The 142,554-nt window shown below is 40.8% G+C and overlaps 5 protein-coding genes across 8 annotated transcripts; 2 read left to right on the top strand and 3 right to left on the bottom strand.

Moving 5' to 3' along the window:
• Nucleotides 1-22,832: 22,832 nt before the first annotated feature.
• On the top strand, nt 22,833-50,433 carry WDR26 (WD repeat domain 26). Its single transcript, XM_064709473.1, has 14 exons — nt 22,833-23,656; nt 25,157-25,256; nt 25,373-25,429; nt 31,824-31,960; nt 32,544-32,641; nt 33,438-33,594; nt 38,180-38,318; nt 41,770-41,910; nt 43,166-43,285; nt 44,005-44,150; nt 44,621-44,699; nt 45,276-45,405; nt 48,057-48,242; nt 49,703-50,433. The coding sequence occupies exons 1-14, from the start codon at nt 23,301-23,303 to the stop codon at nt 49,726-49,728; spliced, it is 1,872 nt and encodes a 623-aa protein (XP_064565543.1). The 5' UTR covers nt 22,833-23,300; the 3' UTR covers nt 49,729-50,433.
• Nucleotides 40,685-64,016, bottom strand: CNIH4 (cornichon family member 4). Of its 2 annotated transcripts, none has more exons than XM_064709476.1 (5): nt 63,890-64,016; nt 62,373-62,441; nt 61,486-61,598; nt 59,221-59,361; nt 40,685-40,781 (listed from the first exon to the last, which is right to left on the bottom strand). In XM_064709476.1, the coding sequence occupies exons 1-5, from the start codon at nt 63,956-63,958 to the stop codon at nt 40,757-40,759; spliced, it is 417 nt and encodes a 138-aa protein (XP_064565546.1). In that variant the 5' UTR covers nt 63,959-64,016; the 3' UTR covers nt 40,685-40,756. The 2 variants fall into 2 exon arrangements, with proteins under 2 accessions (XP_064565546.1, XP_064565545.1); XM_064709475.1 differs by lacking the exon at nt 40,685-40,781 and adding an exon at nt 57,591-58,662.
• Nucleotides 64,017-64,048: 32 nt separating this feature from the next.
• Nucleotides 64,049-104,139, top strand: NVL (nuclear VCP like). 3 transcript variants are annotated; one of them, XM_064709471.1, is made up of 23 exons: nt 64,049-64,149; nt 66,165-66,238; nt 66,757-66,809; nt 66,897-66,993; nt 67,812-67,866; nt 68,415-68,681; nt 69,461-69,584; nt 69,853-69,929; nt 70,210-70,344; nt 71,763-71,864; nt 74,384-74,501; nt 74,966-75,110; nt 77,524-77,794; nt 80,559-80,777; nt 81,770-81,874; nt 82,648-82,710; nt 83,856-83,975; nt 85,174-85,273; nt 92,969-93,075; nt 96,807-96,883; nt 98,312-98,400; nt 102,056-102,123; nt 103,878-104,139. In XM_064709471.1, exons 1-23 carry the CDS (start codon nt 64,093-64,095, stop codon nt 103,920-103,922), a joined length of 2,568 nt encoding a protein of 855 aa, XP_064565541.1. In that variant the 5' UTR covers nt 64,049-64,092; the 3' UTR covers nt 103,923-104,139. The 3 variants fall into 3 exon arrangements, with proteins under 3 accessions (XP_064565541.1, XP_064565540.1, XP_064565542.1); XM_064709470.1 differs by having other exon boundaries at nt 102,053-102,123; XM_064709472.1 differs by lacking the exons at nt 102,056-102,123; nt 103,878-104,139 and adding an exon at nt 100,099-100,341.
• A 5,404-nt stretch (nt 104,140-109,543) lies between these two features.
• On the bottom strand, nt 109,544-114,583 carry DEGS1 (delta 4-desaturase, sphingolipid 1). Its single transcript, XM_064709474.1, has 3 exons — nt 114,402-114,583; nt 112,902-113,644; nt 109,544-110,750 (listed from the first exon to the last, which is right to left on the bottom strand). The coding sequence occupies exons 1-3, from the start codon at nt 114,481-114,483 to the stop codon at nt 110,604-110,606; spliced, it is 972 nt and encodes a 323-aa protein (XP_064565544.1). The 5' UTR covers nt 114,484-114,583; the 3' UTR covers nt 109,544-110,603.
• A 1,987-nt stretch (nt 114,584-116,570) lies between these two features.
• On the bottom strand, nt 116,571-132,403 carry FBXO28 (F-box protein 28). The gene is made up of 5 exons (XM_064709469.1): nt 132,091-132,403; nt 126,274-126,383; nt 125,150-125,288; nt 122,572-122,767; nt 116,571-120,687 (listed from the first exon to the last, which is right to left on the bottom strand). Exons 1-5 carry the CDS (start codon nt 132,301-132,303, stop codon nt 120,293-120,295), a joined length of 1,053 nt encoding a protein of 350 aa, XP_064565539.1. The 5' UTR covers nt 132,304-132,403; the 3' UTR covers nt 116,571-120,292.
• Nucleotides 132,404-142,554: the final 10,151 nt, after the last annotated feature.

Genomic DNA, 142,554 nt, shown 5'->3' with positions numbered 1-142,554 from the left:
TGGATGCTATTTAATAATCCTCTCTACCATGTTATCCAAAATATTAATGGAAGTCCTGACTAGTGCTAGATCTGAGGTAGGATCCTGCAAATCCCATGTGCAGAATCCTTTCATTTTGATGATGAATCATGGTTACTAAAACCAGCTGCATTTTCCCAACACCATGCAGCAGTACTCAGAAAAATAGGTGCATGTTTTATCACAAATGGAACAAACAGAATGATATCAATCCAGAATGAAAACAGAAAACACTGTACTGGGATGCATAAGCCAAAAAGTAGCACTGAAGATGTGAAGAAGTGACATTTTGGGACATTACACTTTTGAAAGCTGCATGCACATATTTGAGATAATTCAGGAGATATTAGAGCTATTGGAGATAAACCAGAAAGAACTGAGCTCATTACACCAAAAGAAAACTCTGTAAACACACATGAAAACATAAATGTAAAGTGGAAGTAAGTGTGGAAATACAATATTCTATATCCACCACAGACAGGGTAAAATGTAATAATCTGAAACTACAAAAAGTGATTTAAATTAGGAGTTAAAAAATTACAAAGACACGAAAGTGAGAACACATCACTAAACTTGCATGTTCTCTACATGACATTAATGGTAATGTAAAAATGCCAACCAAGCCATGCTTCCATAAGCCACCTTCAGAACTGTCATACACACAGATCCAGGGATAGCTTCTGCTTCATCAGGTTGTTCAAAGGCCCATCCAGCCTGACCTTGGATGCTTCCAGAGATGTTCCAGCTGACAAGGTTTAAGAGCTATGGAGACACAAAAAACACAGTAATCCTACAGATGATTAAGGAACCATCCAAATCTATTACTTATAGTCTTACACAGTTTTTGACAGGTGACTGTAAAGTATGGTTTTGAAATCATTATTTTAACCTGCTATTGTGAGAAGCCAAAAGTTCAGGGGTGTAAATTGTCTCCAAAGAAATCAATGGTAATGTGGAGTCTACCTACACAAGATATTTATGCAATCCCCATTACGGCAGTATTAGTTCTCTTCCCAATATTTAATGTACCTCTCTTCACAATAATGCTGTAAGGTCTGTGAATCTGTGAAACCACACAATCCAAAATACAAGATTTGTGATCCCAAAGAGAAAATGCTCAGTAAACCGACCATGAAGAGTAATTCCAGTTGTATTTTGGAGGAAATCACACTTCTAGCTCTCGCTTTTAACATTTCAGATCTGCCCAAATTCCAAAAAACTGGGTGGACTGTACATGCACAGATCAGTGGAGCATGTGCCACCAGTTCAGCACAGAGCAGGACAGGTGATGTTAGACACTTACCAAGCTGCTAATATGCACATTATTTGCTGTCACCTGAGCCTTGGTCATCTGACAAGATGATTTTTTGCCTGCTGATTGAAACAATAGCAACTGCTTGTAAGAACATGCTGTTCTGGAAAGCTTAGCAGGTCTGTTGTTTGCCTGTTCTACCCAATGAGTGATTACATTTAAAGTACATAAATAAGCTTGGAAATGCTACTTATTTAGGCATGCAGCTAACCAGCTGAACTTAGAATTCAAATAACCAAATTATTTTATGAATCTGACACTAAAGGAACTACAGGATGAGCGGACATATCTCAGACCTATGTTCTCTTCCTAGTTGCATGACTCTTTCTCTCTCTTTATGGTCTGATTTTTCAAAGAAGGATTTTAAATTTAGGAGAATAGAAATCCAAGACTGGGCATGCAGGGCAGGAAAAAAAAATCATGTGATGACCATCTCAGCAAGGCTTGAGAGCATTACAGAAATACACTACCAGTAGCTCACAATTTATAGATTAATCAATTAATAGATTTCTAAAAGTGTCTGTCAAACTGCAATGTTACTTTTCTTTGTGTGTTACCAAATGAGGATCCAACCCTGAAGCATTTCCAAAGTACAAATAATACTTGTGTGTTACATACACAAATAATAGGGTTTACTTCTTTGAGTGTACCCACAGCTGTCTCATGAGCATGAACCACTCAGTTTAGGAAGGCTTTTGAATCAGATCCATGCTCACAGATTATTTTTAAATCAATACTCAAAGAACCATTAGAGAACATATTTTGCATTTCCTCTTTATTTTGCAGAGGATTTTTTCTTGAAAAACCTATAAGACAGTTGAATTCCAGCTTCTCCAAAAGAACAGAGGCAGCTACATTAGTAATTCTGGGCTTGAAAACATTTTGCATGGCCATTGAGAAGTCCTTTAGATAGTTCAACACTAATTTCAGCACAAAATCTTTTCACAACGCAAATATCAGGATACTTTGGAGCTGAAAAGCAAAGCCTTCAGTTAATCCAATTCTGCAAATACAAACAGCTTCCTGAATTCAGTATTAGAGAGAGTATCTCCCTGGGTATGAACTCTGGAGCCTACAGCACCAAGTAGGGAAGGAAATGGGATGACAACAGGCAGGAGAAAATCTGCTACTGGCCCAAATGTTTATTTTTGTGGAAATTCAGCCCCAACTTCCAGCACTGCAACTCTTAAGAAGCAAGGAGGTATCTTAGAAAATATTGGTACTGGAATGAAATTACAGATGTTAAATTGAAGATATGCATAATAACTGTTAAACTGAAAGTATGCCTAATAACTTAAATTTTATGAGCATGGACCTTGATGTTGCAATTTTAACAGAATTATGCAGATTTGGTGCCCCCTGCTGTCTTTTACTACCAGAGTGACCCATGAAAAATATGAATAAGTGATTAAGCACACTGAACTGCACAAAACACCACCAAAGGGCAAATTAAGGATGCTGTTCTATTGAAGGCACATTTAAACTAGAGTGTGAGTTCACAAACTGCTTTGGTGAAGCAGCCAGGAGCTGAGAAGAGCAGAGCTCCCTGTTGGGAATGACCACAAAGAGGAAAAACAGTGAGTAAAAACATTGAGTGAAAACATTGAGTGCACCATGGCCAACAGGAGCCACACACACACACACACAACAGGAGCTGAGCTTCAGCCTTGGCATACCTCCACTGCTTCAAACCATAACCACAGAAAATATTCAGTTTCTTGTGGGGATAAAACCAGACTAATCCCTGGGGTCTCTCTTTTCTTGCTCAACACCAGCTCTGCTACATTCCTGCCTCTCACCCCCAAACAGGAGAGTTCAAACAGACCCTAAATACTTCCATATGATGGGAGCACCTCGACATCTCAGAAAATGTGAGTACCAGTGGTGTCTCCAGGTACACACTGGGTGCACCCACACAAGTTTGTGTGGAAGAGACACTCCAGGAGCTCACCCAGCACAGCAGGCTCCCACAGGGACAAGCCCAGAGCTAACCTGAGGCACAGCCTCTCCAACACACTCAGCACAACCTGCTTCTCCCTCCAGAGCAAACCCTCTTGGTTTGCCACTGCATCTAAAGGGCCTTCAAATGACCCTCACCTGCTGAATCCCACTGCCTCAGAGGTGGGGGTCTCACCTCTCCATCTCCCACATCCTTGTTGCCAGTCCACCCATTCCATAAGCCCCAGCAACATTCTGGCTTCCTGCTTAACTTTCTGACTTGAAAAAGTAATCTCTCCCTCTTTGCCCTCACCCCAGGCTGGTTTTCAGATGGATCAGTTTATTGCATGGGCATGTGGGTGCCTGGTCTGATGTGAGAGGGGAGGAATGTCCCTTTGGCAGCAGTCTCAGATGGGCTTAAGCTAATCGTGAAACTTCTGTCCTAAATCAAATAAGGCCATGAGGTGCCAATGGGTGCAATTGCTTGTTCAAAGTAACTGAGCACATTTCCAGCACAGCTGGGTTGAATCCTGCTATAATCAATGGCCAAGATATTATGTCACTAACTTTTGAAAATTTCTCTGTTGGTCTCAGAGAATAAACAAAGCAGAAGACAAACTGGTTTGTAACATGATTTGTCCAGTCTTTGAGGAATATCTTTGCACTCCTACAGGAATACTACACGTTGTAAGTGATGACGAAGCAAAGGACAGTGTTCCTTCTGAACTTCTGCAAAGCAGCAGACAGGACTTTTCCAGGAAGAATATCTATTTAAGTGATTTCCTACTGCAAATCAACAGGCTCTCAAGTGATGACTTTGTCTGCTTAAGCCCAAAGACATTTCTTTAAAGAGGCTTTGCTCAGTAGTCACAAGTAATCAATCAGTCAGTTACTTCCTCCCTTGGCTATCTGTGCTTGAAGATGGGGAAAAAAAAAAAAACAAACCAAAAACGCAAACTCCTCCCAAAAAACCCCAAAAAACAAATCTAAACAAAAAACTCCACAGAAAAGGGACAGTCCTGTCTTGCCACAACAGGGGTGTTCAGCGAGACTGGTGCCTGTGTTCCTGAAATCAAGGGTGCTAAAACAGCATTATGCTGTACTTCAAGCAGATGTGCAGCAGAGGATGCTTCATCATTTCATATTCTCCTCAGGTTGGAAGGCTTTTAGGACTGACATTGAATCTGTGAGTCACTGACTGCTCTGGAAAGGCTTACTGGTGAATAAGATGAAATTCCTGTCATTTATAGTGTCTGAGAAGGTTTTTCAACTTCAAGAGAAAAGAATTTATTCAGTTTCTCTGACACTTATTTATACACACAAGTTTTAAATGGCCATTTTCAACTCTTGAACTCCTGTGACTTAGTGAGATGTTATGATCTGTATTACATCTGCTGTAGCAGTATTTAAACAAACATCCTTAATAAAATCTTGCTCACTCCCACCATCTAGAAATCCTATTTTGTACTTCACACATTTTATTTTCATACCTCAGAATTCAAAACACCAGAAGGCAGGAGTTTGGTCTGGTAACTATTAAATTAGTTGCACTCTGATACAAAAACCAACTTGCTTACTACATCCTTTATTCTTGTCAGTTTATTCAGTGAACTGGCTGTAAGGACTGCCTAAAAATCCACTTCTATCTCCTCTAAATGTTGTTTAAGTCAGCAGTCTGTCCTCTATTCACCTCATTTCAGTGTGAAACACAGCCATGTCAGGGGTTGTGCAAGAAGAAGATTATGAGGGTGGATCCACTTGTTTTGATCTCCTGGCAGAGCACTGTGGCTCACCCTGCTACCACCAGGCTGTGGGGCTGCTCCTGAGCCACCTTCTTGCTCCTTTTCCACTCCTAAGCTCTCTTCTTTCTCCCCTTTTCTCGTTTTCTCCCTGAAATTAATAAATTAATGTGCAAGTCTAGCAGGCACCACTTGCAAAGAGCCAGACCTTGATGTTCTTGGGGGTGAGGAGCCAAATTTTAGCTACTGAAACGAACTTGAGTGCCGGAAGAGCTGTGCTGACGCAGGAGGGAGGCGTGCAGAGGGATGAGCGTGGAGGTTGAAGTCACATCTTATTATCACAAGACCTCAGGGCACTGGCTAATCAGCAGGGGTGTAGCTTTATTGGGAAAAGTGTGTTTTATGATATTCATGTCTGTATCTGAAACATTCCATTTCAGTGAGACACCAGAGGCACTTCATGAGCCACTGGAGAGATGCAGCACAGCCATAAATAACAATTACTGGGAGACTCTTCCAGGCCATGCCAAGCCCCAGTGTGTGGGAAGGGATAAAGCACATCACTTTCATGTCTTTCAAGTATGCTCTTCCCAACTTCCCAACAGAACCTAAGGTGAATATCTACATGCATGGCAGACTTCTTTCTTCCCTCAGCATACTCCTTTTCCTGTAACCCAAGTATTGGGACACATTTCTTCCACCTACTACATATATTTTACCTAAAAATGCAGATTTGTGCACTGTGAGCTGTAGTTTTCTCCTTACAGGATAAGAAATCACTTTTGGGATAAAGAACCCAGAACAGGGAAGCAAAAAACTCCAAACTCAGTTCACAGTGTAAACAGAAGACTTTGCACTTACTCCACTTGTTGGACATCCTGTCTAGAATAGGATGGCAAATTGCTCTAGGCTTTGTTTATGCTGGCTAACAAAATATGCCATAAACAAAGCAGAAGACAAACTGGTTTTTAACATGACTTGTCCAGTCTTTGAGGAATAAAACCAAAATTTTTAACACTGAAACCCAACACAATCAACCAGCCAAACTAGTGGAAGGATTGAAATGAGCTACATATAATGCAAAAAATCAAACCAAAGGTAGGCATCAGTGACCCAGAGCCAGAATTCAGAATTCAAGTAATTTGAGCAAAGAATAAACAGTGGAGGGATACCAAGCAAAACCAAATTTCTGCATATCCATATCAGGACTAGGTTAAAGAGCAAAAGGTCTGTTCACTATCTCCTTCTGGAGACTAAACCAGGATATGTGCTAATATATCAGTAAGCACCAGGGTATATTCTTCTGTTAGAACAACATTTTATCACATACATTTGTTCTTACCAGAAGCTGGAAGACAAAAGCACTCTTCATCCTGCACTTAACAACAACAGGGGACAATCTGTTAGCAGCAGAGTAAACACTGCACTTTATCAAGCATTACTTAATTTTCACTCTTCTGTTTCCATCTCTTTTTGTCCTTGTAAAGACTGGGCAGCAGGTGTGAAACAAGGACTACTAAATGCTACAGAATTCCAAGTAATAACATCAAAACCCTGCTTTTTTTTCATGATAATCAAGTTTAGCTCCAACATGTGTAGTTGTTTTAAGGTATTTTTATCCTGAATTGAGCATTTAAGGATCTTATGACAATTCAATATTTCATGTGAGGCTTTCATATTAAATATGAAACAATATGAAATAATGAATTTATATGAGTGTTTCATAATAAGTATGAAACACTGATGATCATAAAAATAAAAAAATAGTGTGAAATAGATAATATTGATGTTCTTGCAAAGTGATGCTGCAGCACAGCCATTCAGCTTGTGTTTCTGTGTATGTGTGCCTTGCTTCTCTCCTCACCCTGATATGGCTGCACTTGCCAGAATGTCTCATTTCTCCCCTTCTGGCTGCAGCTTCCCTGCATGAAAACTGGGTAGGGTAGTGTCGCAGACATCTTTTATGAAAAATCCTTTCCTTAGGAATTTTCCTCTTGAGAAGCTGAGGGGGCTCAGGAACAAAATGTAAACATTGATTATCTGCTGCTGTGGAATGCAACAGGTGGATCCTTGTCTGGCCCATATTGGATGTTTCTGGTTAATGGCCAATCACAGCCCAGCTGGCTCAGAGAGAGAGCCGAGCCACAAGCCTTTGTTATCATCCCTTCCTATTCTATTCTTAGCTGCCCTTCTGAGGAAATCCTTTCTGCTATTCTTTTAGTATAGTTTTAATGTAATATATATGATAAAATAATAAATCAGCCTTCTGAAACATGGAGTCAGATCCTCATCTCTTCCCTCAACCTGAGACCCCTGTGAACACGGTCACAGGGTAGAGATGAATAAAGGGTGGGAATGCAGATGTCACCCCAGTTCTGGATGAAGACAAGGCACACACTCAGGGAGCTGAAGAGCACTGCTGAGGCATGCAGTATAATGCAGTGTAACCACAGATAATGCAGCCAGGACAGGGCCTTAGGCAGAAACTGATTTGCAGCTCTGTCTGATCTCCAGGATTATAAGGAGATGCCTTCTAACATTGCCCCTTTTGCTGTGTAACTCTTCTTACCTGTAAGAAAAAAAGCTTCAGCAGCTCCCTGAGACATTCCCAAACAATAGATACAGTAATCTGTTTCTAATGGGCACCTGCTGCTTGGTCCACTGCACTGATATTCTGAATTTTAACAGCATTCCTTTATTTTAAACATGCCACCAAGAGTAAATATTTAATGGGCAGCGATCCCTAAACAATAGGGTTTAATTTCTCATTTACCAGGAATATGGGAGTAAATCTGTATTCAGTGCCCTGTAATAAAACACAGCTCATAAAGTAATATTATGCTTTGGAATATAAATATGAGGCATTATACACAGCATGTAACTTAATCATTCTTGACTCTGGCATAAATGGTTGGAAGTGAATGCCACCTAGATTAATACTAATTACACCTCGCACCTTTATGAACAGACTGAAGCACTTATCAGCCATGCACACAAGCAATTTGTTCTAAGCCACACAATGAGTCAGTGGCAAACAAAGGAGAGGAAACAAGGTTCCTTTATCTGCCAGACTTCTTCTGAGCCAGCTTCTCCCCAGCAAGAATTAAAAGCCATTTCATCCTTCATCACTACTTTTTGTCAGTGTTTCAGCAGAGTTATAAACTCAGCCTCACAATGTATTAAAAAGCTTTGTATAACTAAATACATAAATATATTTATATGTTTGTATATGTTTGTGTGTATTTTTAAATATGACAAAACATAAACGTAATGGATTAAAGCCTCACAACTCCTAAAGTAGCTTAAATTTAGTATCTGAACACATAACCAAAGAGTACTACTCTAAAAGCACACATTTATTGTATAAACATCAGTACTTTGTGCAGCCTTTAGGATTACTGTACTACATTTTTATACTTCTTTAAATAACCACTGGGTGTCACAGTTATCAACAGAAAATGCTTGGAGGACTTTTCCAGGTTCATTTCAATTGGGATTCAGATCATCAGAGGTAAAACCAATTCCTATATCTGTAATGCTAATACCCACTCCCATTCCGAGAGAAAAAGATAAATAAAATTTTTTCCTCAATTAAAAAAAAATTGAGCAAATACAAACTGTGTTCTTTTTAAAAATGTAGCAAAATGGAGATTTCTCTTTCAAATGTGGCCTACAGGTAAGATTTTGTCATACTGCACATTTGTGAAGTTCACTGCTGGAGTGGAATGAGCTAATTTTAGATTTCATGGACTTGAGGAAAAAATTCCATAGGCTTTCTCTTTCAAAAATTAAGTGACATGAGAAACAATTATGTCTTCTCCACTTCCTAAGAATTCCATTCACTCTAAATATTTTGGCATGATAAATAGCATTATAGCCTTATGCTTCAGGTCCCAGCTCTCATAATCACACAACTAGCAGGAGAACATGAGTTTTCTTAATTTAAAAGTAAACCACAGAAAAGAAAATATGACTCCAGTGACTATTCAGATTTGCAAATAACAGCTTTATATCATGCTAACTGCTCTGTGTCCTCATTCAGCTGTAAGCCCCAAAGGAACAAAGGGCTGCTCACCTCCCAAAATCCCCATGAGATGAGGGTTTCACCCACCCACGTGTGTGTCTCACCCCTGCAGAGCTGGACAGCTGCTCCATGCACCCAAAGCATGGGCAGCACCAAGTACACCAACTGCAATTTTAGAGACTGTGTCACCATACAGGTGATGCAAACGATCCATGAGGAAAGGCTGGCATGGCTGGGACACTTGGGAGAAGACAGAGTGGGCAGCCAAAGGATTGGTGCCCCCAAGTGCCTTGGAATGTCTGCAGGATCCTTGGGAAGCCTCTGTCATACCTGTGCTAAGAGATGCTGGTCTGGAGCAGATGCTAAGAGCACTCAAGGATTCATATTTGGGATAATTCTGGACAGCAGAGTCTTGGGGATCTTTGCCAGGACCTGTAAGATGTGAAGAAAGAAGGAGGAAGGCGTCTCATGGATATTTCCTGTATCTTGGAGTGACCTTTGAGGGCTGAATTAAGGAGCGTGGGTCAGTTACCAGCTGCCACATTGCTCATTCCCTACTTTTTCTTACCCATCTTCAAAAATGGAAGCAGAGAACTGACCTGATCCCTGAAAATCAGGCTCCACAGAAGCACCTACAATTCCTGGCCACAGTTCAGGTGAGAGGTGCAGGCTGAGACATGGGCAGGTGAGACAGAAATGCCAAACAGGCACTGTCATGAGAGATGTGCAACACATGGCAGGCACCAGCTTCTCTCTCTCTCTAGCAAATCACCCTGCCCTGCCCAGCATTTTCTAACTCCTCCATTTCAGCCGCTTGCTGCCTGAGCAGCTAAAATGACTGTCTCAGCCAGAAATGTGATTTTTTTTTCTTTTTTTTTATTCCCTTTTAATCTATATTCATCCAAGTCCAGCTGCACAGAAAAAGGCACATGCAGGAGAATGCAAGCATTATCTAATACATAAAAGATGGATGCAGAGAGGAAGAGAATTAAGCTGTTCTTCATGCCCAGCATGGCATGATAAGAAGTAATGGGTGTGAACTGCAGGTGGGAGTTTTAGACTAGACATTAGAAATGGCTTCTTTTACCAGTAGGCATAATAAGGACTTGAATAGATTGCTTGAGGAGGCTGCAAAAGACTTCAAAAACAGGTTAGACAAACATTTATCAGGAATCATGTTGGTATGATTCATGTTTGCAGACTGGAGCAAGGAATGGATTGTTTAAAGTTCTGTTCTCCTGTGATATTTTGATCCAAAGTTGCCTAATGACCTTTTTTTTTTTTTTTTTTTTTTTTTCTAGGGATTGGTCTTAAACAAATCTCAGAATCTTAAAAACCTGCCAGCAAAATAATAAGGACTTCTTAAAAAATAAACATTATTCCAATGCCTTCTCTTAGTCAAAAAGCCCTCCCACTCTGCCACACATTCAACTACAAAGCTGAATAGAGTCAGTAAAATACTGAAAGCATTAGCAGCACTGCTAACACTGTGGCAATAATACAGCAAGTGATCTGAAATCCCCATTTCTTTTGATCAACTTCTTGCCACTTGTACCTTTCTGTCCTTCTTGGCACCCCAACACAATACACAATTTTCTAAATTACTTGAGCTTTTCCGCACACTTTCATTACCATAGCAGGTGCAGTTATTTAGACCATTAATGTCCTAGCAGTAGTGGAAGCTGGGAGTGACCCCATTGCAAATTAACAGCTCAGACACAAGAGGTGAATGGTGCTTTAAAATACAGCTGGAAATTTTCCACTGTACCCAAACAGGACTCGGTCCAAGGTCCTTGTCCCAAAGCTGCCCTCTTAACACAAGTCACTTGAGTTGGAGGAGAAAAGCATTACAGATTAATTCTGGTTTGTGCAGAAAAGAGGCTCTTTTCTTCCAGCTGAAGTTAAAAGCTGCCAGCAAACATCAGCGACCTATTTGGAAATTTTGGACTGACTCCTCATGTGATTTGACCATGGACTTTTTCTCCACTTTCTATTGTATTATTTCTATGAAGTCAGTCACCAAAAGCTTCTCTGAGTCAAATTCATTCTTTCTGCTCTTTCTCTTTACACTGCTGTGCCACTGTTTGTCTTTCCTTTCCCATTCCCATCACTTCTCAGCAATAATTTCCCTTCCAATAGTTTGAAAGACTGATGCCAACATTAAGACTAAATGTACAGGGGAGGGAGGGAACTCCCCCCTATTCAACCTGTTCTGTCCATGTTACCTTTCCATTTTGTCTCCTCTTTCTAAACTGTAAGCTTGCAGGGGCATGGAAAGACTTAAATTCAAACTAAATATCTACAAAAGTCTAAATATCTACTAAATATCTAAATATCTACTTTGTCTGGATCTGATGGGATTACTGGTACATGGACATTAAAACATTGCATTTATGTACTGTAAATAATGCAGTGTAATGTAATGTCAGACTGTGGCTACTACTGCATACCTCAGGAAACAGAGGGAATAATCGAGGCATTCTTCTTGAAATATTACAAAAATTTATGAAAAAAAGGAGATGTTAAAAAAGGACACTGTGATAAAACATACTGAGAATGTGCTGGTCACATGTCAAACCACAGTGACAATTCCTGAACGCAGAACTGGCCATAGAGTGGGGTCCCACAGCGTGTGTTTAGCAATTGCATCACCTGTGCCACATATTCTCAATAACTTTGGTTGAACTGCCTGAATTATTACTCATGTAACCCTATAGTTAAATGCAGGATATGGCTGCACAGCTCAGCACAGCAAGTTACCGAGTAACTCCCAAACAAGATGCTGCAGAGGTGTGTCACCAGGGTGCTCCACCCTGGAATGAGCACAGCTGGGAAGGAGAGCTGAGGTGGGACACCTGCACCTTCCATAGCCCCAGCCCACAGCCCAGTGTCCCGCTGGGAATGGCAGTGAGGAACAGGACAATTGTTAGATCCATCTCACTTCAAAGTCTCTAAGAAACAGCCTTCTGCTGTCTAGGTAGCATAAATGGATATAAAGATAAGATCTGCTTCTCTTTTAACCGAGAGACCTCTCTAAGATTCCAGTCCTTCTTGTTCACAATCACCCAAATTGCTCTCCTTCTGCAGAGCTAAAATGACAGCAATGTGATCAGAAGTCACAGCAAATTGAGTGTCACATTATTATTGATTAATTACATCATTAAACACATTCTGATTTGTTTCAGTGGAACCTATGTGGCCCCACACAGGTAAGAATCACAAAAAGTGTGCACTGAAGCCAACAGAGCTTACACACAGGTGTAAGCCAGTGTTAAAACAATGTAAATCTCATCTGGGTAAACAAACAACAGCCTCAATATGTCATCTACCTGAATTCATTAAAATAGCACTCTATACCAAATATTACCTGGGCTAATCACCACGAGTCATACCCAGTGAACCTCATTTTAATATTCCTTGTTCCTCATTTTGATGTTCCTTGCTCTTCCTCACAGAACACTTCTGCAGCGTAAAGAGAGCAGGATTAGGCCAAACAATTCCATGAGCTCATTAGCTGCACACCACAAACACAAACCAGACACGTGTAAGAATAAAGAGCCAGTTTGGCGAGATACCATGGTGCCAAGTCAGGTCAGTCAGGTTATAATAATTTTTAATTAACACTCTTCCAAGTTTCAGTGTTATTTATTTGCACACCAGTGTCACTCAGAACAGTCTTCTTTCCTGCCTGTGAAAACCTTGGAGGAAAATTGAAAGAAAAAATTTCAGCCTGATCTGGACAAAGAGAAATCCAATGTAATGACAAATGAAAATTATTCAGGTGAACTTGAAAACTCATAACAAAAACAACTTTAGAAATGAGAAGACTGATATCAGTCTGATATCCACTGATAAAGAAACAAAAAGCAGAAATCAGCACAGGTTGAACACCACAGAAGACATGATTTCTACTATTCTATTTTTGATTATGTTTATCCAAGCAGCAAAAATTCCCCATCTCAGAGGTTTTATATTGCCTTGCCCCTGAAAATGCTCCCTTTTGAAACATTGCTAGTGTTGTTCCCTAAGGAATACAAAGGCCCAATGTAAAATTCAGCAGGTCGAGCATTCTAGATGTTTTCATTAAAAAGAAATTACTATTTTAATTATTTTTTGAAAATGCTTGATAGTGCAATAACTATGCAATATTATTCATCAAGGCTTGTTTCAAAAGCCAAGTCATGGAAGCAGTTGTTGACAATATGAATCTGCCTCAATTTACTGTCTTTCAGTCAAAAAAATCCAGAATGAATATCCATAGAGTTTGTTCTACACATTAAATTATTTACAATTTAAATTAATGTTTATAGGTATTTGGGTTATATAGGTAAAATGATAAAAACCTTTAAAGGTGTTGAAAGACAGCTAAAATTGCTATTCCTATGACAAAATTTTGATCATATAAGAAGTAGCATCATCTTATTATCCACTTAATATTTGCAAAATGTATTTCATTATCAATATTTTGTTAATATTGATAAAACACAAATATTTAATACATTATAAAAGCAAGATGTAGAGTAATATATTCATTCTGTGTAGAAGACAGATTAAGGGTGTTTTAGCATCAAATAACTCATAAGATTTCAGTGAAGTCATAATGTGTTCATACAAGATATTTTAGGATATCTGCATAGTAAAACTTCGCAGATATCCTAAAATTAAAAATGAAGTAGATGATCCTAAAAACAATGAAGTAGATGATCCTAAGTCTCTTAGTGTTGAAATAATGCTATCAAAATATTGTTGAAGAAGGCATGCAAGTATGTGTTATGGGTAATTGACCTTATAAAATACAAAAATTAATATGAAAAATGGGCTTAGTGAACAAAAGTGCCTATTTTAGAGTTTTGTCAAAAAGGCTTTAAGATGGATTACTTGTATTTCTTCTTTATTTTTACAAAGAATGAGAGATGGTGGGGAGAGAAACTGCTGGCAGTTCTGTATACACAAAATGCTTACTGCACTTAATCAGGGAAGCTTTTTAAGCTTTCACCTTGCTTTTTGTTCATCTAATTATTACTTCCATAATAATTTTAACAGGGTGCATATTTTTAAAGTAACAAAACTAATTAAGCATCAGTGACTACCCTTTACTACCTAATGAACTGCACATAGGCTCTACCTAGGCCCAAGGGTCACAAGAAACATCCCCTGAAGAATCAGGAGGATGGAGAGCCCTGGGAGCAGCTTCAAGAGAAGATGTGGTAGGTCTAGACCCTCAGAGATGCTCAAAGGTCATCCTGGATCCTTCCTGACATCCCTGGAGACCTTCTGCTCCTTCAGGTGACCTGTCAATATTGGCCTGAACATCCCTGGCTGGTTTCCTCCCACAGCTGGGTCTTAGGAGCCATGATGACAGATCACCAAGAAGGGATGTGATGGTACAGCTCCAAAATCCACAGGCTGCCCTCCCAGTAACATGGGAGTAAGTGCTCCCCTGCCACAGCTCACTGAGGGTGTCAGTGGCACACTGACATCTCACAGCCAATATGACACTCCTTGAATTTCCAAATTTACAACCACAGTGGTAGAATGTAGGCCAGAACTCACCTCTTTCAACTCTACTCACCTACAAGTGAGTGATGTGCTCTAACCTCGCTGGGCTAGGCTCCTGCAGTGTCACACATCCCATCCCATGATAAGGATCTGAGATGAATCACCTTTGTGGCTGCCTCCACCTCTCCAGAGGAAGCCTAGGAAAATAGATAGGCCAACTGCTTAACTCAGAGATGTACAAAGTCAGGCTAGATTAATGCCATGAGCTCTGTTTTTCAAAAAGAAAGTTCCACCAAGGTTTTCCTGCTAACACTGTTGTTACAATAACAGCAAAGCAGATTTATCAAGCAGATTTATTTATTTATTTATTACCTACTTTGCATTTGTGTCAATGCTCCTGGCAAAACGAAATTAGTTCTGTTCAGCTGTGTCTTTGGCACTGCACATCCTTGGCAGAGGCCTCCTAACAACACATGGGTATTCTTTTAGCTTCAGGGAGAGGAGTCTTTGTCTTTCATGACAGAAAGCCTGAGCTCACTTCAGGATGCATTTGTGAGGCTTTGAAAGGCCATGGTGTGCAATATAATTAGTTACTCAGAGGTGACAGATTTGTTATAATCTATAAAACCAGGTTCCAACTGTGAAAATGCAGTAAACAGTCCTGCCCACAGAAGTATGTCTATGCATGCACTGAAATATTTAAAAGACCCAGCCTTTGATGCTAATTTTACAAAACTTCCCTTTCCTCCTTCCAGCTGGAATTCCTTCCCACCATGCCTCCCAGCACTGGCAGTATCCAGCAGGACACACTCCTCTCTCAGACAGGGTGCTCTGAGGAAGTGCTATTAAATAAGTCAGAGTTACTGACAAAAAAGGTGTTGGTATTTATAGAAAATGAGGAACTCCCACAGAAATTCTACAGATGGAATTGTGCCTATTGTATCAACATGTCCTGCTGGATAAAAATAGGAATGACAATATCTGGGGTGTTCTGCCCATTAGTCCAACTGGTGATGAGTAATGCAGCCAAATGCACATCAGTAAATCCTACCTTCCACACCACGCTTCACAAACCCTCTTGGCACTCTTCTTTAAGAGAGAAGCCACAAAAGCATAAAGGTTTAATCTGCATGTGTTTTAAATTATTATATCATTTATGAGGCAAAGATTCAAATAAGGTATATTAGTTGCTCCAAATACATCTCAGTAAAAAAATTATCTCTTGTATCCTCTTCAGAAAACCCCCAAGTGTTATAGAAAATTTGGTGAATGTTACAGTTTTAATTGGAGAAACCAGGTTGGTTTAGTACAAAAGACCCAAATATATTTGTCAAAGACAAAAAAACTGAACTTCCTGATACTAAGGGCCTTGGGAAGAGGATCTGAAGAAACTCTTCTGGAAATTAAAATGTGATGTTTAAAAGTTATTGGATCACATGGATTTAACATCTCACTGCCTGGTGTTAGCCTCAGACAGAACTGGAGTCTTGCATGAGCATCCTCCTGAAAGCCTGAGTGATCAGTCCTCAGTACCATACAAGGCTCCTGCCCACTCCTGCATCTCAGGCCAATCTAGTTCTGGAACAACACCCTCTTTCAAGCATGCAGAAAAAGTGTTTTTGTGCTGGACTGGTGCTGGTGCCTTGGGTTCTTTATCAGAGTAGGTATTTGAAACTTCCTGAGGTTTTAAGTCTGAGGGTAAGAGCCAGAGCTGATGTACCAGAAAACATTAGATTAAGTGGTGAAGACTTTTTACTACATAAATGTGTGGAGTCACACAAAGGAATCTTTTCTGTAATTTTGTGGCTCTTTATTTCTGATGTAAATACTATGCACCAATAAGGGAGGAGGAGCTTGTACAGGAAGTTGTATTTTAAGTCAAGGTACAGTAACAAGAAAAAGTAATGATTTCTCTTAAAGTAAGGGGCACTTAAATGACATTCTTGTGACACTGGCCTTTAATCCCTTGCCCAGAGTAAGGAGGGTCTGGTGGTCTGGTTCATTTGCTTTTTTAAACACAGACTTGGAACATTATATATTTCTGATTAAGAAGGGGAAAAAATTAGTAAGTAATCCCAGGGCTCCAAGGAGCTATTCACAAGCCCAATGTTAAGATGTAATCTTCTGGTGATTAAGTAATAGTTTCCCCTCTGCCCATTCCAGAGTGGATATGAGATACTGCAGTCGACATGCCTGGTCTTGAATGTTCAGTTCCAGGTGTGAGAGCTCATTGCAGCTGCCTAGAGCAAGGCCAAGTGTACATGTCATTCTGGGAGAGACAGCTCCTAATTCCAAGGATAGGCAATAGAAGATGGTGTGCCACCACACTCAGGGTTAGGCTCTAGGATCTTTGTGGGACTTGGCAGACACAATTAACAAGGCTGAAATAACAATTGCCTTGAGAGCCAGCACAAAATAAAAGGCAGGGGAGCAGCCCTCAAGTAGGAAAAGTAAAATAACTGCAACAACAGCAGGACAAATCTAATCTCACACAAAAACACCAATAACCCATCTGAGAGCTGGACATGAAATCGACACTCTGATATTAAGGAGCACAGACCACAAGAAACAAGAAGCTTGGAATCCTCCATGGAATAAACTCAGTGATTGGCTTTTCTGTGAACATCTGCCAGCTCCTGCTGCACACAGTGGTCAGAAGGGGATTTCATAAGTGTTAGATTGAGCAATTACACCTACCAAGATGTGGAGGGAAAAAAAAGAAAAATCCAAGCATGCTGTTATTCTGTCCAGTGCAATCCACTGCAGCACTGACATGGTGGCCTGCTGTCTTTTCAAATCCTGGCCACACCTGACTCCTAAATATATCTGAAAATGCCTGATACATCACAGGACACATAGACAGATTTTGCAAGGTGATACCTACAATAGTCCCAGACAGATAAATCCTGCATGCAAAGCAAGTCTGACATGTCAGACTCACAACATATGCAATATTGTCTTGCTCAGAGAAGTTGCACAGTAAGTACCAGCCTGGCAGGACACCTTTTGCACATGCATGTTTTGTCTGTCCTTACAGACAAGTCTGAGCTCTCCAATACATCCTGCACATCCAGAAAACACCTGTGGCAATGGAAATGCAGGGGAACCCATGCCAGGTGTGCTCTTCCTACGAGAAATTGCACTGACCATGCAATGACACGACACACCCGGCATTAAACAGGACGTTCTGTACCACATGGGATCCCTGGCTCTTTCTGACATTTATTTTGGTGACCACAGCACGCTGTGCTTACCCAGGAGAGGGCAGAGGTCAACATCAGTGTAAGCACATGAATCTGGTGGACAGAAGACACTGTGTGATTACCTAATATTTAAATAGGTTGCAACGATAGCACTACTGCCCTTATCTTCACTATGCAAGCTACAAAGCAACATGATGGCTTTGGGATACAATATCAGTAACCCCTGAGACACAACAATTATCCAGTCACCAATACTGTACCCCACCAACACAAGGATAGTCTTGTAGAAAGTATATTTATAATCACAGTAAAATTAAAGTTGGGCTAGATATTATAAAGGTTCAACCTCCGGCTCTCTCCACAGCTATTTTCAAAGATAATCCAGGTTGCTCAAAGTCTTTTCCTGTCTAGTTTTGTTTCCAAGGATGGAAAATACACAGCCACTCAGGGAAAACGTTCTGCTGCTTGACCACTCTCACTTTGAACTTTCGTTTTCTTGCACACAATTGGGATATCTCTGGGTGCAGCTTCTCACTTTTATCTCTCATCCTGTTGGTGACTATCTCAGAGAAAAGCCTTGTGCCATCTTCCCTATAATTCTCTTTGGGAAGGTGCATGTTGTAATTAGATCCTGCTGTGGCCAAACCCACTTCCTCACACAGCATGAGCTTCAGCCCCTCACAGCCTCTGCTGAACTGGCTGTTCCCAAACTGGACAGTGTGCATGCAGTGTGGCCTCACCAGTGCTGCACACAGAGCTCATTCCTGCTGGCTAGATGGAGAATTCAGCCCTGCAGGTGTTGGAATCCCGTGAGGAACTTCTTTTGTCCACCAGGATGGGCAGGCCCTTTTCTGCTGGGCTGCTTCCAAGCCAGCTGGTTCTCAGCATCCTGCAGCCTGTCTCACATTCAGGACTTTGCCCGTCTCTGTTGACCAACTGGAGGCTCTCACTGGCCCTCTCCTGGAGCTTGGCAAGCCTGCTCTGACTGGTGGCCTCCTGTGCAGCAGCTGATCTCCCCAGCTTGGCAAGGGGAGCAGCTGGAAACTTGCTGAGGGTGCACTCTGTACCACCCCCTGCACGGTGACCTTGTCAAATGAGACTCGCTCCAGTACTGATCCCTCCAGACAAGACTTCAAACCTTCACAACCTTCAAGCCTGGGGGTACAGACAGTTTTTTCTGCCCACCCCACTCACATCTCCCCAGTTACAAGGTTATTAAGGAAATCCACCAAAAGCCCTCTTAAAAACAAGCTTGAATTACATCCTCTGCATTGTCCATGCTCACTAAGCCCAAAGTCAGTGACACTGGGTCAGACATAACTGAACTGAAATGTGTAACTTTTAGCCTTTGTTCAGTCACCTGCAGTCTTTAAATGCCATGGACTTTCCAATGTCACGGGGTGGGAGCACAAAATAAAACTGGAGAGCTCCCTCAACACCCCAAGGAGTGTGATGTGGCCCAGTGGATTGGATATGCCCACTTTGACAGAGTGGACTTTCTGTGGGGAGCTCCCTCCCCTGCCCAAACCCTGCTGCCAGCCACAGAACCTTGGGAGATGGGAAAGGGTTTTTATCCAGCAAAGTCCAAGATGAAAGAGGTCTCTTCTTTTTCCTTGACCTTTATGGCCAGTTTAATCACCCAGTCCTGCAGCAGGCCCACATATTGCTTGTCTTCCTTTTGCTGCCAAATCACCTGTAGAAGTTCTTTATGTTCCCCTTCACGTCCTTCAGTTCCAACTCCAGCCAGGTTTTGGCTTTCCATGTTCCACTCCTCCACTAAAATACTGACCATCCTCCTCTGCATGAAGTGATGAAGAATCTCACACCAGTGTAATTTGCTACTACCTGCTGAATGGTTTCTAAAAATGCTGTTTAAGGAAGGTGCTTATCTCTCATCCTTATCTCATTTTTTGGAAGTGGCAAGCATATCCAGGTGCCTGTTTGAGCATTTATTTAGCTGGTACTGTGGAAAATGTGATTGTTCTAAATTGTTCTTTCTTCCTTTGTTCTTTGTTGTTAGTTGGTTTGTTTCCAGTAACCTCAAATTTGATGCAGAAGAAAAGAGAAAGTATACACACCTGACAGGGAATCAAACAATTCATTACCTTCAGCATTCAGCTTTGACTGCTAATCCATCTCTCGAGGATTTTCTCTAATATTTTGTAGTTATTACAGCTCTGCTGAAGCAGCCTCACATGGTTATTATCAAATAACCCAGGCCCTTAATGAGAGTTCCTTCCTATTATTCAGATCTGGACTATGTGCTCTATCCTCCTCTAAAAAAAATGGTGGAGGAAAAAAAAAAGTAAAAAAAAACCCCTAAATTAGCCAAAGTTTATTAGTTCTAGCCAGCTCATAAACAATAAATTCAAGGGTTGTTTTTTTCTTTTTTGACTTTCCAGATGTAGAAAATAGAAGCGTTCCTTGCTTCTCAAGCATCTGTATTTAGTCTAGAATGTCCCAAGACAGGTTTCTTACACTTAAGAGTAACACTATTTCAAAATATTCTACATTGGTAATTTCATTTGTTGTTTTTGGCAGGAGTGACTGCTCTCCTCGGTTTTCTAAACTATCACAATAAATAAGAAGTATTTCTGCAACATTTTTTCTATTAAAGATGTGGAACTATACAACAGGAAATTGTCTGAATTACAATATAGTCAGAATTGTACATATTCTGCACAGTTGTATATAGCAACTGCTGCAGTAACATGGCTGGTACTACAATTGTATTTAAGGTTGCCAAAATTTCTCTTCAAAATTCCTCTTCTGGGCATTTATAAGTTTGTCATTTTTTATAGTTGGATTGGTGCATTAATTCTCTACTTTTGGGAAACTTTAAAGGTGCCTGAATAGGATGAACTCATACTTCTGTTATTGTAATAGAGTCATCTGTCACAAGTGAGACATGGTTTGTATTTACCAGCTGATTCTCTAATTGCTCAAAAAGCTGCACACTTATTTGGATTATTAAATTTGCCCTCTCTCATCTGGCTGCAGAATAGAATCAGATCCAAATCAGGGCTTAGCTGATGAAAAACTGACAAAGCATGGTGCCATTACCCCTCTCACAATTCTCTTTTTCCTGTGACTGTGCCAGCCCCAGACCTGTCTTCCAAGATCCCCTCCTGGTGACTGGAGAAAGTCTAGGAGAAGTAAAAACCACCTCTGACTAGGAAAGGCATGGGTGACAAAGGAGAACAGGAGCAGACAGTGGGAAGGGGTTTTTGCCCTTCCCTTGCCCTGGACACTGAGGCACAGGGCAGGAAAAGAATGATGAGCAACTTTGCCTGCCTGAAAACCTAGTCTTGATCTTTAAAGTTCACTTTCAGGTGTCTTCACAGGGTCTGTGCTGCTCTCTGCAACTGTTCCTGTCATCTTTACCCAAGTCTTTGAATTATGGATGCAGTGATGGCATCTGGGGAAGACCAAGAAAGAACTCAAGAATGCTGAAAACACAGAACAATGGAAATGAGAGTATATACAGCAGTGAAGTGACTAAAACACAGGCCTTGTGTTCTCCAGCAATGGTTGGTGAGCTAAAAACACAAAATCAACATTCCCCTCTCTGGAAGACTGATGTAGAATTTAACCCTACAGCCACACCTGGGCAGAGGTGAGGGACAAAGCCCTTTCCAACCTCTCCCTCTGATGTAAGAGTGCTTTAGCTGTTATCAGCCAAATATCTTCTGCAGCCTCTAAACAGGGCCAAGGTATCCACTTCAGCTGGCCAGGCCTCCATGAAGTCTCATCTCCTTCTCTGGTTTCACTCCTTTCATGCATTTTGTCCCTCCATGCAGTTCTCCACTGGTCTTGGGCCTCTGGTTTCCTCCAGCTGGACTTTTTCAAAGTTCCAAAACAAAGCATTGTTGCTCAAGCTTACTAGTTTAACCTAAGCCAGTACTCCTAAAACCTCAGCTTCTGAAGGGGAAGATATTCAGATATTAACTTGAGCTTTCAATAAGGAAAAAGGGTTTTGTTATTTCCCTTTGGGTTTTGGAGAAAAGTTCGAGCATACCAAAGATAAAAATTCTAGGCTCTAAACCAAATAACATAAAACATATTATTTCAAGATGCTATTTTTAAAGACCGAGATTTCACTCATCTCATGACTTTTGACCAGAGGCTTGGCTCTGAATTTGAGTTTGCCTTCCACCACACGGGAGGGTTAGCAGGGCAGAGACGGAGACCCTTAAAATTCCCATTGTCTTTGGACAGCCTGTCCTGTGCCCCAACTCTCAACATTCCTGTAAGATCTACAGCAAAACTGCTGCAGATTTGCCCCCTTTTTCCATGCCAACCATGCAACAACTACAAGAGACAAGATCGGCAGCAGGCCTGAAACCTTCCAGTAACCAACCTGTGCAACACCAGGATGCGACTTCATGAAGCATTTTCCTTTTCTACAAACCTCCAAATGCGGAATAATAGGATGAGGGTTGGAAAGGACCTTAAAAACCATCCTGTTGGGCTGGGACACCTCTCACTAGGCCAGCTTGCTCAAAGCCCCATCCAACCTGCCTTTGAACACCACCAGGGCTGGGGCATCCCTGGCCAGCCCATCCCAGTGTCTCATCACTTTCACATAAAAGCATTTCTTCCACACACACAACCTAATTTCGCCCCGTTTCAGTTTGCACCCATTTCTCCCTGTCCAAATTGCACCAGAAAACCACCTGAGGCCGGAAATCACCCGGTCACCTCCAGGTGTCACAGGGACGCCCGGTCCCACCGGGTCACCTCGGGGCAGCCACAGCACCTCATGCGGGACCACCCTCGCCCCTCACATAGGACACATACAGGGCACATACAGGGCACACACCGGGCATACACCGGGCACATGCCCGGGACCCCCGGCAGCCCCTCGGGCACGACGCCCGCAGCCCCCACAGGCGCCGCCGCGGGACCCCGCGCGGGCGGGCGGGCGGGCGGTGCCGTTGGGGCGTCCCCGTCCCCGCCGGGGGCCGCCCCGCCGCCGCCCCCCGGCAGCCGTGGGGCCGTGCCCACCGCGGCCCCGGGCGGCGGAAGTGTGTGTAGGGGGCAGTGCAGGAATTTCCTGTGACGTCCCGGCCCGGACTCCATTAGGTGCAGCTGGGCTGAGAGGAGACAAACCCGGCGGGCAGCGAGCGGAGCGGGCCGGGCGCCTGGGGCTGCCGGGCGGGGGCTCAGGGCAGCGGCGGCCGCCATCGCCAGAGGGAGCCCCGAGCGGGCGGCGGAGCTGCCTCCGGGACCCCCGGCGGGCGCAGGGCCCCGCTCCGCCTCCCCTCGCCCCCGCCGCCTCCCCCTCCTCGCCCCCCCGGCTTCCCACCACGGCCGCTCTCGGCGAGGAAACTCTGGCCTCCGCTTCCTCCTCCTCCGACTCGGACACCGGCGGAGCCTCCCCGCCCCCGCGGAAGAAAGCCCGGGCCTCCCCGGCGGCGGCGGAGGGAGCAGGAGAGCCCGGGGCTTCCGCGGGCAGAGCAGGCCTCACCTCGTCCCAGTCCCCCTCGGTGCCCGCCGGGCTCGCCCCCGCCGCCGCCCCGCTCAGAGGCAGCAGCAGCAGCAGCGGCGGCATCGCCAGCAGCGCCATGCAGGCCAACGGGGCGGGAGGGGGCCAGCAGCAGCAGCAGGCGCCGCCGCAGGGCCCGGAGCTGGGCTGCCTGGGCGCCCAGAACGGCGAGGCCTCGGCGGGCACGGCCGCCGGTGACCAGCTGGCCCACGCCAACGGGCTGCTGCCCTCGGCCAACAGCGGCGGCCCCGGCGGCGGCAGCCCCGGCGGGCTCGGTGTCAACAACGGGGTGCCCGCCGCCGGGGGGCCCGGCCCGGCCGCCGCCGAACTGGGGGGCGGTGGCGGCAGCGCCCTGAAGAAGAAGAAGCGGCTCTCGCAGTCCGACGAGGACGTGATCCGGCTGATCGGGCAGCACCTCCACGGGCTGGGGCTCAAGTAAGTGGCCGCGGTGGGCGAGGGGCAGCGCGGCCGGGCCGGGGGACGGGCTCCTTCCTTCCTCCCTTGGTTTCCTGCGGCGCCCTGAGCGGAGGGTCCCCCCGGGGCCGGGGCAGCCCCGCCGCCCTCCGCTCCGTCCGCGGGGAGGGTCCGGAGCGGGGTCCCCGTGGAGGATGGGCAGCCCGGAGAGGGGAGGAGGGGAGAGGAAGGGATTCGAGGTGAGGGGGGTTGGTGACCAAAGCTGCCCCGTCGCAGCCCGGAGGTCTCCGGTGAGAGGAGAGCAGTGCCTGGCGGTGGGGCAGGCCCGCTCCCGGAAAAATGGAGCCGGAGCTGTGTTTGCCAAGCCCGTGCCGGTGTCTAGCGAAGGGACAGGACAGGAGCTTCCCCTGTCAGGGATGGCAATATGGAAGTCGGGTTGCACACCGATAAGGGTAGATCAATACAAATGTGTTAGTGGGGGAGAAGTTATCTGGTAAACATAATGGAGCCCGCAGCTGGGCGTGGGGGGGCGGCTTTTCGCAGATGAGCTCCAAGATTTGGCTTGTCAGCTCGGAGGAAGCGACACAAAGTAAACTGCCACTTAAGCAGGCCTATTGGCTTCGCTCTGGAAACCTTTGGCCCTCTAAATGGTGAAGGCCTCTGTAGATTTGTGCTGGACACGTGTTTTTGCTAATAATCTTACTTGTAAACAAGAAACGAGAATGTTGGCCCTTCCTTAAAATCAGGATAGAGAAAATAATTTCCCAGTGGAATAGGGGAAGTCTTAAAGTGTTTAATCATAGTGCTTTGTGAGTAAAGCTAAAGCTAGCCAGTATGTCATCATTTTGGAAGGAGGGTAGAGAAGTCCTGCGAAGTGCTTGTGTAGCCACAAAAGAAGTCTTCAAAACACGGCAGAATGGGTCAGCTATAAAGAACATATTCCATAAAATAAATTGCCTCTGACACAAGAGGCAAGTTTACAGCAGCAGACAACTCGTGACTATTCATAGATGACACCACAGTAAATAAGCTATTTTTAGTATAAAAGGGGGAGGGCTACAGGTCCCTGAGTTTGTTTATTTTTTTTTAAGGAGCCAGTCTTGTAAGAAGTGATGAAGGAAAGATGAGGCCTGTGCCAGATGTTGTAGCTCTCCTTGTTCTTTTATGGGGGAGGTAGGGAGGGGGCAGGGGATGGCAGCCAGTAGCTCACAGCTTTCTAGAGTGTATCTTCCTTCATGAAGTTTATCTTCTGTGCAGGGCTGGCTGTTTGTGGTGGCTGGTAAGTCACATACTTCATGGTACTTCAGCAAAGCTTCCAAGCTCCTTGACAACTTGCTTTAGGTAGAGGTAGCTTTTGACATGTCTCAGGCAACTGAGATCACCTTCTTGAGCAAGCATCTGAATCTGGTCATCGTTTTCTTGTTTAATTAAATTACTTTACGGTAAACTGTTATCATAGCAGGCGGTGTATTTGTGAGGGTGAAACTGGTCGGGTTTTTTTACACTGTATCTCTCCTGCAGCCAGACTGTTGATCTCCTCATGCAAGAGTCAGGATGTCGTTTAGAACATCCTTCAGCTACCAAATTCCGCAATCATGTCATGGAAGGAGAATGGGATAAGGTAACGTAGGGCTTATAGGACTGTATTAACCACTGTTGAAATTTATAGTATCTATGAGACAATTCAAAATTCATCCTCCTTATATACTTTTTTTTCTCTTCTGCCGATTTCTGCAGGCTGAGAACGACCTGAATGAACTTAAGGCCTTAGTGCATTCTCCGCATGCAATTGTGGTAAGAGGCACACTTGAACTCTTTCAGAGCTGTGTAGTTGGACTAATTGTAGTGGTGTAATCTTTCACTATGGAGTTGGTTGTCCATAGTTCTTGTTTTCTCTTTTTTGTTTACTTAAAGCTGCTTGCATGCTATCTCGAACGTCATACTAATCTGAACTTTTTTTTATTCTGTTGTAGAATGTGAGATAGGCAGCCCAAAAGTACTGAGGCTAAGATTTGGTGTGCTGAATGTTAAAACTCTATTTAATGTACCTAACTGATAAAATATAAATCCTGTCACAGTCCTAAAATAGGTCAGTTTCTGTAGAAACTGCCTATGTTGAATACTAATTTCAACCTTGAAATACTTCTCACAATCTCTATGTTTATAGGAGTTAGGATTTCTTGAGGGAAGTTTAGAAATAAAATGCACTAATACTGGTGTGGAGTTGGCATTGTAATAGCACATTACAAGAATATAGAGGCTGCTATAGACCATGAACAATACTGTTGCTTTTCCAGATGGCTTTTAAAGAGCAAATGCATTTGTATTGCTGTTTGGGATTTTATTTAGAGCTTTTTCTCTTTGGGTGGCTTTTTTTTAAAAAAAAAGATAAACCTAGAAATAGAAGGTTGGTGGATCCTGTGACTTGACACTACAATATGTGTTGTTATGATTTCAGTTGCTCTGAGTAAAGTGTTTCTTGTTTTGATTTTTGGATCTCAAGATATAAATCATCACTTGGCTCTTCAAAGAGCTTGTTCTTTTGTTGTAAAACATTTATTTTAATGAGATGAAGTTACAACAGCTATGGTCACTTAGGAAGCAAACTGTATCAAGGCTTTTTGAAGTGTCTGTGACTGTAAACAATGAGGAATCAGCTGATGGCTGCTTAGTTCCACTTCTAGCTGATTCATTTGTTGTCAAGACAATTTCCTGTCTGGTGGGGGAGGGAGAGAAAGAGAGAACAGGAAATGAAGTAGGAAAAACAGATGTTTAACAAAACATCAGAGGGTACTTGACAGAAGTTTACATTTGGTTCTATTAGTTTGGTCAAAGCTTAGCACCTCTTAATTAGACCGACCAGTAGTTCACTTTCTCTTTTGTCAAAGACCTGAAGGAGTTGAGAATTTTGCATGCAGCTTTCAACAGTGTGTGTACCTGAAAGTATGGAACTGCTATATTGGAATATGAATGGTCATTGGAAACAAATTTTCTGAAGTTACAAAGTTTGTCTGTAGTATTAAAATGTTTTGCATGTTGGTGAGTCAAGAGATTTAATTGAGTTTTCAACATTGTACTCTTTGGAGACCTCAGTTTGAGAAAAAAGAATGTTTTCCTTCTGTTGTTCTGAAGGGCTCCAAGAGCATTCTCTAATATTGATATCTTAACTGGTTCCATAAAGCTTGGTGCACTAAAAACACTTGGTTTAAACTGAAATTTACCTGAACCAATATTAACTGTTTTCTTTTTAAAGTTGACCTCCTTTATATTAGCTTGACATAATTTAAACCAGGTAACAGTTTTGAATATCTTACATGTGCAGGACAGCATTATTTGCAAGGATAAGTTGAGCTTGTGTGCATGGAGTCTCCTCCTCCCTCCCTGTCCAGCTTTTGTGCACATGGTTGAGGTTCTGGGTGAGTTTTAGTGCTGGGAAGGTGGAGAAAGGTCATGACAGGTAGGGAGGGATGCTTTGTGCTCTGTAGGTATTCCCCACTGCAGAAAAGTCAGAGCTAATGAGGGTGATAAATGTCTTGATCAGGAAAAGTCCAAACAAGGTGCTGCTGCAGGTAGCTCTTTAAAAATAGAAAATTGGATTTTGAGTTTCCTGGCTTGTGACTCACACTATGTGACTAGATGTTTTAAAAATGTGTGCATACAAGAAGAATGGGTGCCTAAAAATTTAGATGACACAGGGAGTATTTAACTAAGTAGGGTGTGTGTTCTGTGGTTTGTTTTGGGTTTGTGGTTTGGGTGGGTTTGTTGTTTTTTTTTGTTGTGCTTTTTTTTTCTTACAGTTAATATGACCTGGACAAAATAACCAGGATTGGTTTTGAAATGTCTGGTCAGTGAAGGGAGATGCATATATAGTCAAAAAATCCTCTTTGTATTTAATTTCCTGATTTTTGCAAAGTGCTTTCAGTTCTATGGGTGACAACACTAAACATGAAGGGGCTGATGTCAATTTTTCAAGCTTTGATGCAGTGTGTTGGTATTGGGGGAGGAGGGTGTGGCAGCACACAGGACAGTTTGCTGTTTCTATTTGTGTTAACACAGCTGAGTGCTGTGCAGTATGTGATTAGTCATGTTTGCTTTTCCAGCATATCAGATACAGCTCTCTTAGAAAATCTGTAGGAAAACTTTATAATTGAATTAAGCATGATGTTTTTCCTTCAGCAACAGTTAGAAAACACCAACTTCAAGCCAGCCTGAGGTTTTGCTTACTTTGGGGCTACTCAAGCATGTGATGGCATCTGTCTTGGGTACTTAATTGCACCTAGGAAGAAACTTTGGGATTATTCCTCTACAGTCATCTAGAAAATACCTTCAGATTGTTCTCTTTACTTATTCCAGAGGTATACAGCCTGCAGCAGGCAACACAATCTAAAAAGTGAGTTAAATATTATCATTTGAGTCAAGTGCTCCACCTGCCTGCATGGTGTCCCTCTTGCTACCAGCATTAAGGGCAGTTCCCTACTGGAGTTAATTACTCCCTGTGTGGTAGGACTTGGTGTGGTTGAAGCCTCATTAAATTCTTTGCTGAATTGTGTAGAGCACAATGTTTTCTGCCCTTTACATATCAGGGCATTTAAGTTTTGGATTGTTTTATAGTGCTTTCATCAGTGTTTTACAAAACTATCACAGTAAAAGACTGCAGAGTAAAGAAAACTCATGTCTTAGTTCTGCAGGCTGTAAGTAGAGATGGCTACTGTGTTGAGTTTGTTTTGAAACATCTGCTGATAATTTCACCATGTATTTTAGTTACCTATTTAATTTCAAAGAGCAGTTGTTACAGCAATGTTTACTTATTTGAGACTCCTAGTACGTTAGTAAAACTCTTGTGGCGCTTGTTAAGATACACAGGTTGAAAATAACACCAAAATCTGGACATAAAATTAGTTTATTTCGTATTTTGTTTGGTAAACTTCTGAAGATTCACTGCTGCTTACAGTTACTGATCAGAATGGCCCGATTTCTTGCCTGTGGCAGTATGTTTGTCCTGTTCCTTTCACAGCTTTGTTTGCTGAGGTTTTCACCTTTGGGTATGCAGTGATGGTGAGTTATGGTACCTGCCAGACTTCCTAGAATTTAGGATTCTGGAAGGAGCTTTCCTGCTAACAGGACAAGGAAGGAGTACAGTTCTAAGCACTCATGTTAGTAATCCAAGGCTGTAGTTTGAAGAAAGAAAAATGCTAATAGTGCATACATTGAAACAAACAAACAAAATCCTGTAAATCTGTTAACTCTTAGTTTTGCCCCGGGGTAATCAGAGTTCAGTTTACACTTAAATAATAGCTTGTGGAAACAACAAATAATGCAGTTTATCCTCATCCTTTCTGTGGAGGTGAGAGACAGGATGAGGTGTAATAACTGAACAGAACCAGGCAGACTGCAGTGCTGACACTTGGATTGGACTTTTCCAGGGGTCCATCAGGGTGAGGAATCTTGGCTATAGCTAAGCAGTGGTGGTGTCTGAATTTTAAATTGGTCAGCAGTCATGAGTGTAATGATGTTGAATTTCCTTTGCAAACACTGAGATGATAACAAATCCCAGGCACTGGTGTTACTTTGGTATGGTTTTCATTATGGTCATTTTGATTTCCTTTCTTTGTAAGGCACCTAAAAAACAAATGGAGAAAGAATAAGCTACTTAATCAGCAGAGTTTGTGCTTTTGCTATATTTTAGAGTTCTCATTCCTTCTAGAAAAGGTTGTTTGTGCTCTAAAAGAGATGATGTACCAAAAACGGTCTTGGGTTTTGTAGAAGGTGGTGTTGGAAGAAATTAGAAGTACTATTAGGGGAGTGTAAAGGAGTTGAGAGAAATGTATTTGCCAGCAAAGTCAGTAATTGCACAGAAATAAGAAGTAGGAGACAGTGAGTGTCTCAATGTTAAAAAATAACCTGCAATGTAATATTACTGGAGTGTGACTCTTGCCTCAAGGAAATTCATGCCATTGTTTGAGTATGCTGTAGGGCAAGTTTTGGAGCAGTTATCAAAATAGCTTAGTAATTCAATTTAATTTCCCCATCAAGACTTTAGTCCCTGCCCTCTGCTGTCGATAAGTTACTATTTCAAGTTGCTTATCTCTTATTCTAATTCTCCATTATGGGAACTCTAGATTGCTGCATGAAATGTATAATACTTTGTTTTTCTGGGGGCCTTTATATTCCTAATGTGCCTAAGTCACACATGGCACTGATGGCCTCTTATTTTTTAAGCCATACTTTCTAGCCTAGAGCTGAAATTACACCTCTTTGGCAACAGCATTCTGTGTGGTATTCCTGTAATGCTTTCATGGAATTGCTGAGACTGATGTTGTAAAGCCCATATTATAAGGTTTTTCTGCTCTTTTTACTTTTTCCTCCAACAAAATGAAATTAATGTTCCAAGTCCTGAAAGTAAGGAGGAAGAAAAGGTAGGTAATCACATTTAATGGAAATATAAATTAAATATTATATGCAGCGGATGGAGAAGGAAGATAGGGAGGGATTACAGTTTTTATTACAAATAAATATCAGCCTGGTTTTGATCTGGTGGTGATCATCAGTGTGAGGTGACCAAAAGCAGTGAAATATTGTGTGTGTCTGCCACCTGGGCATTTCATGTATCCTGGAGGGCTTGTGCACTGCTGGTGGAGGAAGTTCTCATCCCTCCTGCTGCTGCTGTATAAGCAAACAGCGTGGGGTCTGCTGGCCTGCTGCATGGAGCAACCACTGGCCTTGTCAATAATTGGAATATCTTTCATTTGGTTTTTCACATGTCAGAACACTGAAAAAAGTTGTCTCACCTGGAAGAACTGTACAGAAATGGTCTAATAATTCCAAATTCAAATAAACTAAAGAGGTGGATTGGGAGTGCAATACAGGTTTGCCTGTCAGATACAGGACAGCAGAGCACTGCAGACAAGTTTGAACATAAATCATCTTTACTGTGTCATGTTTTGTGCTTCACAAAGCTGTGTGGTAAGTTAATAGCACTGTATGTGGAAACTTCATTCTTTTGAAGAACTGAGTGTCTCTGTATGCTTAATGTTTTAAGGCTCACTAGATGTTAAATTCAAAGTTAAACTTTCATGTGAGTTTTAATAGGACAGGAACATCTTAAACTTCCCAATTATCCCTCTACTTAAGGAGGCTGGCAGTGTGTTTGAAACTAAGTAAACATTGACCAAATATGAGCATGAAAATAGTGAGGTGCCTGAGGTCTGATGAAAGCAGAGGAAACTGGTGATTGAACTGGTGGTGTGTTCATTAGGAAAGCAAATGTGGTTTGTTGCACTTTATCTCCAGCCTATGTCTTGCCAGTTTGTCTAAGCATGAGCATTTTCCTCATTTTCCTCTTCAGCCTGGTGAGTTTTGTGGACTAAACTTGTCATTTCTGGTAGCAGTAAAGAATGTGTACAAACACAAAATACTTGATTTCATCCAGAAACAACCAAACTCTGTTTGTACTAAATTACTATTAAAAATTTTAATATAGTAACTTAATGCTTAATTTTTTTCTTTTCACCCACTGATACTTGTTAGAATAGCAGGCTTGATTTTTTTTTTAAGAAAACAACCAAAAACTGTGAAAGGAACACTATGAAATAACAGCACTTAATTCAGAGTGTTGAAGTGACTCCTAAATATAGGAAACTGGTTTTTTCTGTAATCCTGAAAACAATACCCAAGGAAAACAAGTAAACATGGAACTACAAAAAAAACCAAAACCTCAGGCAGTGTCAGTTTGTTACTGTTTTATGTTATGGAGCTATGCAAACAATTTATGTCAACACCTATGTAAGCAGTGTGAGTTGCCCTGTTGTGTTCTGTGCTGTCATGCAGTCTGAAATATGAGAATTGCTGATTTGGGGCCCTTTTCTTGATAAAATGTTTCTCTGGAAAACCTGAGTAATGCAAGGTTTGAAGGGTGATGGCTAAAGAGAGAGCAGGTGAAAATGGGAGATCTGAGGAATGAGATAGGAACTACTTGGAGCCCCATCAGGCAGGGAAGAAATTCATGGATAGCTTAATTGCTGCAATGTTGTTGAAAAGCCAACAAAAGAAATTGAGTAATGAAACATTACTTAGAGCTGTCTTTCTGAAGGGCATAGTAGAATGGTTTCTACTGTTCTGTTTAGGCTCAAACGTTTTCTGAAACTTCAGTCAACCTTTTTCCCCTGACTGCTGCTTTCTGTCATGTCAGAGGATGAAGTTTTTGCTGCTGCAGCAGAAGTACCTGGAATACCTGGAGGATGGCAAGGTCCTGGAGGCACTTCAGGTTCTACGCTGTGAACTGACGCCTCTGAAATATAACACAGAACGCATTCATGTCCTCAGTGGGTAAGTGTTTGCACTTTGAGAGCTCTTGCAGAGATGTTCTTTAAGGAATTCTGTAGCTTTTGATAGCTGATGTTGTGAAGACTCAAGCTGTATTAAAGCTGCTATCCTGGTGGATAATAAGCTGTACTGAGATGTGATAAAATGCTGAGTAAAGAATGCTGTTCAGTAGACAGTGTTTTGTTTCAGATGCTTGAAAACAACCTGATGATGATTTACTCTAATACTACTAGAACCCAAATTAATACATATGTATGGTTTTCTGATCATGAGAATTATTAGCCAGTTACCTTAAAATTTAATTGAGTATAATCTGGTTTGTTCTTAGATGAAAATAAGACAATTCTACCATCCTAAAATTGCTTGTGCTTTGTTTTCTTTTTGTATGGGCAGTTTGCAGATATTTGTTCAGAAGACGTGTGTTTGTGTGAAATAGTTCCCTGCCTTTTCCCTGTTGGTCTCAAGCTCAACTTACCTGTTCCCAGTTCATTAAAAATGTTATGATCTGTATTGTATCATGCTTAAAAGTGAAAAGAATGATTCCAAAAAGACTTGGTCTGTTGGTGTATGTGCCCTTTTGAAACAGGTACCTGATGTGTAGCCATGCAGAAGACTTGCGTGCAAAAGCAGAGTGGGAAGGGAAAGGAACAGCTTCCAGATCTAAACTTTTGGACAAACTCCAGAGTAAGATGTTCTAGTGTTTAGAATTTCTTCTCATCTCTGTTAAATCCAGTATAACTTACACATCCCAGGGAACTGACTGTGTTTCTTGGTTGGTTGGATTTTTGTATTTCTTGGTTCATGGGGATACCTTTAGGTGCCTTTACCCTTTGGTCTTCTGTACTTTAGCTTTTGCTGTCTCTGATAAACTGTTTGTAATAAGAACTGTTACTTCTTAGCTCTGCTGCATGCAGTAGTGATATACCTTGGTGATTAAATGTGGTTTAGGGAGGGGGGTGTGTGTGTGCTGAGTGGTGGAAACTAAGTGTGGCCTATCACCTGTAGTGATACTGGTGCTGGTTGATAGTGGTCTCACACTTTGCTCTGAATTATGGTTTCTCCTCTCTCTTGTGGCTGTTGTAGTACTCTGGACCAGAGTTCTAAAACCCATGGTATTCTTTATTTTCATAGTGCTGATAGAGAATTCCCTAAAGGAACCCAGCTGATGGTGTTGTCATGCAACATTATAGATTTTGTAGAATACTGAATTTTGAGTTAGCTTGTGTAAAGTGCTTGTTGGCCAGGACAGTGCACTCTGGAACAACAAACACCTTGCATAAAGCTCTGCTTCCCACAAATTCATGCTTCTAATTCCAGGTGTATAGCTGTACATTCCAATTCAACAAGCTGCGTGCTATTATTTACTCAGATCTCTTCCAAAACCACTCAAATCAAAGTATGCTCTTACTTGTAACTTGCATTTGAGCAGTCTTATTTTTTTCTTCATTTGTTTATTTTTTTCTTCCTGACTCCTCTGAAGCCTACCTGCCCCCATCAGTGATGCTTCCTCCGAGGCGTTTACAGAACCTGCTGCGCCAGGCTGTGGAACTGCAGCGGGACCGGTGCCTCTATCACAACACCAAACTCGACAGCAACCTCGACTCTGTCTCGCTGCTAATAGATCACGTTTGTAGTAGGTAAGGAGCCTTCCTGACTCCTGAGATGGGCAACCTTTTCTTGGTCTTTTAAAGTGGTCAGAAACGTGAGGGCTGTTCTGAGGTGTTTGACGGGATTTGACTGGGAAAAAGCAGTTCTTGATAAATGAGCAGTGGAGGTGGGGAGTAAAGGAGGTGTGGAGAGGAGATTTTGGTAGCTGGATGTGGGGTAATGGGATCAGACTGAAGGTTAAAAATTTTAATCAGATTGGTGTAAAAAGAAGATACTGCTATGCTAATCCATAGCCACTTGTTTCCAGTCTATTTGTTCATCAACACAGGATTGCTGTGTTTTTCCACTGGAGATTCAGTGGTGTGTTGCTTACCCAGACTTTGTCTCCAAGGGTACTGGAATGTAGGAAGCCTGCTGAGGCATGGTTCTATGAACTCAACTTTCAGCTGTAACTTTCAGAGTGGACACAGGTGCATTTAGGCACAAAGGTTAAGACAGAGGAGAAATGTGCAATAGATTTTTCTGAGTTACATAGTATATAACATAAATAATAAAAAGAACTATTTTCTCAGATATGTATAGTAGTAAGGATTGAGTGTCTCTTATATCTTTGTATTGGCTCTTTAGACTGTCTGGATAACTTTTTTTTGGTGACAAAATGGAGGCTGCTTCTGAACCTTCAAAATGCAATACTCTTAATAGACATGGAACAGGAAGGTGCTTGTTTTTAACAAATGGCTGACTTGAGCAGTTTTTCCTCATCCAGCAAAACTTGGCTAAGGACCCAAAACTTAGTGTGGCTTTTATGGAAAACTGCTGTGCTGTGCATGGTGGATTAAGGGAATAAGGGCTGTATGGGATATCCTTATATATTTGTCCATATAACAGGCTAACACTTGGGCTTGCAGGGGAATTGTTTTCAGTTAGGGTTAGCTCCTCTGAGGAAGTTAATTAAAAACTGATAAACTTGATTATAGAAATTTTCTGAACTCAGCTGCTCTGACTTGCATTCTTGGGTTACTTGGAGTCAGTTTTTAAAGATGCAGACTTCCACAGTACTTTGCTGTAGCCATCTTAATGTTTGCAAAGTACTGTCTTTGGCACTTTATGTATTCAAGTAGTCTTTTGGCTTACAATTTTGCTGCATTGCATTGTTTCAGCATTGTAAATGTGTGTGCAGACATTTGAATGTTGCCCATTTTAAGAGCTATTGGAAATGGTCATCTACTGGTATTGTGGTTTCCCTCGTTCAGAAGTGAGTCTTAAAATCAGACTACCTAGAAGAGATTTAACCTTTAGACAAGTTCATGAGTAGTATTGGCTGTTGTGCAACAGGTTTGATATTACTAATAAAATCCCAAGGAGCATTCCAGATCACTGTGAAGAGCTTGGCTTCAGAGAGCCAGATAGAAAAGGCACTATATGCAACAAACCTGGGTTTGAATTTCCCCCACCTTAATTATTTGCTGACATAGAAGTTTGGATTTTTGTTTTGTTGGTTCCTTTTTTTTGGCTAAAGTAGTACTTCCTAAATTTGCATATTTGCTGTGTATATACATAGATACTCATGGCTGCTGTAATAAGAAGAACCCCAACCTAAAAAGTACCCCAAAATCCACTTAAAAGAAAAGCTTCCATTCTGTCCTCACCCTATTGTAGCTGCCTGTTGCAGGGGTCTGGCTCCAATTCTTGGTGTGCTGTATGTGCTTGGGCATAGTGAGCTCAGTTAGGCAGTGGAAGCCTAATTTTGATGAAGGTGACAGAAGTAACAGTGGTCTGAAAGCTCAGATAGTTTGAGTCCTGTGCTACTTAATTGATGGAACACTGAGAAGTTTCCCCTTTTATTGGAACTAATCCCTTTTGGACTTATGGCAATATTTTGGTTAAGCCTGCTTGAATTGCACTGACAGGCAAAATGACTTTTAACTGTAAAACTCACTTGATAAGAGTGGGAGGTATGAGTGAGGCACTGCTGGGAGTAAAGGTGAAGGATTTCAGAGATTTTGATAGCAGAGAATTGATGCTCTTGGGGATGATGATTTTTGGTTTTGAGAACCTTCAGCCTAGTTGGATGTGTTGGGGTTTTTTGTTCATTTGCCTTTTTTGTTTTCTTTGTTGAGGAATAAATCTTTCATTGTATGTACAGGGACTAAAACTGTAGCTATTTAGTGTTTTATTCTATAGTTTTGAACTAATGTAAATACAACAACAGTAAACTTTATGAGATGCTTTATCTTAGTAAGTGAATGACATAATTCGGGTGTTTTGTGCTGAACAGAACAATTTGTAATGAAACACTTCAAAAAAGATCAAGAAAAACCTTTGAGCTTCAGTAATATCTAATGACCAAAACCAGAAGCTGTTAAGACAACTGGTTCTGGTTTCTTGTTTCAAGACTGCTGCTATTTCCTTCCACAGCCAGGTTATTTAATGTAGCTTTGCTATCTGAGTCAAACTTGCTGAGTTCTGTTTCACTAGTTAGGTGAAGAGGACTTTTTGTGGGAGCACTCTGGTCCAACTGGGTTGTGAGCAGTAAAATTCAGCATTGGGATGTGTCTGCAGCAGCCCTAATAGCTGTGTCACCCCCTTTAGGAGCTAAAAGTATCTTACTGTGAAAATGGTGTGCTCCAGCATTGTCCTGCTTGCTTTTCATGTCTGCAAAACTTTGGCTGCTTTTCTTAAGCTTTAAGATGGAAGAGCTGTTGTTCCACAGAGTGTTGTTTCGAAATGAAATGTGCTGAAAAGACTTTCCTGGGACACAGCATGCCCCTTGTACTTTGTGTGAATTAGGGATGCAGCCTCACCTCCTAGGGCAAGTTGCTGTTCAGAGCAAAAACATTAATTTATAACAATATAGCTAAATAATAATGAAACACTGCTCCTGTAGGTGCACATCTCTGTGTGAGGGCTTGCCTGCTTCCCTCTAGACTTGAAGGGAAACAAAATCTTCTTTCATGGGTGGGGCTTCTTTTACTTTGTGTTCAGTGTTCTTCCAGGGGCAGCCAGGCAGTTCCTGGTCAGCTGAAAGCAGGAGCAGAACACACTTGTATTTCTCTGTAAACAAATAAGTATAGACATACCAAGGAAGGCAAATATAGATATATATGTACATTTTATCCTTCTCTACCATAAGAGTGGAAATGAGACTGTATGGTTGTTCAGTGCTCCTTGATAGCCTTGGAGCACAGACCAGGAAGCTTCTTCTAATAAAAGAAAATGAACTGAGGGGGTACAGACACTGTGTGAAGCAGAACTTTTTCCAGCTTCAGAGAAGAGGTAGTTTGTTAGGTGTCTATCAGCCTGACTGCAACCAAACTGTATTTGTAAACATTAATGGGAAGGAAGTAAGTTTTCTGCTTAAATTAATTGAGGGATTTGTTTGACTTTTGTTGGATGGATTGTGATGTGGTTTTGTTGTTTTTTTGATTGGTTTCTTTGAGCCAGTTTATCTGCAGTGATAAATACAACTGAACACTCAAGGGCACCATCATTCCCTTAGTGTCACTGTGTCCCATCAGAGTTGTGTTTACCTCTTGCACTGGGTGCTGTAAAAACTCAGCCTAAGACTAAACCACTTCAGCATCTCTGCAGTTGAAGAAAATGTATCTGTGGTTAGAGATTATCTTTTAGGGCATCTGAACAATGAACTTATACCTCCTGCAGTATTATTTCAAAATAAAGACATCTGCTGTAATAGCCTACATTTATTTTATCTTAGCTCTGAAATTCGTATTTGAGAACTTGTAGGCAAGATTTAAATCAAATAAAACTTGTCTCCAGTTCTCACCTAACTTAATAATTTGACTGTTAGCTTTTTTTTTTTTTTTGGTGTGTAACTAGAATATTAAATATTGGCTGTAGAGGAATGTTTCAATCTTCAGTAGTTTATCATGTAATATTTTGCTTGATAAACTCAGCATTTTTACAAAATAGTTTAGATTTTGTGAGGGAAAATGTTCAAGCTGAAAGCTCAATGTATCTTGCTAGTTATGCTTAGATATTCTATTTGGTACTCTGCAAAGGTGAAAAATGACAAAACAAAGGCAGAGAAACATCTAGTTTATTGCAAGGTAACATTCAGGAAAAGAAAGTTCTATGTAAGAATCATTTCCTAGCAAGATATAACTGAGTTAGATACCTACAAAAACCTCATGAGGAAAAACACTGCACCTATGGTTCAAAGAGACCTGTGCTATAGTATTTTCTATACAGTAGAAAATGATATGGTAATAAACTGCTACACTCCTGATGAGGTCAGTTTAATTCCAAGTTATGTGAAAGAATAACAAATTATCTAGGTGAAATAAGAACAGTTCTGTGTTCTTATGGTTAATTATGATGACTTAAGGTGAAATAAGAACAGTTCTGTGTTCTTATGGTTAATTATGATGACTTAATGGTGTGAGCTTGTTGCCAGGTGAGACACTTCATTCTGTACTTACTTGAAGCAGCCGTTCATCAAGGGGGTTTCTAAGTTGTTTGGCCTTGCGCTTAAATAAGATTTTTGTTTGACTGGTTTTTTTAAATAGCTTACAACTTAAAAAAAAGTTTAAAAAAATTAAAAAATCTTACAGCTTTCTTATTAATGTGTGCCTTTTCCCTTTGTTTTGGCAGGAAACAGTTCCCCTGCTATACCCAGCAGATCCTAACGGAGCACTGTAACGAAGTGTGGTTCTGCAAATTCTCCAACGACGGCACGAAATTAGCAACAGGATCTAAGGACACAACTGTTATTATATGGCAGGTTGATCCAGTAAGTGTGAAAATGGAATGAACTTGTCTTGCCCTTTCCTTTCAGCTTTCTCCTGCTAGGATGGTGTTGATTTTTGTAGGGCAGGCTGACATGGACTGTAGCCCTGTTACATCCCATTCCTTGGGATGTAAGTCTTGTAAATCTCATAGCAGTAGTATATTTCGTACATCTTTCCTGCTCATATGTATTGATACATAAATAAAGAGGTTGTTTGATGAATCTAAGCCTGTTTTGACTTGTAGAAGTGATGATGAAAGTATGTCCATATATTTCATAATAATTGAAGACTGGGAATAAACTTGAACATACACAGCATTTGAAGTTGCTAATGCTTGCTCTATCAGAAATAAGATCCTTATGGTTTTTTAACCACACTGTTGCAGTCTGGTGTGTGAGGTGGGAAATGAAAGGTTTCTGCAGTTCCATACTGGTATTCAGTGGAGTTTGAATCTGAGTTTCTTTTCTTTCACTTCAGGTTAGAAACCCATATAATCTGAGTGTTTTTTCCTGTTAAAATGATGGGAGGAGTTGAAGACCCTGTTCCATGTGCATAAATGTTATGTAGCTCTAGAACTAAAGCAGGGACCGTGGCTTTTTCAGGCATGAGACTGCTGTGGTTTGTCTTACTCTGGGCCAAGAGCTGCATAGCAGCAAAGCTGACTTCTGTTATTTAGTTTGGAAATTATCTGGGTTTTGTTTGTTGGTTTTGGTTTTGTTTTGGTTTGGTATTTTCTTGGAGTAATTTAGGTGAATTAAGGATCAAACATTTTTTGCTGTTAACTTGTCAATTGACTGTAGATGCACATCTTCCTTCTATATTGATGGGTTTTAATACCAAACATCTTGATTAGAACATCTTAAAGTGAATTGTTAGCTAATAGCTGCTTAGTAAAACCACATAAATGTTTTGTGAGTATTTAGACCAAGGGTTGCCAAAGAATAAAAATCTCTAAAAAACAGTTGGTGGGAAAGTGGTTTTGTAGAGTTTTATTGGTTTGTCTCCTTTTTTGGGTGCTTTTAAAAAAATTGCAGTGCTTTCAAGCAGGTGGATACTTAAATAGCATTAGGCCACATCAAGTGATTCATATTTGCCAGAACGTGCTTCTCACATTTCCTGTAGCAGTTGACAAGGTCTTTTGACCCATAAATTTAATGTGATTTTCAAGGCTTTAGGTATACAGGTATTCTAACCTGTTTGCATAAACTACACAGAAACAAACATCCAGCAATGTCTGGGCAAGTGGTGGGAGAGCCTTGTTTTAAATGAACAGTGCTTCATTTTTCCACACACACTTAACATGTGGGAGAATCCTTCATTTCTCCCTTTCTTCATTGCCCCTCTTGAAGTGTAAGGATAGTGCTCTAATGTGTTTCCTTACTTTCATATCTTGAATTTTCTAATGTGTTTTCTTACTTTCATACCTTGAATTTCTTACTCTTTTCTAAGACCCAGCCACATCTAGACTGTCTTAACCTATGCTTCTGTTGTCGTTTCCATTGCTAATTTCACAGTTCTGAGGAGGCTCAGCAGCATTAAATAGTGTCTTGAGCTGACTGGGTTTGTGTGGGCTGCATTGTGTGACTGTCAGGAAGTTTGGCAGAACCTCTGAGGAGCACAAAGGATGAGCACACTGTGCATCACCTTGTCTCACATGCATCTTTGTTAAGAGTTCTCCTTTAACAGGCTCCTTAAAAAAATCCCTTCTGCATTTTCTGAAAACTGTTGACAGCTTTTTGGTGTTTCAGCCAAGGAGCTCAGCTACTGCAGACTTGAGTTGATGCCTGAATAGTTGCTTGTCATACACGACCAAAATTTGGAATCTGTATGTTAGGGATAGAAGTGCTGAGATTTCTTTTGGTGGTGGGTGGGAGGCAAGTTGACTACATTTGGAGATATTTGCCTGAAATACCACTGCCTGCTGTTTTAGAGCATGGTATAGCAGCTTTATGGTATTTGGAGGGAAGTATGAGAGCACTATGGAAGATAGTAACAGCCCCAGAGTGCTATCATTAGAAGAGGAATATCTTATCTATCTTGTTCCTCATGAGTTTCAAATATGCTGAAGTGACAGGCTACTTTAATCCTGTTGTAAAAAAAAATAAATGTGTCGGTTCTAGACAAGCTCCAGGATGTGAGATGATGTCAGACATGACTCAATTTCCTTGAAAATCACTTTAGCTACAGACACAGCAGGGTCTAATGCAGTCCAGGAATAATGATTAGAATGGAAAAGGGGTCTTGAGGAGGTCCATTCATTTGCCCCTCTTTCCCTGCACTCTGAAGATTATTTTTAGCTCACTTTCTTTTGAGGAATTTACTTTTTCTAGCCAGCAGAACCCCCAGTGCTGCAGGCTGGCTGAGAGTCACCAAATCCCTCAGAGCTGATCCCAGGAAACAATCCTGTGTGTCACTCTTCCTCTGGTCTTTCTCTTCAGAATCAAGAAGTGCTCTGTTGATTAATACTGAAAAAAAAGAGAAGGGACAATTAGAGAAATCAAGCTAGAATTTCAAATTAGTCACGCTTTCTGAAAAAAATTGTGGAGATATAAGCATCTGCCATGCATGGAAAAAAACAGGGGAGGGTGGGTAGAGGGAGGACAATTTGATTGCCCTTTCCAAGAGGCTTCAAATAATTATTGTCAGCATTTTAACAAGCTCTGTTCTACTTGTGTATCTGCTGTTCCCAAGAATCAGTGCTAATACTGTACTGAAGCATGTTTCTGTATTTAGGAAGCCAGTGTGTGGTTGTTTCACAGTATCTAGCTGTACTATTTATTTTTACAAGCTTCTTGAAAAGTTCAAGTTCCTCTGACGAGGCAGCAGTAAAACAGTTGTAATATAGAGATGATACAAGAGGCTGCATGTGCCAAGTATGCTTCATTCACTAAATCTGGCAGAAAACAGCTTGCTGTAGGCAATGCTTCTGAAATAAGAACACCTCTCAAGGAAGACTTTAAAAATATCTTTCTGTAAATCTCCTTCCTTGAGCAGCACACACAAGATACATGCAAGTTTATAAAAATTCACTTCAAGGTTTTCCCTTGTCAGCAGCTGTGGAGGTTTTGGTTCTCTGTTTAACCAGAACAGGTTTCCAACATGTCTTTAGTTTTAAGAAAGTAACTTAATTCTGTAAAATACAGATGATAGTAGTTTCATATTTCAGTAGATGTAGAAAAACTTGACTCTACAGAAATCTTCTGTACTAAGGCAAGTGTAATGTAACGTAAAACTTTGTACTCAGTGGCATTTCTTGAGTTTTTTGTTAAAAATCACAGAATATTGGAACAAAAATACCTCTGAGCGTTCTTGTTTTGAAGGCTGAAGTTAGGAACTTTCATTTTCTGGCCCTGTAAACTCCCAAAGCTCTCATGCTGTAGATGGATGCTGTGGCAGTGTGAAATGTGGTGGGAGTTGATTTGCAGTGTCTCAAGAACACCTCTCCTGTTCCAGGACACTCACCAGCTAAAACTCCTTAAGACGTTAGAGGGTCACGCGTACGGCGTCTCCTACATTGCCTGGAGTCCAGATGACAACTACCTTGTTGCCTGTGGCCCAGATGATTGCTCTGAGCTTTGGCTCTGGAATGTACAAGTAAGTGCTGGCTGAGAGTGAAAAAAAAAAAACTTTGTGCTGCTTTTGTTTCAATATCTAAATCCCTTCCTGAAAGAAGGAATTGCTGCAGGCTTGTGCTGAGTGTAAAGAAGAGATGCTGATCTCCCTGCCCTCCTCTCAATTTGAAAAAATAATTGTGGCAGCTTGCAAATGCTCTTTGCACTTTGGACAGAACTGAAATTGGAGTTCAAGTCTAAGTGTCTGGGATTGTGCAGCAATTCTTGTGTGGGTGGTTACTATCATTTCTGAGAAGGGATGGCATAAATGCATAGGATGTCAGAGAGCTCCTGAAGAGAAGGACAGCAAATGAATCAAGAGAAGCAGAGGGCAGAAGTATCAGTTGCTCATTGATGATTTTAACAAGTAGGAAAAGTAAAAGATGCAAACTGTTCTGCTTCATGTAACCCTCCCAGTGATGTCAGTGACAGAGGCTTCAATTTATGGTTTCAGAACTTCATTTTTCCATCAGGCACTTGGGCATTTTGCCATTCCCTCCATGAATTTGAAAATCACTTTCTGCTGTTGAATTTTATGGGCACTTGAGTTGATATAAAAGCTTCTCTTGCCTCAGCTGAGAGCTGTATAGACTTCCTTGTGCTGCCTTGGACTCTGAACTAATGTAGTTTCCTAAAACAAAAACGTTGCCTTTCTTCACCCTTGGAACACTTTTCTTCTGTTTAATTGACTAAATTGGCTCAGTGAGGAGCACTGCTGACAATGCCACTCATTGGTGTTCTGTCTTGTGCAACGGTGGCTTTATAGGCATGAAAGCTAAATCTTGGCATGGAGAGCTTCAGCTCAAGGAGGAAAACATTCTAGCTACTGTGATATTCCTAACTTCTTACTAAAATATATTTTGTCACTTGTTTTGTTCTAGTTTCTCCCTGCCTTCTTTCTTTCAGTGTTTTGTTTTTTTTTTCATTTGCTAGTGCTTGTCACTCTCTTGGCTTGGTCCTATGATTTGTTATCATTCCACTCAAAATCTTTTAGCTGTCTAACACACCAACTATTCCATCTCTCTTGATTTGACAGACAAAAGAAATTGTCCCAAATCAAGTCCAAATTCACTGGATATGCTAAAGTAGTTCTGCCTTTTCATTGCATTATTCATAAGTATGTCTTGCTTTTTAATAAATATATCCACCTCCAAGCTATTCTTGTCAGATAAAATTACCAGTGCCTTTTTGGGAAAGGGTTCTGGTGTAAGGCCCTGCTGCCCTTGTTTGTTTTCCAGACTGGGGAGCTGAGGACAAAGATGAGCCAGTCTCATGAGGACAGTTTGACAAGTGTGGCCTGGAATCCTGATGGGAAGCGCTTTGTAACGGGAGGGCAGCGTGGACAGTTCTACCAGTGTGTAAGTGCTCTGGAAAGCAAAGCAAGGAATTAAAAGTTTGGCCAGTTCTTTTTTGGGTTTTGTAGATGTGTACACTAAAGATTCTGATCCTTTGCAATTCAGAGAAGCAATACGTTAATGCAGATATTTCAGCAGCACTCCTGTGTGGAGCAGTTTGAAGGGTTTGAGCATCTTTGACCTGCCTCAAGGAGGATTTGTGATCTGGATTTTTTTTCTTAGCTGCTTCAGAAAAAAACATTAATAAAAAGCAGTCTTGCCCCCAAGTGTTTTTATTCCACAGAATTTTGACTACATCTCTTAGTTTTTGCATGCGGTCTTTGCTTGGTGAAAACAGATGTGAAACCCTGATTACTTGACTAGAGCTGGTTTGGGGTGGTGGTCCACAGTTTCACCACACTCTTGATTGTTTTTCAACTGGTTCCCAGAATAATATTAATAATTTAGTATGCAGACCTCTCTGTGAAGGCCAGCTCAGTGATGGAGTGCAGGTGGCATGAGAAAGTAAGTGACAGAAAGGATTTTCTGCTTTCCAGGGTGGATTCCTACAAAAGCCCTTGCTTAAGAGAACCAACTCTTAATTTATTAGGTCCTAATTGCTTTCTGTAGCAATTGTCTGACTAGAAAGGGAAAAACATTTTTATTTGTGTCACAGCTCCTCAAAAACCTGGGACTAATGGTTGAATGTTTGTTGTTTTGGTTTTTTTTTTCCTTCTGCTTAGGATTTAGATGGTAATCTCCTTGACTCCTGGGAAGGGGTGAGAGTACAATGCCTTTGGTGCTTGAGCGATGGGAAAACTGTTCTAGCGTCGGACACACACCAGCGAATTCGGGGCTACAACTTCGAGGATCTCACAGACAGGAACATGTAACTGCCTCTCTCTTTGGTTCTGAATTCCTCTTCCTAGTGGCATTGTGGGGGACAGGATGGGAAACAAGTTGTTAAATGTTCTCAGTATTAAAAGGTGGGACAAGAATTAGTGAGCAAGTTTCAGCCAGCAGCATTTGATCAAATATTAGAAATAACTTCCTGAGCACTGGAGTAGGGTTCTGGTGGATGTTTTGGCATTTCTGTCATCAGGAGCACTTGTAGTCCTCTCAATTCTTGACATATTTTAGTAGATTCTGCCTTGAATTTAGGAGTTGAGGTCTGGAGTCCCTTTTGGCCTAACTATAAACAAATATTGCAGTCCTGGCTTATGCTGGTTTCTAGAGTCATACCTTATTTCAGATTGGGAACTGTTTTTCCCTGATCATACTGCAGAGACAGGGCATGCCTGTTGTCTTGGTGTTGCATTATTATCTGCTTATCTTGACTCTCTTGTGTTATCATTTCAGAGTACAAGAGGATCACCCTATTATGTCGTTTACTATTTCAAAAAATGGCCGTTTAGCTTTGTTAAATGTAGCAACTCAGGTGAGTTGGGCATGTTGAAAGGAAATGGAAATAACTCTGCTTGCAACTGCTACCTGTTTTTAAATATATTGATGTGAGTTGGAATGTTTGATATTAACTCGTTTGTATATTGTGTAATATGAAGGTTTTAAAATTCATAAATACAGCATGGAATTAATTCTCTGACAAGAAGGCAATCTTATTCTTGAGACCTGATTTTTTTTTTTTTTTTTTACTGATTTATAGTCAAGAGTTTTATATTGGGAAATATGTACAATTCAATATTATGTGGCTGTTGCATTGAGAAGCCAGGTGCAGCAGAACTGTGGCACTTTACATGTCTAGGGGCACAGATTTTATTTATCTATTTCTGCTTTTAAAACCTTGGATAAAAATAAGGCTTTCAGAGTAGAAGGGACCTACAGTGAAAATTTAATTTAGTAATTTGATACATCTTTATTCTTTTCACCCACTAACAGTACCGAAGTTGGCTCTAAAGTAGTGCACTTCCATCTCTAATTATTTTTTATTGTTCAGAAGAATGCTGTTAATAATACTTAATGATAAAATAACATTCTTTAAATTTCTTATTTCCAGGGAGTTCACTTATGGGACTTACAAGACAGAGTTTTAGTGAGAAAGTATCAAGGTGTTACACAAGGATTTTACACAATTCACTCGTGTTTTGGAGGTCATAATGAAGATTTCATTGCGAGTGGCAGTGAAGGTAACACCATTCTCCTTTGTGCAGAAAACTGGAACACTGTATCCTTCCTATTCCTTCATCTTAGAGATGACAGTTGCTAACAACAACATTATAAAAGCAAACCAAGTGGCTCATGAAATGAATTTGAGGCTTGCTGGGATTGTGGCATACTTCAAGAAGTAATTGTGGGCTGGCAGACAGAGTCTTCTGAGAGGATGGCAGAGGTAGAACACATTAATGACTCTTTTGTGTTCCTCCTCTACAGCAAAAGCATCTGCACAGTTTTAATTAGAAGTGGGTGGGGTGTTCTTGAGGATTTTTTTTTTGTGGTGTGATATTCTGGTTTGAATAAAATGTTCTTCTGGGGAAAAACAGCTTCATTTGCCTGTTGAAGATACAGGTGTGGTGAGGTTATTTTAATTTCCATAGAATCATTTTAATTACAGACGGAGTAGTCTCAAATTAGGCAGTTGTTGACGTAGTCTGCTAGAGTTTCTTGGTGATTAAAGGCTTTGAAGTCTGTTTTTATTCAGCTGTCTGTGGCAAGAGTAGAAATTGTTAAAAGCTTATGTGTTGAATTGGTTTGGTTTTGTCACTGGTGTGGTGCCATCACCTGCCATGGAGGTCACTTTGAATTCAGGCTTATGCAGGGCCAAGAATTACGCTTGCAATATGTAAACAAATTACTGTGACTAATGTGTAACTCACAGTTCTTAGGAAACAAGGTTGGCCAAGGCATTTCCTACTCTGTTTTTGGAAAATATGAAATATATCTAAAATAAAATCAAGTTTTACTCTCTGACTACATCCAGTGGAATTTGACTGAAGCACCTTCAGTCCTCCAGTCCAGTGTGAACCTTTTTCCATATCTGGACAAGCTTCTTTGTGTGAGACCCTAGTGCCTGAAAGTTCAGGATGTAGCCATAACTGTGTGCAGGTGTAGACACTGTGGTGTACCAGTCATTTTTGTACACCAGTTTATCGACTTTCATTGTTTAAAAACCACTGTAATTGAAACTGGAGGTAAGGAACTGATGGGTTCTTAGGTTTCAACTGTCTGAAGCTGTCACCTTTGTGCAAATGTGGCTACTGACACTATTTTAAAAAAACAAGCAAACACAAGCCTATGTGAAGGTGGTACCTCAAGTGAGCTGGTTCAGCACAGGACAAGGGAGTTACCATGTAGGAAAAAGCCTTGAGGCTTTTCCAGCAAGAAGGTCAGAGAGCAAGTTGGTTTTATAAGGGGCTGGGAGGAGGAACAGAGGAAAATTGGTTTGTTTGCTGAACCTTCAGTGACATCTGTGTGAAAGCCTTTCAGATAGATCAAAATAATTTCATTTGGTTGCTAGACCCCAATACTAAGCTCTTGTGTAATTCTAGCAATACACACTTGTACAGTAACTCTGTTTGGAATATTCCACAGACAGTCCTAAACAGGTAAAGCCACAGACTTGTTACAGGCTGCTGGTCTACAGCTGGGATTATCCCACCTCCTTCTCCCAACCCCCCATTTATTCTTCAATATGGTTGGTTATAAAGAATGACTCTTCTCTAAACAGTGCAGTAGTGTCTAACCAGTCCCCTATTCTATTTCTACCAAGTTGCTAGAAGTAATTAAAGGCTTCCCATCACAAAATAGGATGTGCAGAGTTTGTTTGCATCTGCTTCAATATGTACAAATTGATATTTTTAAATACCACACAGTGGTTGGTTGTCAAAGATAGCAATAGCTCACAGTTTGAGCCATTAAGCTTTAGTGCTCCGTCATCTGCTCTGTTTGCACTTTGTCTGGAGTGTTACAGGTTTTTAGTATTAAGATGTGTTTCATAAACTGTAGAGCTGTGATCTTATCTGGTACTCATCAACAGGAGGTGGTTATAAATATTCTTAGTACTCATGACTTTATAATGCATTTACTAATTTGCAAATACAATTATTTGAGAGGGAGAACAAAAAAATCTGCAAGTCTTCCTTTTGAATAAGATTTTAATTACAGGTATGGAGTTGTAGAGTAGTTTAGTTTCTCTTTTTACCCTTGTATTGACTTATTTGCATAAGTCAGTACCCTTGTATTGACTTATTTACATGCCAACGTTTTCCTTCAGAGTGTAGTAGAGTTGCAGGTGTTAATGGAAGGGCTTTGCCTGCGTGTGGTGGTATTTGCAGGGGTCCCAGGATGAGGGAAGAGATGAGGATCTGACTCCATGTTTCAGAAGGCTGATTTATTATTTTATGATATATATAATATTAAAACTATACTAAAAGAAAGGATTTCATCAGAAGGCTTGAAAGGAAAGGAATGGAATGATAATAAAATCTTGTGACTGATCAGAGTCTGAGACAGCTGGGCTGTGATTGGCCATTAATTAGAAACAGCTACATGAGACCAATTACAGATTTATCTGCTGCTTGGAATGCAACAAGTAGTTATTGTTGACATTTTGTTTTTGAGCCCTCTCAGCTTCTCAGGAGAAAATATCTTAAGGAAAGGATTTTTCATCAAACATGTCTGTGACACCTGCGTTCTTTTGATCCCTTTTAAAAGCAAAAGTTTGTTAGTGCCGTTCCCCACCAGAGACTGGAGTTGTAATGAGGGCAGGTGTGAGGGTGGTGCTGGGTGTGTGCAGAGCAGAGCAGTGCTGCTCAGGCTGCTGTCCCTGTGTTTGGCCCAGATCACAAGGTGTACATCTGGCACAAGCGCAGCGAGCTGCCCATCGCCGAGCTGACGGGGCACACGCGCACGGTGAACTGCGTCAGCTGGAACCCCCAGCTCCCGGCCATGATGGCCAGCGCCTCCGACGACGGCACCGTCAGGATATGGGGACCAGCGCCTTTCGTAGACAACCAGGATATTGAAGGTAAAAAAAACAAAGAAAAAAAAGCCTGGCTGAAAAATTAGTCACTGCTTTGTTTGGTTTTTTCTAGTGTGTGACTGGTGGTTTTTATCTGAGCTGCTCGTTTTGTGTGCAGCCAATATTTCCAAGATTGTTCTAACACGGCCCTGTAGAAAACTGAGAGAACATGGCCCTGTGGTGTCACTAAGAGCCTAGAATTATGTTAACTTATTTATGTAGATTATATTAACTTATTTATCCATAAAAACCTTGCTTTCAATGCTTAGGTTTAGTAATATACAATGTTATTAAAATTTAAACAGTGCATTCTAACCACACTGCAAATTGAGTAATGGTATTGGAATGGTTACAAAAGGAATTTACAACAGAATTTAGACAGAGTGTAAAGTTTTACCCTAGAGAACCTGTACAAAATTGCATCTTTACTAACCATCAGTAACCACATGTGTCCAGGGGAAAGAGAGACAATGCTCATTTTTTTGCTGCCAAAATGCACCCAGGTGTTCCCAGCCCTTCTTGCCTCCCCCATTGTTAAGGAGGTGACTGCTGGGGAATTGCTGTGCACTTTATGTGCTTCTGTCATTACGTATGCAACCTTGCAGTAAGAATTTACAGGAGACATTAAAATGATATATGGATATCCTATTGCCACAGAACCTCATGGATGTGACACCAAGGGGAACCTGGGCAAAGTAATCAAAGAGAAATCCATTAAGTGCTGGTAGATAAGTAAACACCTCTAGTTCAGAATGTCCCTTAGGTAAAAATGGCTGAAAGTTGGAAGGATGTTAGGAGGAAGAGTTACCTCTTCTCCCTGCTCCAGTGCTTTGATACATGTGCTTCTAGTCCTGGACCAGGTGGACCAGCCTGGCTAATCTGTAGGACCTGGAGTGCCCCCATAAGGAGTCAGAGGCTGTCCTCCAGCTGGTTTTACTCATGGCTTTGTTGTTTGGTTTTCTCCAGTGAGCTGCTTGCTCACTCTTTCTTAGTTCCTCTAGAAAATGAACCAGTAAGTGCCATCAAAACCAAACCAACCACAAATGGATTTCTCACAGCAGTGCTTTCACAAGAGTTGTAGGTGCACAGAATAATACCTAACCACTCTAGGAATCCTAAATGGGTGACAAGACAGCTCTGTCCTTAGCACAGTCCCCATGAACTTGTATGTGAATTTGTTATGTCTTTTTGGACCAGGTGCTTTATGAGTACCCACACCTAACATGCTAAAATAATTTCTAGATTGTTGTGAATAATTTTATCTAAAATAAGTGATTTTAAGCATGGAATTTAGCTACGGTATAAGATCCATTAACTAGTGCATGTTCAGTTAAAATTTATGTAAATAGACATGTTAATTTATGTAAATTAATGTATTAATTACCTTATGATAGAAATATGAACTGTTGCTAAGATCTTCAAGCTGTGATTTCTTTCTCTCTCTCTATGTTTTTGTTTTTGCTCAGAGGAATGCAGTAGCATGGATAGTTGATGGCGAATTTGGAGCAGACGACTTCAGTTTAACTTAATTAGTCGTATTTTAAATGGCTTGGGATTTGGTGCAAACAAACATGATTGATAGCTGGACAGACATGCTCGTCATGAAAAAAGAACCATTTCTGAAGCCCAGTTGGGGCCAAACATTTACCACCTTTGCTTCATAGTAACCAGTCGAGATGAAGCACGTCTTTAGAACTTTGTTGGACACCGTGTTGAAATTACCCCCCCATCGGTTGTGAAGAACTGTGCTACATTCAGGCTAACCATTGAACTCAGTATATATATTTTTCCCTCCTGCCTTTTTGTCTGGCAGGCTACTGTTCTTGTTGCTCTTCTGTGTAATGAAGTTTAAATGCTTGTTTGGAACACTTTATTTAACAGTTTAGAAGGCTTGATAGAAAGAGTGCTTTAGTCTGAAGAGTATACATTGGATAGGAAAGTATTTCCTTCTCTTGTTTCTCAAGTCTCTCTCCGCCTTACTTAGCTTGAGATCTTTGCAGCTTGGTTCATGGATTCTAGCCTTGCCCGTTGCGCAGTATATCTATCAATTGAGAGGATAAACCAATGAACTATGTCAAAAGCACTCTCAGTATCACATTTGACAAAAAGTTTTGTACTTTTCACATAGCTCGTTGCCCTGCAAAGGGGTTAACAGCACAATTTTTTAAAAATAAATTATTTATAGGATTAAAATGACTTCATTTGTATACATTTGGAATTAAAACAATGCAAGAAGTGTCGTGAAACACGGTATCACTGATGCTTTTCTGGAGTGGCCTGAGACCCAATCAGAAGCAGTGGCTGGAAGGAGATTTGTGTAGGCAGTAAAGCTTGTTTCAGATGGAGGAATTCACTGTCCATCTTATCAGTTAAGCTGTATTAGCCAGGAGAAAAAAGCATTCAGACTGCACCACCAGTCTAAGAGCTGAAACAAGAAGAGGTCTTTTGGTGTTTTTAATTACAGAAATATATGCAACAATGCTGGTGTAAAAGGTAGACTACACTTTGAGGGAAGAATGTGTTGAAAGAGTCCTTTCTTCACAAAGTCAACACTTTGTATAAGTAATTTACGTACAAATCATAATTAAACACTTGTATTATGATGGAGATTTTTTCTTTATTTGATAAACAGGGGTGGACAGATTTTGTTGTTGAGAATATACTTTTAAGTTTTCAGATTTCAATGCCTCTCCCAGACCTTGTTGCAAGCTGGTGCTGTGAACATCTTGACACATCTAGGAGTAGTTCCACTAATGTCCCATATTAAGAGAAAGCAAACATTTATAGTTTAATTATTTATTCTTTTTGACATAAACAGATGGCCTGGCATCTCTGTGCTTCTGCACTATACACACATCCATTATGGGATGGCACTGGATTCCCTTTTGCCACCTTGGGTGGAAAGGTAGTGTTGGTACTGCTGCAAAGTAAAGGAGGAGCAGGGAAGGGCGTGCCACCAGTCCTGTGAGCAGAAGTGTGGACTTCATCCTTTCCTGAGATAATGATTTAGTGTCCTTATTAGTCACGTGTGGAAGAAGGGGGGGGAAGGTTTGCTGGGATTCCTGGGAAGAGAGGTGTAGCCACTCTGAATGGGAGTGTGGTGTTTCCCAGAAAAACAAAGGTTAGCAGGATAGACTTTTTTTTTCCTTATAGATTCCAGCCATCCAGTGGTGTGTTTGTCTTGCCTTGTGTGCAAACTTAAGCATGAGTTAAGATTCTGATACTGTGGTTGAAACCAGCCCCAAATCTGACCTATGAGTCTTCTAATACCTCCAAAACCAGGTAGGAACTTAAATGTTCAGCCTTAAAACTAAGGTGAATGCTTTGGTAGCAATTACTGTTTCACAGCACTGAAAATACATGTGTCAACTTAAGATTATACATCAGTTCCTTCTTCCTTTAATCAGTTCTGGAGGAAGCTCTTTATTTCCCTTCCTAGTTCAAAAAGTGCAAGATGAGTCAGGCCTGTGGCCTTAATGTTGCAGGAAAACAGACAAGTTCCCATGGTCAAATTTGAGTCAGCTAAACCTTGGGGTTTAAGGACAAATTAATTCCTTAAATTGTAAACAGTAAACTGTAAAATGTTTTACATGTTCAAAAACATGGTACAATTCATAAGCAATGCCAGCATGTGAATCTTTGGAAGTTACTCTAGTATTGTCTTACTCTGGAACTTAGGTTTTCAAACCAACCATTGTATAGGGAGAGTAAGGAGAAGAATGGTTTTGATGTCTGTTAATATCTCCTGCAGTGGTCTGTCACTACATACTCATGGAAATAAAGCGGGAATTGAGGCAGGGGGTGAAGGCTGGATCAAATCTCAAGTGTAGATTTCAAGTTTTATTTGCACTTCAGGCATTTCCAGTGTGGTGGCCATAACTGACCAGGGTGAGATCCCTTCCCTGCTGCAGCTGGGGGAAGGTGTGGGCTGATGCCTGCTTTCCACAGCAGTGCAGTTAGGAATTTCAATGTAGGACCTCTGCAAAAACACTGCCCCTCTCTTCTGGCCTTGGACTGTCCCTCTGAGGTGTTTAGGAGCTGAGTTAGGGAGCAGCACGTGTGGGACTCTCTCCCTTGGTGTCCTGGTGCAGCCATGGCATGGAAAGCTCCAAGCAGGTGGCACTGCTTCCAGAGTGTCTCAGTGCCAGCCTGCTGGCAGGCAGGACAGAAAGGGGAGATTCATCTTCACTTTGCCACACTACTCAGTCCCACAGCAGCTGCCATTAGAGATGTAGCAATGAGGACCATCCCAACTGGAGATGAAAGACCAACCTAAATTATTTCCAACACTATGTGGATTGAAAAGTACCAATACTTTTTGTGCACAGACAATAAAATGAGACTGGGGTGGGGTGGGGAGGGGGAAACCCAAATTAGTTTGCTCATTTGCAACACTTTGATTTCCATGTGCTTAAAAATGTTCATAGGCTGGAGTGTAAGGCTGGAACAAGTGCACACCCACAATAAATGACTGTATTTCCAGTCAGCAGGCCCGTGGTTTTAGAGAAGAAAATACTGTAAGTGTGTACTCATTTTGTAACTTTCTCTGGTCACCTGTTGGCTTCAAATATTCACAGTAGCCCCAGGTTATTATCAAGGCAGATCTCAAAAAGAAATGCTGAAGCATTTTATTATCTGAATGTTCTTTAGCTGTTCAGGTAAGTAATTTTCAAGGCACAATGGGACACAAAAGGGAAAATGGTAGCTCTGTTCATGTTTTGGAGGGGAGGGAAGTGGGGGAAATGACACCTTTGTTTTTCAATTCCCTCTGTCTTTTCTGAAGTTCTCCAACTTTAAAGTTAACTTCTCTTTATGATTGGAGCAAAGATGCAAGCTAGAAATCTGCCCAGATCTTGCCAGTTACTTCTCAACTTGGCTTCAACCAGGTAATGTTTAATAAAACTGTCTGCTGTTGGGAGTTGGTGTCTAGTTGTGTATTTTTACACTGCTAAGTGATACTCCCACCCAAAATCAGTTCTGGAAGTTTCCTTAGCAGGAAGCCAGGACTTGTACAATTAGCTGTAGCTCGAGGGGATATGTTGTAGATCCAAATGGGGAGGGAGGTAGAGAAAAAAGAATGGGCATAAAAAGCAGGATTTACTGACCAACAAATAAACTACTGTAACTCAAGGGGGAGGAGGAAAAATGCACTTTCAATAGTTTGTCCATATTTTTAGCTACAAAATACACTTGTATCTAATTTCTTTTTGAGACAACTATTAAGAGGAACACCCATCCCATAAATGGCTAATCCTCCTTTTGCCCTCCTCCTGTCTTTTCCACATTGGCTTGAGTCCATTTTCAGCTGCCATACTTGATTTTTGAAAACTGCTACTTTTTAACAATGTCTAGAAAGCAAAATCATTAACTATGACACTTTTTTTAAACAGGGTGGACTTAATTGAAGTGTGCAGTGTTGAACTACTGCTGCAGTAGCTGCCTCTAGTTGAAATAAACTGTAGCCAAGTTTTCTGTCTATTCATCCAGATAATCTGGATTCAGTCAAACATCTGTGAGAGTGTTCCTCCATCTGGTGTGAGTGTGTGTGTGCATGTGTTCCACAAACAGACAGAGAACCAAATGTTCTAGGTACTTGTCATGTTTTATTGCATCCTTTAAGTCGTGTGTATGTGAAGTGTCCTTTGACCAGAAGGTTTTGGTTAATATCAGTATATTTTTATAAATTTGAAATTCATTGTGCCCCATCTTTTTTTTCATAAACATTTTGCATTCTTAGGGTATATGTGCTAGATTTGGAACTTAACATTTTTAGGCACAGATGGAAAAAGTTATTGGCTCCTTGAAAACATATGGGACAAAATGGATCCTCAAAGCATGTATGTACTTACAAACCAAGCTGTAGAGATCAAGAAAAGAACTTTATTGTTGATCTCAAGATTTCTAAATTGTCAAGATTTATATGGAGTTGTGGTGGAACTAGTTAACACTTAGAGCTTTTGGTATGTAATGACTATTTGCTATGGACTGATATTAAATGTTTCAAAGGATTGCGTTCTTAAACTTTCTGGATTTTTGTTACTCTCAGATATTATTAAGTAGTTAAAAATTTCTTTGCTATATTACATTAAAAACATAAGAACTTTGGGTCTCGTATTTATTTTCACTTGTTTTACTAATTATTTACAGAACACCGTTTTAACTTTTTTATTTTATAAATGTGTAGTATTTTAAACATATCTTTAAAAATTGTTCAATTGGAACTACATTAACTTCTGATTTGTTTTTATTAGGGTTTTTAAAAAAAAATACACTTTTTCCATGTCGGTGCACAGCACTTAACAGAAATGTTTGTATTCCCTTTCTTTCAATTCAATAAACAATAAATAACTGGAATGAATAGTTCTTAGTTTCCCTAACTTCACTTATATGACTGACTTGGATGTTAATTTCCTGATCAATAATTGTAGATTTCTTCCATATTATTTCACTTCCTTGCTAGGAAAATGAATTTGTGGCAGTGTAGCTGCAGCTGAGTCCCTCAGTGCTGTCCAGGCTCTGCTGTCTGCCTCTCATGCCCCTCACCTTGTGTTTGTGCTGTACTTTGGCACTCGGCCTGCCCCTGTCCCAGGCTCTGTGAAATCCAGCACTCCCTAATGCTGCAGCCTGCTTCAGTACCTCACTGTGCTTGTTGGAGGTGATCTCTGAGTTTTGTGGGGGTTTTTTGGTACTTCATAGTAAGAGGTGCTGCTAAATTACTTGGATCTCCTGCTTTTGTGTTCCCTCCAACTTGTCCCTCCTCCCTGTGCCTTAAACCAGAGCATCATCTTTGTCCTGCATTTTTATTCAGCTCTAGCTTATGTTGTGGTAAAAAGTTGTGCCTAATTTCCACTCCCTGTAGCTTTTCTAAACTCAAACCTTTTGTTGATTTGCATCCAATTTTTCAATTCTTTTAACTTACATATTGATTAGCAGTCTTCACTCCCTCTGGTAGCACCTTTGTATTAACTTTGTTCTCTCCCTTGCAGTGTAGGCAGCACACAGGTAATTATGGCCAGGAGAGGGGATGTGCCTCATTGCTCTGCCTGTCCTCCTTTGTGCCACTTGCCTGGGCAGCTGGCATTACAGGAGGGTTCTTGGGTTGCAGACCCACTTCAGCCATAAATTATTCACACAGCAGATGAAGGGAGTTACTGACAAACCCAGCTAAAAAATCTGTGCTTCATCTGCTCTCCTGTCTGCCTTCAATGGGTTAGAAGAGTGCAAAAAAACAGGTATATGAGTTCTATGGGCCTGGGACTTTTCAGCATTTGTAACATTGAAGTCCTGTGAGTTTGGGATTTGATATTTTTGGGGGTTATTTTAAAATCTGTTTTGGTTTTTTAATGTGTCTTTTGGGTTTTTGTTTGCTTTTTAAAATAATTCAGATTATTTCAAAGAAATTCCACAATGAACCTGAGAGTAGATGTGCATTTCTTAATCAGCTTAAATCCAAATTCTGCCTGAGAAGAGCCATTCCTTACACCTTGTGTCTGCTCCCTGTGTGCCTCACCTGTGCCAGGGCTGTCACCTCATCCCAGAAGGGTGGCAGTGCCAGTTGTCTCCTCACTTTTAAAGAACTGTAATGCTCTGAAGGGTTTGTATGGCTGTTCCTGCCAGAGCTGTGCTGGTCACTGTCCTGGTAATAATGCCCAGCCCAGATTGTCCTGCTGCTCCCTCCACTGCCCATCACACCCTTTACTTAAAGGCATCAATTCTTTTGGCACTGGTACAACAAAATCCCAGAGAGCTTCTTGTGAGAAGGAATTGGGATAAAGCTCTGACATTCCTGAACTGATAAAGATTTGCCTTCTTGGGCTTATCAGGGTTTCTGGTTGATTGTTAACCTGCATGTGGAATTGTTCTTAGGACTGCTGCTCACACCACTGATTTACCATGTTCTGTAATACAGAACCATTTCAGAAAATCAAACCAGTCATTTACTAGATTGAGAAGGCAAGTGTATTCTTTAAAAAACAGGTTCAATAACCAACAGTCTGTAAATAATTAATAAAAACATGCAATTCTACACATTTTAACTAACCCCCCAAATGCAAAATTCTTCACTGTGTTCTGTAATCTCTCTGAAAACTGATGCAAGATGATCATCTTTGCAAGCTGGCTGGGCTGTAGATTGTGGGTGAGGAAAAGGGCTCAGTAACATCAGTTAAAAGTTGGAATCCCTGCAGGACTGATTTATTTTCACTGATTAGGAGTTTTCTGTCAATCATAGCTAATGGTGCCTCACAAAGTTATACCTGAATACCTCAAGTCCAAAGGGAAATAGTCTGAGTGAATAGGAAGGAATCTGTATTTGACCTCACACCAATTTAGTGATAGTCAGATGAATTTTTTTTTAAAAATCAATCTCAAGTTTCTTATTGTCTTGAATTCTGTATGGTAAGCTTGGGTTTAAATTACCCTGTTCTCTGTTGAAAAATAGGGAGTTTTGAATTTTTGTCTTACCACCATAAAAATTTCTGTGCTCTCTGGGTCTCGCAGCATGACATAACTGCAGTATCCCTATTTCCAGCTAATTAATCATGGTTTTAGCTATTACAAATACATTTTTTCTGAAGATCTCTTTTGAAGCAGGCACTGACCCTGTACAGTAAGAAGGGTTCAACATTACCAGTGTAATTATTCAGCAGAATTGCAGTGTCTCTGAAACCTGCTGCTGAGGTTTGTACAAGTCTTACAATCAGCTCTTGGATATAAATGAACACAGAACTTATTCATCACATTTTTAGAATAAGATACCAAGCTGCTGGATTGAGTAATGGACTTACAATTAAATGAGGGTAATGCTCATGTTCCTCAGTGTGAAACAAGTTTAGTGAACTGCATCTATTGTCAGCAGCACAGCAAGGACTGACTTAGGCTCTTTCTTCCAACACCCAAAATATGTGTAGTAGGTTTTTTCATACACAAATAAAGTAATTGAATTGCATACCATAATCTGCTAAAAAACTTACTGACTTTCTACTCTTCTGAAGTTTTATTTGCTCTCCTTTCTGCAGACCTACCTCCTGTCAGAGTTTTGGCTTTGCAGGGCAGTACTTTCTGTAGTTTGATGTTGTGCTGTCAGGTAGTCAGTGTCATCCAGCTGGGGCAGCTGTTTCCTTAGTTATTTTTTTAATGAGCACAATTTTCATCATTCATCTTTAACACAGCTTAACTTGGACTCCACCCATCAGAAATTTAAAGCCAAACTTCTTCTAGAACAAACACTGAACACAAGGTTATCTCCAGCAATAAAGCATCAGTGATGCCTTTTCATGGCTAGCCCTGAAAACAACTTGACTTCAGCCGTACGCTGAAACCCCAAGTAGTTAAAAAAGCTCATAAATTTCCAGATGGAATTACAGAAGTGTATTTTTTAAAGTGTTTTAATTGTTGTGTTTGTTCCAAGAGACCTGTTTGCAAGCACATATAAAAAACTTGAAGACAGTTGTTGGACAGTGAGGGTACAAACTCAGGTTTATCCACTTGTCACTGATGCAAAGAGAACTTGCTGGTATCACTGAAGCAGTCACATCAGAACTGGAGGGAGGGAGTGGGGTTATGGGTTACCAGCCCATTTCCCTGAGCTACACAGGCTCTTGTTTCACCCCACTGGCTGTGCAAACAGCAGCTTCAGGGAGTAGCAACTGCAGATTGTCTTTTGCTCTGTAACCAACTCCACCCCAGTGCAATATGACCTTTACTTTATCTGGATGTCCATGATGCACTTCAATGACAAAATAGGAGTTGAAGGGGAAAAGCAAGTATTAATCATGTTTATCTGCACTCTTACACACAAGTGTGATATCCACCAAAGGGATCTTAATCCATCCAAATGCAAGACTTCATATAGATTGCTGCAGCAGAGTGGGGAAAGGGAGGAAAATACCACTTTTATTCCATTGATTTTTGTCTGGAAAGAATACCAACACAAAGATGCAAGCTGTGCTCCTGTTCCACTTTGAAATCTGTTCCAAGTGCTCCTTCAAATTAGGCTCTGATAGGACAGCTTGGCAGCCAAAGTCTCATCCTGACAGCTCTCAGCAAGAATCAGATATCACTGCTGCACTTGAATGTGCTCTGGAACAACCATCATTACGAGTTTCCCTTATCACCATTCAATTCCTATGAGGTCACTTCTGTAAGCAAGGATTTCATCTTACAGAAGCAGCAGCTCCAGAAGTTTGGCTTGTAAAGGAACAAAAACAACTGCTACACAGATCCAATGCCTTTTGAAAATATTTTATGTTAAAAATACAGAAAAATATTTCTTGTTCAAAGAGGAAAAATATACTGCATGACGACACTGATCTAGGTGTGTTCGGGAGGTGTCTGTGGCTCCACCACCAGTCCCTGGAGTGATGACCCCATTTGGCAGCTAATGGTTCTTTCAACTTCTCAATCATTTATCAAAGCCAGAATCATACTGTGACAAAACAGAAAACATGACACCAGTGGATTACTGAAGCTTGTGCAAGCAGGAGCAGCTCTCAGTGTCACTGAGAGAACCTGCAATAGAAAGTCAGGGCAGCCCTGCTGTGTGCTGTGCTCATGGAGCCAAGGCTGCAGAATCAATGCTGCTCTGCCACCCTGGAGTAAGCAGCCTTATCACACAACACATCTCTGCAACTCAGCCAGATCAACTTCATTTTTTAAAAACAGAACTGGTAAAATAAACTTGGTGCTCAGGAGTATTTCCTTTCTGAACAGGCCACTTACTGTAGGTGCTGAAAGCATGAAGCTCTGTATGTAGTACTTGTGGTTTTGATTTTAAGGAATAGCCTGAGTTTCCAAACAGTGTTTGATCAGAATGAATAAAGGCACATAGTGAGCCCAGAGATAGCTGTCAAAATGTATTAGCAAGGCTTAGCAGGATGCAAAAAGCTAAGACATGAATACCAGCAATTACACCAGTGGAAGAGAGGAGATAAAAATAGCTGGCAGACAATCCCTTTGTTGCTTGGGAGCAATTTTTGAAACTAACCTGTAAAGGTACATGAAGAAACAGAGCAGATGAAAGCCCAGCTTAATCATGGCTTCTTTCATGTGTGATTTCAGTTGTCCTCGGTTATGGATCTCTGTGGGATCAAACACTCCCATGTTTCCACTTGGCACCATAATGTACCTGAAAGTTAAAGAATAAAAAAAAAAACAAAAAACAAAAGCCAAACAAACAAAAACAAACAAAAAAATTAGGAAAAAAAAGCCCACAACAAAACCCAAAAAATGTTAGGGAGTGTCAGGGCAAGAGGCAGGGGAAAGCTTGCCAATAAAGGACTTTCATCTGAAGAGCTGTTTCACAATTCAAGGTAAGGGAGTTCTGGATATTGCAGCTATCTCTACCAGTACAACCCACAAATAATAAGAGAACAAGAAGTACTAAAAACATCAGCCCAGCTTCCCAAGTATAAGTGAGAGATTCCAGGTAACAGCCAATTCCAGCTCATTTAATTGCTGTTCACAGTTGTCATGAGGAAAACACCCACCCACACTGGAAAGATGCATTAGATGAAGGGACTGGAAAATCATCTAATTTAACTAAGAATCAATAATTTCTTTAGCAAAAAACCCCACAGAGAAAGTGACAAACTCCAGTGGTCACACAGATGGCAAAAGCCAAGGCCCTGTGTGTGACTGCTGCTCTGCCCCAGCCTCCCTGGGACCCCCCAGCACAGAGAGAGGCTGGCAGGGTGAGCTGGGCACAGCTGAACATGTCGAGTTCTGCTGTGGGAGCCCACATGAGCACAAGAGCTGAGTGAAGCCAAGGGGAACGGAAGCCAAGGAAGCACGAAACCAAATGTTTGTGTCCTGTGACAAGTGAGCCAGCAGCATGTGCTCCTGTCACTAGAATTTCTCAAGGGAGCACATGAATTCTCACTCCAGCTGAGCTCAGGCTACAACTTCACTCAGATGTTATACAGCCTCCACCTTCCTGCAATCAGACTCCTTCCATGCAGGAATTTAACTCTCTAACCACTTTTAGAAGGGAAAGCAAGTGCCTATTTTGAAAATTAATAGAAGTACACAGTATGAAGCAGCAAGGTGGTAACCAGCACAAGAAATTTTTGACAGTGGCACATCTCAGCCTTTTCTAAATGAAACAACAAACCCTAAACCTGCCAGCAGATCCTAAACCAAGTATTGGTCAGAGCTGTACACAGAGAGGGGCAAACAAAACCAGGCAGAACCATGCCCTGTGTGTGTGTATTTAGGCAACATTTATTTATTAAGCATAAAGTTATATTGTCTCATGTTTCCCCAGCTTAGAAACATTTGGAGGCTTTGCTGGCAGTTCTGCAGGAAACAAGGGTGCTATTTATCAATATTTAAATAGCACAGTTATTTTGCCCAACCAGGTTATCAGTAGAGATCCTCAACTTTGTTGTAATGAGAGCTGTGAAACTTTTTGTTTGATTCTACCAGCAACTCAACCCATCCCTGCAGAGTTAGCCCTGGCAGGTTCAGGCAAAGCAGAGTTACAGCCAGCTTTCCATACCTGCACATTTAACATGGGGCTCTTCCCTCAGTACAGTGACTGCAGATAATTTGTGACAAATCCACATCCAGTTTCCATCAGCTAAACCCCTGTGAAGGGTCAGTTCTGCACACACCACATTATGTGAAAAGAGATTGTTCAGAGAAAAGGAACATGGTCTGAAGTGACAGTCCCAGTGCTGCCACATGGAAACCCCAGTGGTAACTAACCCATTTCCAGGGGTGGCAGCCCAGTGGACAAAGAGCAGGAACACTGACAGCTGTGCCAGGGTGAAAGGCTGCAAATATTCCCAAATGGAAGGTTCCTTCCATTCCAAACCTGCCAAATGCAAACCTGCAGGATGGGGGGCCAAAAGCAGTGCAGGTGAGGGGAAGGCACAAGTCAGTAAATGAAGGAGGGTGCAGGGGAAACATCACAGCCCATGGTTTTACAACATATCAGGAATGGCATGAAAACATTATTAACTCTGGTTTCAGTACTATTTCATAATCCCAATTAATCTGCTATCATTTCCTGTCAGTTTGGGAATGACCCACAAATGGAGATTTCTGGGCACTAAAGAGAATGCAAGCAAAGGCCAAAAGTTTCATGTCCTTGACCCTGTTGGGTTTTTTATCACAAGAAATTGTGTCAGTTTGATCAGTGAAGACTGTTAGCAACTGAAACATCTCAGCATGACATATTGTTCATCTTTGTGCTACACTTAAAGCTAAACTAGCAACAAAGAAACCCCACAAACCATTCAGCATTTACCTGTATATATTCCACGTGGCCACTGGCAGGTTGAGGAGAAAGATGAACCAGTGCAATGAAATGAGCATTAATACAGTGACAACAGCATGGCCAATCACCTCAGGCACCACCCACTGCAAAAAAAGGGGAGAGAGGAAAGAGTTACAGCACAACTGTAAATTCCTTGATGAAAAAGATCCTCAAAATCTATTTGGGATTACAGTCTGATTATAAAATCTGAACAGCTGGCAGCAGAGGCATGGGTTCCATCACAGTGTGGACAAATGAAAACCTTCAGGCAGGTTCCACACAAGTGAGCAGAAATCAAGCCTGAGATGTTGTAACAGAGATGCTTTTTCCAAGCATCACAAACATTTCTGGAGAGCAGCACAGTCTGAACACAGCTATTCTACACAAGCATTCAACTGAGAAAGCAGAAAGAGCTCATGTGAAATCACTGCAGAGAGGAGTGGGTTTGGGGATTCAGATAATTAAAACCTGCACCAACAGCCCCAGGCTTGGAACAGATAAGAAAGGGGATCAATATAAAAACTGGCATCATTAAACTGGGTCAGCCCCTGGCAATTCCACATTCTTGGACTGACAGGATCCTGTGCCATTCTCTCTCACATTAAGAAAAAAATACTTTTAAATCAAAGTGAATACACATATGGGTAGGCCACAGTGATTTAATCCTAAGAGTTTTAAGCACATTAATTTAAAATGGTACTTTGGTAATGGAATTTACTGAAAGATGGACATCCAAAAAAAAGACAAGCAGGCTGAAATAAGAGACACATGCAAAATACTGCCAGTCAAGGTACCCATCACACCCCAGTTATTTACAAAGCTCAGGGGAAGGATGTGGTTTTCTCAAACCACAGCAAATGCAAAGAAGAGCAATTTACTTTATTGAGCTTGGAGCAGCATGATCTAGCATTGATGTAGTCACATTCCAGATCTGATAGCGTGATTATCTGAGGTTCAGGATAAGGAAACACATTATGGTAATTCAGAATTCACAAAGCTTTAATTTTATCCAATAAACTGGGGACAACCCTCTGCTCTCAGCATCCACTGCCTTGCTCTGTCAAAGGCATTTTTCAATTAGTCACAACTCACTCGTAATTTAGATAGAAGGTTTGGATATATTTTATCATCAGGCCAAGTGATTTTATTATGTATTCCCAAGGGCAACTGTTGCACAAGTGCTAAAGTTCAGTTCAGCCCTTAAATAGACCAGGCAGGCAAACTTGCAGTATCAAAATTGTTGATACAATTGTATAATCAAACAGTATTTTGAGTATCAAAATTGTTACTCTAACCCTTGTACAATTGTATAACCAAACAGTGCTTTTAGTATCAAAACTGTTACTACAAGTCTTGTAAAACTGTATAATCAAACAATATAATATAATATAATATAATACAATATAATATAATCAAATGATCCTGCAGTTCTGTGACACTGGCAAATGCTGTTTGATACTTTTAGTATCAAAATTGTTACTACAGCCCTTGAAACCAAAACTTAATGGGCAGGAGAAGCTGCTAATGCACTTTTAAACTCTCCTCACACAACTGTGCAGTTTTAAGCAGCGAATCTACTTTTTTCCCCCTAACATTTACAACAATATTGAATTAATTAATGCTTTGCTAGGAAATAAGAGGGTAACTTTCATTACTGAGTGAACTTTCAGACTGAAATATGAATGTTTCAGACAGAAGAGTCCTCTTAAAAAAGGCTTCGGATGCACATGTGCCCCTCACCATGCTCATGTAGAGCTCACGGTTCTTTTCTCCAAGGAAATGAACACTAAGACATCTTTTTCCTATCCCTAAAAAACGGGTAAAGTCTATTCATTTTTCAACAACTTATCCTTCTAGGAGGAATTTTTTTTTAATTGCTTTTGTTAGAAGAACTGGGCAGTCCCTGAAAAAAAATCTCAGCGGGACTGAAAGAACGCGCAAGAAAAAGCAAAAAAAATTTAAAAAAAAAAAAGAAAAAAGAAAGCCAGTTCTCGTTTATTGAGAAAAGCAAGGAAAAAAGGTGAATATGTGCAAGATTGCGGACCAACCCCTAACAAAAGAACATTGAAACGCAGCTCGGAGCACACAGAGCCAGCACAGCATTGAAAACCCCGCTGGCCGCGCTTCCAGGCCCGCGCAGCTCCCTCAGCATCGCTCGCTCCCTCAGCCGTGCCCGTGTCCCCTCAGCCCCTCCCGTGTCCCCTCAGCAGCCGCGGCCGTGTCCCCTCAGCCCTTCCCGTGTCCCCTCAGCGGCCGCGGCCCCGCGCAGCGAGCCCGGCCCGGCAGCCGAGCCCGCGCCAGCCCCGCCCCGCCGCCCTCAGCCCCCCGCCGCCTCAGCGGGCCCGGCCCGGTTCCCCTCGCTGCCCAGGCCGCGCCCGCCGCAGGAACAGGATACGAAGTAGACGGAGAGGAAGATGAGGGCGCAGCAGTCGATCAGCGAGAAGATGAAGACCACCGACTCCATCCCGCCGCCGCCGCCGCCGCCGCGCCCGCCGCGCTCGGGCCCTCCCGGCCGCCGTAGGCGCCGCCTTGCCCGGGCGGGCCCGCGCAGCGAGGCACGCTGGGAAATGGAGTTCGTTCTCCGGTAGGGTGGCGGCCATGCGGTACCGGCCCGGCCGCGTCTCCGATCCCCGGCTGAAACAGCGCATCAAGCAGGTACCGCCTGTCCTCCGGGGCACCCCGAACACCCCCGGCACCCCCGGTACCACCGGCACCGGCAGCCGGCGTGGGGTCTTGTGTATCCTCCTTTGGCTGAGGGCCGTGAGCATCCGGCCCGCTCAGTGCTAGGAGAGCACCAAACCCCGGCCCTGCCTCTGAGGGCTTTAGAAAGGCCTTAAAAAGGCTTCAGAAAGGTCCATTAGTGTATTTTATTGATTTTAATTTTCTGTCAAGTCTTTTTTTTTTTCCGTGTCATTTTTCTGCCCTCTTTAGTACGTCTGGTGTTGAGGCTGGCTGCTGCTGCTTCATATGTGAAATGAATAGGGCAAAAGAAATATAGTCAAAGTATTTTTATATATATATATATTTATATTTAGACTTATATGTGTGTATATATACACACACGGTGTGTGTCTGTATGTATATATGCCTATGTATATATATGTAGATATATATAGATGTATATATATACACATATATATGTAATATATATTCTATTTATTATTATATATATTTATTTTATATTTTTTATTTATACATTTGCATGCACATACCTATATACCACATGTATAAATATATATATATACACACATATATACACACATATATGCACACACACACACATATATATATATACTTGTGGTATATAGGTATCTGTATGTAAATATATATGTGTTTATATGTATATATTTGGAAGAATTTCACTGAAAGGGTGATTAGACATTGGAATGGGCTGCCCAAGAGGTGATGGAGTCACATCCCTGGATGTGTTTAAGGAAGGACTGGATGGGGATCTTCATGGATTGGACTGATGATCTCAGAGATCTTTTCCAGCCTAAACAATCCTGCAGTTCTGTGACACTGGCAAATGCTGTTTGTGTTTGGGAACATGTTCAGGGATTTTAATGAATAGCTGAGAAAAGGACAGAATGGGATTATTTCCCAAATACATGGTGAGAACAACAGGGCAAACTGTGATTCCTTCAAGTGCTGTGCCACATCTTATGGTGGTTTGTAATGACTTTGCACCTTGAACTCCAGGTTTCTGAGCCTCTGTATAAATGTACTCCACTTCTAATTCCTGAAAATGAGGCAGTGACTGCTTGGTGTAATTCACAAGATCACATTGGGTGTGTCTTGAGTATTCCAAAGTGGAAAAGGCAGCTGGGTTTGTGGTAGCCTTGATATTTCTTGCAGGGCAGGAGCTGCCCGTGGGTGATCTGAAGTTCAGCATCATTTTAAAAGCTAAATATGTGTTCAATTTGATTGTTTTCTATGGAGTTATGAACTTAAATGAGGGTTTGAAATCCTTCTTGCTGTGATACTTGTGATACCAGATCTTTTAGGATGATTCTGTATTTTCTTCCTCTTTTTCAAGAAGGAATCCATTTTTATGGTATCAAAAGTTTTTACTGCTGGTTTGCAGAGTGGGGGAAGACAGCAAGTGGGGTACAGTTGTACATGAAAATTAGTACATTTTCTCACACTTTCATGATTGGGGTTTGAAAATGGGTTGGATTAGCTGCTGTCAGAGCAATAAAAAGGCTTGAGAGAATTTACTTTATTAATATAGTTCTCTATAGCATGCTCTGAGATGTCTTGTACAGATTAAAGTTGTTCTTATGAGAGTATCCCTGCTGATTCATAGAGGTGGATTCATTTTTAGGGCAGGAGATTAAACCAAAAGGAGGATAACTGAGAGGAACCAAGACAATAAGATGGTGTGTGGGCTACAAAATCAGCTTTCTTGCTAAATAAAAATAACAGAATTGACCCAGCAGAAGCCCCCAAGTGTAGGATGCTGCCTTTGCCCAGGAATCTGTGCTTTAATCAACATTTCCCAGTTCATTGGGAAATACTGTCTGGTGTGTTGCAAGGCAGTGCAAAGCTGATTCTGATTCTCATTTCAACTTTTGAGGAGGGCAGAATTTAAAATAGGCATATTTGGTCAAGCTGTTGTGGTGAAATGAATGACAATGATTTTATTCCCTGCTTCAATTTCTTTATTTCAGTATCTTGCAAGCAGTAAGTGTGGGCAGTATGTTGACATTGGGATTCTAGCATCTGATTTGCAGAAAACCTACAGGTGAGCCAACATTTGTCTTCTTACATCCTGTGTTCAAAATGTAGAATATATTAGTTTGTTCTATTGCATTCATTATGGAAGTTATAATTTTCTGTATGTTACCTTCATTAGCAGTTGTTGAGGCTGACTGAAGCACTAAGATTGTTTGGTTTCCCTCTGCTGATACATTTAATGACTCATATTTTATTAATTCATTGGCCTTATAAAATCTAGCTGTGGTTTGGGTTTTTATGGGTTGATTTTTGTTTTGTTTGAAATAAAAAGCTGCAGATTCATTGCAGCATGTTGGGGTTTACCCCAGTGAGTTTAAAATATAAAATGTAACACCTCAGTGCAGACATGGGGGAGGGACAGAGGATCCAGTAAGACACTAATTAATATCTTGCTCAGCAAGACAATCACCTTTTTGCCCAGGTAGTTTTTAAATCTCTTTTCCATGTACTTTTTCCACTGGGAATGACATTAAGTTGCAGGAAAAACCAGTTGGTGTAACCTTTGTTTATTTTGTTTTTTTTCAGTGTAGATTATGGACGAAGAAAAAGAAATGCCTTTAGAATACAAGTTGCAAAAGGTAGGTCTGTTAATACAGTGTCCAAAATGCCCAATTCTTTGTGCTTTGGCTGTTAATTCTTAAAAAGGTTAAACTTTTTTCTTGCAGTGTTTGAAACAATCAGCAATGAAAAGGAGCGTGAAGATTTGGCAGTTTTAGAATCTGAGCATGTGGCAAAAAGAGCAAGACAGCAAGAGAAAAATGAGTAAGGAGAGTTTTTAGTACTAAATTAACAATGCCATTGCTGTTACCAGTTCCTTAAAGCTTTTATGGGTTTGGTTTATTGCATTTTGGTTGCTTCAAGGGTGCAGGTGGATCCCATAGGCTTGTGTTCTTTAGAAGTTACCTGTAGTTATTGGGAACTTTTATTTGGTGCTGAAGACAAGCAGATATTAGAGCCAATCATGATTTCTCTATTGTGGGGAGCATACAGCCCTGAATTAGTGGACAACCTTATGGCTTCCTTGAGAGTTTTCCACATAATGCCCTTGTTCCTCATGTGTTTGGTTTTGTTCTTGGTAGTTTTTGGTTGTGGGAGATACTGGCCACATGTGAGAGAAGAGAGCACCAGACATGATGTTCAGAGTAAATCACCAGTGGGGGATGAGGATTTCCTGACTCCTAACCCTGTCCATAATCCCATGGAGTGTTGTGTTTTCTCTAACCTGGGACAGATATGAAGGATCTCATGGGGAAGCAGGACACTGTTGGCAGAAGGATTGGTCTGGTTCAGCAGTGATTTGCTCCCGTTTCCCTTGGTGAGCTGAGTCAGAGTGAGCTACATCACTTTTATGTAGGTCTGTCTTTAACACAGATTGGCAAATTGATCCAACTCATCACACACTTGGAAAGGATGCATTTTTTAACTTTTCATCCTAGAAGATTGAGAGCATGGGAGTCAGGAATTTCTCTTTCTACATACCATGATTATGGGGAACCACATTGTGGAAATCACTTTTACAGATGTCTCACTTGCAGTTCTGCTCTGATAAATTAATAGTTTTTTTTTCCTTCCCTGTTAAGCACTACTGGAAGTGGCACAGATGACTCTGACTATGATGATTATCCAGAAGATCTAGTAAGTTGTATTTTATTATGATTATTTGTATTTGTATAATATATAATTCTGTGTTGTGAAATTGAAGAGTTTGGAAGGGGAGATAAAGTGTAGTCAGAGTTAGGAATTCCAACTGAGACTCTCTGGAGCTGGAAGGAGGTTGTTTTCCTGAGGGAAAAAGAGGAATTTGTTTGGGGGAATCACTTTTGGGGAGGCACACTGAGAGCCTGAAGGACTTTGGTATCAAAGGGGTGAAGTGATTGAAGGAACTGACATCTCCAGCTCCTGCCTAAAGAGGAGCCTGCCCGTTAACAGGAGTCATTAGAATTCATTCAGAATTCCATCTGAATCTTTACCTGATAGAACCTCAACCTTCAGGCAGCACATGCAGCTTTCTGTGCAGTCATTTGGTTTGCAGAGGAGTGGGTTGGAAGATGCATTGCCTGTTTTCTCCAGCCAGAATAATGCTGAATTATGTTTTTGAAATAGTTTTCATTGACCTCTAAATATAAATAATCCAAGTTAAAACCTGCCCTGTGTATTTTCTTTACAAATGTGTAAATCTGCAGTCTACAAATCACATGAACAGTTCCCTGCTGAGCTTGTACAAGAAAGGAAATCCTGATTCTGTTCCATCCACTCCAAAAAATGAGCCAGTGGAGCCCTCTCCTCGTGTGAGAACAGCACCTCAAACAAGCACCCTCACTCCAGAATCCAGAGGTGACAGACCAAGCTCTGATGGTGGCTGGTTCATTGATAAAACTCCTGATGGGAAAGACTTCTTCATTGACCTTTCTGAGGATGAAGAAGGAGAGGAAAAGAAACTGATTTCTGAGGTACTTTGTGGTTCACAAACCTAAGCAGATGCATCAATAGAATTGGCACATTTCAAGCATGTTTGTACAGAAAGTAGAAAGTCACCGAGTAATGAATTTCTTCCAGATTTTTTTTGAGGAAAATGTAATTCTCAGTATCAAGGAGGCCCAGATTAGTGCCCATACTGAGGGAAAGATGAGTGGGGTGCAGCTGTTATTTATTGCATTTACCAGTGACCAGCCTACCTGGCCTGTGCCTTGCTTAGCCCCTGCTAAAGTCTTAGTCACCCTGGGGAAAGCAGGAAACTTGGTTTTATTTCTTTCATCCTGTAATAGCCCTTCTCTCACATGCACTTAACTTGCGTTTGCACTGAATAATGTTTTTTTACACCCCCTTGTGACTTACTAGAAGTAAAACTTGTTTCCAGTGGAGTAAATACATTTGTATAGTTGTGTTCATGCCCAAATTGGATTCCTCCATGACATGCAAATAACTTCTGTCTGATTTTAGTTAGTAGTTTTGAGGGGGTTTGTTTGGTTTGGGTTTGGTTTTTTGCTCATTACTGTGTTCTCTTAACAAAAAAAGTGGCTGTTGTAATCAACCCATTTAAAAATAAGGCAAATCCTAAGTACAAAAAAGAGATTCTGCAAAAAGGTGTAAATTCGTGCCTTGCTTGTCTTTATTTATGTAATTTGTGTAAGTTAAGCATCATAGACACACATTTTGTTCTTTAAAGTTCTTGCAGAAGTTCACTGACTTGGAAGGTTTTTGTGTATATAATTCTGGTTTTATGTCCTAGAAATCAACAGACTTTTCTGTCTTGGAGAGTGGAAGAAAGAAGACAAAGGGCAGGAGAGCAAAAAGGAAAAAAGGAGAAATTCCAGACGTAGATGGAGAAATTGAATCCATGTTACTTAAGAAAGGTGAGAAGTTATTTTTGGTGTGTTACTCCAAACAAAGAGATGCTATTAGACCATGGAATCTGTTACCAGAAAAATGTTTTCTGATGTGCAGAGAAGTGACCCCAGGCAGTTTTTAAAAGAAATTTAGCCTTAATGTTATACTAAAATAATATTGAAGTCCTGTGTCTACTACTAAAAAATGATATTACTCTGTGTGCTCAGCTTTTTGTTCAGTATTAGCAAATACATTTATAGCATGGTTAAATTTGTATCTTCTCCTCCTTAACAGTGAGAAATAAAGGGTCAGAGCTTTACCACCCTTCAGTGAAGTTTGAGGATGTAGGAGGCAATGATGAAACATTAAAGGTTAGTTACAATTTTCTTGGTGGGCTACAGGATGCACTGAATAAAATGTGTCATGAAAAATGGCAGAGAAGAAATATTTCATAGTTCATGTGCATGGCACTGAGTAAAGCTGCTTAAACCAACAGCAAGGGAGGTTGTTGGTTTTTCTCTAATTAATCTTTCTTTAAGCAGTCATTTCATTCAGATTGTCAAACAGAACTTGTTTTATTTCCCCCTGTCTATAGGAACAGCAAATACTATTTTCTGCAATTTAAATGGAGATTTCTCTTGTTGTTGACAGGAAATCTGCAAGATGCTCCTTCACATCCGTCACCCTGAGGTCTACACCCACCTAGGGGTGGTTCCACCCCGGGGCTTCCTCTTGCATGGCCCCCCTGGCTGTGGGAAAACACTGCTGGCCCAGGCAATTGCTGGGGTGAGATGGCTTCACATCTACAGCTTCTTCCTTTTCTGAGTTCTTTCAGAGGGAAAAAGAATCATATTCTTTCAGGAGAGACTAGAGCTTTTCATTTCAGCCATCCTGTGATAGTCTGAAATATGTTCATTTTACTTCCTTTGTTGGATTTCCATCTGAATCTTTACTTATAGAACCTCATACGTAAATGTCATGGTGACAAGGTTTTAGCTGTGATTTAACTGGTTTGGGGCATTCCCAGAACAGAGCAATACAGGCACAGGTGTTTTGAGAAGGGTATAAATGAATAATAAATGATAATTTTGGTTAAATTTACCTTACAGTTTCAAATCTAGACTCAGCCTTACTGATCACATTGATGACATTGATTCTGTTGGTTGTTAAACAGCTGATTTCTGAATTCCAGAACTGGATCTTGCCTTGCCTGTGTCATACTGATATTTTCAGAGCCCATGACACTGCTGGTGTTAATAATTTGGGGTTATGGTGAAGCTGCTGTGCTACTGTTCCTGTTTTGGATATAAATCTGAGGACTTTTAAGGCTCTCAGTGATAATTATGGACATTTCCTTTAATACAGTTGCTCCTTAAATGTTACTGATTATAACCTTAAATTTAGATTCATGTAAATGACTGACTTTTGTAGTGCAGATAAAGAAAATAAATTTATTCCTGAAATGTTGGTTACACCCTTCTGACATTGTTTCAGATGTTTTAATTAAGAATATTTATATGTTTTCTTTCTAATGCCTTATTGTAAAATGGAACCCTTTGAATAATTTGATATTTAATTCTTCTAAATAAGTATTTGTATGCTGGAAGGGTGCTACACTTGAGGAAAGAAGCATGTCACAAGTGGAAAACTTAGAGATTAAATAAATTTAATGACTGCTTCTTAAATATTTTTTTTCTTAAATAAGAGATTTTCAGGCAAATTACCTTTGAGCACTGTAGGGTCTCTGGTAGCCTTGAGTTGCATAAATTGGGGTTAATTTTCTTTTATGTATTAAATTAGGGATAGTTTTCTTTTATATATAATTTCAAGAGCTTGAAATAGGCTGCAACAACCTGTAGCACTGCTGTGCTGCAGTCTATTAAAATTGCAGTTGTATTAATAGCAGAAAACTTTAAAGTGAGCTTTGCAAGTGTTTTACTGTCCAATCCTGCACAGATATTTCTGGAACAGGACTCTGGGAGCCAAACCTGGTGGGGAATACCTTCCACACTGCTATGCAATGTTTTGGGTTTTTTTAAGTTGGAGGATGCTCCTTCTATTTTTTAAAAATTCCTAAAGCTTTTGTCATGAGTATGTAATTTGTAGGTTTAAAAGATGTCCTATTGAAAAATGTTTGTCCTCAAGGGCAGCCAGCATTTCTAACCTCTGGATTTATCATAAAATGTTTTTTTTGTTTCTTCCAGGAGCTGGAGCTCCCAATGTTGAAGGTGGCAGCAACAGAGATTGTGTCTGGAGTGTCAGGGGAATCTGAGCAGAAGCTGAGGGAGCTCTTTGAGCAGGCTGTGGTAAGGCACCCACTGGAAATAGCTCTGAGAATTGTCTTTTTCTTTGTGAAGATTCACATTTTATTGCTGTGGTTTGAATTTGAGTAAATGGGAGTGAATCTTTATCCTGCTGCACACATGGCTGGTGTCCCCTGCTGTGGGCAGAATTCCATTGTGCTGCCATGATGTCACAGAGCACAAAGCTCTCTGTTCTGAAGCCTTGACAAAAGATGCTTCATCATAGCAATGTAAAGAAAACAGCATAAATTATTTGCATATTTGGATCTGCTTGGCTTGATAGATTAAAAAAAAAATAGGAGCAGTTCACTGTGCTTCTTTGTGACAAGGGGTTTTTGCTGGTTTTGTTTGGCATGGAATTTGAGTGCATGTGAGAGATTTTAGGCTTTGGCAGGCCAGGTAGAAAGCAGGAAATTGGGAACAAACATGATAAGAGCAGGAGAAAAGTTAAAGTTGAAGTCTTGCTTTTGGACATAGTAGGAAGCAAAGAGAACAAGACTGGTTGAGTTAATTTTAATTTGAAGAAATGCAGATATTTCTGGGTTTTAGTATGGGGCTGATGTTTTATTTCATGAGATCAGTCTTCTGTTCCTGACCTCTGAGGATGTTCTGGTTTTCTGACTTTATTTCATTTTTCTACTCTCCCCTAAAACTGTTTGTAGGTATTTGAAGTATGCCCCTAAACAGGGCAAAAAGTTTGTTTGCAAAGCTGTTTGCTATGTTTCCTGTTGCAACTACATTTTAATTTTTAGAGAGCCTTGTTAAGAAGTTGTTTAGAATAAAACTACATAGCTTATGGCAAGGAGTTTTAGAAATTATGCATGTTTTGTACGTGTAGTGATCAAGGGGAGGTTGCTCTAAATTACTGTCACAGAAATAACATCTATTGCATAAAATATGTCTAAAATAAAATCTCTTGCCTTTCTGATGGGCTCATACATTCCCTTAAGTTTTACTACTTTGTTTTCACAGTAGTTTTCGTGCAGGGGAAAATATAATAAATAACAATAATAATTATAAAAATAATAAAAATAATAAAAACAAAATAAATAATAATAAAAACAATGATAAAGGTTCCTCATTATTTGGGTGCTGTGGAATCTGCACGGCCCTTCCCGCTCGGTCCCAGCAGGAAAGGGAATGACCAGGAGATGGCGCAGCCGGTGCTGGGAACACTGAGCGCGGCCAGGGAACCACGCGGGTTTTTTACCTGGAGCTTTTTGGGAACAAAATTCCCGTGTTTTCCTTCAGTATCTGTGAAAAACGCCAATCACTTGGGTTTAAAATTTTAAAAGTTTAATAGTAATAAAATGGTTATAAAAATAGTAATATAATTAGAGGAATAAAAATGTGGACAATTAGGATTTAGGACAATATGAGACAATAGAAACAAGGAGTTACAGACAGTGTGGGTGCCTCTTTCTGGGCAAAATAAGTCCGAAAAAGGACCCACGTTAACAGAGGATTAACCCTTAAAAGCAACAGCCTGTTGCATATTCATACACCTCATACATGATGCATAAATTCCATTCAAACACAGGATTCTGTCTGGTCAGTGAACCCTGACAGCATCTTCAGGGCTGAGCAAGGCAGGAAGAAGTTCATTTCTCCTGATAACGGAGCAATAAATTCTCTTTCTCTGAAAGATTTAGGTGTCCTGTGGCTGCTGTCTCAGTGAGAGTACCTCATTCCTTTCTTTAAATAAATATCCCACATACATAGTTTCTATTTTAACATTATGTTATAACCTAAAACTATATTTAACACACTACTTAAAAAATTAATACAGTATAACTTTCTAACATAACACATATAATATTAATTTTAATATTTGGCAAAAGCCAATAATAAAATGCACATTTTTCACGGTATCCCTTTGGACTACTAGTGCTTTTTGGGAATATTAATGATCTTACATCAGCTAAGCACTGTTATATTAGTTACACTAATTATTAATCTGTATTATTGTTGGCTTTTGATAAAGTTAATGGAATTTTAGAACTTGTGGGAGTTTCTCACTGCTCATTTTTACTCTTTGACTGTGGTCAGGCTCTGTAGTAGTCTTGAAGTTCCATGACCACCTACTGCTCCTTTTGTTTCATTCTGTGTGTCAATAATGCTGCTCTTGAAATTCCACAGCTCTAATGTCACTAACAAAACAAACAACAAACCCAGCCAGACCTTTCTTGTGTGATTTTCATTTGTGGACTTCAGCAGGCAGTCACAATGGAATATTTAGGGAAAACATAATGCAACACAGAGGCATATTTAAATTTTAGACAGTGTTTAAAGATAGTCTAAAATTTAAGGTGTCACACCTTAATTATTCCATAACTTCAGATCAGTGAAGTTTCATGGTGACAATCTCCAGATTGTCAGCAAGCACAACAGAATTATTCCAGCACTTGATTGTCCAGCAGATTTCCACTAAGAGTCACAGATCAGAAAACCTGAAACATCTCTTTCTTGTAATCCACTGTGTCAGTGTGATTTTGTAATTGTGGATTTTCCTTGTTCCTTAGTCCAGTGCTCCTTGTGTCCTGTTCATTGACGAGATCGACGCCATCACCCCCAAGAGAGAGGTTGCATCCAAGGACATGGAGAGGAGGATTGTGGCTCAGTTCCTGACCTGCATGGATGGTGAGTTTCAGGAAGGCCTGTGCCAAAGCCAGATTAGAATTATCAGGCTCACTGTCTGCTTCCCTTCAGGAGTGACTTGTGCTTCCTCGAGAGGAGATAGTGGCAATAATTTTTCTTGTTTTGACACAGTTTGCCTGGGGAGTGGTTGGAAGATCATAATAATTTTGAAGGGGTGTTACTGCAATATTTTCACACTGGTCTGTACAGCATTATATAAGCCTCTCTGTTGTATAAGCAAATAATGGGGAACCTGTTAAATTTATTAATAATTAATGAATCTGTTAATTTTTGAATTTTTGCTTGATTGTGCAAAATACAAGTTTTAGGTAGTAGAGGCAGAGATGAACAGCAGTTCAGTCTGACTGCTTAGTTTATCTCTGCTGGCTACTATCATGTGCTGCAGAAATAGTCCCACAGGTGTTGAGTATGTGCACTGACTTCATTCCATTCCTGCTTTCCCTTAGACTTGAATAATGTGGCTGCCACTACCCAGGTCCTTGTTATTGGAGCAACAAACAGACCTGACTCCCTGGACCCTGCCCTGAGGAGAGCTGGGAGATTTGACAGAGAAATTTGTTTAGGGATCCCAGATGAAGGGGCAAGAGAGAAGTATGTGCTGTGAAGTTAAACTTTCTTTTTTGATATGTTGATAAATAAGAAAATAAGGTGTAAGTTAACATACAATTTAAGGAAAAGTACTTTATTGTGTTTAGTTCTGTTTGTACCTGTACACACCTGTGGGTCAGCACACACTGAAAAGTTGCAGAAGACATTATGTGAGCACCTATTTGTCTTGCTAGCTGTGTAATTTCCTTTGTTATGCTTTTAACTGTTAATGGCTTTCCTAGTGCCTTAACAGTACAGATGATGGAATCAAATGTATCTTTTCTGGTGCTCTTTTTTTCAAATGTATCTTCTCTTTGGTGCTCCCTATGTAACTCTTCAATCAGGAACATAAATTAAGAAAAGCCTGTTTGTACCTGAAGCAACAAGCCTGGATTGTTCCATTCCATTCCTCATGGAAATACACCAGTCTGGCATTAAGCTGAGCTGCAGTCATCCTGTGCTGTGTAACTGTCCCATTTTACTCCAAAATCTATGACTATCAGACTAAGTTACAAGAAATAAATCTGGTTTTGCATTTTTAGTTAAAAAGGAACTGCTACTCATTTCCTCAACAGCAAAAAACATGGGAAGGGAAGTTAGAAAAATTTACAGCTTATCTTGTTATGGAAAGGAAAGAAAGGTTAAAGGACAAGTTTCTTATTCTCAAATAATAATATTTCTAAGTTGAAGAGGCAAACACCTCTGCTTGCAGTACTGCACACTTTGCATTGTCTGCACTCAGGCCATTATTCCCCCTTGGGTCTTTAATTTTTTTTTTCTTCCTCCAGATTTGCTGCCCTGTAGCAATTGTGTTCCTCTTGGCTGTGGGCAAGACATGCAGGTGGTTGGAGGTAGAACTAATGGGTCACCTGAGGAGAGTTGTGATTCTCTGAGAGTTCCTAGGAGCATGTTAAAATGGTGATATTCCCAGAAATAGCACAGTGTTGAGGGACAGGAGTTGTGCATGACAGAGCCATGGTGGTGTGTAAAGATTGTGGAGTCACAGGCATTCATATTATTGTTTGTTTGTATTTGTGTTCCTGGAGGTGGAGCCTTACAGGGAATAATTATGATTTTCTTTTTTAAATTCTTCCCTCCTCCTGCTTTCTGTTGTGTTTTGTGGAAAGCATGGTGGTGTTGACTTCTTCCTTTATTTTAAAATGGAATATTTGCATAGACCTTACAAGTCCTCACAGTGTGCTGATTTACAGGGTGAGTCCTGCTGAGGGCAAGATTTGAGCTGCTGAGTTGTGGTTCTGCAGCCTGAAGGGGTGGAGGGAGATGGGAAGGTGTACCTGGAGATCTTGCTTTACCTGGTGTTTTTTGTGCAGATTCAGAATGAGCCATTTTTACTCCTGAGCTGTTTACACTTCATCTCAATCTGTTAACTACAGCTCTTGTCAGACAGGTTGAAAAAATCTTGAGAAACAGGCTGTTATCCCTAATAAAGATTGAAAGGAGATGATGGAACTTGCTAGTGGGGAGGGAAACAGATGGAATATATTATAATTTTGAGAGTTTTGAAGAGTTTTATCCCTTGGTTTTTTTAATAACTTTTCTATAGTTGCATTACTTGATCTAGAAATAATTTGAACTAGTTTTTATTGGAACTAGAAGTATGTTACTGATCTGGACTTCTTTGGTTTGTGCTGCCTTTTAAAAATATTCTCCCAATTAAGTGATGCTTTGCTGTTGAATTCTTGTATTCTGCATTCAGTGGTCAGGTAAAGGTAATGAAGATTAAACCAGAGCTCCTCACACAGTCTGATTTCATTTGCTTTTTGCAGAACAGCTTGTTGTAGATGTTTCTTCAATAAATAAATGCCTAAAAGGTGGCATGGAACAAATAAATTTCTAAAAAGTAGCATGGAACAAATAAATGTCTAAAAAGTGGCATGGAACAAATAAATTTCTAAAAAGTGGCATGGAACAAATAAATTTCTAAAAAATTAGCATGGAACAAATAAATTTCTAAAAAAGTAGCATGGAACAAATAAATGTCTAAAAAGTGGCATGGAACAGCCAGTGCAGCCTTTGGCTGTTAGGAGTACAAAGTTAAATGTATCAATGGATAACTTGTGTGCACCTCTGTGGTACACTGAGACCTACCCTGTCAGTTTTTAATATTAGAGTTAAAAAATGACCTGTAATATTTAATTGACCAAAGCTGATCAGCAATGCCTGGTTGAGGCTGTTGGTTTTTGTTTAAGAAGTGACAGCAAGTTCATAGCACACTTCTGTGGGTTTCAGTGTTGGCTACTTCCTACTTGAGCAAAAACTTCCCACTGTGCTACTTCAGTTCACGTGGACTGAGAGAGACATTAAATGCTGTTTGTTTTCATGTAAAGAAAAAAAAAAAAGAAGTAACAGCTTTTTTGTCAGCTTTATATTTTCTTTTTTTCCCTTATTTGATTAGAATTCTCCAGACCCTGTGTCGCAAGCTGAAGCTGCCGGAGTCGTTTTCGTTCGGGCACTTGGCGCGGCTGACGCCGGGCTACGTGGGGGCTGACCTGATGGCCCTGTGCAGGGAGGCAGCCATGGGCACGGTCAGCAGGGTCCTCATAACTCCTGAGGAGCATGAGAAAAAACACACACACTCTGGGGGCAGCACTGCTGAAGGGAACCCAGGGACTGGAGCAGATACCCTGGGGGAAGAGGGCACTGACCAAGCAGAGCTTCCACCTAAGGTATGTGTTCCTTGAAGGGTGTGTTTGTAACATCTGAGGAGTTGAGCCATTTTAGAGTTATGAAAGTCATTGCTCATAAATTCTCAAACATCCACAACCAACCTAATATTAAATGTAGATTTAGGAATGACAGCTTCTAAGGCAGGAGCATAACTGTGGTATTTTCAGGATCCCTGAAAATAAAAATAAAATAGAAATTCCTCAGGATGAATTGAGAATCTGACTCCATGTTCTCAGAAGACTAATTTATTATTTTATGATATTATATTATATTAAAGAATGCTATACTAAAATTATACTAAAGAATAGAGAAAGGACACTTACAGAAGGCTTAACAACAATGATCATGAAAACTTGTGACTCCTTCCAGAGTCCTGACACAGCTGGATGGGGATTGGTCATTAAGTTAAAACAATTCACATGTTGGATAAACAATCTCCAAACACATTCCAAAGCAGCAAAACACAGGAGAAGCAGATCAGATAATTATTTCCTTTTTTCTCTGAGGCTTCTAAGCTTCCCAGGAGAAGAATCCTGGGCAAAGAGGATTTTTCAGAAAATGTGACAGTGACACATAACTCCTAATGACCCATATAATGGACCAGGAAAAGTAGATCCCAAACCCCAGTCCCCTAAAAATTATGTTCCTGTTTGATACAAGGTGTGGTTTTACCCTGGGATTTTTTGTTTTGTTTGTTTTGTCTTCTAACAGAGCAGAGTTTCAAAGAGTGGCTGTATCTCTCTTCAAAAGTGTATTGACTGTAACAGAATTTTAAAAGTATCAGACTTAAACTGAATATTTTGCACCAGCTGTTTGCTGTGCCCTCAGTGAAATGTCTGTGATTATGCCTGGGGCTCTTCCCTGACCTGGTAAAGTCACAGTAAGCCAAAGTCTAGAAGTATTTATGCAGCCTTTGTTTGCCTTCCAGCTATGTGATACTTGGGGTAAATCACCCAAGTGGTGTCTAGTACCTGTAGCAGGTTTGAGGAGGAGAGGAGCTGTGAAAGTGCAGCACAGCTGGATCTCTGTTGCAGAAAATAATATTTCAAGTGCCAGAATTATTCTCTGGCCTAAGTAACATGAAGGTTAGTGTAGCAGAACAACTTCATGTAGAAATCCATGCCTTCATTATGTGCAGGCCTCCTAAAGATTTGTGTGGAGGGAAGTGTGCTGAAATGCACATAGTGCTGAGGTTCTGTTTTTGGGAGGGCTGTCAGAGAGCAGTGGTGCTGTGATGACAGGAATCAGTACCAAAAGCTGTGCTAAGCCTTTGTATTAGTGTAACACAAGCATGGTGCTTCTACCTCCCAGAGCTCCCTGGCCTGCTGCAGCCAAGGAAAGTGGGGAGGGGCAGGTAGCTGCAGCTTTTATCAACATCACCATGATCAAAGGGGTCACTGGGAATGAGGAAGTCTAATCCTAACAAAGCCCATGTTTTGATAGCTGGCAGGAGGTTGACATAGTCTAATACAGGGTATTGTCATTAAAACCCTTGTATTATGTTTATAATGGAAAAATAAACATACAAAACCTTTCAAAATCGTTCACACAATTCAAGTAAACAAACCCAGTGGTCTTGGCTGTTTTAGAGGTTCTCTCAATGGCTCTGTGAAGAGGAGGAGGGAGGATTTAAAAGGAATATCAGGCATTCTAAGCCCTTGTGTTTCTTTGTGGTCAGTTGTAGAGCTATCCTAGCTGAAATTGATAGGAAGTGATTCTTTTTCTTCCTACTCCTGTAGGAAAACCATTGAAACTGAACAGAGTTTTTACATTTATTTTTTTTCTCCCTCTATTTTATAATGAAAATCCTGAAACAGTTCTATTTGTAGCACAATACCAATTTGCTTTGATACTGCCTTAGAATGGGGATGCATTTATGATATGAAGATCTAAAGTTCTTTGATGGAATATTTTCTCAATTCCCAACATGGAACTGATTGGAGAAATTGGAATGTGCCTCCCTTGGTCACTGTGGTCTGCAGCATGAGGCACTGCAGAAAAGTATTTTCCTGCATCTCTGTCCTGTTTGCCCAAACTTTATCAGGGTCTGATTGCAGAACCAGGTCTGACCAGGCTGAAGAAAAGATGTTAAAATTCAATGGTGTTAAATCCAAGTGTATGTTCTACAAGTGTCTTAAGAGTTTTTAACAGTTTATGCAGAACTGAATGTTCTGCAAATTGTTGGAATTGTGCTGTCCAGCAGTTTTTCACTTTCTCTTGAAAGCAGTTTCTTGTTAAAAGCAGAATGAATGCATATAAATAATACATCTTTTGGAAATTTCAGCATGGAAATACCTTTCTCCTAGTCAGTGTGGGAGAAGCAGTAGAAAGGCAAAAAAAGCATGTATTTTGATAATACATGTGCTAGCTCATTTTCTGTAGCATCTTAATCAAGATTTTAAGCTCAGCTCAGTCCCTTCAGACCTGTTAACTATATACAGAGCTTCCCTGAAACATTTTTATCATTTATAGTAATTTACATATTTTATGTGCATTTTATATAATAATGTGATTGATAGTTGAAGTGTGGCTTTAAAAAAGCTCTAAAATGGTTCTGGAAGTCCAACCCAGTTGCACAATCTTTTTGTCTTTTCCATGCATGTTAAGGATGAAAAAGCCCCAGAATGGTTCTGGAAGCCTAACCCAGTTGCATAATCTTTTTGTGTTTTCCATGTATGTTAAGGATGAAAAAGCCCTTAAAATGGATCTGGAAGTCTAACCCAGTTGCATCATTTTTCTCTCTCCCTTTCCATGTACGTAAAGGATGAATTGCAGAGACTTTTGGATTTGCTGAAGGAGCAAGGCCCCTTGCCTGAGGAGCAGCTGCAGAAGCTGTGCATTGAGATGAATGATTTCATTGTTGCTCTGCCATCAGTGCAGCCCTCTGCCAAGAGAGAAGGCTTTGTCACAGTCCCTGATGTGACATGGGCAGACATTGGAGCCCTGGAGGATGTTCGGGAGGAGCTGACTATGGCAATATTGGTATGGCCCAACCTCCTTCCAAAGAGCTTCTGCACTCCCCCCTGTGCAGGAAATAAACCTGTTTATTTTCAATATTTATTTAAGATATAGGGATATTTTGCAATTATTGTATTTGTGGGGTGCCCCGTGGCAGGAAGGAATGATGAATCTGACTCCATGCTCTCAGAAGGCTAATTTATTATTTTATATTATATTTTATTAAATAATACTAAACTAAACTATAGTAAAGAATACAAAAAGGATACAGAAAGAAGGCTAAAAAGATAAGAATGAAAACTCATAACTCTTTCCAGAGCCTTTACCCTGGTTGGTCAATAAGTCAAAATAATTCACGGAAAACCAGTGAAACAATCACCTGTGGGTAAACAATCTCCACACACATTCCACATGTGAGCACAACACAGGAGAAGCAAATGAGATAAGAATTGTTTTCCTTTTTCTCTGAGGCTTCTCAGCCTCCCAGGAGAAAATCCTGGGTGAAAGATTTTTTAGAAAATATGACTGTGACACAGTATCTTTATTTAAAACAGTCAAGCTTGTATAATTTACTTCAGAATTTGTTTCAAGTCTGCCATTTGTATTTAATATTTTGCTTTTTGTATTCTTGCTTCCAGTGTCTTTGTATTGCTCAATCTTTAAGTATTTTAGAAGTTGTGTACCAATAACCTTGGTTATGCAACTACCACACAAAGAATTGGGAGTACTTAGTTGGAAGCTTAGCAATCTTGCTGCCAATCAGAGGGAAACTTAACATTAACACCTTTAGGTAACTTTGGTGAATAAAATCTTTGCCTCTGAATAAAGATATTTCTCCAATTTAGGGGTAATTAGCAGTGCAAGATACTAAGGTGCTGGTTGAATATTTATTCTTCTAGTCTATAAAAAATGGGAATAAAGAACTTACTGTGAATTATTTTTCATCCAGCTGTAACTAAAATGAAAATTCCATGTTTTCTTTATGCCAGAGGTAACAATGATAATTTCTTTTTCAGGCACCTGTGAGAAACCCAGAGCAGTTCAAAGCTCTGGGCCTGACTACTCCAGCTGGTGTCCTGCTTGCAGGGCCTCCAGGGTGTGGCAAAACACTGTTAGCTAAGGTAATGCATTTCCTAAACATCATTAAAAGCACTGGAGAGTCCTCTTGAAATGGATGTTTTTGTAGGATGAGTCTGGATCATAGTGCAAGAAGTTGGCCTTTTGCACCACATTTCATCAGAAATCTAAATTTAGGCCTTTGTGCTGAGGTTACTTGATTTTTCTTGCATGAAGTTACAACTTTGCTTGAATAGAGTGAGAATTTCTGCAAAACTTGAAGGAATGAAGTTGATTAAGGAAGAAGTAGCAAAGATGAGAAGAAGCTCTATTGGATAACCACTCTATGGAATATTTTACTGTAACTAAATTATGTGTTTGGGAGTACTCTGCAACTCTTACTGAAAATACTCTTGTTTTGCTTCTTGAGCATTTCAGTTCCTACCACATCTCCATATAAATGCAGATAATCATGCAAATTTCAGATTGTTTCTCATTTTGTCTTCAGGTGCTTTTATGGAGTTGAATATCTCTTTAACTCCCATAATTATTGGACATTCTTCAGCTGGTGTAGGGGGTGGGGTGTGAATCTGGAACTGCCTCATCAGACAGAGAGAGAACACATTGCTAAATTCCCTGCTCCCCTCCCACTCTTAATGGCCTATAATTATACTTTGTACTGTTTTCTATATTTTGCAAACAGTTGCTGACTGTATGTTCCTCCCCTTAGATTTGTTTATTACTCCATGGACAGAACCCAAGCAGATATGATAAATGTGTGTTTTAGATCTATATTTATATCTTTATCTAAATCTGTCTCACTTTTCCTTTTCTACAGGCTGTGGCAAATGAGTCTGGACTGAACTTCATATCTGTGAAAGGTCCTGAGCTGCTAAATATGGTATGTGCTAATCATGGGGCTTTTGTTATTTATGGAATTCTTGTCCAAAATGTGGGGCAAGCAAAATTCCTGATAATTACACAACTGGTATTGGTGCAGCTGAAACTGCCTTATTCAACCTCTCCTTAAAGTTTTTAGCAGTGAAGTTGTTCATGTGAAAAGAAAAAAGTCACATGTGCAGCTTAAATATTTATCTTAGTTTAAATTACGTGGCAGGTAACCCTTCTTGACTTGAAGGAGGGTTTCTAAATGACCAACTACATGCATCACTGCTTTTCTATAGCATGGAGATTTTAAATGTCAACAGATAAGAGTACAGTAGTTCAAATTTTCAAAGCACTGGACTTTAGAAGTGCTGTGATGTAACTTCAGTCCTTTTCAAAGTCAAGAGAATGTGTTGAACTGGGCAAGGTGGCTGCAGATCCATTGTCAGTTATGTGGAAGCTGAAACCCACGTACTGGATTTGATTGATCTCTTCCAAATGTTTTTATATGTCTGCTTCAAGTACTGATACAGGCAGGAAATAAAACAGTTCATGAGGAGCCCAGCTTCTGGTGGAATACAGAGAAAATGCTTGGCTGTGGTTCAGAGACTGTGGTAACATATAAATTGAATCAAAACATGTTTGTTTGGAAAAAGTTAAGTGTTTGCATTTACAACTTCATAGCTCCTGTTCCTACAATTCAGCGTTCAAAGGGAAATTCTGGCTGACTTTTCAGTTCCCTACCACCAAGCCCCTGTCTTCAGGCAACAACTCTGTGAACTTCAGATGTTCATTGTGTTCACATTGCTCACTGGGTTTGTTCATGAACAGCTGAACAACAGGGTCCTTAATTAAGACTCATTTGTTAATTCTCATCACCAAAATGATGGCAAGTTACAGTTCTTGCCCAGAAAAAAGGAATCCTGTTAAACTCTGAATGTTCTGCAAATTGTCATAAGTCAACTAGTGACAGTTCCCATGTAAATCATGATCAGTGAGGAAACAGAGACAAGGGACTGGTGTCAGAAAAAAACCAGATTACTAGATTGCAATTCTCCCTTGCAAAGTACCTTAAATGCTGTTTAAAACTATTTATTTTTTTTTCCCAAGCAAAGTCTCTGTGCCTTACACTGTTTCAAGCTGTTTCTCTTGCTGTTGCAGTACGTGGGTGAAAGCGAGCGCGCCGTACGCCAGGTGTTCCAGAGGGCCAGGAATTCTGCCCCCTGTGTGATTTTCTTTGATGAAGTTGATGCTTTGTGCCCTCGCAGGTCTGACCGTGAGGTGAGTCTGCCTTGAGATATCTCCCCAAATAAATGCTTTCACTTACAGCTTTTGGAACATTGCAGGCAACAGAAGTACCCAGAAGTATTTCCCAAGTATTACCCCAGTATTTTTCAAGAAAGGCAATCCACTAGGCTTTTATTTGAGGGAAATAATGTTGATCAAATTTTGTAAAGCTTAACACTTTTTTTGTATGCATATATGAAAAAAAAATATCCAGAGAAATTCAGGTTAAGCTGTAGCCACATTTCTCTCCACAGAGAAAAGCAAGGCACGATTCTTCCCAAGAATATTTCTGGGTTTCACGTTCTCTGAACCTCAGAGAAAGGAGAAACAATTCTCGTCTCATTTGCTGTGCCTGTGTTTGTGCCAAAGTAGAATGCAATATGGAGATTGTTTACCCACAGTGATGGGGTTTTGTTTCCTTGGCCTGTCAGGGCCAAGTGTGTGTGTGTGTGTTGGGACTGTGGGGTGACAGTCATGGGATTCTGTGCAGAGTGGAGTGCTTGGCAGATTCAGTTTAGATGTAATGTAATATAATGTAATATAGCATAGAATAATAAAGTATATGTAATAGTAATAGTATTAGTAATAGTATAGTAATGTAATATAGTATAGAATAATATAGTATAATGAAGTAATTAATTAGCATGTTGATAAGATGGAGTCAGATGCATCATTTCTCTCCCCCTCGCTGGGGGCAAAAATATCATTGATATTAAGCTATTAAGTTTGTTTATAGGATGTCACTACTGTGGAATTACTGTTTAGCTCTCAGTACCTCACCTGCTTAAAATGTTGTTTCAGAGGTTTCGATATTTAAGAACTCGTTTCCCTCAAGAAACTGCATATTGAGAAATTTTGTGTCTTCTTGTTGAGGTAGATATCAGAATGACTAGTACAAATATTTATATGTACTCCTTTAAGTGAATCCTTTAGTTTTGATGGGAAAGAAAAGGTTTGCCATGTGTTAAAATACATGGGAAGTGTGTAGCTTGCATGAATTTGGGATGGAGATGTACTGAGAGTATTAGAGAAGGAATCCACAATGCAGCTCCATTGAAAGTGTGAAAAAGAAATTTTTTCTTTGAGTGCAATATTTCAGTGCAGGGAGTTAATAGATCTTTTGTTTCTTGAAATATTGACATTCCCACTGTTTCTGTTTCTTTGATTTGGTGACCAATTTCTCCCCCCAAAGTCAGGAGCCAGCGTGCGGGTGGTGAACCAGCTCCTCACCGAGATGGACGGGCTGCAGCAGCGACAGCAGGTTTTCATCATGGCTGCCACCAACAGGCCAGGTGAGCAGCCAGAGGTCACAAACAAGGAATCACACATCCTTGGGTCTCTTTTAACAAAGTCATGTGTTCCTAAATATTTGAATTCTGCAACTAAGCCTTTCTGATCAGTTAATCACGTTCATGTGGTATTGTGAGATAAAGCAATCTCTTTAAAATGTGTCTCACTTAGCACCTGGTACCATTGCTGTTAAAAAGCTTTGAAAGGCCTTTGACTGCTGTGGTTTATCTCCTTGCAATGTAGAAGCAGAAAAGAGACCTAAAATGTTTGGGGTTTTTTTCTTTTTTACAGCTTAAATTGATTTTCTATCCTAAGCAACTTTATAGTTTTCTGCTATATATCTTTTTTTTTTTTTTACCTTAAGACATCTGTCTCATGTTAAGTCATTTTTCCATTTGCTTATCTTTTGCTTCCTGGGCTCTGTGTTCCACACTAGACTCTGTTTGGAGCAGTTACTCTTCTGTTGTTTCATGTCCAGCTTGGATGTTAACAACTGTCCTTGCTCCCTCTCTGGCTCTTCAGTTTTTGGCAGCTCTTGCAATTCCATCAGCATCTTCTCAGTTAATAAGCTAAACACTGATGTCTGCTTTACAAACATCATGTGTTTTACAGGCAACTTTCTATCTCTGCTTTTGGGTTTGTTTTTGTATTATGGAGAAGCCTTGTGTTTTATACATAGCAAGAAACCTGTCTTTCCTGAATTTGAATTCCATGTAGAAGCTGTGGGTTGTAGATAAAGGAATTTGTTGTCAGATTAGAAAGAAACAAGCACTAAGGTGTTGCACTTCCTTGGTTATGATTATTTTCCTGAATATTGCAAGTGAAATGAAATACAGGGTTACAAATCTGTCTTGGTAAAACCATACTGGTGTGGGTACCCCAATTCTGGAAAAAACCTCAGCACATAGAACAGGTATTTGGCAAATTCCTACTTACAGTGCCACTCAGTTATTTCTTACCTGCATGTATTAAGTAAGGACAAGATGTAGTTTTGCTGAGAAATGGCTTAACAGGAAAAATAGTAGCATGGCTATTTTGGATATAATTTGGAAGGTGGGAAATTAAAATACATGATATTGCTTTTGTTATATAAGGAAAATTTGATCTGAAATAATTTAGAATAAGCAACTGTTAGGTGGGGGGTTTTTTCCAAAGTTCAAAAGCTTCAAAGATTTGGAGGATGATCTTCCTATGTCTTAAATTCTTTGTATCATGACAGACTTTCAAGCCTTCCACGTGGTGAAGTATGAGCAGTAGGGGCTTAAATCTCTACCTGCTTGTACAATTTCTTTGATTTAAAGTGTCAGAGCAGAATAGAAAATAAGGTTATGCTGTGTGTAGATGCAGTTGGATGTACCAGGAGTGCTGGTGGGAGTGTCACCAAGTTGCCTTAGCAAAGAGATCTCTCCCTAAATTAGCTGTGCTGTTTCAAGTATTTGTATCAAGCAGCCTTGTTTGGAAGTGTTTCACAAGGGCTTCATATCTAATTACTGACTTGTCATTAGCTCTGGCTGCTAAATTAGCTGGGGCTGGGAATTCCAGCCCTGTGGAAGTGAGGACACATCCAGCTGTACTTCCTGCACTGCCTCCTCAGCTGCTTGGGCAGGGGGCCAGTCCTTTTTTGGGTTCCTCTTTGTCACTTTTCTGAGCCAAGGATTCCTCTGTGCAAGCACTCCAGCAGCTTCACCAGGGCCAGCTGAGGGTAAATATTGCTCAGATGGTAATTTCAAAATATAAATATTGATGTGTGGCAGGTTTGTCCTAATTCCTTGGTTTAGATATACACTGATTCTGTGCTTGCTTAAAGTCTGATTTTCATGCATATGTGAAATAGACACCTGTCAGTTGTGAATTCCCCTCTCTATAAGCCTTATACAAAGTGCATTTTTACCCTTATGTGGTTAGGAAGTACCTCTGGAATGGTTTTAGGATATTTTTTTCCCCCTTCAGTTTTAAAAAGTCACTATCACCTTTTCCAGCTGCAGTGGCAGATCTACTGTTTGACCATACAGGAATAGTCAAAATTACAAAACTTTACCAAATAATGAGGTTTGGGCTCATATTTGAGGGCAGCTGGGAAATGTGTAAGGCATGAAATCAGCAGTGTATTTTTAGTCAGTGACATTGGTGAAAAAAGGAGATTTGAGGTAAAAATGCCAAATGTAAAGAAAATGCAAATGCAGGGTTATCAAATACAATTAATTTCTATTTATTGAATTTGTATGAATTTATATCCTTCAGTTTGGTGATTTTGATAAAGGTACAAGGAATTGTTTTGCCAACATTAATAAAATATTTCTTCTTCAGCTGGAAGATGCCATTTGGATAGGGTGGGTGTCTTGCTTCAGAAGGACTATGCAGATACATATATGTGTGTGTATATGTATATATATGTGTGTGTGCATATATATATAAATATATATATATATTGACACACACAAAAATATATATAAAAATATATATAGACACACACAAAAATATATATAAAAAATATATATAGACACACACAAAAATATATATAAATATATATAAATTAAAAAAATATATATATACACATATATATACATTTTGAGAAGGTTTAGACCATAAACTTTTCCTGTGATATTTGCATTTGTCAATATGAGGAAATAGAGTTTCATCAGGACAATTTCTACTGAAGTTGTGGTTAACCTGGGGAAACTGATGTTTCCCTCCTGTAGTTTATTCACTGTTCATGGGCCATAGGAGGGGGCAGTGCTCACCAAATGAGGTTTTGCTGGTTTGGTCTGTGGAGTTCAAAGGAGCACACTGCAGGTAGAGAGCAATGAAGTCTGTGCTAGTAAAGCACTCTTAACCACCTTAAGAGTGCAAAGCCCAAGCAGAGATCTGTAGGACAGGCATGGCTTGGACTGGCTGGTATAATGAGCTAATTCCCCTAAACAATGAAAGTTGTGGTGCCTGAAAAGGTTTTTAAATCTTTGTAAGAAAGATTTTTCTGTCCTGGTTGTGGTGAGCAGAGGTGCTGCTGGGGAGGGGAGCTGTGTAATGTAAAGCTAAATAATATTATGTGTCTCAGCAGAACTTCTGCAGTCTTCCACTGAACCAGTGCTGTGAACTGAGATCTCATGGTTTTTAATCCATGGTTGTATAATTTGTTGGCAGACAAAATGGCTCTTCAAGATGCTTCTGTTTTTAGAGTGATGGCATAGCTTTGAGAGTTGGTTGCTGGTACTGTTCATGACTGTTGTGTTTGCTGAAATCATTGTGCAATAGGAAGAGTCTTCTCTCATAAGTTATTATTACTGTTGTTATTGTTGTTATTATTATTATTGTTTAGGAGTAGTTAGGACAGCAGTGGCTCAACCACTTTTGGCATTAAGGTTTATTCCTGGCACAGTTGTTGCAGTGAGGTGTTGGCACCTGGGACAAAGTACTACTGTGAAATGGTGGTGGTTTTTACCCAAATTCTCTTTAAACACTTGCAAGGCTTTAAATCCCATGTTGACAAAAGGGGAGGCACAATAGATTGGTTCCTTTGTTTATCATCTACAATCTGCAGGTGGTAATTCTTATTCTGGCAGTGCTGAAAAAACCCTTTGATATGCCCTAAAAAGCAGGATATTTGAATGTTTTTTGCATTTACTCAATGACTTTGAGTGTCCTCTGCAGATATTTCTTGACTGCTCCTAAATTAGCAGGGATGCAAAATTCCCAAGTCGATCTCTTTCCACCTAAATGCAGAATCAATGTCAGACTTTGTCTGAAGAGGATTAAACTTTAAAAGCATTTGGTATCATTAGAAAAAAATAGAGGCAGAAATGTCTTGTCTTGTTAGCACCTTTATGGGTCACAATAATTAAATTCTTTTCCAGCCTTCCTTTCCCAAATTCAAGAGTAACTACTGCACAACAGCAAAACACTACTGTTGAATGAAATCTGTAATTTCCCACAACTTTCTAGCTACCAATTTGAATTTCAGGATGGGATACTGCTGCTTTCTGCTCTTCTCTTACTTCCCCAGGTTTTGAACATTATAAACTCCTTAGAGAAATGCTGCCCAAGGCATCAGCAGCATTTCCCCTGGGACCTAGGGAGCTGTTTTTCATGTGAGGAAACAAGACAAGACAGTTATTTTAAACTGGACATAATTGTGATGATGTCTTGCTTTTATTCATGGCCTCTTTCTCTAGCTTTCTTCAATTAATTCTTGCAAAATTCCTCTTCTGCTCTTACCTCTGAGCACAATCCTGGTTTCACTGAGTTCTATTTTTGTTGGCAAGTTTATTTTCAATTTTTTAGAGCTATTCACCTGAACCACATGTTTTGAAACACAATTAAAAAAATAATCACCAGTCTTTAACAATAGTTACAGTTTGGGTTTGGGCATTGTTTATGTCTTTACCTGTTTATACATGTTGCTGAATTAAAGGCAAGATAAGATCTAAGAAAAGCACTTAATACATGAGGCATGGAACAATTTCTTTCATAATAGTTCTAATTCATACAAATGATATTTCTGCATTTCAGCAGCCCTTGAGTGTTGTGTACCTTTCACAGTAACTTCAGTTGTTAAGTGCAGCTCAGAAAAGCTTTCAGGGCTTCTGAGCCTGCACTTCAGAACATCACTAATGGGAGGGCCTAGGTCGTGTGTACTTCAAATATATTTTTAAAAGCTGGAGTGAGAGCATGGGAGAAGTTTGATGGACTCACACTGCAGCTGTCATTGCTTGTATTCACTGACCTTCTGTAAATGTGCTTGGCTGCTCTGCAGCTAAGACCTGAATAATCAACTAGAAATAAATGTGGGACTAAGATTCTATTGTAGAGCAATGGAATGTCCCTATATAAGAATTCATGCACAGATACTTTCAAAAAAAATTTGCAGTAGTTTGAAGAGCAGTGTAGCAAACTGAAATGTGACTTAATTCTGTTTGAACCCTTAAAAACAGAGCAAGGAATGGATCTACTGTAAATATCTTCTCATGCAATTTTGTCAGGTTATTTGGAAAATTATACTACTGTCTTCTAATGACCACTTCAGAAAGGCAGGAAATTATTAACATTTCTCCCAGTAGAAATATATTCTGTCTATGAGCCAACTGCTTGGAAAAGGAGTGCTGTGTTTCATCACATTTCCATGCTTCACTTTCCTTCCAACTTGAGGGATAATAATAGGCTTGGAAAGAGGTATCTGCAATAACTGCCTTAATTTCATTAAAATGGTAAATGTATCTAAAATGAGTTGATTCTCTTCTGTTGAGATAAGTTTTAAGATAATAGATATGGAGGAAGTGCTGTGATTTACCAGAGTGGAATGCTTTGAAATTCCTTCAAGGGGTACCTTGTTCAGTTCTTTTAAATGGATATGAATGCATCTAATGAGTGAGTTTGTCCAATGAGTAAATATTAATTTTCTGGGTTATGTGATGAGTTTTCAAGATCTTCAGGCCCAGATCTGAACCAGAAGAATGAAATGAGATTCATAAGGAGATGAGGAGTGTAGCTCTGTGTTTGAGACTTTGGTGTGGTCTTGTTGCTGTAAACCACCATTACTGCAGCTTATCTGGTTCTGTCAGTTGTGGTAACTTTTTGAATGCAGGCAGTGTGATAATTTCCATACAAAAAGGTGAATGCAACTTCTTCATATTGTTGGACAAATAGCAAGTACCATGTTGTCAGTGTGCAAAATGGAAACTGTGTTTTCCATAGCAAGCATAATATTTTTAAATATTATTTAATACTTTATTTTTGGAACATTAGAATGGGGAAATCAGCAAGTGCTGGTGTTGTAATGCAGGCCCTATTGAGAGTATTTGTTTTGGTGTTTGTAACAGGTTCTTTGAGTGAACTTTGCCATCTCCTATTAAGGATGTGATAAGGAACACAGAAACAGGAAAGTGCACTTGTGTCAAAAGCAAGACAAAGTGTCATCTGGAACAATGCACAGATGTATAAATAAGATGTTTCTGTCTGTGCCTGCCACAGCAGGGATTCTGTTTAACTCTTGTTTCATCTGGTCTGGATTAAATTAATACAAGTAATTCCTTTTTTTTTTTTTCTCACTATTCTCATCACATTAGCATCTACATGAGCTGATTTTTCTTCCATGGATGTTTCTGCCCATAACTGCTGTATCCTAGGGGGAGGAAAAAGCTTTTGTCCAAGAAAAAGATAACAGAGTTGTCCTTTAAGCATAACTGAGAGAGCAACTTGAACAAAACCATGCCCATCTTTAAAAAGTGGCTCAAGACCATACTGTGGTAGGATCAGGTAGTTCAAGTGTGGACAGAGTTAAGCAGACTTTTTTCCTTTGCAAAAAAAGTGATAGTTTAACTTCCCTGCTACTGTTTTGGGGCTTGGGTGGTGTCTGTCACTGCACAGTAAAGATTAGCAGCTTCACTTCTTGCAGTCCTTCACCTTTAATGTACAGGAGTGCAGTAATTTGTCTGTGAGCTCTGTTCTGTCAGGAGGGCAGAGCCAATGCAGGCTGGTGGCAGCTTCATTGGGAAGCCTTGATAATTTCCAGCTTGAGACTGAGATGGAATCATCAACTGTCACTTTAGGGAGAAGTTCTTGCAGTAACTATAATTTATATACTTTCAAATAGGCTGTTATAATAAAAATGTAGATTTCTTTATATCTTCTGTGAGTGCTTCTGTGACTTTGCTGCTCACATTACTGTGGCATGTAGGATATCACAGAGAGAGATTCAGAAATTATTTAGGTTGGAAAAAATCTCAAAGATCATGGAGTTCACCTGTTAACCCAGCACTGCCAAATCTGCCATTAAACTGTCCCCAAATATCACATCTACAGGTCTTTTCAGTACCTCCAGGGATGGTGACTCCACAGAATTCCTCAGTGAAACAGATGAATGCCATTATTGGGTTTTGGTAGATGGGGAAATAGGGCATCAAGAAGCACTGAGAAACATCATTCAGCAGTTTGTGCTGAAACACAGACAGGAATTGAGGCTTTTCCAGGTTATATGCCCTGTCTGTGTCTCTTGTTATACAAATAGTCAGTATTTACATCCTGACTGACTTTGTGTACATTTGATATCACAGCCTGTGGTGTTAAAAGGCAGCTACACATTTCTGTTACTCTTAAGCTTTGAATGGTTTTCTAGAAACATTTGTGATAATTTTTGTTTGTTTATTTCTCCACACATAATAAATTTGGAGTCTGTAGCTCTCCCTGGGAAACTAATTGTGTACTTTGCAGCTATTTTTGGTATTTTCCTGGGTTTTCTGTTTTACCATTCAGATAACCATGATGTAGTAGAAAAACAAATGACCAATAAAATTAAGTTTGCATATGGATGGTTGTGATTGGCCCTGTGTGCTTGTTATGCTTGGCTTATCATTGTCCCTTTGGGTAGAGTTCCTTCCAGTAGAAGAAACTGCTAATAATTAATGTGGAATTCCTCAGCAAAAATGTTCTAATTCTGTATTGCCAAACATAGAGTTGTCCTTTTATGTGAAGAGATGAAACTGGTATTTATGAGCCATCATTGATCAGCTGTGGCTTGATTTTACTGGCTGGTTGACAAAAATGAAACTTTTTCATAAAGCTCAGAGCTTCAATTGCATGTGCATGACACAAATCCTTCTTTGAGTCTTGGGACAAACATGCATGTATTCCTTGTCATGTGCAGATATTCCTAAGGGTGCAACTCATTTCTGGATTAATTCTTTTCTCTTTTTCCTCTCCCTAAGATATCATTGACCCAGCTATCCTGAGGCCTGGTAGGCTGGATAAAACACTCTATGTGGGTTTGCCACCACCTGCAGATCGACTTGCTATTCTAAAAACCATCACCAAAGTGAGTATTTGGAATATATCCTTCATCTTGGAGCTTGGTGGAATGATATAAGACAAATTAAATGTTACAAAGAATTGCAGGATCCTGTCTCATGAAACACTTTCAGCTATTCCATGAGGTCATAAAAATAATCCCTCAACCCATCTGCTGTTAAATTTGCTCTGGGACTGCAAGGGGCTGATGAATCTTGAGTAAAGCAAACCTGTTAAACACAGAAGTTGCTGCCTTGATAGTCACAGCTTGAACAGATTTAATTAGAAGATCCCTATCTGAGTGAGTAATGGGCCTGGAAGTGTTTTGTAAGCTTTTTTTGGGGGGTTCCAGACATTCAGCAGAATGATTCACAGGCTCCATCTGTATTTGCTCAACAGTAGTTGTGACACCTAATTTGCTTTAGGATGAAAAGAAGCTTTTGATGATTGAGGTTGTGTGTTAAAGTAAATGCGAAAATGTACAGTCTGTGCCTTCATGAGTCCTCCCTGTGGTGGACAGCACAATCTGCCACTTCAGACACTTGGATTATGGAATTCTGGGAGTGTTTCTCCAGGTAGGGCACAGCAGGAATCAAGGCCTTAAAAAGAACATAAAAAGCATAATAATTACTTGGGTATTTCCTACTTTTTCCAGTAGATCAACATTGATTTTTAAGACCAGGTGTTCTGTCAGATCTTGATTTGAGCTGCAAAGGAGACAAAGTCTTTGCTCTAGAGGGAAGATGGCATTATGAGAAGTCTGGCAAAAATTGTTTAGTGTATTTGTCATAAGGGATAACCAGACTTGTGTAACCTTAAAGTTGTGGTGTACAGGCAATAGTTGATTCAGAATTCAGAAAGTGAGAACTTGTTCCAGCCTGTTCTTTCATGCCAAAATGGATGTTCACAGGGTGACCTCTCATTACAAATTCAGGATGTGAGACTTTCCTTCATTTGTTCTGTGCTTTGCTTCATGGATGAAAATAGATTGAGTATTCCCCTATTTTCTATTTGTAGACAACTTTGTTGCTTCTAAGTTTTACAGAAAAACTTCAGTTCATACTTTTTAAAACCCTGTTCTTAATGTTCTTCATGAGATGTTGAGAGGAATTGAGTGTCACATCTCTGAATGCTGTAAGGAATCACAATTTTTATTTTACCAGATTTATTTTCACAGGCAATTAGGGGTGTAGGGGAATAGTGTGGCAGAGCTTGGTGCTTTGCTGCCTTCCCTGGAGCAGAGGTGGCATTAAACAGAGCTGATTTCTGTCACTCTCACAGCCACACCAAGGTACAGGAACCCCCCTGGCAAGGGCAGGATCACTCATGGGCAACTCTGAGCACAAGGAACTGTTCTGAGTCCTCACTTCATCTCTGGCTTCCTCTTGTGTGTCAGTGACCAGCTGGTTGTTGGGGAGAACTGTTTGAGTTTCCCATCAGGAATCAAACTCAGAATTGCATTTGCTGCCATAAATCCTGGGCGAGGTCGCTGGAAGGTGCCTTTGCTCCCTTCTCCTGGGAATCTTTGTGCCTACAATCCTGTCTTCCTGTTGGGATAACACCAAGAGGAGTGGCAGTGGGATGTGGTAACCCTGTTATTATCCCAGAATATTTTTGTCTTCTGCTGACATCAGCTTTGATGTGACCTTATCTGCTTAGGGGCCTTCTTGACAGCAGGAAAACCTTGCACAGTGTTTGTCAGCTTGGTTCCTGTGGATCCCCTCACTGGTTATCATGTTGTTTATCTTCCTTTTTGGAATGCAAGATGCTTTCATGCATGCTTAACTCACACTAGTCTGGCTATTTTGATTACAAATCCTTGTGGTGAATGAAGAGTTAACTCCTACCCATCTGTAAAGATTTATATGAAAGAAGAACATGGAATAGGAAGAGGGGAAAATGTTTGAAATTAATTGAAATGCTTTATTTTTTGTCAGATTTCATCCATGCATTTTAGGTGAGGAAGTGTGAAAATTTTGAGAACATATTTGCTCAAGGCCAGAGAAAACAAAATGTTTGGTGCAGATGTGAGTGGCTTCTGAATGCTGCCATGCATTCCCAGAAATCTCCAAGGAATACATGCACAGCATGTGGAAACTGAATCCTTGCTGAGTGAAAACATGGATGCTTAGAAAGGCAGCATGAGGGGCAGAAAAGGGACTTGGGGGGAGGAACAGGCTGTCAGGAAGACAGCCTAAATGTGGTTGTGAAAGACTTTTATTTCAGTTAACTTGTACAAATCAGTCATTCCCAATTATGCACATGATGCAAGAGAAGCCTGCCTCCACATGTTTCAGGTGCTGCTGCACTCAAACATTCCTGGAAGCTGCACCAAGCTCCTCTGCTGCACACAGCTGGGCTCCAGAGCAGGGAGAGCAAAAAATGCCACAAAAATATGTTTAACCTGTTGTATTTGCTCCACAGAACAATAGGTTAAACATTTCTTTTTAGCAGAGGAGGCATCTCTCTGGCTTGCAGTTTCCTATTAGAATTACTAAAGTATCCCATATGAAGTTGTAACCTTGTTTCCAGGTTAAAGTGTCTCCTTGCAGGATGTTTTCAAATCAGGCTGCTCCTTTTTCTTTTTGTTGTGTTGCTATTCTGGATTTTTTTCCCTTTCTAACTGTTAAAGATTCATTCAAGATTGTTTCCTTACTCTGCCTAGTCCTTGACTGTTCCACTGTCTGTTAAGTATTCAAGTATTGTAACTTGCCAGGTTAAATACACATTTTATTTTTTTCTCTTGAAGGTATTGTAGGTATGCAGTATGTTGGTTCCTCTGAAGGAGTCAGAAAATATTTATGTGAATTTGTGCATTTCTGTCAAATGAATATCTGGCAGAAATGTATCATTTTATCCTAAAAGTGTTATTTCCTGTCAAAACTCAGACATTGTTTGATCAAAGAGAGATCTTGAATCTCTGTACTATCATCAACTTTACTGTTGTCTAAGGATAACAGGAGGATCTTCAGGCTTACAGTGTTTGGAAATTTTGTTGGCTAGTTTCAAATACCATTTGAAATTGAAATATCATTTAAGACTTTTGCTGTTGGAAATGCAAAAATAATAACAAAAGAAACCACTTCTGGAATCTTTGTGGAGGAAGCAGTAATAATATGGAAAAGTAGTGTCCAAAAATCTACAGTATATATAAACTCCTATGAAACCTAAATGGAAAACTTCTAAGTTTGAAAATCTATACCCAGAATAGAAAAGATAGACAATTAATTTAGTCTTAAATGTGATAAGACTAAACTGACATGCTTAGCTGTTTGATTTCAACACACAGTAAAACCAGAGGAAGTTCAGCTAAACAAGCTGCTGAAGCAACCAACTTTCATTAAAAATAAGCCCCCATATGGAATAATGTTGTTTCAATGCTCTGGGGCAGGCTGGCCATCCTTTCTTTAGAGAGAATCTAATCTGTGGGTGGCAACTTAAAATTCACCATTGCTTAACATTTCCTGATTAAATGGTTTTAAGGCTGATTATCCTTCTTGCCAGCTTGAGGTTAAAAATCTTTATATTTGTGGATATTGCAGGAATCTTGTCAGATACTTATATGATTCCTGATTAAAGAAAAAAACTTCATCACTTCAGGGATGGTAGATGTAAAAGAAAAGAAGTTTTCTTACCTTTTCTTTTTGAAAGATACCTATATGATTCCTGATTAAAGAAACTTCATCACTTCAGGGATGGTAGATGTAAAAGAAACAAAATTTTCTCACCTTCTCTTTTTGCTTACCTCAACCCCTTTAGGATGGCACCAGGCCTCCCCTGGGCAGTGATGTGAGCCTGGAGGAAATTGCTTACAGTGAGCACTGTGACTGTTACACGTGAGTATCTTCTACTTTTGACTTTCACCCTTCATGTGCAGTGCCAGCAGTCTTTGGTGCATGATCAGCTGTGTTTTGTTGATATTATTAAGAGGATTTTTTAACTTTATAAACCATTTTTCCCTTGTGGTTTTTTTTTTTCCCAAGAAGTTGGTAGGAATATATGGATGCTAAATCTTCATTGGGAACAGTCTTCACATTGCAGATACAGAACAGTGGAGGCCTTTTGGTTTTCCTTGGTTTTATTTGATAATTCTTGCATCATCTGAGGAACAAAGAACCCTCTTTAAGTTGTGGGCCCATACACAATGGTGATGAAAGCAAATTGGTGAAGCAGCCATAACCAGCTTGTTCTGTCACAGGGTTGAGAGCAATCTGTTTGACAAAGGATTGCTTTTATTCCATTCCAACTTTGGGAATAGCAAGGTGTGACTTTAGGGAAAGCTTGATGACCATACCTGTCACAATAATTTGCAGTTATGGTCCATAAAATTTAAAAAGCTTTAAGGTATTCAATAATTTAGTAATACTCAGTGTTTTTATGGAGCTCACAAAAGATAAAGTTTATGACAGGCTGCTTGCCACAATGTTATTGGGAAAGATGAGTAATTTTTCTTTCTACACCTTTCACTCACTGGTTTATAGTCCTGAGGTTTTTTGTTCAGTGTGTGGAGATTTTGGTTTGGTTTTTTTTTTGTGGGTTTTTTGTTTGAGATTTTGTTGTTGGTTGTGGGTTTTTTGACGCTTGGGTTTTTCCTTATTTTGAGTTTGGGGGTTTTATGTGTGTGGGTTTTTGTTGTGGGTTTTGATGTCTTTGGTTTTGGTTTATTTGGGGTTTTTGTTTTATCTGGTTTGGTTTAATTTTTGATGTTTAAATACTTTATGCCTAGTACCCCCAAATGAAGCATGGGGAGTTAATTTTGAATTTTTTTTTATTTGATGACTTTCACCAGCTGAAAGACATGTGAAAGCTGTTCCAATTCCAGGAAACTGGAAAGAAATACTTAAACTGATCATGCTTTGTGGATACTATTAAGAGCATGTTTACTGTTGATGCAGTTTTGAGCAACTCTTTTTGTAATGCTGAGGGATTTCATTTGAATCTCTCATAAGATTTATTAAAAAAACAAGTTATGTTCCCAAGAAGTTGGACAGTATTAATCAACCCTTTGGCATTTTCAAAGATGCTGAATGGGGATTTATCCTCTTCCCTTGTTCCTCATTAATTTCATCTTAATTTGTGGCTCAAATGTGAAGGTGAAGGTTGCAGACCATAATCATCAGGCCTCTTTCCAGTGTTCTTAAGATGAAATTTGGACAGCACAACCAAATTTTAATGTCATTTTTTAGTTTCTTTCTCTATGCCATCAGCAAACCAGCAATTTATCAGAAATTTACTCCCAGATAACCTGTTGTTTGTATCCCTAGAGGGGCAGACCTTTCAGCTCTGGTGCGTGAGGCTTCCATTTGTGCCTTGAGACAGGAAATGGCCCTGCAGAATACTCAAAGCAAGAAGGGTAAGAGAGGTTTAAATAAAATCTTAACTGAACAGTGACAAGGTAAATGGAATAAAAAGTATTTAAAGTAGTTGAAGACAAGCATAAGGCAGTGAAAGCTGTACATCATTTATTGATTGACTTCTGAGCAAAACAAAAATTGAGTGACATAAGGGGAGGCAGGGGAAGGTACAGGAAAAATGGTTATGCCAGAAGTCAGCACTATTATTTTTTTAAAAGAATTGAAGGTTTCAGCCTTAAAGAAAAGTTTCTGTTAAATGGTTATGTAAACTGATTATTTTCTAGACTAAATAAATACACCTTTGCCAATTTTCCCTGTCACTATCAGACTGTATCACTGATGTATTTGGAGGAGGGTTGGAAACTGCACATTCCCTGATTTCCTACCTTTGGCACCCAGCTGTGTTGTGTAACTGAACACGTACACCCAGCTCTGATGGACTTGGGAGAATCTGTGCCACTTTTGATCTTTGGTGCTTGGCTCACCAGTGCCTCTTGCCAGGACTTTATCAGGAAGTTATAAATTGATTCAAGTACAATCTCTGCCTTTTCATTATCTGTCTGCACTGCTGCTTTAAGTTGTATTTTTGTGGGGATTTTTAAATTATAGATTGAAACTTTTATATAAAATGCCTGTCTGTTTAGATTTCTTCCCAGTAATTTTGTTATTTTATCTTTAAGCCAAAATGCAAAGCTAAAATGGAATTGTGACTTTTCAGATTATGTCCTTGGAAAATATTGTAGGCTTTCATTATGCCCCTGATTTCTAAGAGTAACACTGGTGTTTTAATGGCTTTGAATTATTATTTTTGACCTAGTACCTATCCAATCTTGTCTGGATTTTAGCAACAATGGATTAGAACACAGTGTCTGTATTCCCTGTTCTGAGGCAACAAGCATGTTCAGCTAGAGGAGGAAAAATCCCTGAGCTATAAAAACCTTCCCTGTTGTGTGACTTGGTTACCCATTTTGCTTGGTATAGCTGGCTAAAACTCTTGATTTGAGGTAGAAATACCTGTGTTTATCCTGATCATTTTTTAATGGTTCAGAATACAGCAGGCTTTATTCAAAGCTGTCCATCCCTTGAATTCAGCCTTGACAGTCAGGATTGCAGCCTGAGCACTGACTGTGTGAATGTGTAGGCAGCCAGCAAGTCCATAATACATGTACAGCTTGATTTGCATGCTTATAGCAGCTGCTTGCACTGTCCCTGGGTTTCCAAGATGTCAGCCCTGATTGGTATGAAAACATGTGAGGTGGTCTCTGATTTGAGACCCTGTTCATTTTTATCTTCAAGATAAAGACTGGGGATTTTGTTCCTTCAGAGTTGGGCAGGACAAGCTCAGCTGCCTCTCCTCCCACGCTCTGCTTTGCTGAGTGTCCTCCTCAGTCCCTCCTCTGCAATCAGGGCTGCTCCTCTCTGTTCTGGAGAAACTGTTGCAACTTCTTGTTATACCTGATGTTTTCCCTCTGGAATAAAGTCAGGGCTGTGGTTTTTTTAACACTTGGCAGTGGTCGGTTTGAAGGTGCTTTTAGAAAGTGAAATATAAAGATATCCTTTTGGTGGTATTTCTTAGGAGAATTCAGAAATTCTACTGCTAATCTGATCATGTTAGTCACTGTGGTTAGAGAAGTGCCAGATACAGAAGTTTGTAGGGGAAATTCCTAAAAACTGGGCAGATTTTCACTTTTATGCAGCACCCCTGGATTTCCTCATCGTTGGGCCAGCACTGAATGCTCAGAAAGGTTCACTGACATTTGCAAACTTGGAGTTTCACTTCTGCCTCCCTTCTCCAAACCACTGAGGATGGTGCATGAAAGTGGTTCCAGCAGCACTGCCAGGGTGGGACCCACCCTGCTGCAGCAGTTCTGCAGTTTCTGTCAGGCTCCTCACAAACTCTGGAACACCATGTGCTCCTGGTGACTCCTTCCCATTGACATTTTAACACACCTACCTTTTAGCTTAATCCTGTGTATTTATTTCAGACAGATCTGGTCACACAGAATGTACAGGATATGAGAAATAGAGAGAGAGCCTTACTCCTGTTTCAGCTGCAGTGACAAATACAGGCCTTCTAAACCATGACCCTTTTTGTACATTTTTGTAGGAATTAACCAGTGATCCCACATCACCTGCAGTCTGTAGGGCTGATCCTAAGCAGAGAATCTGTGACACTTTTTGTTAGAGCAGTTAAAAGCAAGTGTGGTTTAACAAGTGAGAAGAAAGTTTTGCATCTTTGCAATTGAATTTGGAAAGCAAGGTCTGGTCCTTGTTTGATAGGAACCATGTATCCCTCACTCAGCTATGTAAACAGGAAAACTCCAATTTCATATTTAGAGTTTTAAGTACATTGTCTTATTTTTAAAAGATTGTACTTGTTGATATACTTCATTATTTTAATTTAACAATATAAATGGTTTTAAATAATAAAATCTTTGTACCTACTTATTCAGACTAAATGGCTTGGTCATCAGAAATCAAGGCAAAGTGTGTTAAAGCAAGTAGCCAAGGTCTAGATTACTCACAGCTACATTTTGGAGAAGCTTTTATCACATAATAAGCATGAAGCAGTCTAACTTAATCTGCAGTGAGAGGTCAGCTACCTAGCAGGAGATTTTCTCTCTCCCTGTAGCCTTGTCACAGTTTGATTAAAAATTACATGCCTAAAAACAAAAGTGAAAGCAAAATTAAATTCTTTTATCTTTATTGTTTTATGGAGTTTTAATGACTCAGTCTAAAAGTCATCTGTCTTCTGGGGAAGTCCCAATTTGAACGTTTTTCTTACTGTAAACAGCATTTCCTGCAGGTAATAACAACTGTAGGCTATTTGCTGTTCTCCTTAACACCTTAGACAAGGTATATTTCATTTTTGATTTAGTATCTTCCATTTGCTTTTTAGTCCTTTACTGTATCAGCAGAAGATTTTTGTTCCACTAGGACTCAAAATATATTAATGTTGAGAGTTATTTCATGTTGGCACATCCCATTTAATGTGGCAGAGGTGGAAATAAAAGCAATAATCATCCTAATGAAAGGGATTAAAAGAAAGCACCAAACAAGACTACAGTTTGTATTTCTAACATATCTGGTACCTGTGCACAGTGCTAGCTGGTAATTATTTATGCAGTGGCATCTTAGGATTTTTAAATCCAGATTAAACAAGGTATTTCCTTGTGAGAGCAGAGGAACCTATGACTTATTTGATGTATGCTTATGTTTTAACATACTAAGAAAACCCGTTCAATGGGTTATTATTAGGAATAATTACTGTGGAGAGCTGCATTAAGGTCAAAAAGGCAATTTGCATAAACTTAAACACAGGGAGTTGTAGCAGTGAAAGCTTTCATCACTTCTGTGCAATGCCAGATAAAGCAATGATATAAAGTCAGTTACTTAGAAATTGAGTAGAATTGCAATGATAGCAAAATGTTTTCTAGATACTTCTTAAATAACAGGGAAGTTTAATATTGAATTTATGTTTTAAAAAAAGCCCAGAAGTGGAAGCAGCGGAATTTGAGGGATTCACTTCCAGAAAGGTTATGGGAATTCAGGTAGTTAGGTTTCATGAATGCTGCCTTGAAATACATGCAACAGTCACTTGGTTGTCACTTGTCTGCAATTTCAGTCATTTATCATGCTTTGTTCTTTAAGCAGAAATCAAGATTTCTCGTAAACACTTTGAAGAAGCTTTCAGGAAAGTGAAGTCTTCAGTGTCCAAACAGGTAAGGTAAAATTCCAGTATGCAAAGCTCATTACTGCCTTGGGAAGGACACTGCTGATGCTGGAGGCTGCTGGCAATGGTTAAGGTGGATTTCAAACTGACACTGCCTCATTCTGCATTAAACAAACCTGATGTTTGTGTTAAGGTGAAAATTAAAGCCTCCCTTTTCAGCTGCAGATGGTGCACTGTACGTAGATGGCTCAGCAAGTTATCAAGGTTATTTTTTACTGTGGTGCCTTGGACTTCACTGACATTCCCAGATTGATTATTAACCTGGCCCTAAGCTCTTATGTCTGCTGAGCTCTCAGTGTAAAGTCAAGGCCTTCAGTGTGCACCACATCCTGCCACAACTTGTTCTCCCCTGTGATGATGACACACAAAGATGCTCAGATGTGCAAGAGATGTAAATTTGAGATGGGACACAAAACACACTTTATGATCTCAGTTATTTCTCATCACTCTTTTCATTGTTTGGATTTGTCAAGGAAGTTTGTTGTAAATGTTTCCTTATGCCCTTTTTTTCCTTTTAACTGAAAGGAAAGCTGTTCAGTGATGTTAATTACTATAATTCTGAAGTTAATATATAGGAATTGCTGTTATTGCAGAGCTTATGTCTAGGTCTCCATGGTTTGCCAAGAGTGTGCTGTACTGCAGCCAGAATACAATAATGTATTCACATGTAGCACTAGTCAGAGAGAAGTTAGTAAACTATTTCCATTTCCTTTCATTTTTATTGTATTTTGGTGGTCAGTGACCTTTCATAAAATTAAAAGTAATCTGTGGCTCCCAGAACCTTTAAAGATGATATTGGCTGTTGTTTTCCCTTTGCTAATCACTAAACAAACAGCCACAAAAATTTAAAACATCTCTAACATGGCAATGGCAGTTAAGTATTAGAACATATTCCTTCTGGTTAACCAAAAATGTTATTCTTTTTTTTTTTTTTTTTTTTTTTAATTTAAGGCAGCTTAAATATCACATATCTGAGAGTCCTATATTTCAGTTACATTCATCTGAAGATTTGTCAGTTAGATATTTTGAAATATCTTTTGCAATACAAGACACTTATCTCCCATTTCCAGCTGCTGCTTCCTATGTGCTAGACAAATTCAGTCTGACAAAAACTACAGACTTTGCTATGACACTGGAAAATTTTTAAAAAAGGAAAAAAAGCTGCATCTTACTGATCTAGTGCACCTACCTCTTTATCCCATACACATCTCTGGTTTTGGTTTAATTGGTTGACTCAAGAAAAACAAAAAAATTCTTTAAGCTGTGGGCAGACATCACCTTTTGAAGCCGGATATTTCAGTGGGAGTATTCTGCTGCTCAGAGCTCTCATTTTGAGTGACCAGTGAAAGGGTTAAGGACCAGCAAAGGCTGATCCTGTCTGTTGGTGGTGCAGAACTAGAAGGGAGAGGAAAGTGTCAATTCAGCAGCCCCTGTGGTGAGGAGGGCAGTGCCTCCTCAGTGGAGCTGCCATCTAACCCAGCATGGCAACAGGAACTGTGAGAACCTGCCTGAGGCCTCTGGGAATTACACACCAGTGTAATTCTCCCTGGACAGCCTCATTTGTGAGCCAGGGTAGTGGAGGTTTGCCTTCTTTAGGTTTTTGTTTGTAAATGTTTTAAAATGCAACTAGTGACTCATAGAGCTGGTTTGTTTCACTTAAATAATAAACAAAGTCACTTTTAAATACTGTGTAATTTTTTACCACTGTCTGAGGTATTTTTCCTCTTCTCTTGGCACTGGTAGGATCAAATAATGTATGAAGAGCTGCAGAAGTCACTGTGCAGGTGATACATTTGGACAATTCCCAAAAGAGACTCTACACTGGTGAAGAGTTCTGCAGTGCCTGTTTTCAAGAGGCAAGTTGGAAAGAAGCTCTACTAAATCTCTCTCAACTTTTTATACTTTTTATACCTGAAAAAATGATCATCACAAGCTACTGCTCCAAAGCATCCTTAATTTAACTGTCTCCAGAATAAAAGATACAATACATGCTTCCTTCTTACAACCATTTACATTTTCCAAATGAATGCTTTTAGTGTTAAAAAGCTAACACCCTTCTCATCTATTTGGTGCCCTGAATCAGAAATCCCTGAGGCACAGGCCAACCCTTCCAGCTGTTTACACTGCTCAAACAGCTGTTTTCAACCACCAGAGAAAATTGCTGTTTTCCAGAACAAGGACACTGAAAGAAGCTGTGAAAGTAGGCTGGGAAAGTGCTGCACTGGATGTTATCACACCATTAATGATGCATTTTCCAAGGACAGTGACACATGAGTGTGCCAGCTACTCTGAGCTACTAACAGCTTCCTTCCACCTCACCAAAATAAACTGCCCACAGATGGCAGGCTGGGAGGTCATCTAGGAGAGAGTAGAGTTTGGAAATTGGACAAGTGCTGTGATACTATGAGTCAAACTAGGAAACATTTGAGTTAAGAGGTACTTAACAAGCTGGTGCTTAATTATTTTCCTTAAACAGATAAATTTTCAAAATTGGGAAGCATCCAAGTTAAGACAAAACACTGAAAAGTGACAGATAATGAAACCTTCAAGCCTTCAGGGAAAAACCCAGAGAAACCCCAGTGAAATAGTTTTTGTAAGCAGCATTTAATCTCCTGCTTGAATTCATTTAAACAAATACCCTGAACAACCAGATCTAAGTACAAGACTGACCTTGATAGAGAACAGTACCTTACATCTTAAATTCTTCTCAGAATTGCCAGCTAACAAGAAACCTTGCTGCACCTTTTTCCCCAAAGGTACATGTTTGAAGGCTATCAGGTGTAACTTACCATCACAGACTTGCATTTTAAAAATACTGATGATCATGGCAGCTTCTTCTTACCACTGGGATTTTTGCTCAACATGGGACGACATTCCCTCCCTCTGCTAGGGAAGTTGGTTCCTGAGTGACTCAAATCCTGACTCATCACACTAACAAATTAAGTCCCTGGATCTAAAGCAGATGCTGATGATGTGCCTCAGCTTTTAATTGTAAATCAGACTTGAAGCTTCAGCTATGATTCCCAGAAATCCAAGATGAAACATCATCATTTTCAATCAATACCAGGTTGGGAGGAAACCTCAATGATCAATGATCACCTGGTCCAAGCTTTCTTGGCAAAAAGCACAGTCTAGACATGATGGCCCAGCACCCTGTCCAGCTGAATCTTACAAGTGTCTGCACAAGCAACGAGTGGAATAATTTTTCCTCATTTCCAACTGGAAGCACCCCTTACCCCTCATCTTTTCCATGTCACCCCTGTAAAAAAGGGAATCTCCCTCCATCTTTGTAACCACCCTAAGTTCTCTCCCTAAGCTTCATTTTCTTCTCAAGGTTGCACAAACACATTTCTCTCAGTCAGCTCATAATACTACAACAGTATAATAATAACGGTACACTCAATTCACTTGAGTGGAACAATAACAAGAATAAGTGATTTCTCCTTTATGGATATACAGAGAAGATTCCTGCCACCATACCTGAGGGTAGCTGCAGATGATGACCTTAAGCAGGAGTGGAGTCCTCAAGTCCTGGCATACCCACCTGAGAATTTTCCTTTCTTTTAATGATGATATTCCTGTGTATGTATGGAGCAAAAAAGCAAAGTAGGGCTTGAAAGGCAAGAGAAGGGAGGAAATGCTATCAAGGTGTAGGGGGATAGAATGTAAGAAAATAAAGATAGTGTAGAAAGTAATCTCAGCCCTAAGGAGCTGCAGCTGGGCCAGTTATCAAAGATTAGGAGCAGGCCTGACTTTACCAGGCCACAGCTGTAACCAGTGAGAAGAAGAGGCTATAAAAGAGTGGGGTGGCTGGGTGAGAAGGGAACTGGGGTCAGTGGCTGCTTTGTGAAGAAGAAAGAGTCAGTGCTCTGAGGAGCTGCCCACAAGAAACACCAAGAAGGTCTGGAGCTCTTGGGATAAGGAGACAGCAGTGTGGAACCCCTGCAATGGATGACAACATCAAGGAGCAGTAACAGCACTACAGTCTTATTAAGAGTGCCAGAAAAAAACAGGTTTATTAATCAAGGTGATAGAGGAAGTAGGGTGCAGGAGGGTTTAAATGCACAAGAAAATCTGAAGTTAAGCTGGAAGGACAAAAAGCCAGGTCAGTCAAGTGTCCATATCCTGTGTGCTTACCTCAGCTGGGCTCCATGTGCAGCAAGGAGCAGGCAGGGTAGGCAGCTGAATTCCATTTGCCTGCTCACACAGGAGTGTTGCACCCACACTGCTCCTTGTGGGAAATTCTGCTTAGGCTATAGTATGTATCACTAAAACAACAATGATCCTTTGTACACAGAAAATGAGAACTGCTTTAAGGAAGGAGCCTTTTCACCCAATAGAGACAAATATTTTGTTCTGCATAGGCAGCTACCACCCCTCCTAGCAGACATGCCTCGAGGTTTTGCCTCCAGTCATCTTGTTTCTGTTGTGACAAGATCAAGAAATTGTTCATCATGCCATTCTCCTCTCCCTTTTCCTGAGGCTAGCAACATATCAACACCACAAGAATGAGCCTGTCCCAGAGCACAGTAAGTGCTAACATAAGCATGGATGGGGGCAGAGGCAGTGCAGAGCACTGTCAAAAAGAGAAAAGAAAAATGCTGTCTTCATTCTAGGCTCAGTAGAAAACTTTTTCCACATCTCTGTTCTGACTCAAGTCTTGTATCCCACTGCAGGTTTGATTGTGAAATAGAAGATTTGCTAGAGAAAACAGAGAGTTGCATGGAGCTGCAGGTTGCTGTGCCAAAGGCAGATCCACATGATTCAGACACACCTATTTATCAGATTGCTTTCCTAGGAGCTTGCAGAAGCAATGCTGGCAGACCCAGAAGTGCCTCCTGTGCCTTGCAATGAGCGAGCTGAACAGCAGAACTTGCTTTGCTCTAAGTCTTTTGAGACTTCCAAATTAAAGAGCACACTTTCCAAAAGCTGTGCCAAGCTACTTACACAAGGTTGCTGCTTCAAAGTCACTTTCCTCCTCTCAGTCCAACAGCAGGGCAGCCTGCAGTCTGCAGCACTGATGTTATCACTGCTGAACCTCATCATTAAATAAGGAACAAACATCTTTAGGCTCTGCTGTGGAATGCCACTGCATCTGACAGAAGAATAAATGTCAGGGAGGCAGAGGTGAGCCACTGACCTCAGCTCTGACAGTGGCCACCAGCCATGACCAGATCCTTGTCTCAACACCTGGAGACCTTTGCTCACTTAGTGGAGTTCTGAGCACACAGCTGGAATTCCCAGCTGTTCCAGGGAGGAAGCCCTGCCCTGCTGTGCAGGCAGACACAGATGCAGCCATTCAGCACGTTCATGTTGGGAACAGACAGGTTCCACAGCAAGTGGGGAATGCCAGAGGCAAGGGTTGTTCTCAAAGAGGAGCAGACCCACGCCTGTCCTGTGGGAAAACTAATGCCCAGCACAATCACACTCCAGGGTGCACTACTGACTCCACTTCAGCAGCTCCAGATAATTGGGGGCAGGGAGCATTAAAAACCATGCAAGGACATTTATTTTATTCTGAACACTGCAGGTTATTCTAAAAGCCTTGAAGATTCAGAGCTCTGCACAATCTAACTGCAACTAAAATCCTTGGGTGACAGTTAAAATTCCTGACTGATTTCACATAAAGATGTTTTCCAAACTGAATGGAACAAACCCTAATAAACATGTAGAACACCTAAGTTAACTCATTCCATCTGAATAGATTTAAAAAAACCATTGTCAGGGTTCTTGATGCTCTTTAGGTTTAATTTGTTCTTCACCAGTTAGTCTAAGTTCCCTCCAACTTTCAGATAAAATGTTTCAAAGATTATATTAACAGCTTTCTGCTGGGTATGTTTTAATTGTATTGATGAAAACTATTTAGGTCCTTAAACCAATAACTAGATGGTTCATATTTGGTTTTTTTAAATGTTAGTGTTTCATATTTCTATGTCATGCCTTTGGAGTAAACACCATGACATAGAACTTAAATTCATTGTTCACTTAGAATACACCAAACCAGTCAAGTAGGGCCAGCTGGTCCTAGTTAGTGGTTCAGAAATGCTTCTGTTTTTCAGAGAGGAAACAATGCTGGTTACCTTTCAAATGTTCTGCTTTGGCAGTTCTTACCACTGAGGTGGCTGCTAAGGATTTTATGTATTACACAGGAATGCTTGCAAGAATCAGAGCATTGTTTAGATCCAAACTTCAATCTCACTAGCTCAGATTAACCTGATACAGTAACTTGTTCTCCAGTAGGTACCCAGCAGCAGAAAGGTTATGGCAAGCACAGTATCTCCCTCAGAATTCTGCACCATTCACCTGAAGTGAAAATCATGTATTTATAATTTGAGTTGGAACAGAAAATCATAGTCAGAACACCTTAAAACAAAAATTGCAATTTTAAACAAGAAAGATGGCAACTTCAGCCCTTTTAAAAAGCAGGAATTCCATTAAGTAGGTAACTAAGACAACTACCTATAAAATCTTTACTCTGAACTCAGCTTATCTTAAATATTTATTTAGGATAACTGAATTTCTTAACTTTAGCTCTTAGCCATAAAACTTGGTAGGCACTTTCCATCCTTCATCCAGCTATGAATAAATCATCAACACCAAAGATAATTTAAAAAACAGAGTGATATTAAATGGCTTAAAAAGAAACTGGTTTGCAGCTTCTTAAGCCTTTACAAGTATTTCAACCCAAGTCAGTTTTCCTCTGCATAGGCAGGAAAGGCAATTATTCTTTACAGCTCATCTATATCACCATTCCATAGAAAGGTCTCAAATCTGCTTTAGAAATACAAAATTTCTCTAAAGCTTAAGTCCTTCAGCATAAGAGGACCAATCAAAAATTCACCCAGTATTACTTTAACCTTTTCTTTTTAATTACATGTAAAAATACTAGACAGATTCTAATTTGACATTACACTCTACCCTGAGCAATGCACTGGCTACCTCACAGGTTGTGGGCATAATGAAATCTCTCTGTGGGTGGCTGGCAGACTTTCATACCACTTCTATTGTTTAGCCACAGATAAGGGCCCACACTTAAACAAAACACACATTAAAACAGCACCACAGTCGAGTTAAGAGGTACCAGTACAATCTTTTCAGGCACTCACCTTTTCAAAACAAACAAACACCCAAAAAAACACCCCAAAACACAGGAGCTGAAGGCATCTCAAATTGAGTTACAGCAGCTACAACTTCCACCTTCCTCAGATTCCTTCTTTCAGATTAATGAAGAACATACACAGAGCCACCATTTGAGATTGGAGGGTAATTTGTAGCCAGGTTTGACTGTTTAAAGCCAAGAAGGCAAATCTGCTGTGCTGAATTATGGAAAGGTTCTTCACTGTGCAGCATGTCCCTCTGTTCCAAATGAAAAATTTCCTAGGCAGGAAGTTTGACAACACCACCTCTGATCACATTTTAATATATAAGAAAGACAAGTATTTATGGAGGGTACTGTAGGTTTAGGGGGAAAAAACCAAACCAGATTATTTAACCTTTCTGTGTACACAAATGACTAATGTGCTAATAGGCAGTATTGTCAGGGGCTGTAGCTAGACTTGTTTGCCAAAACAGTATCTGTTTTCATCCATTCACTTTCCCATAAAAACCAAATTTCCCAGTAAGAGTAAATATTTATATTTGAAGCCATAGTAACATGGTAATGATTTTTCTTCAAAGATCAGAAAACCCCCAAACTCTCTAAACAAGACTTTTTCCAACATGAAACCCCAGATCAGGTTTATTAAGTTACCTAAATGCCACTGCTCACTCTACATGCCAACAGAAGCAGCTCAGGCAGTAGGGGGGACCCTTGGAGTTGGCAATACCTGTGAATTCCCCACCTTTTTTTGGTTTTTTTAACAAAGAAGTCACAGAAGTCATCTCAAAGATAGCAGTTTCATTCTGATAGATTGCTCCTTTAAGGTACTCTCAGTAGAAAAGATGGAACTTTAAAGCATTGCTTTAGATGACATACTTAAACAAAAGCAGACTGAACAATTCTGTGCAAATTTAGTTCTTCCAACCATCAGTTTGGAAACATTTTCAACAGAATGTTTAAGTTAACAAATCATGTTAGTTTAGAATTAACAGGTAAGTACAGCATTTTAAAACTACCATCTGAATAGCATGTTGAGGGCAGTATAATACATTGAGAACTTTTAAACTGCTATGAGTCAGACATTTTATATAAATTTAACACCTACCAAAGTAAATTCTGTAACAAAGTGATTTTGCATTAATGCATATAACACTGATCCTTAGGCAAACAGAGACACATTAAACCAACAAATCTGAGGACTGTGAGGAATGTTATAGCTGGTTGGAGTCTGCTACAAAATCCTTAAGGATGCATTGCTATGTTGCTGGACATCTTAATTCAGGACACAGGTGAACAGCTTTAGCAGGAAACCTTTATACCAGCCACTTTAAAGCAAGCAGACATTTCAGAGTTTTTTGGTTGCCAGAAGTTTAATCTTGCTTCACTTCACCCTTTAATTGCCTTTTCATGCGTGAGTATGGGCTGATTGTGTCATCCATCACGAAGTCATACAGTACTCTTATCCAAGAGTTATACTGGGGCAGGTTGTCATAGTATTCAGCTGCTATTTTCTTCACCTGAAGGAGAGATACGAGGTTTATTTACTGGTTATGTTAACAGCACTTGTGACAACTTTACAGCCCTCAGTGTGTAACCTGGTAATGTGTAACAGCACAGCAAGTTCCATTCCAGAAGTTAGGTCCCACAGGAAAGGCCATTCGTGCCACAATGCAAACATTCCTTGAAGGAAAAAGCAATTCCTTAGCTATTAAATAAATCTGCTGTGAAGTTTTTGGAGCTGCCAGAACAAACTCAGCTAACTTTCCAAAGTTCCTTCACCGTGCTTCCTACAGGATGATGGAGCTCACCAAGCAAGTGGTTTGGTTGCTATTGAAAGTGTGTGACTCAGCTCAGTGCTGACTCACAGATATACAACTAACAGTAAAAGGATGTTTTATGTTCTAGGAAGAGCTGTTTAGCACAGCTATTTTTACTTGTAGCTTCAAATCTCGGTACTCAGAAGAAAAAAGGCATTTTATTTCTGAGGAATACTTTGTTTCTGAAGACAGACTTCAAAGAATGAATAGAAACTACTTCCAAAGACTGTTCTCAGTTCCACGTGTTAACTAGAGCACTGTTTAAACTGAGAGCAGCAGGTTCATTTAGGTGCCCACGCTGCTGTTTAGGGCCAGCCACTTAAAGCCTTAAAAACATGACCAGAACAAAAAGGATTCTTCACAAAATTCCATAGCTTTAGTCCAAAAAATAACATCAATCTATATAAGCAGCAAACAAACCTGAGGTATTTACATGGCTGGTTTGAAGGCAAAGCTTGTTGTGACCCATCACACCTATAAAATAGTGCACCTAGGCAATGTTCTTTTACTCAACAGTAGCAACTCTCAGCTCAGCAGTGCTGAGGAATCAAGTGTTCAGTACTCAGGGATTTTTAGCACACAGCACAGCAGCCCAATCCAATCAAATTAACTGCACTGTTCCAAAAGAGGGCTTTGTCTTCTTATCAGAGCTGTGGATTATGAGTCCTGCAGCAGAACTGGGTGTCTACCCCTAGAATTAAATACCTGGGAAAATTCATAGCCTACTTATAGCTAAAGTACCTACCCAAGAAGTGAAATGCTGGCTCACAGCACAGACCCAAATATCAAAGGTGAGTTAAAGCAACTTCCACTGCATTTGAAAGATTAAAATCTATTAATAAAAGCAATCATCTAGGTTTAAAAAAAAAAAACACAAAAGACCACACAAAGCCTCAGCAAACCAACTGCATGATCTACCTGCCCTGCTAAAAGTGCTGGTGTAGTTATTTCAGCTGCAGTTCCACCACTTTCAACAGAAATACCAATCAAGTTTGGACTTCAGCAGAGGGATGATCTTACAAGGTCTCACTATTGCCAAATGCAATACCAGAGCTGTGAGACCAACACCACAGCTGCTGTCAAATTGCAAATTTAGTGTCTGATGAAAAACTGAAGATTCAGGTGTAACCCTGAAGCCTGTGTTCCTGTTCTTCAATTGGGAAACACGATACAGTGAGAAAGAAGCTCCTGCTGTAAGAAGCAAAGGTTCAAGCAGGAGAACTTCACCTCTGCTACTCATACAGGCATGACAGGTCTAAGTTCTGGCTTCAAACTCTTCCTTCTGCCTGTCCTACACTGCCAACGTACAGCTGATACTTACTTAGGGGTCAAAGGCTCTTGCCAGAGGAAACTGAAGTGCTGCAGACTAGAGAAGTTATTAAACATTTGTCAGCAGTACAACAAACATTAACAGGACCTCAAACCCTCTCTCCTCCTCCACCAGAGGATGTCCCTGACAGAAGAGGCTGAAGGATAAGCACACATTACAATACTGTCCTTAACATTTCAATGGCAGAGATAACAAACCTCCAGAGTTAACTACAACCTCTTAACTAGTTTCTTGCATACTTACAAACAAGAATTCAGAAGACAGGCTGTAATTACAGAAAGCTAAAGTTAGTGCAAAGCACAAGATATGCATTCCCTCCCCTCTCCTTTTATGGAAGGGGACTGAGCAGCAGCAAACTGGAAGCTTGTTCAGGCTATCACTAAAATGCTTAATAATTATCTCCTTTATCATTCAACTTATATTGTGGGGTTTCTTTTTGGTTTTAATCTCCCAACTTCCATTCTTCTGTTAGTGTTCGACCTTAATTTAAGAAAAAGTAATAACCTTAGAAGTTAACTTACCAGTGGAAGGCTCTTGCCAGGAATATTGGGGAAGTCATGATGTTCATTGTGATAGCCAACATTAAAAGTGAGCAAATTAAGTGGCCCATAGTAGGAGTAGGTCTCATGTCCTTTTAAAAACATGTAATGTTCAGCTATGAAGTGTCCCGAAATTGGGTGCAACCCAAGACCAAGTACTGAACCAGCAAGCATGTAAAAAATGGATTTGACTCCCCATAAATAATATATTACCACATCAAAGGCGAGCTGAGCCAATAAATTGATTATTTCAAGTCGACTAATGGGTTTAGGATTTATGCAGAGAGGTCTAATGGCATAGAAAAAGGGCTGAAGAACAATCCATATGAACTTCCTAAACCGGGTGCAGAAGAACCAGCCCTCGAAGTTGGTAGGAATGTCCACATCGATGCCGTCACCGCCCAGGTACCGATGGTGATCCATGTGGTACCTCTTGAAGGAGATGGAGTAGGGGAGACCCAGAGGGAGGTTGGCAAATATTCCAAACCATCGATTCCACATGGCTTTGCAGTTGCCAAAGGCACTGTTGTGGGAGATCTCGTGGATAGCCAGAGTCATGGAGTGACTAATACAGCTTCCAAAAACGTAAGCCCAGAAGACAACCCATTTCCAATCCAAGTCTTTAACCAGGTAGAATGCAGTCAGCTGCGCCAGAACCATCAGCACAACCACCCAGATCAGGTTGTAGTCTGGCTTCATCAATGCTTTGATCTCTGGATGTTTAGCTAGATGGGAAAAAATTAAATGAAAAAAGTTATTTCAAAGCTCTCCTCACAGCAAACTATCCCAATTAGATGACAGTTTTTTCCTCCCTCTGTCCCAATTAGGAATTGTCTGCAAAGGTAACTAAACCGCGTGACCTTTCCACTTGTGATACTTACTGCTATAATGAATCATTTGCAATCAAGTCATTTTAGCACTTTTGCGTTGCTCAGCAACTACACACGAACATGGCAAGCACCAGCACCGCATCAGCCTCCTCAGGAAGGAAACGCCTCTGAGCCGACAACCCCCCCCGGTAATTCACAAGGGCTCTCGAAGGCTCAGCCCCAGCCCCGCTGTCAGCGCCGCCGCTATCCGCCAGCCCCGGCCGAGACGCGGCTGCCGCGGTGACCTCTGCGCACAGCGGCCCCGGCACCGCCGTCCCGCGGGCAGGGAGCGGCGCGGGGCCGCCGGGGAACCGGGGCTGCTATTCCGCCGCCCGGGATGGCAGCCCGGCCCGCCGCCGCCGCCCCGCGCCTCGGGCTCGGCCCCCGCAGGCGGCCGCCCCCCCCGCTCCTTTCCCCGCTCCTTCCCTTCCCCTCCCCCGCCAGCGCCGCCAAGGCGGCGGCTCCCGGCACCCGCCCCCACGTCCGCGGCCCGGCTCTGGCCGCCCCGCCGGGAGGCTCCGGGGCACCGCGGCGCCCCCCGACAAGGGCGGCCATCTTGTGGGGTGCCCGTGCGCGTCCCCCCCGCTCCGCCACGCAGCCGGCGGCTCCTCACCCAGGATCTCCTTGCGGCGGTCGGCGTGCGGCTGGTCCGTGTAGACCCACTCGAAATCCTCCCTGGCCACAGTGTTCCCCATGGCGGCAGCGAAAAAACCCCTCACCGGCTGCACGCCCGCTGCGCTGAGCCCCCGCTACCGCACTTTATAGCGCGGCGGAGGCGGTGCGGAGCCACGCCCCCCGCCCCGCCCTCGCCGCCCATTGGCCGCCGCCCGCTGCTGGGCGCGCTCCCGCCGCCGCTGCGCCCCCTGGCGGTGGGGCGGGCGCTGAGGGGCTCGGGGAGCGGGGAAGGAGCAGCCCTCAGAGCGGGGAAAAACAGCCCTCAGAGCGGGACAAGAGCAGCCCTAAGAGCGGGCAGGAGGAGCCCTTAGAGCGGGGAAGGTGGAGCCCTCAGAGCGGAGAGAAATAGCCCTCAGAAAGTGACAGGAGCCGCCCTCAGAGAGGACAGGAGCAGCCCTCAGGGCGGGGAACAGGACCAGTCCTCAGAGAAGACAGGAGCAGCCTTCAAACGGGACAGGAGGAGCCCTCAGGGCGAACAGGGGCAGCCCTCAGAGCGGGAGACAGGAGCAGCCCTCATAGCGGGACAGGAGGAGCCCTCAGGGCGAACAGGGGCAGCCCTCATAGCGGGCGGGACAGGAGCCCTCAGAGGGAGACGGGAGCAGCCCTCAGAAAGGACAGGAGAAGCCGTCAGAGCGGGGGACAGGAACAGCCCTCAAAGAGGACAGGAGGAGGGAGCCCTCACAGCGGGCAAGGGCAGCCCTCAGACGGGACAGGAGGAGCCCTCAGGGAGGACAGGAACAGCGCTCAAAGAGGACAGGAGGAACCCTCAGAGCGGGCAGGGGCAGCCCTCAGAACTGGGAACAGCCATTCGCCGTCCTAACCCGCGTTCCCGTGAGCTGCTGTCCTGCTCTGACCCCGTGCTTCCAGGCCCTTGCCTAAAAGTACTGAACTCCAACTCCAAACGCCTGTAGCAAAGTCTCCGTTTCCTTCCCTTTTTGTGGTAAGATATTTGAAGAACTTTGGCAAACTCCTCTGTAAGAACTTAGCTCCATTTAATCTCTCACTGCATGTATTTGTCATAAAACGCTGATTGTGGGCAGTTCAGTGAGAAAGATTGCCCTGTGTAGAAGTTGAACTACCACTTGTTGGAATTTCAGTTATCCGCTCATAATAATCTACATCAGTAGATCAAAAATCCACTCAAATTAATCTAAATCAGCACTAGTGATAAAAACAATGGAGGCTATTATCACAAAACAAATTATGCCTTATCTCTTCAGGTAGTACTAGTATCTCAAGGTTATGATTCATCACTTTAAATTTATTAGTAATAACGAGTACAAAAGGCTCATGCCTACAAGCTGCTGGTCCCACATGCAACAGGGCTATTGGAGGGGAAATTCAATGTCTGCAATTCTGTGAAGCAGTGGGCAAAGCACAGGATCTATAAAACAGCACTTTTGTGAATAGTTTGGTTTGCATGCATTTTAATTAGAGCACATTAGAGTGGGATTTAGAAGTGAAAAATGCAGCAAGGTGGTGAGACACAGGAAAGGTTTTGCTCAGCTTTTCTCTCCTCAGTCACAGAATCTGAACTGTGCAGACTGGTGCAGCATCAGGGGCAAAGCAGATGCCTAGATTGCATCGAGGCTCTGTGGCCTTGCCAGGTTTACTTTTTGGTCAGTGACCATTTCACAATAAACCAGGAAGCTTTGGGGTTGCCAGTGCAGCAGCTGACTGCAGAATTCTTGGGGTCATCAGTGTTTCACTCAGCTGCACTGCAAACACCACATGTAACACTTCTGACAGCCTTCCCTTCTGGTTGGAGTTCAAATATTAGCTCTGCTATCCATCATTGTGCTAAAGGGCTCCTCATGCATGGGAAGGATCCTGCCAAAAGGAGTGTGGCAGCAGGTGACAGGAGCACTGGAGGAGTGACACCACATCAGGAATTTGGTGCACAAAGGCAGGTTTAGAGCACCACAAACACACACAGGTTTGTAAATGGTCATGAATTAAACAGAATACCCCAGGTTTATAAACTAAACATTCCAGAGCAGTTAAACAAGGCTTAAACAACTAAAAAAAAAAATCTATATTTAATAGGGAAGCTTTGGGCAATTTAATTGCCCAAGTGTACTGGAGAGCAAAGTGTTTTCCCTATTTAATCACTGCATTTGATCATTTTGTGTAACATATCCAAGATTAGGTGTTCAGCAAGCCAACAGTGTTTGTATCTGATGTTTTCCATTCCAGAGACAGTGAGATCCAGGACCTACTGTGTCCTCAGCTGGCACAAAGCTTGAACAAAACTCCTGGAATGTTCACTTCCATGTGAACCAAAGCTAGGACTTTGGGGAAGGTGAGATCCAGGCAGGAGAGCTGCAGGAGTGGAGAGCACATGGACAAGCAAGCTGGCCCAGGTACAGTGAACAGTAGCACAGAAATGCAACTTGAGTTGAACAGAATAGTTCACAACTAGCTGACATATTGCTGTAAAACAGTCCAAACTGAATTTACTAATTCATGAAGTAACAATCACTGAAATTTGCTAATTACCCTCCTAAAAGCATCAGGAACACCAAGGAATCAGAGAATCCTCTCCTGTGCTGAGACACATTGCACTATATCCTACATCACCCTATTTTCAAGGGGCTCTTGATGTTCAAAATTCCTTTGGCAGCCCTAGTGCTCCCCACAATTCACTGTGAGATCTGAGGAAGAGCAACCAAGTTTCTGTTCAATTCTGTCTCACCTTTTGCATTAACAAGTTACACACAGGCATCCTTTGTAGCATTAATGAACATTAACATGCAATGGTGAATACCAGGAACTGACCAAGTTCCATTTGTTTTCCACTATGGTACCTTTTGATCTTATTTTCACCATGATCACTAGGTACACAAATTCATTTTAAAAATCCCCAACCTTACTATGAAACAAAAAGCAAGTGCTATTTTTCTAAGCAAGTGCTAAGTTTCCAAGCAAGTACTATTTTGAAAAATGCAGTAAAGCTGGTCTCCGTATTTTCAAGTTTTTTTAAGAAATCAGATATTAAGACACTTAAAATTGCTTTCCCTGACAGCTCTGGCCTTTCTTTCAGCCCTAGAAACAAGTACTGAAACTGAACAGTGCATGCAAATAAATCAGTTTCTCAGGTAATTTTGCAAACTGCATCTCAGTCTCAGTGTTTCAAGGCTCTCCCTTGAACAGATGATACAATCACTGATCACCACCAACACGACTTCCAGGCTGATACACCAACTCACATAAACGTGCACAGGCATGGAGAGTGAAAAGAGATACAGTTTTACTTCAGGTGATTCATCAGCTTGTTCAGATATTGCAAAATTTATCCTTTTTATTTAACAAGGGACAATGTGGTGTCAGAAATTAAAGCTCCAGCTATTTTGTCCAAACAATTATTTCATTCTGGTTTTATTTCCCATGTGTATATTTTTCTGGTGTACATTCCAGCCAAGAGCCATCTGATGTTTCCCTCCCTGGGATGTGAAACACAAAACACTGGTGTACCTTTATTGTGGAATTTCTTGTAACCATCCCCTCTCCCCCTGAAGTTTCATGGGCCTCATTCCATTTCACTGGAATGAAAAATGTCAGCACATGGAGGAGCAGGATGCACCTGCAATCCTGGAGCACACGATACTTCCTTGAGCTGAAGGGTCCAAGCTGGCACAGTTCCCAGAGAACACTTCCATAACAATTGGCTGTTGTTTTCCAGCTCAGTTTAAGAACAGCCAGAGATTCCCCAACATGTCCAGAAATGCTGCTCTGGACTAAGCTGAAATGATTTGTACACTGGCATGGTGGGGAGGGGGACATTGTCTGCATATTCTAGAAATTAATAAAGAATCTGAAGTGAAAATATTCAAAATGTATGAATAAACCCCTTCAGTAAATGAAATTCCCAAGTTTATACTTGTTTGGAAGCATTTAACCACAAGTAGCTGGCAATTAGTCCATTACAGGAATTTTTTATCACAAATAACCATTCAATGAATTTGTATCACACAGTAATTCTAGCTATCATGCTGACCCTTTGACTCAAAATTGTTTTTTAGAAGTTCAGGTATATGCCAGTATTTTTAAGCTGAATAGCAGGTATCTATCTCCAAGACAGAGTTACCTGTAACAAACATTCTGAGCTGTATAAACCAATAAAAGCAAATGCTCCTTTAACAGTTTCTTGATTATAATATCGTTGATTATTAAGAAAAATGCCTTTTTTTTTTGGAAAAGACTCAAACTACTCGAGAAGTTTATTTGAAAGCTGAATGTCTGTCAAATATTAGACAATTGTAATGTTACTTCTGCTATGAGCTACTGTGTGTTAGAAGTAAAAATTGTAGAAAATGTCAGTTTGCCACGATTATATAACACCTGACCAGACAACCTCTGATTTGTTTGGTGCTTTAAATACAGCCACTAGGTTATGCTGACAGCCATACAAAATGGACTTGCACTTTAACCCACAGCAGCAATATCAAGGTTGTGAACAGCTACAAAATGCAGCGTTTGCATTTTCAGTGCCATACCAAGTTGAATTCAGAACCACCTAAAGACAAAGCAGCAGCTGGTTAAAAAAAGAAAACAAAAGTCAAATTATAAAGCTACATAGTTTAGTACATTAAAACAAAACCAAGGACAATGGTATTTGTATAAGATTCCAAAAATATACAGATGGCAGGGGGGGAATAATCACTGTACACAACTCTGAGGTGGTTAAAGTGACCAGAGAGACTGAACAGTGCAAGACATGCTTTTCCAGTTACAAGCTCAAAACAGAAGTGCAAAAGAAATTAAAGCTCTGTCTGAAGTGATTTACCTTTTAGGATAAGGAAAGCTTAGAATATTGTCATCAGTGTAACAGAGAAATTTCCACCCCAACCCCAACACAGACACACAAAATAGCTGAAGTTTTACCATATACAGCATTTCACTCCAGTGATGTCCCCAGAGCCTGGTGACTCCAGGGACAGCTGGCAGGTGCTGGGTGTTGGCCAGGACCCAAGGGATGCACAGGCAGCCTCTCCTCTCTCCAGCTTTGGCTAAATACGGATCCCTGCCCTCCAGGCAGGGCGAGGGGCAGCCACACAGCCCAAAGCAGAGACTGACTTGTGGCTGAGGAACAAAGGAATTGCTTGACAGCTCTCTGTGCTCTCTCCCAGAGTTTGGAACAGTTTCAGGCAAGTGCTTTTGGCAGGCTGACTAAGCTGTACATGCATCTATCCATGCAAATGCAGAATATGGCTCCTAAGACCTAGGACCAGGGTGTGTGCATGTGAAGACTGGATAGAAGGCCCTTCTGTGGAAGTTTACAAAAATATATAGCCAATACTGCAGCGTAAGAAGTCAGTTTTACTCGTTACAGAGAACCCCAAAAAGTATTAACAACTTTTCAGACATTCCAGACAAGGTCACTTGTAACAAAAAAGGTCAAGTTCTCAAAAACAAGGTTTTTAAATGCGGATCTTTCCTTCAAGTGAACAGGACATCTGTTTTTACTCTTAACCATTTAGTCAGTTAAGACAATTTATTTAAGATTTCATGTGAACATATGCATAAACACAAATAAGTTTACTTTAAAACACATCTGCACGGAAAAAAAGGTTAACCCTTCAAAACATAACAGAGCAGGTCTGGTTAGTATGTAGCTATTGCAAATCTTAAAGATTCTGTGCATTAGGCCCACCCATATAGAAAGCAGGGGAAAAGTCAATGAAAGAAAATCACTGTTCAAGTCTAAGTGGTGTTTTGAAGAGCCAGCAGCCTAAGTGACACCATGAGCTGGTCACAGTATCCAAACAAGCAGGCCTGCTTGGGCTACCAGAGCAGTGTATCCTCCTGAAGGCGCTGTCTCCTCCGCAGTTATTTTCTGTTCCGAAGGCGTTTGGATTTCCTGGGACAGTCCGTGGCATCCACCGCCTTCCTCCTTTTCCTGGGAGATTGTTCGTTTGAGCCGGAGCCCGAAGAATTCCCCACCGTGCTCTCCATCACCTCGCGCAGCTTGCGCTCCAGCTCGGCCAAGCGCGCGTTCTGTTCCCCAATGATCTGGGTCTGCTCAAGCAGTTTCTGGTCTTGATCCTGGAGCTGCTTCTGCTGCTCCTGCACCTTGAGGCGCAGCTCCGAGATCTCCCGCTTCAGCGCCGTCAGCCCCGTGCCGTTGGCTTTCACCTGCTGCTGCAGCTTGGTGACTTCCTGCCTGGAAGGGCTCTGCTTGGAGAACAGCTGCATGGTTGTCAGCGCTGCAGAAGGCCCTGGAACTTCAGAGACAACTGTGATTAATGCTCTGCAACTTACGGGCACAAACGGCATCCCAGTGTTTGTATTTTCCTTATCCCTACTCCCCACACGTGAATCTGAGCACCCACTGCAAGTTATGTCAACAGGCAAACAGATTTAAGTGTCTAACAAGAACATGTGGTAATCTCAGAGCACAACCAGTTTAATTTAAAATACTTACAGCTTTTCAGTAGTCAGGAAAAATGTTCATAATTCATTTCCTGTATATAAGCCCCCCTCCTTTTGCTGCATCAAAAACTGTGTACAACTACTGTGTTGTCATCTAGACTTAGTGTCACACATATTAAGACAAAATCCCACAAAACATCTCCAAATTACTTAATATGGAATAGTTAAGACTGAATAAATATCTTTCATTAGAACAGCAAAATTCTGCTGTCTTAGCTGCAGCTAAAGTTCTAAGAAATTGTAGTTTGGAACTTAACAAGGTATTTTGGTATAACTTACATTTTAGAAGAAAGGAATTTATTTTCCATGCTTCTTTAGAATCACTCCTCCTAAGCACTAAAACCATACTGGAATCTGAGCTTGGAACTGTTGATTCTAATAAAGTTCCTGCAAATCAAGGAGACTAACAGCTACTGTATAATTTCTTTCACTTTTTCTGCCATAAAAGGTATCTATCACTTTTTCTGTCATTATACTCTTGTAGCAAGGCTGTGCAATTGAGGTGCAACTTTAAGTGCTCTACAGACAGAAGAGTCTGGAACAGTCATCCTCCTTTTCCTCTTTTTTTTCCATTAGGATGGCAGCACAGCTACCACTATGGGACACTAAGAGAGAGGTGCTGCCCTTCCCTCAACAAGAGGGAGGCATTTAATGCACCACAAAGCCTTGGCCTTGAAAAGCTGATTGATATCAACTTGGGTTTGGGCAATACTTCCTCAGCTGAGAGGCTCACTATATACTAACACATATAATTAAAAAAATTTAAACCCATATATAATTTTAAAAATTAAAGTACAACTAGCAGGACTATAATTTTAAAATTAAAATTTATATAATTATAAAAATTAAAGTACAACTAGCAGGATATACTAAAGTTGGCATACACACTTATGGCTAAAAGGATGGACAGGACATACAAGAAACAAAACCATCTGAAGTTGGGCCTATTGGTTTTTCCTTAAGATGTACTTTCCCTCCCCTAATTTTTACTAAGTTATCCTTCTAGAAAGTTAAATTTCACACTTCCTAAAATGGGAACACATCCTGTATAGGGAAAATGCTACAATTTTACCAATCGTTTGCCTTTACCATTAGGATAAATTCAGCCAAGAGGCAACTACCTTGGAGTTTAGCTCACAAAAGTTCTGGAAAGTCTGACAGAGTATTCCAAGGACCAGTTAAATGGCTTATTTATAGACTGTTATTTTAATTGCCTTTTCACTATTACCTGTAACTACTTTGCTTGTTAGTGCATAAAACAGTTCCCCCAGCAAAGTAAAAAAAGCCCATTCCAGCCCTCTATGTGCTATTACAGCTTAGACAAATTCATTTGCAGCTTGTCCTAAAAATAAAAGGCAGTGAGTTGTCATCTCATGTGCCAAATTTCAACCAAATGCAGCGATCAAGTCTCATTCATTGTGGCACAAAAGCATTTGTTTCATGAATACACACTATGCATAACTCCAACATCCATTCAAGTGACTGTTCTTTTAGCAGTACAAAGGCTCCTTAACTTTCAAAGCAAATGAATTTCAGTTAGCATTCTTAAAAACAAGTATCATCAATATTAATGTAATAAAGCTCCCCTGGAAGGGAGGGAGCTTAGAAAACATACAGTGCTGTGATTGTTTTAAAGAACAACTAAATAAAAGTTAACTATACGTTGGAATTAATACCTGGGGCAGTTCCTATTAGACGTCCCGATACATCTGACCCAGGCATCTTTCTTTTCAGTATTGGAACAATCTTCTCATCAAAATATTCCATAGCCATGGAGGAAATGTCCCTTAGTTCTTGAAGAACTTCATGAGCTCTCTGAGGAGCTCTTGTAGAGTTTACATATCTTAGCACTCGATAAATTTCATCTATTACCTAAAACATTTAAGAAGAATTAGGATTTTCTGATAAAGGCAAGATTATTTCAGTTTGTTCTAGGAATTCTGGCATATTTAGGGGTTTTTACCACATAACAGTTGCACACCACTGTGTGTTTTAGTTCCAGATCAGCTTTTTGAAGTGTTGCTCATGATGTATCAGAGAAGCTATTCATTAAATCTATCACAACAGCTCTCTTCAAAGTCATGAAATAATGCTCATTAGGTGAAATGTGAAGTACAGGCATAGTTGGCTTGCAAGTTACATAATCTATACTCAGCAAAGCATGATCATTTCCTGCAGGAGAACCTGAAGCAAGAAGCCCTAAAGCAGAGCAGTCACTATCCCTGCCAGCCATGAAACAGAATTGGAGTAAGAAGAATTAGCATTATGTCAGCCTGAAGAGCTGTAAATATTTACTTGAGTCCACTTCCATACACACAAAATATTACAAATTCAGATTAAATCCAAAATATATTCATTTACAAAACATCAATTCACTACTGACAGAGAACAAAACTCTCTTGACAGGTTTGGAAAGCAAAGCCCTTTAGTTAGGAGAGATACAGAGAGATGAAGGGAGATTTTAATTTATGAATTAAAATCTGAGGCAGGTCAAGATAGGAGTGCTGGTCTCTTAGCCAAAGCTGTACAGGTATTTTGCACAGGATTAAGAATGTTTGAAGAACACACATAATAAGGACCTTGTAATACAGTTGCACCTTCTGGTCTGATAAAGGAAGCTTAGCTAAAAAGTCCCAAAAGCTAGACAAGACCTAAGTTTCTCATCAAGCAACAAACAACAAATGACTGCTCTAATTTCATCCACTTTATATCCTATTAGCAACAACATCCTCAATAGAAAACCTTGCAGCAGTGCTCTGCTATCACAGAATGCTGAACCTCAAACCAGGATTTGCATATTCTAACACAAATTCACTTCCTGGCAGTTCTATGGTGACATTTCCTGAGGGAAGCAAAGCAGGTGGGAGGGAAACCTCAGACTGTAAGTGAACACTAAGCCTTGAATCTGATTGACCAAAATATTAATTAATGGGTGAACTGATAACTGTGCTGAGAGTGCAGCAGTGCTAGCAAACTCACACACCAAGTAAATAATTAAAAAAAAAAACCACCAACAACTTTTTAGCAGTTGTATCAAAATAAAATCAAGGTGCTTACAAGCTGGTGTCCACAAGGAAAAGAAAACTCACCTGCCCAACTCCTGCACACCCCTGGTCTAAGATAAACGCTGCCCTTCCCTCTGCTGGGCTAGGGTGAGTTCTGCCTTTCCCTCTACTCTTCAGAACAGCAAAGCAACTTTTTTCTTAAGAATCCCATTTACCCCATGTAAATATCAGGGACTTAAGTTCATTTGACTTCATTATATTAATTTTTTAAAAATACATGGTATATAACAGTATAATGTAAAGTCATACAAGGATATAATTAAAAATAAATTAAATATCAAGTCAACAAGAGTAACAGAAATAAGATAACAATAAGAATGCATTCCCTGCCCACAGTTTATCCTACCACTGTATGCATAAAAGCCTGCATGCTTCCCCAGAATCCTTTCCATTCATCTCACTGCAATTCAGTTCTCTGCCCACCAAAAAGTAACATCAACATATCCACACCTTATAGGGAAGATCAATGAATAGAGCATTAGGATAATGTTCACTGATCTCATTTAATCCCTCAGCTGTACCAGTCTTCCTCTGAGCCTGATTTTGTCAATTCCCCTGTGCACTGGTGATTTCATAGCTTATAAAACATCAGTATCTCAAATGTACATCTTGCCTGCATAATTTATATTTAATGCTGGGCTGCTATTCTAAAACACCAGAACTGTTCAGTAATGTTCCCATTTAACACACTTTACATTTAAAATTAATTCCACCTACTGTACAAAAATATACCATCCACTGTAATACTGAACAGTGTTTTGACATACTAAATACCTTAATTCAATTAACCTGAAGTACTCAAATCCTTAAGAAGGTGCATAAAATCATGATTGACTGAGTACCCAGTGTTATGTGTAATCTAAATTACTACATCTTCAGATGGCCTGATCACATGTTCTTTTTCTAAAAGGTTGTAGAAGATGAGTATAGCACAAGCCAAACATCAGACTCAAGAGAGAATCTAAGGGCAAAGAGAAATCTAATTTATAATAATTAATATTTAAATATAGCCTGGTTTAGTAATTTCAGACTGCCTGGTAAAACAGAGTATTGGCTTGCAGGTTTATTTGCAAGTGTGTATATATATATATATATATTCACAATATCAATTTTCCTCAGCTGTGCCAGGTTTACACAATCTTATTTTTAAACACAGATACATATTCACATAATACAGTCTGCATTTTACCTTTCCAGGTATGAAGCAACAGAGATTGGAATCCACATACTTCATGAAAGTCATATTTAGGAGAGAGAGCCTCGTTTCCACAGCAGCAAGGATGTCTGCATGGCGAGCTAAGGAATGGTTTCTCCTCTCTGACTCCCGTCTGGAAAACACACCACGAGGTGACACTCATTTAACAAGGAGTCAAAAATCCAACTGTAACATTTGTCAAGTTAATTTCACCCTTAAAACCCTGTAACCAATAATATCTGTCTTCATAGAAATAATAGATACTATAGAGACCCAGCTAGTAACCTATTAACCTAGTGACCCAGCTACACTTCCTTAGACAAAGTTTGTTTTCTAAGTAATTACTATACCTTATGTATAGTAAATTTTGTATGTAATTGAGGACATTTAAGAACAAGAGTGCAATACTGACAGCAGCAGACACTGAGTCAGAGGGAATGTATTTATCCCACTCATTCATATGGTCAGTACTTCAATGCAATTGAAATAATAAATGTAATATACTGGTAGTGAAGTTTACACAGTAAATAACTACTGTGAAGTTTAGGTTGAGCTAGAAACCCTTTTTGAGAAAGGATCTCTATGCCAAGTAGCATTTAGTTTCTTCACTCTGACTGGGAAATCTGATAGGACACAGCAGCAGCTGCTCTTATTCAGTGGAAAGAGGAAGAAAGATATGGCTTTAGTGAGAAACCAGTTCCCAGTAATGCTCACATGTCAAACCCCTCTTCCTTGTTCCCATTTAATCCTTGCCAGTGATAAACCTTGCCTTTTTTAAAGCAGAATATTTGATAAATCATCAGTGAAGGCAGTTGTTCTTGAAAAGGAATGGCATTTATTCATTCCCAGGAATCCTCGTTTGATTTGCCAAAAGAGTTGATTAATACAGAACCCAGACTTCTCTGTTTGAAATACCAGACACACTTCTCACACCACTATTCTGTAATTAAATCTTAGGTTCAAGGTGCTTTTACACCAAAAAAAATTAAATAAAGGCAAATGTGACTCAAATTTTCAAGATATATAAGAGAATTAGCCAGAAAGGAATTTCTTTTCAATAACCTGCTTAAATGAATCTAACATAATTAAGTTTAGTTGTAGTTTTAACTGGTACATACCTTGGAAGTTGAGCTTTAACTTGCTTTTGACACAAATTGTGGTATCTCTCCACTTTCAGAAATCCCTGATTTAACATTCTCTGGCAAACCAAGTCCATGCGCTTACAAACCTGTATTTAAGTAAAAAGAAATCTTAAGGCTCAATTAAGGCCACAACTCACTTTTACTATTATCTTATCCTACCTGCCAGCTAGCAAAAGATTCTCTTACAGTTTTTTGCTCCATTTCAACAAGCAAAACCTGCAGTTGAGATGAAGGCATTCCCATCGCCACCAAAGATCAGAATACTCCAAAAAGGAGCAGCTATGTTTTACACAATTCACAAATAAATGTTGATTTTGCCTAACAAGACACAGTGGGCTGAATGGCACCCATTAGAAGTAAATACAATTTCCTCTGATTTTAATGGAAGCTGCAGATGCCCATGCCTGGCTTTCTGCATGGTCTCCACAGTGATTCTGGTAGATGAAATTAGTATTTTGTAGTCTCAAAACCAGAAACCTTTACAGACAAAAAATCACCATGGTTTTCTTTCAGTGTTTAAGGCTTTTGTTTTTTAACTCAACCACAATTACATTTAAAAACACATGGAAAACACTGCAGATGGAACAAGATTCTCCTTTTTGTATAAGAAAGTCTTCTCTGTTTAAATAATTCCTCTATTTGCTGTTGGACACCAGTAGTCTCAGGGGTTTTTACCCCACAGATTTAGGAAGAAGGGACATGAAGAGCTGCAGAAGATACAATAAGTTAAACCTTCACAAAGTTACCCCTTACAGGACAAAGCCAACTCATACAAAGGTTTAAAGCAATTGCTATTCAATTCTGAAGATACAAGAGCTTAGTGACCCAACTGTTCTTTGAAGCAGTTTTGGGTTTGTTGGGATTTTTTAGCTACTTAGGTCCACAGCTCCCACTGTGACCCCACTTGCCAATAAATAAGTCTGTTTTCTTTTTTTAAATAAACACTCTTTTCCTCCATACACTCATCATTTCATAACTTCAAAGTCTGTGTAAGTTTATACCTTGAGGAAGAAGATTCTCACCTCTCCCAGTAAAACCTGCAATTACTTTGTGTAATGCCTTCTGTATAAAAAGAAAGCAGCTCTGCTTTGTGAGCCAAGTTCTGTGAGAACGGACCACTTTCAGACAGCTCAGACAGACATCCACAGCCCTTTAAGCAGTGGCCGTGGATCTGTCTGTGCTCCTCGGTATTACATCCTTAACAAAGAAGGATCAGCCATGCAAACGGCACAGGGCGAGCCTCAGCACACTCAGCGATCCAGTTAAATCATCTCCTGTGTATAAGGAAAAATGCCGGCCCTTCCTACAGGAAGGAGGAAATGGTTCTTTCCTCCCTGAGCTCGCAGCGGATTTAAATCGTTTCTGAGTCAAGGCTTTGCAGCTTTCTGGCAGCTCCAATGGCACCGGACCCTGAAGCAGGAACCGGGCCCCGCACAGGGCTGCGGCAGCGCTGCGGCCCCCGGGCAGCACAGGAAACATCCCCGGCCGCGCTCAGGCGGCAGAGCAGAGCGGCTTTACCCTCGCTCACAGTGACACCTGCCGGCAAAGAGACCCCAGGGAGCCGCAGCCCAACACACCAACCGCGCCGGGGTTTGAACCTTCCTCCTCCGCTTGTCCTACCCAGCAGGAAGGATTATTTGCTCCAATTTCTCGACATCACCCATATTTAGCCAATAATCGGTCCACAAGCCAAACTCCGGGACCACCAGAAATCAAAAGTGTTTGTTTGCAACTTATGTTACCAATCATCTCCTAATTCTCAGCTAGTTCACCAGGTAAACCACAGAGCACCTGGATTTATAGGAACAGAGATGTAGAGTAGCTTCATTACACTTTTAGGTGTCCATAGCAGTCCAAGACAATTGGATATTACATATCCAACAGATCATAAATTGAATTTTCTTATCCTTGTATTTGCAATGTTGGTGAATATTTTCTTATTTTAGTCACAGAGCTGAAAGAGGCTGTGTTTCCTCAAAGGTCAAGTCCAACCAGACCCTGTGTTCAAGTTTCAGGGTTAGAAAGGTATTCCAAATCCATCTAAAAAGCAGAAGGAGAGGTTGTGCTGACTTTTACGTGAAAGCAGCTTCCTATGATCCTATAAACTAATTTCCACTTCATTTGTAAACACACAGACACAATCTACTAACTTCCTTAAAAAGCATGTTTTATTTCTATCAAGCTTCACTACCAGATAACCAGCTCCAAAACAAATATAAAATGTCCTGGAGTACTTAGATTCAATATGTTATTTTTCTTAGACAGAACACTGACACCATGTCTGTAAAACGTCTTTTTTAGGGTAAAGTAAGTTATTTTTAGGGAAAAATGCTTATAACTTCATCAAGAAACCTTAAAATAGAAATGCCTGTAAACACAGACTGACTGAAACTGGGAATATTAAAGCCATGCTGTCCAAACTGTGCAGGAAACAAGCACAAGTTTGGTGAAGAATCGAAGTAATCCTGATGTGTGTCAGAATCCAAGATAACTTTCTCAGAGTGTCCATGGAAGGAGGTTGTGGACTGTGAGATTTTAATCATGCTTTTTGTAGTAATAGCCTGAATGGAAGTGCCAAGCTCAGACATGTGACTGAAAAAGAAACTGGAATCTAAGAATTTCATTATTATCCCACTGAGGTAAAAATTTCAAAGCTTCTGCAAGTCACTAAAAATATCCCTGTAAAAGGAGCCTTCAAAAGCTGGAAGATAGTGAGCTTGCCTGTCAGCATGCACAGTGGGCTTGTCCAAAGCATTACAGCTTCAGACATTGGCATCCTTGGGGTTTTCTGTGCTTCTCTCGTGGGGATCATCACAGGAAGCAGATGAAGTAAATACTCAAAAGGGCTGAAAGCAAAAAGCTGCTGCTTTTCCTCTCATTCACTTTGTCTGAACAAAAGTTTGAGGGCTCAAGATTTCCCTCATTTCAGACATGACTGCTCTCTGAATACCTATTGTTTAGTCTCTGCTCTTTGGATCTACTTCAGTGCTTAACCTGTAGGTGCTTCACTTCAGCTTTCTCACACAGTGACCCCAGGAACAGCAGCTTTATGCTCAGGAAAGCTTTGTGCACAATGAGGGGCCCACAGCCCTGCCCTGCCTGATGGCAATCATCACAAGCAGGAAATGTTCTTTACCTCATCCTTTGAGGACAGAAAAAGACTTCTGGATCTCATGCCTGAGATTCTGCTCCTCATTATGCTCTACATAAACAATGCACATTCCTATCTCCATTTCAATCTGAAAACATTCTGGTGCTCTGTGTCCTCCCACCCAGCCAACTCCTCAGTCTGGGGTTTTGTATACACTGTACATCCAAACCCAGTTCAGTCCAGAGATGTTTTTTTTTATGGATCACTGAGCTAAGGTGCTCCAAAATAAAAAGCACATTAAGACATCCATTCCTTCCATGCTGGGATCCAGAAAATGCAACAAAATTACTGATTTAGGGAATCCACATTTTTTTGTCTAAACATGATCAAACTTTGTTTAGGTTGATTGATGTCCTGGATGTTCCTGCCTTCCTCAAGATGCTTTATCCCATGGAATTCTACATTCCAAGGGGTAATGAGGCTGCTTTTGGGCATGTTTCTAATAGGCATGAGACCTGAGCAATTTCATATCTGTCATTCAATTAATGTGCTCCTGCAATGTATCTTTAGCACAATACTACTTATTATAAGAGACACATTCATCTTTGATAAGCAGCTCAAGTCAGTCCTCAGAGAAAACAAAAATTTACTTTTGTGCAAGGCAGCTCTTAGAGCAGGAACACACAGGTCTCTCCAAAGGCTACTCACCACCTTAAAAAATCCCAAAGTAATGAAATTTCATTCTGAATTTATGCCTGGGCACTACTGTTTTTAAAGGCTACCTTAACTCTCTGACAAAGCAGCTGGAGCTATGAAGAACACGCAGTGTCTGCCAAAAGAACACCTCCAGCTCTGAGCAGCCACCTGAGAGACCCAGCTGACCAAGCTTATGGGCTCACAGCAGAAAGGCTTTGATTCTTTACATTACTGCTGGTTAACAAAAGGCTGCTTTCTTCTCAGAAGAATGCTCATAATGCCTTCTGATGTGCTTAAGGCAACAGCTAGGAATTTGATGGAGATTAATTTTCTTGGCTGTCACTGACTCAAAAACTCAAAGTAGGGAAAGACCAACTGAATCGTTAGTTTCCTTCATTTTACACCCAGTATTGTTCTACATGTGTTTCAAAGTTGGTATTTATCAAGTCTGGTTTTGCATATTTCTGAAAGGGGCAGTCCTCTTCTAGAAAAAGGAACTTGGAGGTGCTATACAAGAGAGGATAAAAGTGTCACATTTTACTTCCTAAGTGCCAGTGAGAGTTAAACAGCTGGTTTAGTCCTGACCTCCTCACCTTCACTGCCAACAGAGCATTACAAACACTGAGAGCTGGAGAAAGAAAAAGCCTTCTGAGGACTTGTGGGAGCTCCCACAGGCACTGCCATTCACAAGGTGCAAGGGAAAGCTGCAGCCACGGGCTGTGCCTGCAATTCTGAGCCTGAAACGTGGCATATCCAAACACCATGTGATTTACTTCCCTTCCCCCTGGTCAAACTGCAGGTACACCTGGGATCTTGGGGATACCAACACCAAACACCATGTGATTTATTTTATTTCCCTTCTCCCTGGTCAAACTGCAGGTGCCACCTCTGATCTTGGGGATGTCTTGTACAGGGCCAGGAGCTTTTGTGATCCTCATGGCTCACTTCTAACTCAGCCTATTCTGTGGTTCTCAAGCACCACTTCTTTTTGACAGATCCACTACCTACTCTCACAGAAGAAGCTGAAGCCTTGAGGGGACTGACAGCACACTCTAGAAATATTTAGGAACTGGTGTGCTTGGAGCAGTACAAATGAGAACAGATTTTCTGCTTGAAGAGCTTTTGGTTTATAGTTACAGTCAGGATGCAACACTCCAGGTTGCTGAGCCAGGACACAGGCAGTCCAATTTCCTGCAGAAATACACTTGTAATATTATCCAGTTTAGACTAATCGAGTTCTTAAAATAGGAATGGTACAGTGCATGCACATTTACTAAGAGTTACATAAGCTGTGCATTAATTCCCTCACTATTATTCCATTTACAACCTCGTAAGGGATTCAGTAAGACAACAGCTTATCATAATATGACATGGTTTACATCAGGCTCCTTCTGCAGGCAGTTAAATATTGATATACATTGATCTCCTCGCTGACAGCTGCGGGGTTTTTTGGCATTATCAAGTTCAGAGGTGCAGATACTATATGCTATTAATTACACATCCACTAAGACTGGAAGAAGCAGGCAGGTTTTTTTGGTTTGGTTTTTTTTTTTACATCTTCTTTTTTGACCCACATTTCTAGATAAAGGAGGATTCTTGGAGCAGCAGGCTCACCACCTCCTACACTTGTAGGCTTAAGCCCTATAAGCAAAAATAAATACACATATGAGACACAATAGACTACCCACCCCAACCAGTCACTGGGAGAAACGAGGCGCCGGCAGCCCGGTGCTTTCTCACAGAGCGTGAAAGGAATGAAAGAAGTCAGAGACGGAATAAAGAGCTTTAGGAATGCGCGTATGGCAGCGCACACGGAGAGCGGAGAAGGGATAAAGCCCCATCTCACCCACCCCACCTCATCCAGCCCTTCCCCGGCCAGCGCAGCAGCCCGGCGGGGGCACCGGGGCCGCCGCCACCGCCGCCCTGCCCGGGCCAGGCGGGCTGAGCCCGGTCCCGGCCGCAGCCCCGCGGCCCCCGCCCCGCCGCCTCCCCTCCGCGGCCCCTACCAAGCGCAGCTGGCTCGTCTCATCGTAGGACAGGAAGCTGAGGATGCTCTCGATAGCCACGATGGGCAGCCCCATGAGCGTGTTGCTCTGAGGCGGCGGCTCCATGGGCGCCAGCGGCTCGGCGGCCTCCGGCAGCGGGGCCGGGGAGAGCCGCGCCGAGCCCGGGGCGCCGCCTTCGCCCTCCGACACGAGCCGCTCCTCCGGCGCCGCCATCTTGCAGCCCGTCCTTCCTCCGCGGGGGGACTGCACCGCCTCTCTGTGACGCCTCTTCCGCAGCCGTCACGGCGGGCCCGCCCCGGCACTCCCGCAGGGAGTGAGGGAAATGGAACCCCCAGCGCTGCTGCGGCGCGTGAGGGTTCGGGTCGCTGCTCCTGCTCGGGGAGCCGTTCGTGGGCGGGTGCTGGAGGCATAGTGCCCGACTCTCGTCAGTGGTGCCTGGTGATAGGACGAGGAGCAAGGGCCGTAGACTGAAACATGAGAAGTTTGCCAACACGAGGGAGAATTTTTTAAGTTGAGGGTGGCAGAGCAGCTGGAACAGCTGCCCAGGGGGGCCGTGGAATCTCCCTCCCTGGAGACAGTCAGACCCCGCCCGGACACGTTCCTGTGTCACCTGCTCCCGGTGACCCTGCCTTGGCAGGCGGTTGGACTGGTCATCTCCAAAGGCCCCTTCTGACTGTAATGATTCCCATGTAGGATTCCCACTCTCTCTGTTAGGAATTTCCCTAATACCCAACTTGAACTAGTCCCGAGGCGGCTTTAGAGCATCCCCTCGTGTTCTACGGCTGCAGGCCGGAGAGAAGGGATGAGCGCCTCTCTCCATGCCCCTCTGAGGAAATTCCGTGGGAAGGACCTCCAAACCTCGGTGGGAAGAACTCCCAAACCTCCGTGGGTGCTGCTGTGCCCCCAGTCCAGGAGTGCTCCGTGTGCACAGCACAGTGACCTAGCGGGAGAATGTGCTTGGATTACAGTGGTGGAAAACGCCTCTGTAGCCCCTAAGCGAGACAAAACCACATCCTCATTGCAAAGTAATCTAGCCTGCTGAAATTTACCTATGGATGGGCGAGCACCCCTTCAGTGTTTGGTGTCCAAGCTGCCCCTGCTCTGGTGGCACAGGGAGCCACAGCAAGCCAGGGCGCTGCAGGTCCGCTGCCTTTGGGATCAGAGCCAGCTGGCAAAACCCTCAGCAGCCCGAAAACCACTGCCTGGAACCAGCCATAACTGAGCAGGCAGAACACCCAGAATAAAGCAAACTCTGCTCCTTTATTTGCCTTGTATCCTATATGTTAAGGAGGTTTCTGGATCAGACTGCTGGGACAACAAGGGGATGGGACCAAGCGCTGTTTCTAGAACATTCCATGGTGCTTCTGAGAAGAGACACTCCTCAGTTTCACAAGCATTTTAGCCTGACAGGAGTTGGCACAGCCTTTGAAAAGTATGGTGCCAGTCTCCTCAGTGCCTTCAGCAGCTGCTGCTGCTGCTTTGTTTCTCATCAGCAGCGTTGGGTGTCTGTGCTTGACTGGGGAACTGGTGCTGCTGAAGACTGACTTGCCAGAGGAAATCACTAAACAAGTCCCAAGAGTGCTGGGAGCAAAATGTGTGGGAAAAAGACATCAAATGTTTGGGGAGAACGAGACCTCTTCTTTCAGTACCTGCACCAAGGTAGTGCAGCTTAAAATAGTACAGGACTAAAGAATTAGCTGCCTGCAGCATTTCTGTACATTTTTTTTCAGTCATGCTTCCTCTCTTTGAAGTTTTATCCTAACCCATTTCTTTCACTCCCCCCTCTCCTCAGAATCTCATCTGCAACCTCTTTCTTAAAAACAAACAAACCAAAACCAACAAACAAACAAACAAAACCCCCCAAACCAAAAAGAGGCATCTGGAAAAGAATTAACTTGGGAGCAGGGCAAATGCAAGGGTAAGGCTTTATGTGTGTCATCCTAATGGCACTCCAAAAATGTGTGCTGAAATTAATATTTCCTTTTTGGGAGCAGAACACTGTGTGCCTTGTATGGATCTGGAAGTGTTTTGCTCCCTCCCCTCAACTCATCAATGCTGCTATCTTGCAGCAAGGGTTTTATTCTTGTGCGTGGTTTTCAGACCTGATCTCCTTTCACATGCGCCGTCAGCAGTTTAAAACTCACTCAGGAGAATTCTTTATGAACTTGTGACTTGGCACGTGAAGTTTGGGCTGGCAGTGTGTTGATGCTTTAAAAGGAAGTGGGATTTTTCATCCTACCTAAGCATATAAGATTTCACTTTGCTTCAAGAGAGTGTTTCTTATTTTTGCTCACATAATTTAGACAATTTCAGTTTTTTAAATACAGCTCTATGTTTAATAAATATAAGCTGTATGTTTTTCACATCACCAAACTCAAGAAATACAATGAACAATATATATTTTATACCAACTATATACATAGCTTAACAGTTAATAAGTCTATTTTAGTGAGTTGGGTAATTCTTCTGCCTTCCAGGTTCTGACTCATGTCCTTCCCCAGTGGATCTGGTGTCATTTTTCTGAGCATGCATCACTTTGCGTTAATTTGGAAAAACACAGTTCTCATGCACTTTCACAAAACCCCCATTACAGACTCTCCAGTGGATGAACTTTTCAGTTATTTTGGGATACTGTGAAGCCAGAAAAACTTGCTAATACTTTCTGAAAAGGATAAAATAAAGTTATGTAGAATCTGTTTGCATATTACATGTCATGTATCATCTTGAAATAGCCTTAAATCTTGAAATAGCTATAGTTTTTATTTAACCATGTTAGAATTATGAGCATAGTTGGATTGATTTTTTTTAACTTCTCAATGACTCACAAGAAGATGTTAGGAGAAATGAATTTTTTCACTCCTTTCATGCAAAAATCCACATAATATTTTGATTTATGTTTGGGGGAATGAAATTTGGATTTCTCCATACTCTGACTACATATTGTGCTCCCAACTGACTGGAGTGTGGTGTGTTCAGGCTGTGAAATTTTACTGAAATTGTGTGGAATATTTTGGTTGGGCTTTGTATGGAAGCAAGCAACACCAAGAACTGTGATGAAGAGGAAGGAGCGTGGCTCAAACACAAGTCAAGTTGTATCTGTGAGATCTGAGAAACGAGGAGAAATTAAAGTAAGGGTAGAAAGAGAGAGAGAAGCAGAAGCTAACAAGCAGACATCTGGGAAGATGGGAGTGGTGGAAAAAAATTAGCAGCAGGGGTTGGAGGTGGAGGAAAGTGTGTAAGTAGGTCAGAACTGTCATGTTGATTAGGAATATTGGAGCACAGAGGAGTAACGTGCTCAGAAACTGATGGCAAGAGCAGAAGTTGGGTGGGAGGAGAACAGATTTGTTTTATTAAGTCAGTGTAATCAATAGAAAAATAGAAAAGCCTTTCCCACACGATGTGTTTCCTTCTCGGGGGCAGCAGCAGTTTGCTCACTTCATGGATATTGGGAATTTTTTTTAAAAAGATTTAAAAATTTGAAAGAAGTCTGGTCTATTCACACAGCTGTGCTTTCATTCATGCTGGACACTAAGGCAGAGTAAAGTCTTTCTTGCTTAAAGGTCTTTTTGTGAAAGGCATTAAAAATGGAAAAAAAGTAATATTTAAATTTCCCTTGAGTGTGTTGTTAATAATCACAGCAGTGTAAATTTGACCACATTAATCTTTCACAGCTGAAACTTTTAATCCTCTAATAGGTAAATGAGTAAATATTGTGGTATGAAGTCAGCTTCAGATATGAATGTAATCCCAGTTTAATTAAATCGATATAAATATTTAACTGGATCCTTTGCTGTTTAATCAGTTTTGGACCCAGTAGTGCTACATGTTGCATAAAAATCTGGTTGAGAAACTGACTCTAAAATCTACATCTACCCTTTTATTTACTTCTAATACTGTATATTAGGTATCTGAGAGTGATGATGTGCTGATGTTGAGAGGCAGAAGAATATCATGCTCCTTGGGAGATGAGAGGTAGAAGCAAAAGGAAAACAAGTAGAAGACAGGAAAACATAAAATAGATTCTCTCTAGATTTTTCTGAACTGAAAGTGTGGGGACCAGACCAATCTTGAGTGGTTTATGTAGGCCAGGCATGTTGCACAGTCAAGCTTTCATCAAATATGTTTTCCTGTTTCAAATGTCAATAAAAAACTTAAAATGTTTTCATATTCACAGGGAAATGGTATTTGTAGACACTTACTGTATTAATTCTATAATACTACTACTAATTAATTACAAATCAGGTAAACTGATGTACTTGGGGAATAAAAAAGACAAGGCTTCAGACAAATACCCTTTCTATTTCCTTGTAGTCAGAATACCTCCCCCAGGGAGGGCTGCAGAATCAGCTCCTGGTGGTTACACACCCTCCCTCACACTTGTACTCAGAAGTAATTTGGTCAACAAGCTTAGATAAAAAAATGAGAGGTTTTCATTAGATAACATGACTTTTGCTAGTTCTCTGTATTATTCTCTTGTAGGGTGTTTGCCATCCCTAGGGCACAGAATTATTATCACCATGAGGAAGGGCTCAGTTTTGATGTAAGTTCCAAGGAATTCCTTTAATTTCAGTACACTAGCACATATTTGCACTCTGATAAAGATAATTCAGGGAAGGCATCACTAATGTCTCTGTGTCTCAGAGATGTCAGTTCAGTTTGGTGAAATGCCATAGACACAACAAACTGCACAAGTAATTTTGATGTCCCCAGGTCCGCCAGGGTTATCTCAAGCAGAGTTTGATATTCTGAGGCACTGGGCTATAGCTCTGTGTGAGAAAGTGCAAAGAAAATAGATAAATTAACCATGAGAAGAGGTTTACAAAGGCATGGTCTGCTCAGTCCTGCAGTCACTTTACAAAAAAGATATTGTTGAGGGCCTGATCTTGAAATAATTTTATATTTTCTGAAATCCTTCTGGTTTAATTCTCTCTTGACTCCAGAGGGGCTGCTAGCATGAGCTCAGTCTGGCTTCTTGGCAGCTGAGCAGTAGGGATGAGGCAACAGTGGAATGGCAGTGTTCATTTAACCCTCCACATCCTCCAAACATCCAGCTGGGATGAAGCTCCAGAGTCACTGTGTGGCTCATCAGTGCCTTCAAATTTCTGGGAAGGAATGGCATTTTGTCACAGAATTTCTGTGTCCAGCTGCTGAATATATTTGTGCTTAATGAGCATTTGTTTCAGTTCCTTCCCTGATTTTCCTCCCTGGCCAGCTCCTTTTTGGGGCTGGGTGAGTGGCTGCAGGCAGACAAAGCTTTCCCAATCAGTGTAATGGCCCTAAACAGACGTTTTGTTACAGAGGGTTTTCTGTCAGGATCTGTGCTCAGATCAATTGACAGGGATCCAGAGTGAGGGTAGTGAATGTAATTTGGTTATTGAGAAGAATGGCAGCTATGTGTGATGCATACAAAACACTAATTTTGTTGAGGGATGCTGGGGTCTAATGGAAGAGGAAGTTTCTTTCTCCTCTTTTGAAGACATTGCAGACTTGCTTTAGCTGCCTGGTTGTTCAATTACCTGTGAGGGAAAAAACCCCACACAGAATTTAAATTACATAGAAAAGACTTTTGAGTGAGGAAATTAGAATTTTCTTCCAGCAAGTAACTTGAGAAGTTGGAGGAGCTTTAGTTAAATAATTCCTTGTTGATCTGGAATAAACTGAAGACTTCTCTTTAAAGTGAGTGATGCTTGTGATATCAATGACACTTTCTATTTTTAGAGAATCATCCTTTGAAACTGTATTTAAATGATCAGCTTAAGGCCTGAATAGGTTGCAGCAAGATTGATGCAGATTTCTGAAGTATTTTCTGAGTGCTGGTGGCTCTGTACAATTATTAGTTTACTGAGTAACATGATAATGTACTTTGTGCAGTGGGTGCATGTGGGACTGTCACAACTTGGATAATGGGGTTATTGTTTACAGAGAGGATGCAAGTTAAGCAAGAAATAATTTTTAACTAACTTTAAAGTTACAAAGTCTGAACTTTGGTGGTTTAATGCAGTTGCTTATATGCATGACTAGCTCCTACATACAGTGCCCAATGCTGTTTATATTTAGTTTGTGTAGTAGTAAGTGCTATTACAAAGCAAGGCACCTTCTCTCATGGCTCTGAGTGAGGTAAATGTAACTCAGCTGTTCCTCATGTTGGGAAAATCTAGATTTGATTTCAGCTGTGACATAGGAATGTGACAGAATGCAGTTATTTGTTTAGATTTTAAATGGATTTAATCTGAGTGTGAATAAGGAAGCATATGTCCCAACCAAAATGGACTTGGTGTGAGCACAAAGCACACACCATCCAAGGAGGGCCCTGATGATGATGATGATGATGATGATATTCTGCATTAAGCATGCCCTGATGTGATAAACTCCCTAAGGAGGTTCATTTCAGCTTCCAGACACAAGTTTAGAGAAGTGGCTTATCTCCAAGGGGAAGGTATGTCTGCTGCACAGCTCCTCAGTGTCCCAGAAAACTACACTTAGAAAATGGGCTGACAGAAGCTGTGGCAAGCCAGTGTCTTAATTTAAAATTTAACTTATTAAATGCTTCTTGATGTGCTGCTTTGAATGCAGCATGGACCAAAAGCTTTTTCTTTGGAAGCAGCCACTGGAATAACATGGGAATAACATGTTATTCATGCTACAACATCATGCTAGCTGATGTTATTAGCAAATTTCTTAAAAGATTTCATGAATCTTACCTGTAGACTTTGGTATTTGGTCAAGCACTGGAACAGGCTGCAGAGGAAAGTGATCGAATCATTGCCCCAGAAGTGTTCAAAAATGTATATTTATGGCACTATGTTTGTGAAGGACCTGGCAATGTTGGGTTGATGGTTGGACTTAATGAGTTTAGAGGTCTTTCCTAACCTTAATGATTCTATGGTTCTATGAACTAGGGAACTTTATTTGCCAGCTGGGACATAGACTCAGTCATTGCTGCATGTTTCCCCCCAACCTGTTTCTGCTGTAAGGTCTGTTTAGGTGAAATTGAATTTGCATTCCAAATTCAATTGTAGGAATGCAGCATTAAATAGTGGAAATGAATCTAACAACTACAAGAGGGCAGCTGGTGGATTAGCAGAACTGTGTGCAGGTGCTGAAAGTGTTAAACCATCTGTTTTCTCTTCTTTAGCTGCATTTTCTCTTTGTGAGGAAGTTTGACAACACGGACTAATCGAGGTCTTTGTGTTGAATCACTGCCTGGAAAAGCCTTATCTTGAGCTGAAGAGGAGCTGTCTAAATTAGATGCCAGAATTTCAACATTGCTGGAAAGAATCCAAACTTATGAAGCTGCTGTGCCACAGCCCGATGAGTTTAGGTGAGCAATTCTCTTGGCATGTCCCTTTTTAATTTTTCTTTTCTTTTCTCCACAGCAATCTCAATTCCAAAGTTTTTCCTTCCTTCTAGGCTCTTAAATCATATCCTTGGGGAATTAAGAGCTCACAAGACTGACTTGGTGGAGTTTTAACAGTAGGTGGCAGTGGACAGCAAATCTAACCCAGCTGCCCTCCTGTACCTCTTCTGTTGCTGCAGATCTCTTGGTTTATGTCAAACACCCTCTGACATTACTGCCTTAGAAGCAGTCTAAGAAACATATTCAGCTTTTTGCTGAATAATTGAAGGGTTTATTAAAAACAACCGAAAGGTAGAGTTTGTTTTTTTCCCCCCTTTAAATTCTTATGAAATCTTGCAAAAGGAATGTCACCTGATAATCCTCCAAATTTTTGTCAGGAGTGTGAAAGGGGACTTGTCTGGTCTGGAAGTAGTTCTGGGCAGTCTGGCAGAGCAGAGGATGTGAAGTTACTATTAAAATTGCTTGGATACAGCACTGAAGGAATTATGTGGAGTTTTGGAGTTCTAAGTAGTGTGCTGAGAGCATGAAATACAGCAGTGTTTTTCCAGCCCTGTCCTGCAGATCCCATTGAATGGGAAGATTAATGACAAGAAAATATGATGTTGTTTATTTCTATGATTATCATTACCAATACTGTATGTAACGTCTCTACTGTGGTTCAGATCAAGTTGATCTCCAATGGAAATAATAATTCTGCTACATTTCTGTTTAGTGGTTTTGTGGACTTATTTTCCTTTTCTTGGATACTTTTCAAGCCATTCCAGGAGTATGAGCTTCCCTTGAACTGATGCCTTGTGAAGACTGATCTAGAACAGAGGCTAGACAGAGTTAGAGAATAAAGCAGGGATTTATTAAAAGCCTCAATGGATCCACCTTGGGCAGCACAAGAGCCCAGCCAGGGCTACACCCAAGATGAACCCAGAATGGTCACAAAATGGACAACCAGTTCATGAGGTCTCTCACTTTTATAAGTTCTGGTCTATCACAATCAGGTGACCCCAATGTCTAGAAATGATTGTCATCTGACTCCAAGGCTTTGGAATGCTGAATTCTCACTTTATTAAAACTATATTACTACTATATTATTGCTAAAACATTATACTATACCTTAACTATACTACAAAGAATACTGAAGAAAACTTGTGACTGTGTCCCAACAGTCAGGACACAGCTGTGAGTGATTGGCCAAGGAAACAAAACAATCCTCAGCAGAATCCAATTGACAAATCACTTCAGGTAAGCAGTCTTCCTAACACATTCCACATGTGCAAAACTACAAGAGCAGCAAGCAGAGATAAAATTTGTTTTCCCTCTCTGCTTCTCCAGGAAAAAACCTGAGACAGAATTATGTCTCTGTTCAGAGAGCATGTGAATACCACACTGGTCCATTAGCATATTGTTGTTAATTGTCCAATTACAGCTCCAGCCAATGAAGTCCCATCCTTCTTGTTTTTCTCTCTTCATTCCAGCCTTGTTTATGCTCTTGGGCCTGAGATTTGGATTGGTTGTCCTTGGTCCCCAGCTAGAGAAGGAATTGTTTTGACTACCTCCTCTGTGAAGAGAGCTTACTATTCCCTAATATGAAGCTCAGAACTGCACACTAAAGCAGTAGCTTTTTTCAGAATCTGAAAAATAGAAAAGCTAAAGCATCAGAGCCCTTGCTGTGATCACTTCTAGGGAACTGCATGTGGCCTTAGTCAAATGCAGCATGCTCTGCTTAGGCCAACCAAAGGCAGTGGGACCCAGGGAAAGGGTGCAAAGCTTCAGCTGTCCATGCCATTGGCTCCAGATCCTGTGGATCTCATCTTTTCCTTTTTCTGACAGCTCTGTGTGTGCAGGACTGGGAACTGCTGCCCCTTGCCAATGCTCCTGTGCATGACTCACTTATCTCCAACTGTTACACTCTGGAGAGTGAACATGTGCTCAGAAACCCTCCCATATTTCTGCCCTCTCTGGGGGAACCATCAACTCTCTGCTGATAACCCAAAAAGTCTGTTCTGGAATTAATAACCTGTTGTGAGAAATTCATGGCATGCTTCTGTAGTGAAATCATGTCTGAGTAGCTGTGAGAGGCAGGAATGAGAGGCAGGAATGAGAGGTGCTGTAGGGAGGGTGGGCAGTGCTGCTGAGATAGGCATGGGCACAAGGGGTTTGACCTGCAAACCTGGCCAGCACTGTCCCCTCTGCTGGAGAGGAGCTGGGATCTTCAGTGCCAGGCCAGATGGCACTGAGAGCCCTCACTGCAGTGTGTGAGTCACAGAGCCTGCACAGAGCTGGAAATAAAGACCTGTGCACCCCTTGGAGATTCATTTCCTTAGCAGGGATGGGGTTCTGCGTGGATGATGTCAAAGTAAAGCTTGAGCCAAAAGAGACTTCTGTGGATTGGCCTGCAAAAGGCTTGTGCTAGCAAAATGTGGCTACCTCACACACACACTTATCTGAAACACCTTTTCTGCTTGATTTTTACCTAGCCATTTCCAGGTTCATTTTACAGGCTTAAAATTGTTCTTTTAATATTCTAATTATTAGAATTATTTGCGTCTGTATTTAGGGAGTGCATGAAAAGATCACACTCCTGATTTTATCCCTTACCAACTACATGCTTCTAAAATTTCAGCAGGTGTGACCGTGTTCTCAGGGGTCCCAGGATGAGGGAAGAGACGAGGATCTGACTCCATGTTTCAGAAGGCTGATTTATTATATTATGATATATATTACATTAAAACTATACTAAAAGAATAGAAGAAAGGATTTCCTCAGAAGGCCACTAAGAATGGAATAAAAAAGAGTGATAACAAAGGTTTGTGGCTTGGACTCTCTGTCCGATCCAGCTGGGCTGTGATTGGCCATTAATTAGAAACAACCAACATGGGCCAATCACAGATGCACCTGTTGCATTCCACAGCAGCAGATAATCAATGTTCACATTTTGTTCCTGAGGTCTCTCAGCTTCTCAGGAGGAAAAATCCTAAGGAAAGGATTTTTCATAAAAGATGTATGTGACAAGCAGGAATTTGCAGAGTCCTTGGCTGGAGCATGTCCAAAGAGGGACAACAAAGCTGGTGAAGGGTCTGGAGCATCGAGGCGTCTGAGGTGGGACTGGGGGG

This window comes from Zonotrichia leucophrys, chromosome 3 (genome assembly GCF_028769735.1).
Source record: "Zonotrichia leucophrys gambelii isolate GWCS_2022_RI chromosome 3, RI_Zleu_2.0, whole genome shotgun sequence".
NCBI classification, from domain to species: domain Eukaryota; kingdom Metazoa; phylum Chordata; class Aves; order Passeriformes; family Passerellidae; genus Zonotrichia; species Zonotrichia leucophrys.
The sequence above is the reverse complement of the archived record's forward strand: the minus strand, read 5'-3'. Positions and strand labels throughout refer to the sequence as shown.

Excerpts from the sequence above, each read along its gene's own strand:
- WDR26 (XM_064709473.1), top strand. The coding sequence starts at position 23,301 with ATGCAGGCCAACGGGGCGGGAGGGGGCCAGCAGCAGCAGCAGGCGCCG. Across the intron at positions 32,642-33,437 it reads ACTTTTGGACAAACTCCAGA|CCTACCTGCCCCCATCAGTG; the intron begins GTAAGATGTTCT and ends ACTCCTCTGAAG. Across the intron at positions 43,286-44,004 it reads GTGGACAGTTCTACCAGTGT|GATTTAGATGGTAATCTCCT; the intron begins GTAAGTGCTCTG and ends CCTTCTGCTTAG.
- CNIH4 (XM_064709475.1), bottom strand. The coding sequence starts at position 63,958 with ATGGAGTCGGTGGTCTTCATCTTCTCGCTGATCGACTGCTGCGCCCTC. Across the intron at positions 62,442-63,889 it reads TCTTCCTCTCCGTCTACTTC|ATAATCACGCTATCAGATCT; the intron begins GTATCCTGTTCC and ends CCTGAACCTCAG. Across the intron at positions 61,599-62,372 it reads GCTGCTCCAAGCTCAATAAA|TGGGTGGTGCCTGAGGTGAT; the intron begins GTAAATTGCTCT and ends CTTTTTTTGCAG.
- NVL (XM_064709470.1), top strand. The coding sequence starts at position 64,093 with ATGCGGTACCGGCCCGGCCGCGTCTCCGATCCCCGGCTGAAACAGCGC. Across the intron at positions 66,810-66,896 it reads TAGAATACAAGTTGCAAAAG|TGTTTGAAACAATCAGCAAT; the intron begins GTAGGTCTGTTA and ends TTTTTCTTGCAG. Across the intron at positions 80,778-81,769 it reads AGCTGACTATGGCAATATTG|GCACCTGTGAGAAACCCAGA; the intron begins GTATGGCCCAAC and ends TTTCTTTTTCAG.
- DEGS1 (XM_064709474.1), bottom strand. The coding sequence starts at position 114,483 with ATGGGGAACACTGTGGCCAGGGAGGATTTCGAGTGGGTCTACACGGAC. Across the intron at positions 113,645-114,401 it reads CCGCCGCAAGGAGATCCTGG|CTAAACATCCAGAGATCAAA; the intron begins GTGAGGAGCCGC and ends TTTCCCATCTAG. Across the intron at positions 110,751-112,901 it reads CTGGCAAGAGCCTTCCACTG|GTGAAGAAAATAGCAGCTGA; the intron begins GTAAGTTAACTT and ends TCTCTCCTTCAG.
- FBXO28 (XM_064709469.1), bottom strand. The coding sequence starts at position 132,303 with ATGGCGGCGCCGGAGGAGCGGCTCGTGTCGGAGGGCGAAGGCGGCGCC. Across the intron at positions 125,289-126,273 it reads GTTAAAGCTCAACTTCCAAG|ACGGGAGTCAGAGAGGAGAA; the intron begins GTATGTACCAGT and ends TGTGTTTTCCAG. Across the intron at positions 120,688-122,571 it reads TCTAATAGGAACTGCCCCAG|TTCCAGGGCCTTCTGCAGCG; the intron begins GTATTAATTCCA and ends TTGTCTCTGAAG.